This window comes from Pholcus phalangioides, unplaced genomic scaffold (assembly GCF_987345545.1).
Source record: "Pholcus phalangioides strain wild (caught in Gottingen) unplaced genomic scaffold, Ppha-v1.0 ptg000007l_1, whole genome shotgun sequence".
Taxonomy (NCBI): domain Eukaryota; kingdom Metazoa; phylum Arthropoda; class Arachnida; order Araneae; family Pholcidae; genus Pholcus; species Pholcus phalangioides.
Window position 1 is genome coordinate 15399821 of NW_028301600.1, and position 121896 is coordinate 15521716.

Sequence of the window (121896 nt, forward strand, 5' to 3'; positions counted from 1 at the left end):
TAAGGGGCATAATACTATAACAGACCTGTGAGAAACTACTTTTTAAGAATTAATAATGGAAAAATTGAATCCTGTTTGTTTTTACCATTTGAAGTGATATGAAGTGGTCAAAACTGATATCAACCAGAACAGTTAAAACTGGTTTTTATCTATGGTTAAAACCATCCCTGGTCAAAATGGGGGTTATAATCCTGTTTCCTAACAAACATATCCTGATGTTGGTTAATTAAAAAATTTATGATTTTGATTCTAAATTTTAATATGAAAGTAGTTTTCAACCAATGAAAATTTAAGATAAATATATAATTCATATTTGAAGTGAAATTCACACATATGATCTACACAAAATATGTACATACCACTTAACAGAGATCACAATGTACAAGTGTGAAAATTATTGGATGCATTACAAATTTATGTTTAAAAAAACTAGGATATATAGAAATGAAATGTCTTTACTAACTTACAATGTAACTACAGAAGTAAATAAATTTCAATGTGAGATCCCTTGTTTACTCGTAGTATGTTCAAGGGATACTTGATTCCATGTCACATATCTGCAAACTCTGTGAGGAGTTACATAGCCATAAACTTATTGGAAATATTGGCAGCGCTCAAAAGAATGTCAAACCAAATAATTACATAGGGTATTATGGAGATAGTGGCAAATACTGATATTAGGAGGGAGGCTTCAGGCCGAGTTTATGCCTATGAGGAGTTATGGAATCAATTGCAGTTGTTCAGCTCCTGTAAATTAGTACAAGGGGTCTGACAGATACAATCTTTCACATGAAAAAAAATCCATCTGTTAGGGAAATGCTGATTTAGGCAATTATGTACAGATAGATGTTGAATAATATGGAGGCCCACTATCTTGATATCCGAGGCATAGCAAAATTTCTAACATATCCAATTAAATGACACTATTTATGGTCCTTTTGCAAAAAATGGAAGCACCAATCACTTTTCTTTCTGATAGGGCACACCATACATTTAACTTTTGGAGAGTCAATCATGTTCCACTTCAATAGAAGCATCAGACAATTCACTGCCGTATATCCTATAGTTATAGTTATATATATCAATTCCTCCTGTATGGATGACATGACTGCTGATTGCAAATTTCTTATGCAATCCTCACAGACCACCCCCTAGTTCTATCTATCAGATTTTAGGGACTCTAGAAAGTATAGAAACCATATTAGTAATATGACTAAGAAACTGACTAAAGAAACAACTATTACTCATAGTTATGGTGTTTTTTTTTTTTTTGTTTTTTTTTTTACATAATTTTGTATGTGCTCAGTAATTTTTTAACACTTGCATCATGAAATTAAAATTAAATCTGAAAATGGATGGAAAGCAGTAGTTATTTTTCACAAAATGCTTTCTTCTGCACTCTCTTTGTAACCTTATTCTTTTATTTTAATTTTGCCATTTCTCACTTTGTTTGCATATATTAAGAAAATCTCATAAGTCAATGGCTATTCAGCAACACATACCACTTTGTTTTTCATACAAAAGTGAAGAAAACTTGTTGATATTGCTCACTAATTTATCAAAAATAAAGCCTGCTTACTTTCTCTTTTATAACCAAAAACAAATATCATTTTTTCAAAATATATATATGATCAAATAACACCATGAATTTTTTCAACATTCTCTCTTATAGCACACAATATACACATGAGAACTGAAAAATTTGGCACAAAACTAATTAATAAATCATCTTCAAAAACTCAATTATTATGTATGAATAATACTCTTTTGCTCTCTAATAAACCTTACCATTATTTTTCAAAAACAATTAAAACCCTCATAGTTTAAAAAAAAAATTAACCAACTGATTATGGTTGAACATTGTAATTCTTTGAAGTGCTAGAGTACAGTTGCCATGCATGCAATAAAATTAACAGGCAAAATTCATAACTTGATTTCATTACCTCTCTTTCAAAAACAATTTTCAATTAGTGATTGTTATACATAGCTTTCCATAGAAAACCACATCACAGACAGTCAAAATAAAAGTGATTTTTTTTTTATTCGTAAGCTCATATTTGCTGACTTGCTTGAATAATGACACAGCCATCTATGCTACCACAATTGACATAATATATGAAAGCTGAAATTCTATATAAGAACAATTACAACACAAAATCAAACAGAAAACATTAGATGTCAATACAGCTTTTCTCCATGTTATTATAAAACATTAGAACAAATTTTCTTTCAGAAAATTAACTACAGTGCAATAACACCATTCCCTTAATTTATGATTCAACAATGTTTTGAAAATATGATTTGGACGTCTGCTTGATTTGTTGTTAGCAAGTTTTCTCTATATCTCTTAACAGGGATGCCGGAACATATATACTTATGTTGCTAAAGCAACACCAATCATTTGAAGGGTATTGCTCAGCAACACACACACACCAGTCATCATTCAAATATAGCTCACCCCCAGTTCAGGCGATGGGAAATTTACCAAAAACTGAACATTTTTGTTGAATGCGTGACGTATTATCTTCAAACATATCCAAGTGAACATTATGTGCTCATTGCTCGAGCAATACCAAACATTTTTGACTTCCGGCTTCCCTGTCTCTTAAGGTGTAAGAACACACTGTTTCATCAGTATTCCACTAATTTCTGCAAAACAAAAATGCTGCAATAACTGCATTAATTACTCCAAAGCTTGCATTAGATTTTACAAATCAAAATGACATTTGATTCCTTTTTCTTTCATAGCAAAATAATGAACTAGTTCATATTGCAAATGCCATGCAAGAGCATGTTTGAAAAATTATTTAAATGGAGAATTTTACTGACAATGACATATTAATATTACCAGAGCTGGACAAATCCCAGGCACCAGATTAGCATGGTGACTAAAAAATTGATATTGGCTTCTAAAGTTTTATTTGTACAGTTGCTCAAGTGCAGGCTGAGAGCAACACAAAACGTTTGGAATTTATAGCATCATATCTGCCAACATAAAAGAAAGTCACTATGCCCTGAAAAAGTCAAAAGAAGTATTATTGTGAACCTTTTTCTGGTAAAATTTTTTCTGGTGCCTAGATTTTTTTGTGATTTATCCAGCCCTGAATATTACATTACCACAATATAATACTCAGAATTTAATTCAGGGGTGCCAGGAGTAAAAAATGTTTGGTGCTATAATAAGGAATACCTACTCTGCCATCAACATATTGAGAATGTTGCAGAAATATAAATGGTTATAAAGGTGTCTTCTATTACAGATTCCTTCTTGTTCTGTACATTTAAGGTAATGTGAACAAACACAAGTCAAATACTTTTTCAGTACTCCAAGGACATTTGCTAAATCAAATACCTGATGTACATCTTATACAATAGCAAAAAATATCATTTGAATCCATCTCAAAACTTTCTTTCTCTAATCCTTCTTATTACACTCAGTATCCATCCATAGCATTTTTACTTGTGTTGCTACAGTAGCCGCCACTTATAAAAATCATGTTTGATTGACCTATTTTTATTCTTATATCTGGAGAATTTCCTGTTTCTAGTATACTGGGTGCACAGCTAGCTAACAGCACATACCACAAATTACTCACGAACTGTTGATTCTAGAGGTATACTTCCAATTAGAAAAAGTGCCCAAACAATGTGTAGACCTCAGATAAATCACTTGGGTTGAAGATTCCTGATTAAGTTTGTACACATTTTTTTCTGCTTTTGAAAACATTACATGAGAGAGAGAAGTTGGTTGGGTTATTCCTATATATATATATACATAAAACAATGAGGCAGCCTCTCTCAAATACAAGGCGGAAAAGAACAATTTTCAAGCAAATTCTGCTGTGCAAAGTGAGCAGAAAACTAATTCTTACTGCCAGTGATTTTTTTACATTAAAACAGCACTTTTTTTTGTTTTTGCCAATTTGATTCTTATATATAAGTGGTTAATTCTTATAATCAGTAATTCTTGTAAGCACTACTATATAAGTGGCTGCTGTATATACAGAGTGATTTAGAACTCATGGAATAAATTTTAAGGGGAGATACAAGTAAATATAATTTTTTTTTTTGTCACAGAGTGTGTGGTCAAATCATAATAGCAAAGGTAGCAGAAGGACCTTTTGGATAGTGTCTAGCAGCATTCCACCAAAAGCAAGTACCATAGTTTTCTTGACTGATTCACTGCAATATGTGCCATCAACCAGGGCCGTAACTAGGGAGGGGGAAGCAGGTGGGTCTGGTGCCCCGGGCACTGGACTATAGGGGGTGCCAAGTTCTCCCTTTAACTGCTTCTTTTACATTACTGTGCCCAAATGCGTGCTTGCTGGTAGTGACAAAGTGTCTAGTTGCAGCCGTGCATCAACTATTTGAGGATACACATGGTTCTCGCATGATGAAGCAAGTCCATTTTTGTCGTGAAATTCAAAATTAATAAAACATCACTTTCTGCTCTAATGAATTGAACTCAATAAGCCTATTGCATGGCTACCTTCACCTCTTAATCTCTTTTGTGTCTTGACTTTTTTATGAAGACATCTCTGGTCACTGCATACTGCACTCCAGTTGAAGCTCCTGAAGTTGCCTAAATTAATGTGTCTTGGTGTTTGCCTCTCAATGCTTCGTATTCTACCACACATCCCATGATAAAAAAATTCTCATTTTGATATGTTTTATTACCCTTTAAAGTTTGTCCCCTGAGTTCTGAATCACCCTGTGCAGTCTTTGTCCTAGTTTCATCTCATTATATTGTGAAATGAATAGCAAAAATAGTATATTTGAGTTTATCTTAAAGTTTAACTGAGATTCACCAGTTTCTTCATCAATGAGAACTTTTGCAATTTAGGAACCACTCTAGTCATATAAGTTGCCCAAGTGGTGCAGTAGTATGATGCTTGTCTTCCACCAGTTAGGTTACCATCAGGATCCACAGGTTTGATTCCGGGGAGAGAATAGCTGAAACAAGTCCTTTACCTACCGAGACTGGGCAACCACCAATAGAGATTCTGCCTTCATTTCCATAAAACTACATCAGTTTGAAATTTCCATATGATGATATGACTATTTTACCGTGCACCAACTCCGGTCATATATCGCCATACTGCAGTTTCCAACCAGTGGAGTTGGGTGGGAAATGAAGGCGCCATCAATCGGTGGTCACCCCATTGAAGATATGATTGGAGTTGGTGTGCGGTAAAATAGTAGACCTATAAGAAGGCTTCTGAAATGGATCTATAAAAACAAATGCTTTTGAACAAATACAAATTGGAAGCAAAACTTTGACCGATACTTCATGGTTATGTCATTATCTCAAAGCAATGTTTTCCTATGTATCAACGAGATGAAATCACAACAGCTCAAACATGAATGTGACTTTTGATAACATTCTAAAAACTAACATAACGTTGGAAATGTTTTTAAAAAAAATCAATATTTTTAAATGAAAACAGATTTTTTTTAAAAAAATTAATAGAAGAATGCAAATGCATATATATAAAGGTGCTGTTTGGCAGATGTTTGGTAATTACATTGACTTCCTGTTTTTTATTATGGTTCAAGTTCAAATCCTGTTAAAGGGTATGGAGGTAGAATCTGCGCAGTCATTTATGGTGATGTGACATTTCTGATGAGATCCAGATTTTTATTAGGATGCTTTTTGCGAGTGTTAAATTTTTTCCAGAAAATTTGTACTATATAAATAATGCTTGCAACATGGGAAAATTTAAGAAGCAGAAAAAGATCACTAATAATATAAAGTTGCAATAGTTTGAAAATTTTTTTTTAATTTAATTCAAAAGTTTATAGTATATATCAATATATACCAAGTTCTCCTCATGATAAAAAAATTTTTAAATACTTTTGTGAAAAATTAATACGTGGTCAAGAAACAAAATAATTTTCAAAAAGTTAGTCATGGAATAATCATTCCTTACAAGGAGACAAAAACTTCCTTTTTTTTAACGATAACCATTGGAATCAGGAAGGGGGGTTTCTTATAATGGTGCAACTCACAAAAAAAATTCAGGTCAGTAGTTTGAGTTTGTAATTTAATGTATCTACAAAGTGGGTCTATTAATAATTTGATGCAATTAAATTCATATTAATTCTGAGTTTTAAAAACATATCTTAATAGAAATGTATGGAGCAAATATATTTTTTCACCTTTTCTTTTTTTAATCTGAAAGCTAAGCAGCAACAATGGTTTTCTGGAAGCATATAAATAGTTTGGTTCAGTTTTTGTTGACAGAGAGTCTTGAAAATAAACTTAGTGAAGATTTGAAAGAGAGATCTTTCACTCTTTGCTATGCTGCATGAAGATGAGGTAGATAATGGGCCTAACTAAACTGAAGAGCCAAAAAAACTGGTCCAGGCATGCGTATGCAAATAAAGAGATATGGAACCAATCAGAGTATGGTGCTGCGGTCGGCAACGCCTATATAACACAACAAGTGTCTGGCATAGTTGTTAGATCGGTTACTGCTGCTACAATGGCAGGTTATCGAGATTTAAGTGGGTTTGAACGTTGTGTTATAGTCAGCGTACGAGAGATGGGACATAGCATCTCTGAGGTAGCGATGAAATTTGGATTTTCGCGTACGACCATTTCATGAGTGTACCGTGAATATTGGGAATCCGGTAAAAAATTAAATCTACAACATCGCTGCAGCCGGAAAAAGATCATGCAAGAACGGGACTGACGAGAATCATTAAACGTGACAGACCTGCAACCCTTCCGCAAATTGCTGCAGATTTCAATGCTGGGCCATCAACAAGTGTCAGCGTGCGAACCATTCAACGAAACATCATCGATATGGGCTTTCGGAGCCGAAGGCCCACTCGTGTACCCTTGATGACTGCATGACACAAAGCTTTACGCCTCGCCTGGGCCCGACAACACCGACATTGGACTGTTGAGGACTGGAAACACGTTGCCTGGTCTGACAAGTCTCGGTTCCAATTGCTTCGAGATGATGGACGTGTATGGGTATGGAGACAACCTCATGAATCCATGGACCCTACATGTCAACAGGGGACTGTTCAAGCTGGTGGAGGCTCTGTGATGGTATGGGGCATGTGCAGTTGGCGTGATAAGGGACCCCTGATATGTCTAGATACGACTCTGACAGGTACGTAAGCATCCATTCATGTCCATTGTGCATTCCGACGGACTTGGACAGTTTCAGCAGGACAATGCGGCACCCCACACGTCCAGAATTGCTACAAATTGGCTCCAGGAACACTCTTCTGACTTTAGACACTTCCGCTGGCCACCTAAATCCCCAGACATGAACATTATTGAACATATCTGGGATGCCTTGCAACGTGCTGTTCAGAAGAGATCTCCACCCCCTCTTACTCCTACGGATTTATGGACAGCCCTGCAGGATTCATGGTGTCAATTACCTCCAGCACTACTTCAGACATTAGTCGAGTCCATGCCACGTCGTGTTGCGGCACTTCTGCGGGCTCGCGGGGGCCCTACACGATATTAGGCAGGTGCACCAGTTTTTTTGGCTCTTCAGTGTAATAATATTGAATGTAATAAGGTCTATTCTAGCTTTAAGCTGCTGCTCCCCTCCTTGTCCCAGTTTTCACCACATTATAAATAAAAGCTCTAATGTGACTATCAAATATCTTTTTCAATCTCTCTCTCTTTATTCTCTCTCTATATTTTTCCCACTTTTGTAAAATTAGTAAGCACAAATGTGAACTTGTGAAATTGTATTTCAATTTTATAATCAGGAACAAATAAATTATGCTATGTTATTGGGCCATTAGATTAGTATGTTGTTCCTGCTGCCCTGTTTCACATATAAAGAAAGTGCAGAGATTATAGATTGCAGGGTAATATCAAATACCGGGTTTTTTCTGACTTCAGATATGGCTGCCTAGTTGAACAGTGATGAACTACTTCAAAATGTTGTCTCATGATGCTCTACAATTAATGTCACTTGAGTTTCATCATCATTACGTCTACTATAGAAGAAGATTCTTTTTTTTTTTGATTTTCAGAAATTTACTCACAAGGTTAGGATGGTCCTAAGGTGTCATTATGAAAAAATTAAAATACATTCATCTCACCCAGAAGCACATAAAAACAAAAAAATCAGTGGCAGAGTGCAATTATTAAAGCCACAAAAAAATATTTCAAGTAACAACAGTTGGCTACTCATCACCTCTCGTGCTTCTTGGCAATATCAATAAAAAAAAATCTTTTTACTCTCTTTACACACTGTAGCTCTCCTTTTTTGTTTTTCTTCCTTCTTTTTTCTCTTTCTATTTCTGTGCTGTACCTGATTATGTGTAGTTTGAATGGTGTTGCTCTAGGGTTGCAGGATTTTTAAATTCCTTCTTGGCCTCTACTGGCATTCAAAATATTACTATTTAAATTTTTTTTTAGTGACCCATAATAATTCTGCCAGCATAAATTTCTGTGCATATTTAAATGAGTAAAATCAGTGGCAATTTTTCAAAACTTTTTGAAGACATTACCTTGGGACCCTTTCCTTGTCAGACACGCTTTCAAAAGTCTTAATTACTTATTGGAAAAGTGGCATCAATATACATGATAGAGCTGCATTTTATTATGCTGTGCTTATTTTTTAGCCAGCAATTCTTTGTGGTGAGATGGGAAGCTATTTTCTCTGAGTTTGTGAGTCAGGTTATATGGAATACTATAAAGTAAGTGCATTAGGCTCTGTGTCATCTATTGCACCACATAATGTAAAATATCTCTTCAAGATGAGAAGATTTTGGAAGACAGAAGATAATGTGTGCCTCGTTCTCTGTTGGCCCACCTTGACTTTTTTGGGATAAAGAAGAAAGATTACATCTGTGGCTTTTGTGAATGGACTAAGACACCCAATTATCAACTATTAAAACAAACCATGAAATTTTTATTTTTTCATTTTTAGATTTTTTTATTTGAACCCCCTTATTTCATATCATTCTCCCATAACATTTTTTTTTCAGACATGATATTTGTTTGTCAATGTATGCAATGACTCTGCAATGAAAAGAATCCAAATTTTATAAAAAAAACAGGTTTCGGGTTCCTATTAGCTTTTGAATTGGAATAATCAAAAAAAATTGTATTTCATAATCCACACAATTGCTATAGCTAGTGTAACATTGAAAAATAATAGTAGCAATCATTGAAAATTGTAATAACCATGAAATCTTAACGTTGTTTTTCCCTTTAAGAAATTTTTGGTTAGACTTATTGCACCAATTACTTGGCAACCACTTGTTTCCATTTACAAAGTGGAGAACACAATTCCCCCTTCCCCTGTTCTTCTAATGTGCATACACATTTTAAATATAATTTGACCAAGGAAATTCATACTTATTATAATTGCTCACTGGTAGCAAAATCCCCCCCCCCACATAGTAAACATTCCCATCCAAGAGCTGCTATTGGTTTAAAATAAAACACATCTGAAATATAAATATGAAAATTAAATACATTTTTAACATGACAATAAAAATTGAACTGGCATACCAAATAAATGACATATGAAAGATTTACTGATACACGTTTGAGTAAAAAAACATTTTTCTTTTCTAATGACACATTATCCTTTTTGAAATGTTTCACATGAAAATACAGTAGAACCTTGATTATCCAGGAAGCAGATTAACTGCAGTAAAAATTTTCAAAACTCCACAGAAGGTGAAGGAGAGCCGAGCATAAAATTACTCCACAGATAAGAAAAATGTAATATCATCGGGTAATTAGATAGAATTATTTCGTTTATTAAAACATGCTTTTTGCATAATTGACTGTCTTTACAACAGGAAATAAAAACGAGAAGAAAAAATCAAAAAACAGTTACAGTAATACCTCAAAGTTATGCGATAAGTGGAACTGACAGTAAGCCAGTATAAGTTGAATTTTCATACGTGGGGTACGATTTTGCACACAAATACTGGTTAGTTCGGACCAAAATTTAAGATAAAAATTTATTGGTTTTTTCCCTTGCTATGGGTACACCCATCGGTCGATGCGGGGTGATGACCCCCAATCAAAGAGTCTGTATATGCTTATGAGTGTACCACAGGCCCATAGCCAGAAATTTCATTTGGAGGGATCACTTGCATTTTGGGGGGGGGGGCAAAGTGATAGAACAATAGATTTGGCCATATTTTCTCCTTTCTTCAATCATTTTCTGATATTTTGGGGGGGGCAGACCTCCAAGTTTCCCCCCTCCTCACTACGGCCCTGGTGTACCACTATGGTGCTTTTCTAATACTTCATAAAATTTAACTTGCCTTGTGAGACTACTAAACCACTTATGCACCTCGTCCATATTCCTCTGCGAAACTTCTAACAAATTGATACATGTTGGAATGTGCGTGTACGTGTTGTGAACCTGACATGAAGTTTGTTGCTGTGTAATACTTTTTATGTGTAGTGCTGACATCTGCCATCAGATTTTCTAACTGCGAGTGAAGTGTAATGATTGAATAATTGCATCGTTGAAGGCCTGTTACAATCCAATCTTCAAAGAAATCTGTTTTTCCCAAAATTTATGCAAATGAAAGTGCACATTAAATGCTTTTAGTGTTTTGACAACACCTTGGCTCATTGAAAGAAATGAACTGCTTGCAGGCCCATAGCCAGAAATTTCGTTCGGGGGAACCAAAGTGATAGACCAATAGACTTGGCCATTTTTTTCCCTTTTTTCAGTCATTTTCTCATATTTTGGGGGGGAACTAGACCCCCAAGTCCCCCCCCCCCCTCACTACGGTCTTGACTGCTTGTATGTGCAAATAAGAAAACAACTTTCATCAGACAGCTATGAAATCAATTGAGAGTAGCAGACCATCTGCATTGTCATCAAAGAGAATCACATTGAATTTTTCAAGACTGGCAATAACGTTTGGACTTCAAATATAAAATTGTGACCCTCTCTTGAAAATTGGCAGATACCATACAAGCCTTAATTGGAATTTCATTTTTAAATAAATGGCAAATTTTCATCATGTACAATAGCCTTTCAAAAATCAGTGTAACATATCATGTTCTGATAAAATAAAACAATTTTTACTTGATCATTACTTAATATTCTCTACTATCTCAGCAATAATTCTGTGTGATTATGCTTGAAATTCTGAAATCTGCATTTTTCACAGAAAACTGTGTATTTTATAAGCTGCTAAAAGATGTATTTTACATAGATTTAAAAGTAAATGAGTATCACACCCTTTCAATACAAGTAATTTTTCTTGTGTTCTATCTTTATCAAGAAATTTAAAATATTGATGAAGCAATATTTTACTTTATGCAGCTGAAAACTGCAAAGTTATGCTTTAACCATATACTTTTTTTGGTTGTAAACATTCATTACTTTACTGACATCTATAAATGGAAATATCAAGCTCAAAAAATGAAAAATAAATTAATTATGAAGGAACATTCACTGGGCCTCTATGTCCATCTTTCCCTGCTATACATCTACAAAGAGCAATTTTTGTTGCTTTAATTGCAGTCAGGACCTTTTACTTGAAAGGACAGTGAAAAGGGGGCATTTAGGATCCCCCTAACTAGGGTAAAAAGATGATTTATTAGAAAATATATAGTGTTTAAGTTTAGGTGGATAAAAAATAATGAAGGCCCAAATCAAATACCTTATTTGTTAGTGCAAAAATCAAACCCAGCATGTAATGTAACTATGTTAATAGTATAAATAAAGCTTTTGTTTATTTTCGCTTTTCTTAATTTAAATTGTAATTGTTCGGCATGAACAACATAAGGATATTCCCTATAAATATCCATTTTAAACAAAATCCTACAAATATACAGTAGAACCTTTCTAATATGGGCACCCAAAAATCCTACAAATATACAGTAGAACCTTTCTAATATGGGCACCCAAAATCGGGATCCATAATTTGAATACTTCTGCCAAGAATTATTTTTTTTCTAAGCCAGGGACTTTGGCGTTTTCTCTTTACCTAAATTACTTTTGGCTTTTTCTATTATGTTGCCTATTTTTTATCTTTTTTGTGCATTTTCCCAATGTTAGTGTCTACTGCAGTTTTCAGGCTTCTGAGAAACTGAAAACAATGATAGCACCTGCATGTTTCAATGAATGTGCCAAGTCAGTGTCAGCTTTGATTTTAAAAAAAAAAAAACTTTTTTTTCCTTCATTTCTCCATGCTGTACAATTAACTTTGGTATTTTAGAACTTGTCCAGCATTCTATTATTTCATGTGATTATCTAAGTGAATTTCCAAACATGCCGAAAACGTCAAGTGATGTATCAAGTCAAGTATACGCTGCTAATGGCAACATGCCACTTCAGGTATATGTGAGAAAGTTGAACTTTTAAAAAAGTGAGAATGCGGAACATCAGTAGAAATGCTGTGTGATCAATGTGGAATCGGAAAATCTACCATTTCACAATCTTCATAAAAAAATATTTAAAAAATTCAGTTTTCTTTTTGAATCCTTACAATGATTATACAAAATATGTTTAATGGACAAGAAAAGGGGAATTTTTTTAACTAGTAACATTATGTAATTTAGAAATTATGGTTTAAAGTTATGTTATTACAAAAGTATAGGCCTATATATATTGCTCAAATATTTTTTTTAAAGGAAAATATGAATCAAAATGCTAGAAGAGGCATACTACTACTTTAAATATGGAAACTTGAAAAATAAATGAAACAGAATCCATAATCTGGAAAATTCTGTAATTCTGAATCACCCAGGTCCAGAGAAATCTGGATAAAAGAGGTTCTACTGCATATATTTATTTGAACTATTTTGTGATTACTGTTATTTTGTATTGCTAGTGGTTTACTATTATTTGACTGTGATTACTGTTACTTTATATTGCTAGTGGTTTGATATTAGTGACTGGTTACTTTAATGATCTTCATCTCCACAAATAATCAAGGTTCCACTATACTTGTAATAAACAATTCAACACAAAATATGAGTAGAGGAAAGATATCCTCTCCACTTGTTAATACAAGATTTTGGGAAGATCTGGAGATGATGAGTTAGGAAAGAAAATTCATCTTTGCCTCCATGATGGCATCTCCAGATATAACCAGTCTTCCAAAAATTTTGTATAAAATATGAGCTCTAAGCTAAACCCTTTTTTTTTCAAACCGAGCACAACTCAGGTCTATTGCCATAGGCAATTTACTACCTAGCGAGTTGTGTAAGCCAAACCCTGTGTTCAGATGACAAAATTTTATGTCACTCTTTCAAAAATTTTTAGATGTCAAATTATAACATTTTGCCAACTAGCAATTCTGTGGCTTTTGACTTATTACAATTTGGCTCTAACAGTTTTCTCATAAACTGAAAGAGAGTTACGACATCCTGCCACCTTCCAAAAATTAATTAATTCGACTGGAACTTTTTTTTTGTTGTTTTTTTTTTGGAAAAGTGACTTATAGCATTTTGTCATCTGAGCACAGAGTTGATACTTAAGATAGAAAAAATAATATTGATTACACACATTAGCATGTGAGCTAATAATAAGTCTACTAGCCTACATTCAAAAGTAGAACTTATGAATAAAATTCTGTTAGTACAAATTTTTCTTTTAATGCAAGAAGATAAATTTTAAAAAATGTGCTTTGCAAAAAAAAAATATATATATGAATAATTAGGAAATGCAGTCAATTTATTATTTTTTCATTCATTTTATGAAAAAAATCTGAAATAATTCTTATACACCACCACAATGCAAAAAAAATCCTGAAATAAATAAAGAACAAATGCTAAATTATTGGAGGCACTTCTATTTATCTCTGTCAAATGTGGTTTTTTTTTTATAACATAAAAGCATGTTTGTCACTGCCATACTCAGATGTCTAAATGAAGAACGCACCAACTTTTAACCACTTAAACAGGCATATAACAAAGTCTCTGTTATGTGAAAATGATGTATCATTCATTCATAAGGCAACTTTTTCTTGAAAAATTTAGTTCAAAATTTTTCCACTTTTAAGGTGATAAAACTTTAATTCAAGCTTTAAACCAAGTTTTTATGTATAAAGCATTTTGGATATCAAGTAAAAGAAAATAAAATCTGAACATAATAACAATCCTAGCACAGCTTAGCATTTCAAGTAGAAAGTACCAAAAAAACGCACACATAAATAAAATTTTAAATAATCATAGCTGAATTATTCAAAACAGCAATTTCGCCTGTTTCAAATTTTGCTATTTTCAACACATTTGGGAGGTTGTATATCTTTCCACCAAGAATCCGGAAAGAGATACTTTTGTATTTCAATACCCTCATGAGGCACAGGACAACTGACAGTAAGAAATGGCAATTCCTCTAATGGTGGCTCAATGAGATCAGAAGGAAAGCAATGAAGTGTATGACATGCATTTGGTGGCAACAAACGATGGGTCCAACCCACTCTGCGTAATTTTTGAGTGATAGGATCCAGTTCAAAAACAGTCAGAGTAGCATGTGGGACAGTGACACCAGGCATTGTGACAGTATACACACCGTTAGCTATATTGTAATTTATGAATAAACCATGTCTTTTAAATGTTCTAACTAGGAAAACTTCATCAATATTCACCAATTCCGAATTAAACACACACAATTCCAATTTCCTCTGCCAAGGCAATGGAGCATTTGATTTAAGAGCACCCCATAGACTTTCATAACACAAGAAATATGTAACATGTAAAGCATCTAGAGTATTCAATACTTTCTCAACTAAATGTATCATGTTCTTGTGAACATCTTCTGGCAATACACATGCATCATATTCATCATCAGCACCATTCTTAATGTAACTAGAATTCCCATAAGTGTTGTTTCCAAAATGATGTAGAATGAAGACAAGAACCAGGCAAAATACTACAAGAATGAGTCTCTTCCTCTGGAATCTCAATCTTATCATGCTTTGGCTTTTCAAGACAGACAGTCTCCCAAGCTGACTCTGGCACCCCTCAACAAATTTCACACCTCAGATGAAAATTCAGCTGCATCAAACAACCATTGTCAAACGACCTGAAAATAATAAAAATCATTTTTTTTACATAAAATCCATCTGGAATATATATATTTTACTTTTAACCAACTTTTTGTGCAGATTAAGGGTTAATAATATGTGAAGTGAACTAACTTCTTAGTATATCCGAATCTTTCTAATCAAAAGTAGATATAATACACAAAAGGTTTGAAATGTATTTTTCAATCATCATGCCCTCTTCCCCAGATCTTGAAGTCTATCTGGGCCATGGCTATCCCACACAACATGTATTTGTTTCATTCACTAACAGGTGGCAGGTACAATCTTTTGGTGATTCTTCTGTTTGTGGACCTTCCAATTTAACCCTGTTCATTTGTTATGCAGACCTTCGAAGTGATTGGTGTTATCTTGGTGACATAAGATTGGTAAAGATAACGTACACTTGGTAAGATTTTTTTTGGATGTGAGATCCAACCTGTGCAACGATAGAACTTTCATTTCAATGCTAGTCTATGTTATTTCAAAAACGACATTGAGATGAGAATGTTTATATTTTTGTATTGAAGGTTTTTACCTAACATTCTGTTATTGAAATTTTTTCATTTTATTGTTTCTATCATTGAGTTTATGCTTGAGTATGTTGTTATGAATAAAATAGCATTGTTAATTTAAAATTCACCATAAAATACTATTGCAATGTTAATTATCAAGTTGAGATTTCGGCTCTCTTCTTTTTCTTCAAGCACAGTATTCTGCAATGCATGATTATAAATACAGTAAACTCTCACTAATCCAGCACATATCAGACCAGGGTGTGCTGGGAGACTTTTCTAGCTCCCCAGAAAAGTTTAGTAAATCGATCTATCGTGCATTTATAAAAGACCCACTTCTAATATTGATTATTTTAAATGAGGTATGCAAATAAAATTTCGATTAAACAAAAAAATTGAACATATTTTAGCGTATTTGCATAGTGTAATTTAACATCGATTGTGTTAAATTAACTAATAATTTAATTAGTGTGTAGTGAAATGTGGTATTTTAGTTTTCCTTAATCAAAATTTTGGCCATTTTTTGGCATGTTTTCCCCTTTCTTTCACAAAAACTCTATTCATCGAAAACTCTCTCAAAAAAAATTTTCGGTCCACTCAGAATGCTCCTCTAAACATCACTTGTGAATTGTATTTTTCATTTTATTGTTTGTAATAATTAACTTCATTTCACACAAACACAACATATTTCACTGAAAACTCCATTATTTCATGCTATCAAATCCACAATGGAAAATCGAGGGTAGCATGAAATCTTTCAATGAGCCGGTTTTTTAATTGTTGATAATAAATATCGCTCTCTACAACAATTGAAATAACTCAGATTTGAATGTAAAAAAGTCAGTCAAACAATAATAAATTTCTAAATATTATTTTTAAGTTAAAATTTAAAAGACTTCGTGCAGCAAGAAACAAGCGTGTGTTTGCTCACTTCATTACTCCGATCAACACATTCTATTATTAATGTTTGTAAACACTGTACGGGCACTGTACTTCATCAGTTCAGTTAAAAGTCGAACTTTATAGGAATATATTTTTATCGTCATATTATTGTCATATTTCATAAATTTAGCAAAATGCTTGTCATAGATGTCTTATAAAATTACCAGTTGTTCAAACAAACCTTGTTTATTTAATAACATTTTCCCCTTTTGTCTATAATCTCAGAGTTGGTTCAGTAGCGAATGTAAAATGTGACCATACGTACCGCAGTTTCTGTAGTCCTGGTTTTTTTTTGGCTGTCTCATCGAAGAGCTTATATTACGGCCAAAGCCGCTTGTAAGTTCTTGTAAGTAACTCTTAATGCAGCTTTGATTAAAATAAACTCCATGGGCTGTCAAACTGAGCTATAATTCTTTTAGCTCAGTGGGCTGTCCCCAGGAGCGTAGCCAGAAATTTCGTTCGGGGGGGGGGGACCACTTTCATTTCGGGATGACAGAACAATGGATTTGGACATCTTTTTCCCTTTTTTCGGTCATTTTCTCACATTTTGGGGGGGGGGAACCAGACCCCCCAAGTCCCCCCCCCCCTCGCTACGCCCTTGGCTGTCCCAACTTTTTTACAGAAATATTTCGGTTTTTCACGTCTTTTCAACGAAGACAACTTGACTTTTATATTCTTCAAATTAATGATTGAAATTATCTTCCCAGCTCAGAAATTGCATTACGATAATTACGACTACAAATAAGTATACCGTATTTATTTCACATATTTGTCTCTTTTTTTTTTAATTCACTGCAATTTGAAGAGGAGCTTCATCTCCCTCGATTGGCGATTTTTCTGTGATTTATCACGAGTTGTCAACTTTGCTTACTTTTGGCTTCATTTTTTGCAATAATTGGCAATGCCCCGTACGTTCCTGTATTTCGAAGCCCAATTTTGCGTATTTTTCTCCAGCAAATATGGTCAGACTACAAATATAGGAGAGGATGTGTGCTTTGTTTCTAGAAATCTACAAATCCATTCAAAAGCCATATACAGTGGAACCTTCCATAACGGACACCTCCCGTTAACGGACACTTTTTAGATCCCCGGTTCCGTGGACTAGGGCTTTAATGTATTTCACTCCCCGTTGGCGGACACTCTCGATAGCGGACAGTAAAATCAGCCAAACTAATTTTTTTTCGAAACTCCAATTTGTGAAGTTTTGTTCATAAATCGAAAATTTTTCATATTCAACGGTGATTATGTATAATCCCAAGCTCGTATTGGTAAATATGATAATCCGTCAATTAATTACTTGATTAACTGAACATAAATCTGGTCCAGGAAGATGCTGATTCCGAGTAGTAATGTTGGTTTTGTTCGCATATGTTTATAAGTGTGAAGAAAGCCAACATTACAAGATTGAGAGATAATGTTGTTAGGAATGTTTTTATTTTCCTGACACTTTAATTTTATTCAATTTTTATTCCAAAATATGATTAGTGCACTTATCATGTACGGATAAAATAATCAATTGATTTAATGAAGAGAAGAAGGGTTTTAAATTTTTCTATATTTATCAGACTTTCCAACTTAATATTGGGAATTATTCATAACCACCGTTAAAAGTGATAAATATAGTGAAATTTAACGAAACTTTCTTTATCAAGACGCTTGATAATTATGCATACCACCGGTGTATCATTTTTACACCCGGTAATAGGAACCAATGGCGACAGAAGAAAACCGTCGTAGAAATGTGAAAGTCGTATAAACGAGGTTCTACTGTACCTCCCCAATAGCGGACACTCCCCGTTAGCGGACAAAATTTTTAGTTCCATGGGTGTCCGTTATCAAGAGGTTCTACTGTACAACGAAACCACGATTTAACGAAATTCTACTGGCCAAGAAAAAATGTTGTAGAGGGATTAATTTTACCGTTATATCGAAAAGTAGCAGTTTAACATTAGAGTATAGAACTGGCCCGTTGCCAGAAATTTCGTTCGAGTGGGGGGGGGGACCAAAATGATAAAACAATATATTTGGCCATCTTTTACCCTTTTTTCGGTCATTTTCTCACGTTTCGGGGGGGGGGCAGACCACCAAGTCCCCCTTCGCTCGCTATGGCCTTGGTATAGAGATTTGCAAACAAGACTTGAAAAAATATCGTTGTAGAGGGATTTATCTCTCGTTGCAACGAGGTTTCGCTGTATTCACTTGATGTGGAAAGTATATCCATTCCTGAGAGATTGAAAGCAAAAAAAATTTTATATATCGAAGGATGATAATCACTCTCCGTCATCCTTAAGAAAGTTTCAATAGCTGGAAGATGATTTAAGGAAAGAAAGAAAATTCAACTGTCTTTACGGGGAATCGAACCCCAGTCCTCTCGCTTGCCGGGTGAGCGCACTAAACTACAAAGGCAAGTCGAACCTCAATCTTTCCTTAGAGCTCGTGTGCGCTGAACGGGATCGTACATGGATGGTCGGACCTAACTCACGTCAGAGCTCGCAATTGTTGACACTGCCACTACATGGCGAATTATCGAGGAATGATGTCACTCTCCGCTATCTATACAGATAGAGATTCGTTGCCCTCGTAGTCTGGTGGGCTAAGGCGCTTATCCTAAAAATGAGAAGCTGTGGGTTAAATGCCCCGAAAGGGCACATTTGAATTTTCTTTCTCTCCTAGACGTCCTCCTTTTTGATGTCGTTTCAAGCGTTCTCCTTATGTTTCGGAAAATTCACCCTTTTGTCCTCTCTTTCCGGTTGTCAGAATTATTTTCCTTTTTTCTGACGAAATTTTCCAGTACGAAACATATCTTTTCATTCATATGAGTGTTTTTATGGTATTTTTTCCACAAACTCATTGACCAATAGCCGTACAAATTTCCTGAATTTTTCTGTTTCTGCTTTTCTTTTAGCAGTTTTGTTTTAGTTGGAAAAAATTGTCGTGGGGCGGGTTTTTTGGTCAGTATAGTATAGTGATGCCATCTGTTGTGGAAACTGGGAAAAGTGACGTTAATAAGGGTGCGTGTGTAGGCTTTCTCAGTTTTCGAATCTAATAACCCTACCTCAATTCATCTTCGCATCAGACAGCTGTGGAAAATCTTATGGATAGCGGAGAGTGTTATCATCCTTCGATAAGTCGCCATCTGGTGGCAGTGTCAGTAATTGTGAACTTTTGTCTGAGTTAGGTCCGACCGTTCATGTACGGTCCCGTTCGGCGCACACGAGCTCTAAGGAGATATTGAGATTCGTTACGTTTGCAGTCTAATGCACTCACCCGGCAAGTGAGAGGACGTGGATTCGATTCCCCGCAAGGAAAGTTGAATTTCCTTTCTTTTCTTAATTCATCTTTGCAGCCACCAAGCCTAGAAGAATAGACGTGGTGCAGGACCTGGCCTGTCCACGGTAAACAACAAAGGGCTCACTAGAGCTGCAAACCCATAGACATTAATTTTGTATACTGGGGATTTTTTCTAATTGTAAGTGTTTAAATTTGTAGGTCTAGCTAATTTTTTTTAATGTGTTTTATATTTGTGTATTATGCCCAAAGCCTTAGTCACGTGATCATAGAAGCAAAGAAGGTTAGTTACACACTTCCCCTTCCTGAACCCATGCTGATTATCCGACAATACATTATATTCTCGTCTATACACTTCACCAATTCCCTTTTGATGACAATTTCCAAAATTTTCGAGAGCGATCTCGTCTAACTCACTGCACGATAATTGGTCACAGCGTCTCTACTTTACTTTTTAAATATCGGAACAACATTAACAAGCTTTCAATCTCTTGGGACGATACCCTCAGCAACACTACTCCTGTAAATCTGTGCGACTGGCTCCCCTAAGGACCCTAGGATAAATGTCATCTGTTCCTGGTGCTTTGCTTGCACATACGTTTTTTTAGAAGTTTTAGTACTTCTATTATTGATTGATTCTATACTTGATCATCATTGAGTGGATCTTCCCCCCCACCCCATGACACCTCTGTACTTTGAATATCACCTTCTCTGTTAAAAACTGACGCGAAAAAGTCATTGAAAGCACTATACATACCTACATTGGAATAGATATCATCTGGTCCTAGTGCTTTGCTTGCATATATATTTTTTAGAAAATTTAGGACCTCTACGTCTTCCACTTGAATATCGTTGAGGATTTTATTACCCCACGCAACACCCGTACATTGAATATCATTTTCTCTATTAAAAATCGACGCTAAAAAGTCATTAAAAGCACTACACATGCCTACATTGCTCTCTAGCCTACACCCTCCTATCGAGAGGGGGGCAACTGTCCCCTTACATCAATTATTGACGTATCTAAAAATTGATTTTGGGTCAGAACCAATGTTATCTACCAACCTAGATTCAACTTCATTTTCACTATCCCTTATCGCTTTCTTCAACGCCTTTCTTTTATCAGTAAAGAATGACAGGTTCCCTCGACCACTTTTATACTCTCTGATTGCTCTTTTCTTTTCAAGATAAAAGTTACACACGCTATCCGTGAACCATAGGTGGCATGATGTACAAGCACGCTATTTTCGAACAAAGGGAATAACGTCGTGCAAAACAGAAGATACAAATACAACGCCACAATGTGTGTATAAAGGGGTTCTAAAACGGGGGAAATGGAGTCGTCGATGCCATGTCATCAATGAGGGGAAGAAAAAATGGAGAGGGGGGTGTCACACACACACACTTCCGGCGGCGGTGGAGCGCTGCCTTTACTACTAGTATATTTCCTCGCGAAAAATTCAGAATTGCGGGATTTCAAATACGCGGAAATACAGGACATCGCCAAAAATGATGCCAAAATTAAGGAAAGATGTCAACTATTCCTAAAAATGATCAACGGTGGTAGATAACGCGCACTACTACAATTTGCAGTGAATTGAAATTAGTTCTTCTAAATGAAACGTTTAAACATGACAATTATATGGGATGAATGTTCCTATATTTATAGTCGTAATTATTATAATATAATTTATGATTTGGAAGTTAATTTTAATCCTTGATCTCTCATTAAAGAATCAAAATTCAATTTGGCCTCGTTAAACATACTTGAAAAAACAGGACATTTTCCCAAAAAAGAAGGTCGGGATGGACAAAATTACGTTAATAATTAATATACAGGAAGGTCCTGGAAAATACGGAACGTATGGTCACCCTACTTAGAATGAGTATTCCTTTTGGTACCCCCAGCATTTTTGGCCACTGGCCGCTACTGTCTTCGACATCATTTTAGCGATAATTGGCAGAAGCGCCGGAAGTGTTCTGGGTGATGGGCTTGAGCTTTATTTGGAAAATTTTGATTTCTGAATGAATTCTGGGGTGCTCAGGGGCTGGTAGTACAGAATAGTGTGTGTGTGCTCAAATGCCCACTGTATCTCCGGCTCCGACGCCTCTGTAAATTTCCGATTTACCAGTACAGTCAACCTCCACAGAGAGCAACAGACCTACAACGATACAATTATTCAATCATTACACTTCACTCATAGTTAGAAAAAACTATAGTGGTAGATGGCAGCACTACACATAACAAGCATCCCAAGTTGTCGCCTGACGTCAATAAAAACGTTTTTTTGAAAGTCAATCAATGAATGAATGAATTTTTGGAAGTCATAAAATGTCTCAAACATGACGTGATAAAATGGTCATTATGTCCATTTTGGGAAAGTCAAAAAAATTACCATTTGCAAATAGTTCGACTTTCAGAAGATAGATGGCGCTATTCGAAGAAACGGAAGGGGGAAAAAAACGTATGCCGTAGGTCAGATTCGAACCCAGACCGTTCGACGCCAAGCCTCTACCGATCGCGCTGTCGTAGCCGTACCCATCGGGTGTGATTTTATGAAGACTTCACAGGTATTGATCAGTTATATTACACTTTCCGTTAAGTAATCTGCTGAGTAGCTGATGGCGGTTATTTTTTCGTTTTCTTTTATTTTTTTTATCCTTGAAAAATATAATAATATAATAATTATAAATATAATTATCTTTTCGTTATTTATAATTATCGAAAAGAAAAAGATTTTGGAAAATTCATTTTTTTAGTTCAGTGTACACGTGGATATGCATGCAATTATAATTTATATAACGTGTTGATAAATTTATACGAATAATTACTCATTGAAAAGTTTTACATTTCCATTCAAACAAAATCGCAATTAAAAGTACTTCATTTATCTTGTGACAACCAGTAACGAATAGACCTAGGGTAATTTGAAACACCCTCCGAAGGTTCATTAACAAACATTTTGGATAATTTTGATATTTTCATCCGGAACAGGATTTTTCAGTTCGAAAAAAATTCGTGATTTTTATGACGTAAAATCATTTACGTCATTTAATATCACGTCATTTGATGACCTTCATGGCTAATGAAGGTTATGAAATGACCTGATATTTTATTAAGGTTATCAAGTATCACGTTATTTCCTGACCTTTGTTTTTCGAGGTCAATGTCAAATTTTTTTTCGACTGACGTCATTCAGAGAAAATGACCAAATTTTCATGTCATATTTGACGTCAGGCGACTACTTGGGATTACACAGAAACAAACTTCACGTCAGGTTGGTTTCACTACACGTACACGCACATTCCAACATGTACCAATTCGTTAGAGGTTCCGGAGAAGGAATATGGACGAGGTACATGTATGGTATAGTAGTAGTAGTAGTAGTGCTGTCAACCCTTGGTTTACAAACTTAATTCGTTCCGTTCCTGATGTTCATTCGTAAACCGAATTGTTCGCAAACAGAAATATTTTTTCTCATAAGAATAGATGTAAAATGTCCGTCCTTTGAATTCCGAAGATTTCTAATGGGAGTTTTTATAACGGCTCCTGTGCATAATGAATACCATGATAATCCTTAAACTAACACTGAAAAAAATTGTCATAATTCGAAAGAGTTGAAATGTAAACGGAATGAAAACAATGTCGGGACAAAGTTTGGTTTCGGAAATATGAATCATTTATAATATTTGGGAAAAAGACCAACGTGTGTAGAACCAAAATTGCAAAAAGGAACCACGGCTAACACAACTTTTGCAATTTTGGGTCTACACACATTGGTCTTTCCCCAGTATTGTCTCACCTAAAAGTTAATTCATTTCTATGAATCATTTATAGTTTCAATGCCAAAGACCTCAAAATCTTCTTTTGCAACACTATATAGCTACGAAATATACAAGTAAAAATTGATGGTTCTCCGACTACACTCGCTGCCATGCTTTGTAAATAACGTTTCCAAAAGTTACTGACTGTTAGTTCTATGCAGAAGCGCCAACATGAAGAAAACATTGGAGGGAGGGGGGAGGCTTGCTGGTCGTCCTGTATATACAGGACTCAAGCACGTACGCAGGAGAGGGAAAGTGCATCGCATTGTTTTTTAGCATGGGGGGGGGGACACAAAGCACCCTCACAAAATTTATTGGAGGGGGCTAAAAGTATCTCAGATCCCCCAGGCACCGTTGCTTTTGGTTCTATGTAAGATATTATTACAAACAAGGCCGTAGTGGGGGGGGTGAGAGACTTGGGGGGTCTAGTCCCCCCCGAAATGTGAGAAAATGACCGAAAAAAGGGAAAAAGATGACCAAATCTAGTGTTTTATCACTTTGGTCCCCCCACCCTGAAATGAAAGTGGTTCCCCTTTAAACGAAATTTCTGAATACGGGCCTGATTACAAAACATATCTGCAAAAAGGTTTTTTTCTTTGCAGCTTCGTGAATTTTGAGACGACCTGCTGATCCATGGGCAAGATAAGAGGAGCCGTATTTGGTGGCAAGAATTTTACTCTGAATTATAAATCTTCAACCAAATTCTTCTGAAAAAAAAATTGTCATCTCAGACTTCTAAAATGTTGCCTTCGGAATTTAGAACGTTTTGAGTGTTCGTAAACCGAATTATTTTTCTCGAAGAAATATGGTCAGTTTAGTCAAATGGTGATTGGGTTAAATGCTCTTATTCACGAACCGCGAAATGAACTAAAAAACCGTTAACCGGCGCGTGAAGAAAACAACTTTGTACACCGCTTTTTTTGATATTCGACCGCAGTGTTTGGAACGCTTGTGTTTTGGTTGAACTCTGCGTTACACGATTAGGAGGTCCGTTAATATCAAATATTTTATTTTGGAATTAAGATCCACTGAAGAAGTGTTGTATATCAAAGACTTGCCAGCCCGCTAATTAAAGGTATCTGTGTGTTTTTAAATCAACGAACTGGCACGACGTTTCACCCGCCATTTTGTGAATACTAAACATGTCCGGTAACAACAGTGAACAAGACGAGAAGGAAATGACGGTAAATTAAATTTATCAATGATCAAATCTATTGACATGATGTAATAGAAGTTTTCACTGATTCAGATTGTGTTTTGTTAAGTGTGTAATACGTTTTTAATACAGTTTTGGTTATACGTTAGAATATAAATATTGTGTTGAATTTCACTTAATTTCATGGTGCAAAGATGTCATAATCTTTTAAACATCACCGGAACAGCTGTAGTATAACCCCTTTTTGGTGATGTGTTGCCGGTTTTTTCCCTTTGGCGAGAAAAGGCCGGAAAGCGTGATGAGAAGGCACCAAGAGTGAACCTAAGCCATACTTTCGAAAGTCTTTTTTGCCAAAGAAAAAAATCGCCAAAGAGGATAGCACTGTGGTTGCTAAAACGATCAAATGAAGGAAAAAAAAAACAATACAAAACCAATAACAAACAAAACTTCTAAAGGCTGAAACACACTACTGACTTGACGTGATGTGAAATCATAGCTGTAATGTGTGGTGACCTCTAGACTGTGAGATTTTTTCCTTTTGTGAGAGAAACATCAGAAAGCATGATAAGTCACTAAAATGAAATGGAGTTGTGCTTTCAGACGTCTTTCTTGCCAAAGATAAAAATCGCTAAAAAAAGGGTAATATTATTGCTGTTGAAAAATGACAACAATGACCAGCAAAACAATCTTAGACTAAATAAAGGATTGAGATTTAAACTATAACATCCTTTGACCAGATACAGGATTGAAACCAGTTTTACTCTTTTAAATAATATAGGTATATGTTGTATATTCTACGTATAAGAAAGTTCCATGATGTATCCCCAATGTTTTCCGATTCTTGTAATGTGCTTGAAAATGGCAGTGTAGATATAGGCCATGCCTGTGCATAGGAGTGTATAGAAGAAACCCATATACAGTAGACTCTGTAACTCGACACCCCGAAAGTATCGATAAGCATGTCGAGTTAGCGGGTTTCACTCAAAATTTTTGTTTGATCGTTTTTTCGTATAAAAAAGTTCCATGATGTACCCCAATGTTTTCCGATTCTTGCAATGTGCTTGAGAATGGCAGTGTAGATATAGGCCATGCTGTCTGTGCATAGGAGTGTATAGAAGAAACCCATATATAGTAGACTCTCTGTAACTCGACACCCCAAAAGTATCGACAAACATGCCGACTTAAGCAGATGTCGAGTTAGCGGGTTTCACTCTAAATTTTTATCCGATCGTTTTTGCGTACGTAATTATATACGTTCTAACAATTGTATTAAATAAAATTTTAATTCAAAGTTTCAGAATAGAATCAAAATGTACAAAAAAAAATTACCTCATGAAAAATAAAGTACATTTGCTTGTTTTTCTTTCTGAAGAGAAAACAAATTTATTTACACTATTCAGTTTATACCGTGATTGTTTGGCTTTTTCCTGACTGTAGGATGTGACGCATCACATCTAGAGTTTTTAGTGCATCATGGAGAGATGGTGCAGATAATTTTTCATCTGAACTTTCTGTGATTCTATTTCTTCGAAACATGAAGCACTTGCTTTGGGTGATTGATTCTAGAATATTGTTGTCTGCTAAAAGTCTTGAAGTTACAAGATCAGAGTCAATACTCACAAATTTATCGTTGATACAATCACCTATAGTGCTATTTATGCTTTCTTCACACTTTATCTGGGAGGAATCTTCGGAGAAATAATCGTTCTCCAAAGACTCCGAGCAAAAACCAACATGATGGACAGTTCGGAATCATGGCAGTAGTGCTTGAGTTCCATGCAGAATCAATTATTTCAACTGCATCTAAAACAGGAATTTTTGCATCCATTCTAACATCTACAAATTCACAAATTTTTTGTCCTTAAAAAGTTTTCATACTTAAGGATAATTCTCAATTTTCTTGATTGAGACTTTTTGCAAAATCTTTTGCTTTCTCTTGAATTATTGGTCCTGATAATGGGATTGAGTGAGAATAAGAAATTTGAACCACAAAAGAGTTGCTTCCTCTACATCACTGAATTCTGATTTCTTATGCGTTTTCTGCTATGTTCATAAGATTCGAATGCTGAAAAAAAATTTCCCCTCATTTTTAGCATATGTTGAAATGGGTTTCGTGCAACTCAATATTCTTCGGCGAGAGAATTAATTCACTCTGAGTTTTTCCCAATGCTAGTTTTTTGAAAATTTCAACTTTTGATGTTAAAGTATGAAGTTCGCGTGGAGCCATTACATTCACGGCCGTCGATACTCACAATGATAACCAAATGACATATTCAGCGTCTAACCAGGTTTTAGTTCTTTTTCTTTTACTCCTTTTTCAAGAAATCTTAAAACCAAGTTCCATCAAAACATTCTCTGCAACAGACAATATCAAAACTCGCGATAGACAAGATTTTTATCCCTATTGGATGTTGACAATTTCAACATGCCTTTTCATGTACCTTCTGAGCAGCAAATGTTCAATGCATCAGAAATGCCTAAAGGGGCTGTTCAAGTATTACGTAAGGAAATTATTTTTAGCCATTTTTGACCCCCCCCCCCCCTGTCAGCGAAAGTAAGTAAAACGATAACCCGCTACCCCCTTTGTCAGCAAAATTTTGTCATCAGCTCTGCCCCTCTGAAACCTAACGCATGTTGGTGGGATCAGAGATGGACACGGGGAGGGGGGGCATAGAAGGGCTCTCTCGTGCCCCCTTCCCACGATCAAAAATTTATTTTTTTAATGCATAAAAAATAATTTTTTTTAAACTGAAATTTCGGAAGAAAATACCTTTTACATGTTATTATAATAAATTTCTGTTAATTTCAATGTTATTTGAAGGCTATGAACTCAAAAAAATTTATCATTAATAAATTCATTGCGACCCACCCTCTAAGCCAGTGATTCCCAATGTGTGTGTTACCGCCCCCCTTGGGGGTGATGGAAAGTGCCAGGGGGGCGGTAGAAGCTACGGATATAACATAAGATCCTATGGATTAGATTGCGATGGGACAAAAAAGGTTGGGAAACTATGCTCTAAGCCATATAATGATAAATCACATAAAGTTCCTTGGCCCGCGGACCAAATATGGCACTGCGGGTTATTTGATACGGCCTGCCCTCTTCAAACCTAATTTTGTAAAAATGAACCAAGTGGTACATTTACAGATCGCTTAAGTGTCCCGTGGTACAATTCCAGAACATTTAAGTGGTCCGTGGCATATTTTCAGATCATTTAAATGTCCCGAGACACAGTTCCAGAACACTTAAGCGATCCGTGACACATTTAAAGATCCCTTGAGTGATATGTGACGTAGTTTTAGAGTACTTAACTGGCCCCCCAGTGCTGTTCTACATCATTCAAATTCAAATTACCCGCGGCACATTCTCAGATTCTTTAAGTGATCCGCGGCACAGCTCCAGAGCACTTGGATCCGCGAAACATTGAGATCACTAAAGTGGCTCTGTAGGGCACTTATCAATAAGGGGATGTTACTTCAATTGCCCACAAACTATCGAAAGGTTTTTCTCATTTTTGGCGCACCGAGTAAGATGCCATTAAAAATATTTCATATTTTCGTAAAAGGTGGTTGATGACGTAAGCATTATCCAAACCCCCCTACCCCCTTGTCAGCAAATTGGACCCCCCCCCCATCGATGATGACGTAATACTTAAATGACCAGTACTACAGTCACTACATTCTGTAGTGACGTGCATAGTATTGGTTCCGCCAATTTGCTGATCAGAACTGGAACTATTTCAAGGTATCTAAAATTTTTTGTATTAGACACTGCTCAAAATTTTGCATTATTATCTTTGAAGGAATTTCGGAAATTTTTTTTAGAAGTTTCTGTATTTCTCTTATGATTCCTATTTCTACTACAGCTGTAAAGAAGGACTACTTTTAGTTAGAAGCAAAGGATCACATTGAGTCATTGGTTAAACAGTATGATAATATTTTTGTAAAATCAAAATACAGAGTTTCAAAAATAATCATCCAATTTAAAAAAATCATAACTATTCAGCTTTTAATCCACTTTGATCGAAAAATGTATAGGTAGAAAGGGAAATCTTGAGTTTCATGCAGTTGCCGACAGGTAGTGCTAATGCTCTTCCTTTGGCCACCACTTCAGTGTTTGTCAAGATTGCAACTGCATAACAAATCATTGTGTTCTCAGCTACACAAAGTGTGCGTCCGTAACAACTGTTCATTAGGCTTTTCTTCGACAATACCCTTGTGTTGAACTTCTTACTGCTCAAGAGCATTAGGCGATGGTATAAACAATTCTGAGACACAGGTTGTCTGTGTAAAGGGAAATCCCCTGGCCATCCCCACATGTCACGAAAATGTGAAGCGTATCTGACAGTTTCACACGTAGTCCACAGAAATCCACTCTCAGTGGATGCAAACATGCTCGTAAAAGTTTGGGACAAATTTCGCTACTGTATAAATATATGCCGTGCATTCCAAGGTGGACATATTGAGCACCTTTAATTTGGTTTGTAAAAAACTTTGATTACCCGTGTAATATAAAATTAATCTTAACTGTCTATGTTCGATATTTTTCGTAATATATGCATTTCAAATTGGGTGATTCTTTTTGAAACACTGTATGATGTTCCACCTCTAAATATTAATCCCCCTAGTTTAATTCTGAAATATAAAACGCTGATTCGCCTTATAGACTGTCCTTTTCTGATTCATCAGAAATTAAGAAACAAATTTCAGACTTGGTAAAATATCAAATCATTGCGCCTTGCACATCACCGTGGGCTTCCCAGTTTTTCTTGTAAAGAAAAAAAGACAATGAAACTACGTCTAAAACAAGATTAGTATGCGATTTTAGAAAACTTAATATCGTTATGAGAGCATCATCCAATCCCTAGAATAGATGATGTATTAGATAAATTGGTATGCATGAAAATATTTTCATATCTATTGATATCGCTTCAGCTTTTTGGCATATCCATCTCCATCCGAAAGATCCAGAAATAGTATAGATTGTCACCCAAGATGGGCAGTACAAATGGAAGAGGTTACCTTTTGGTCTAGCAAATTCCCCCTCAATATTTGAAAGAGTATTAAATATACAATCTTGCAAAAATATGACTTCTTTTCTTGGTCCACTACTTTGATGACATAATTATTTTTTCAAACAATGTTGATGAACATGTAACACCTATCCAAAAGTTCTTTAAAATTTGTCAAAAGGAGGGACTGAAAATTGAATACTCAAAATGTCAATTTCTCAAAGAAAATTAATTATTTGGGATTTGATATAAACCCTGGGCATTATTCCCCATCTATCTCAAACATTGAAGTGATTAAATCATTGTCAGTATCAAAAAAATGTTAAGCATTTACAATCATTTCTAGGAAGTGTAACTGTATATCAAAGGTTTATAGAACTGTATATATAACAAATTTCTTAAATATTAGACATCTGTTAAATCAACTTTTGAAGAAAGGGGTTCCCTTTGTATGGAATGATTGTCAACAGGCCTTTGAGCAGTTAAAAAATGCAATAATGTCAAAACTCATTTTGAGGATTTATAACTCTCAATTATCTTGTTTTTCGTATTGTGGGGTTTTGAGTTCTTCAGGAATTGCTGCTGTTCTCAAACAGCAATATCCAAATGGTGAAATGCATCCAGTTGGATATTTCAGTCGTGCACGTAGAAAATATGAGCTGAAATGGCTGAAGTGAAAAAGAATGCATTACAATTTTAGATGCAATCCAAAAATTTCACATGTACAGTCAAACCTCATTAGTGCGTCACCCGGTTAACACGTCACTCTGCTTACCAGGTCATTTTTCGGAAGTCCCAATTATCCTCAGGCAGGAATTGGCACAGCTATGTCTTACTCCGCTTAACGAGTCACTCAGCTTGCTAAGTCATATTTTTGCGCTCCCAAGAGTGACTCATTAACGAGGTTTGACTGTATCTTCATGGACCTCATTTTACTGTCTATACCAGCAGTTCTCAACCTTTTTGACTCGCTTTTCAGTACATATTTTCTATGGTGGAGCCCTGTTTGACTCGAGGAGCCTTTTTTTGTACATAATTTTTATGGCAGAACCTTGTAGGCTTCTCTTATTTATTTATCAAATTTACTGATTCATTTTATTTTCCTCGAGTCGTCGCAGAGCCCCTGGGAGGTGCACACTGAGCCCTTGGAGCACTCAGCTCTGCAATATCTTCAAAACAAAAAATCCTTAGGTCAAAAGGTTTTCGTACCTTTAAAATCCTTAAGAGAACTCATTCTCAGAGCGCATACAAAACATGGCCATACTAGTATTACTCAAACTATTAAATTGTTTTCTCACACAATATTATTGGCCGTACATAATTAGAGACATAAAAAATTTCATTAAATCTTATACAACTTGTCAGACTAAAAAAAATGTAGGACCAACATTAAGGGTTTCAGGAAATTTACCGGAAGCCAGCCATTTGATTTACTTGCTATGGATACAATTGGAGGTTTGACCAAGCACGGAATCTTATCTTCATGTAGTTGTAGATAGAGATGTAAAATTCTCTAGAATAATCTTTTGGAGAATATTCTCTGGTGTAAATAACTTGAGAATATTTGTATAAGTTCTTGATGAGAATATTTTCCTGTTATTGTTTACCAAAAATTGTTTTGTTGTAAATGTTTCAGGCAATGAAAACTGATTTATATTTCACAATATAAACAAAATTAGTAAAAAAAATTTAAATTATTTAAAAGAAAAATGAATATTCTCGATTATTCTCCAATTTTTACAATCCAGGAGAATATTCTCGCCTCGCATCTCTAGTTGTAGATCACCATTCTAGATTTGCATGGGAATTTCCTTCCAAATCTACTTTCATCAATGCGTAGGCCTATATCCAATGCCTTAATAATATTTTTGAAACTGGGAAGCCAAATTTATGACTAACTGACAGAGCACCTTCATTTACGAGTCCCAGATTCCAGAAGTATAAGTAAACAAGGCATAAAATATATTTTAACATCAAGTGCCAATCCATCTACAACTGGTTTAAATAGAAAGTGAAATAGAACTTTAACCAAAAGGTTGAGAATTGTATTTTGAGAAAAACAGACCAAACAAACCTACACGAAGGAATAGTAAAGTAATAGTACACGTTGAATAAATTAAAACCGTATTATTGTGATGTTCAAAATGAAAATGATATTGTAGAAAAATCATGTTATTTTAGTTAATTACCATTTTTTGATAATGAACAAACTCTTTAAATTAGAATAAATTCAATCTGATTTATCTCCCTTTCGCTCCAGAATTAATACCATAAGCAGTTTAACAATTGAGCACAAATCTGTTGAAAATCGATGTGTTCATGCTGGCGGTAATTCAGAATGTTCATTTTCAGATATTGGTAATGTTTGTGTAAAATTATCGATATTTTGTATTTGAAAAATTCCATTTCGTCCTCTTATTATTGCTATTGTTGCTTCTTCTTATTTCACATGTTTGTGTAATGCTGTATGTAAAATTTATGGTTTTGTATCAATAGACAGAGTTGCCAACTGCTACGGATTGTCCGTAGTTTATACTCTGACAGCCGCAATAAACTACAGAGTTACGAAAGACATTCTTAATACTACGGAAATTAGTTTAAAAAAATCAGGTCTTTGAGTTTCTTGTGGTGTTTCACTTATTTTTATTACAGTGGACTCTCTGTAACTTGACACCCCAAAAGTATTGACAAACATGTCAACTTAAGCGGATATCGAGTTAGCGGGGTTTCACTCTAAATTTTTGTCCGATCGTTTTTGTATACAATTCCATCAAATAAAATGTTAATTCTCTCATTAATTTTAATGCGGGGTTGTTTCATAATAGAATCAAAACATAAAAAGATGTACCTCATGAAAAATAATAAAGTATATTTGTTTTTCTTTCCGCAGAGAAAACAAAAATTCTACACTGTTCAGTTTATCCCGCGATTGCTCAGCTTTTCCTGAGTGCGTAGGAATCGACGTATCACATTTACAGCTTTTAATGCGAGATGGTGCAGATCCTTCATCTGAACTTTCTGTGATTCCATTTCTTCGGAACATGAAGCACTTCCTCTTTGATTGATTGATTCTAGAATATTGTTGTCTTCTAAAAGTTCTTTTTTGGAAACGGCACTAAAATGATAAGCCGTCCAACAGGTTTCAAATATTTATTCCTCACGTGCACGCACCTGCCCCAAAGCAAAAAATAGACCCATCATAGAGACCAAACAAACAAAGGATTGTCTAAATACCCATGAACAATGTCAAAAAAATCTTAGAACTGGTAACACAAGGACAATTGTAAAAACCAGTCGTGGTAAAGGGACAAAAGTCGTAGTCGACTTTAAGCGGATTTAAGCCAAACATGTGTCGAGCTAGAGAGATTTCCCTACATTGAAATTAGTATTGTGCCAACCAAGGGAATAATATATGTCGAGTTATTGAGATTCCACTGTATTATTTAAATTGCCTCGATCATTATCATAACTATGAATTCGTATATGCATGTGAGAGAAGACAAACTTGGAACTGACCTGTTTTGTCTTTGCGCGGGAAGCAATCTGTAAAGTAGCATCTAAACCCACAGCTCTACTCGATGCGTAAACGTTCAAAAACAGGTTTTTGAGTGGTTCAGCGCTGCGGTTCAGGATTCAGCCTCATTTGCATATTGCATGGTCGAGCTCTTGGAGCTTATGTCCGAAAGAGTTTTGTCGTGGGTGCTGAAGGAGCTCTAGATGCAAAGAAAATGGGGATGGGGGTCTAGGGTTGCCAGATGTCCCTATATACGGCTCACAAGGGCGTATGCAGGTTGGGATTGCATTCATGAATTATTAGGGGGCTCTGCAACGTCAGAACGCTGCTTTGGAAGTTGGGGGGCTCATTTGGCCTGAGCCTGCTAGGTTCCAGTGCCAATAGGTGCTGTATTTAATGAACTTTCGATTGAAATTTAAGAAAAATTTAATTTTTGAGTGATTATTTTTTTATTGTACTATGATTGTGATGTTCTAGGGGAGTAACCCCCCATGCAGGGTTCGCACATCCTTACAAACTCCTTAAAAACTCCTTACTTTTCATTTCCCTCTGGAAGGGCCCTTATAACTCCTTACTTTTTGCAGCCACGCCTGAAAAAGTCTTTTTTTTTTTCTCTCTGAAGGGATGATCTTTTTTAGAATAGGCGTTCCCCACGGTGATGAATAGCATTGCCTAAAAAAATAAGAGGAAGCTTCCCCCCAATATAAAGAGGAAGAAAAGATTTAAAAAAAAAACGCGCTCTCCCTTTATAATAGGAAATGTGAAAGCAGGGGATGGGATTGGAACATCCAATGGTTGTGCATACCTGCCAACCGTTACGGTTGCAACAACAACGCCTGATAAAACTTTTTTGTCGTATTTAATAAATTAATACGATTATACGCTTTTGCTTCTAAAAATGCGATTTTTTACCGAATCGCTAGTTTTGACGTGTTTTCCTGCCTATGTCGCAAACTGGTCAGCGTTGGAAATCGATGGTCCGTAGAACGACATCACTCCGCTGAACCAGTAGCCGAAAATTCCCCCATGCCCAGTGGTGAGAAAGTTTTTACTTATGTGGCGAAACGATGTCTCGAACCTCCTATATTACGCAGTATACTGAGTGCAGACCTCGCAGCTTTCCTATTTATCCTACTATTTTCCTACTTTTGCCGCAATCGTCTTTTTTTTTACCGCAATTCTCTCGTATTATTCCTATTTTATCCCTCCTTCCTATTTGCTTACAGCCAATATCTCATTACGAAAATTCCGAGAAACCGCAAAATGTCACTGCTTTCCGTAGTTTTTTTGACGTGTTTTATTCACATTACAACTCGCTACTGCAAAAGAAAGGAAAAAAAATTTCGAGTAAGGGATGACGACAAGCGTATCTTTTCGCCGCCGCGTCTTAAAATGCTAAAAACTGAAGTCCAGTGGGGAAAGCGAATCTGTTTCGCAGATTGGTTGCAGTAAATAAAAAGGCAAAAAAAAAAAAGGAGGTACAGGCTCTATCCACACACAAGATTCCATGAGAGAGAATGGGTTTATATCTCCTGGGATCTCGTAACGAGCGTTCATCCCTGAAGCCAGGTTTTCCTAGGAGTAGGCTTTTTGCGCCGCGTGAACCTAACTGGATCATTTCGTGTCGGCAGAAATGAGTTACATAATGGCGTTACGCATTTGCGTTTTCCAAGCGTGGCGCATCGGCTCAGGATGGCTATATGACCCTGGCGTCATCTACTCTATCCGGTTTAAAGGGAAGAGAGACAACACGAAAATGAAGGGAAGATCGCTGAAACGCGCGGCACACGACGCTTAACTCACTAGAAGCAGTCTGCCAATCACGCCCGATGTAAAGCGCTGTCGTGAGCCGTATTGCGCTCTATAGGAAAACAGTCGTACTGCTTTTCATATTGATGAATAGACGGCGTGTAGCGCTGGGTGATTCACGTTGCGCGTGGCATAGAAAACCTGCTAGTAAAACCCGGCTTTTAAAAGCGACAGCCCGAGCCACGTCTGGTTTTACAGGAGGGGAGGGGGGAGGACGAGCCGATCAGCCGCTATAGCTGAACCCACTTTTTTTAACCTTAACCTTCTGAAAATAACTTTCGGGTATCTTTATGTTAGGGGTCATTCAAGTATTACGTCAGCATGGATGGGGGATTTTCGATTTGCTGACTTGATGACGTGGAGGGGGGGGGGGTTGGATGATTCTTACGTCATCAACCACCCTTTATAAAAAATATGAAATATTCTTAATGGCGCCTTACTCGGTGCGCGAAAAACGAGTAAAACTTTTCACTAGTTTGTGGGCACCTGAACTAACATTCTCCCTATTGAGTCCCCTACAGAGCCACTCTAGTGATCTTCAAATACTTAGCGGATCCAAATGCTCTGGAGCTGTCCCGCGCATCATATAAGTGATCCGTGATTATGCCGCAGATCATTGCATTTTTAATTGGGTTGCTGTATTTTTGAAATATGACATCCATATTTTTATGGGCATCTTTTTCTTAGCCACCTCGTTGGACATTTTGCCTGTTGTGGCGTTGTATTTGTATCTCTCTCTGGCAGAAGTGGCCACAGCTCAAGCAAGATAAAAACAAAATTTATTGCGAACTCAATACATCACTTCCGATTTCTTTAAATCATTTTAATACTATATACTACCGCAACTCTCTCTGTTCTTTCTTACTACACTTCTCAATACCTAATCTTGATCATCATGCTCTGTTACTGTTCAAATTTGTGTTCTCTTGTCGCTTGTTACTCGTGCGTACAGTCACGGCATATCTCTTTCTTTTCAGCTGAAATTGCTACCCATCATACCCTTTATTCTGAAAGTTGAAGTCTTGGAAACATTGAAAAAAAATTAAATGAAAATCAATTCACATGTGGGCTTCTTTTATTGTCTAGTGGTGCAATTTTTTTTTCGGAGGGGGCGTGGCCCCATGACACCTTAAAAACTCCTTACTTTTCATTTTGAAAATTTTATATGAGCCCTGAAGAGTTGCTGCAAATATAAATAATTTTGTAAGAAAAATCTTTGTTGGCTGTGGTTTTTATTTTGAATAATTGGAGGGGGAATGAATATCACTTTTAGAATTTTTATAATTTATGTGATGCTATTATGAGTTATATTTTTGACTAACACTTGAAGGTTTTAGAACACTTTGGTGATGACAGAAAGCATGTACGTGGATTGATTATTTTATGAATTCTTATGATGTCGGGTAACAAATCAAAACTTGTAATTTTTGAACCACTTCTAGATCTATATTTTTGAGAAGAGGGGTAGTTTGTTTGCAAATTCAAAATAAATTTGCATATGTGCCCCGCCCCCTTTTTTTGCTGTAAAACTTGTAAGTTATGAAGTTTGCCATGACTCCTTAAAAACTGCTTGAAACTCCTTAAAAAGTCCTTAAAAACTCCTTACTTTTCATTTTGAAAATTTTGTATGAACCCTGCCATGGCAAAGTTGAACATTCATCACTACTGACAAGCTTTAAGCCAATGTATTTATAGAGAAAATGTTGCAATCATCGAGAAAATGTCTTCAATTATTAATATTGATACAAGATCATGTTTCATCAATTTTGCCGAATATGCTGGCATTTTCTCAAGACAGTCATGTCAGAGGACTTGTACATAACCAAAAGCACATTGAGTCGTGTATTTTTTAATTTTATTCTAGAAATTATGATTTTGCATTTTATATTTTTATTATAAAAGTTATATTTTTCTTAATTTTGCACTGTCATTCTCATGTGTCTTATATATTTCTATATTATTATATATTCCCAGCTACCCTCCCTTTAAATGCAGAGTTTCACTCTTGTTATTGGGGAGTATGTGTTGTATATATTCTATGAAGAAACGTTCCCAGATGTAGGGATGTTCCCGTGATGTCATTTAGTTTATACATGTTTTCTGATTTTTGGAATGTGCTTGTGAGAATGGCTGTGTAAACATAGGTCACGTGCTGTCTGTGCGTGGGAGTTTATAGAAAAAACCCATATACTTGCACCAGTTGAGGTTTGTCTTTTGCAAAGGGTGGCAACAGCTCTTATCAATTTAAATAAATTCTCAATTTTCTCCATGTTATAGAATTGCTGAGTCTGTCATTATTGTAATTAAAATACTACTCGTTAAATACCACAAATATACACTAGCAAAAAATAAAATCCCAACACCAAGAAGGAGCTGTGCTAGATAAATGAGGCGTGTTTGCGCATCTGAAAGATGACGCCTCGGTCTGGGGAGCGATTTCCTAAGACAGCAGGAGCACTCATCGTTATTCCTAGCACCTTGACAGAAAATTTGTATGTCAGACTGGTGATTGAACCAGTTGTGCTGCCATTCATAAGCAGTATTCAAGGGGGTGTTTTCCAAGAGGATAATTCTCATCCTCATACCGCTGCTGTCACCCAACGTTCTCTACAGTGTCTACATGTTGCCTTGGCCTGCGAGATCACCAGATCTTTCTCCCATCGAGCACGTATGGGACATTATTGTAAGACAAATCCAGCGTCATCCACAACCAGCATTAACCGTTCCTGATTTGACTGAGCAAGTGCAACAGGAACTCTATCCCACAAAATGACATACGGCACCTGCATGCACGTTTGCATGCTTCCATTCACAATCGTGATGACTACCATGGTTATTAATGTACTACCATTTCACATTTTAAATGAATCCTCTCGCGTTTACTTTAACCTGTGACCTTGAAACTTTAATCAAATATGTACCTAGACAATTGCTTTGCCTAAATTTCATTCCTCTAAACTAATTTCTTGGTGTTGGGATTCTATTTTCCGCCTGTGTATTAACACAGTCTCTCCTGATGCATAAATATTCTTTGGAATATGAATAGAAATCCGGACTCTTTTAACCAGTCAACTGTCCAATTAATTTCTCAGAGCGTTACCCGCAGTGCCCACTTTTTTTTGAAGATGCTCGCACTTTTTCTTTTTTTTTTCCTTTTCTTGGAAGTTTGAAATATTAAAATATTTTTTTTATAGCTCGAATGTGTGGAGACATAATATGACACCCCAAAAGTGGGGAGGGGCGGTGATAATGTCCTGTGACTAAAAGAAATGCTGTTGATGGATTTATGTGGAGCCATAGTAGTTGAGCCTTTGCTAAAAGATATATGAGTAATAAAACAGATGCATCTTCGCAAGGGAGTTGGAAATTGAAACAAAAACGATGGGGATGCAGCTTTGCAAATCATGACAAAGATAATAGTAATAATAATCTCAGACCTTGAAATATAATTGTCAACTCCATCTAGTGATGAGATAATAAAGTAGAAGGATGGCTGTACAGAGATGGCAGCACATGTATGACAAATTATTTCGTCATATCTATGTGAAAAAGAAAAGTCTGTGTGTGGGCAAATGCCCTCGTAGGCAACACCATTACGTATATCAGCGACGGCAAATGCCGTCTTAACCACTTGACTGGTGAAAAAGACCGAAAAAAGTCGGGGTGTTGGCAAATGCCGTCGTAGGCACCAGGTATTTATTTGATGTCTTAATAATTATTAGCTAATTCAATTAGTAGGTTGTCAGAGAGATGCCATAGTTCGTCAATTTAAATCAGGGTTGGCAGGATTATATTTACTAGCGTTTATAATGCAATGGTTTTGCAATTGAAGCTGTATTTGATTTTAAATGTGCAAAACAAATGCTTTGGGTATCAAGTCCTGTCGGCTCTGCTTTGGTTGAAAATACTCTTTAAAACTCTTGAATTTATACACCCTGAACTCTAAGAAATTTTTAGATGAAAATAAATGAGTTTAGTTAGTGCATTAACAGATTCTGTGAGAATTTTTACATGGAATAAAATTTTGGGCAGATCAGAAAATTTAAAATATCAAAAAAAATTCTCAGTAAGTTTTCTCAGTGTTTTTTATTTAGCATATCTATCTCTCAGGTTAAAAAAACTATTTGACAACATTGACAATAAGTTTTTTACTGTTTTAATACTGATTTATAGTTTCTGAAGTCTAAAGCCTAACTCTGTGATGTCCCTATCATGCATATTTTGAATAAGCAGCTCTATTCCGCTTAGTAAATTGAACACGGGTAATCAGTAGCTTAGATAAAATTACCACAAAACTATATTTTTTTGTATGTTCTAGACTCTAGTAATCAAAATTGCAAATTATAATTGATATTTTGTTTTAATTATTGTAATACAAATACAACACCACAACAGGCAAAACGCCCAGTGAGGTGGCTGAGAAAAAGATGCCCATAATAAATATGGATGTCATATATTTCAAAAATAAAGCAACCCAATTAAAAATGTAATTAGAAACATTATAAAAACATAAAACATAATAAATTACTGTTTAAAAATAAAACATTGTAATATACAAAAAAATAAGTTTTTCATGATGTTAACCTGTTGCGACCTGAACGATTACCTGTTGTGTTCAAAACATTATCAAAAAGCATTCATTTAGGTTTTTGACAGTTTAAACCTGTTTTTGACTCTTGTCATGTCAAAAACCCAACCCTGATTTAAATACCCGGAATTTCGGAAAAAGACTCATAAAAATTAGGTTCACGTGCAACACACCTTTTGTATTTCCAGGTTCAATTGTTATTTTTAAATCCAGTATTAATCATTGATCAGATGACAACAATGAAATAAACCAATTTGTGTTTTGTTAAAACAAATAAACATTTATTCTATTAAATATTAAAATTTGCGTTCTCTGTATAACATTTCTACAACATTCAGTTATCACAGTAAGTTAGTATTTTTTTTCTCAACATAATATTTAGCTAAAACGATAATTGGAATGCTCTCACCATTTGCAGAGACGACCAGAAATACACCTTTCTTGATCACAACACCCGTATTACTAGATCTATGTCAGCGGAGCCACAGTCTATTTGAAGACAATCCAAGGTCGGACTTTCAGTCAGTCTGTTAATCCTTTGTGTGCCGAACGGTTAGAGATGCCCGAACCAGGATAGTGTTGATTCACACCATGAGGTATCCAGTTGAAATACCGGTCAACCATAGCTTTGAGGCAGCTCTGGAGGTAGCCGAACAAGCTACCAGTCAATCTATGGAGAAGACAACGTTGAACCATGTGAGGTGTTACCTAGGCAGGCCACCGATCAAACCATAGAGCGGCTAAGAAGTCCCAAGCGATGCCAAGCACGCCGTTCAACTTTCGGTATATCACTTATTCAGATATCACCTGGCATATGCCTCAACAGGGTGAAACACCTTTATGATGGACTCGAGTGTTTAGAAGAAATAAATCTCTGCTGTATCTCGTTGTGTATCTGGTATTTATCTGAGAGCACTCCCATCATGCATCATGACAAAAACCAATCACAGACGAACCCACAGCACTGAACCCTTAAAAAAAATTTGTCCACTCAAACAAAGAGTGAAATACACAGACAAATGAAAATTATGTGTAAAATTATATTTTCATATATTATATATGTTCTAGACTCTTTTTATGTTGAAAAATTCAAAATTGTAAATTATAATTAATATTTTCTTTAAATTATTGTAATAAATTGATATTTGAAAATAACACATTGTAATATGCAAAAAAAGTAAGTTTTTCATCATGTTATATGTATACCTATTGTGTTCAAAACATCAAAAGGCATTCATTTGAGTTTTTGACGGTTTAAATCAGGTTTTGATGCTTGTCATGTCATAAACCCAACCCTGGTTTATTCAGTATATAGCTAACATGTAAACATAGCTAGGTGACTGCATTAAGTGTGCCATATATATTGAAACCAAATTTTCACAGGTTTGTGTAGGGTCTTCAACTTGAAAATGGTCAACGACATAATGTATTTTTTTAAATGCGCAGAACCGCTATGAGGAAAATAAATCAAAGATCGTCGAAAAAAGAGAAGGGAAAAAAATTTGGAGGTCTATGCGAAAGGATTCGAACCATCGATCCTTGTTGTACTGATTGTGCTACCGCTTGGGCTAATTTTGGTTGCTGTTATCAGTTCTAATAATGCAGTATAGATCAACTTCAGCAGTAGCATGCATGCACATTACATCACTTTCACTTAGTCTTTTGCTGTACACTAATAATGTTGGTGATAAGCTGAAAATGGTTTTCAATTTTGAGGCGTGAAGGCGAGCTTATTTCCCAGTTAAAAAGACTCACCACAGAGAGTAACAGGTTATAACGGTACAGTTATTCAATCATTCCATTTCACTCATAGAAGAAATTTTTGTCAGATGACAGCACAGAAACAAACTTCATATTAGGTTCACAATGCATACACACACAGCTCCAACATAAGCCCAGGTCTTCTTTGATCACTTCCTTCATTAAGACAGCGGCAGGTCATGATTTGGTAAGGAAGTGGTGGTGGGTTTTTGTAGGTAAGCATGCCTAGAAAAATCCACCCAGATTTATGAGTCCATTTTTCCAATCGTCAAGGCAACGAAAGAAATTTGATTGGTGCCTAAAATTTTCTTTCTACTTATTAAATTAGGGTCATCACAAAATGAATGAATGCACTTTATATCAGCTAACATGAAAGATTCACCATGTCCTCAAAAAGTCAAAAGAAACAATATATTGGACCTGTTTTTCTGGGGTTAAAAAATTTTTGGGTCCTAAAAAATTTTTCTGTCGCCTAGATTTTTTGATTTGTCAAGTCCTGGTATAGCCGTTTGGGAGGCAGTGCCTGGTTGGCTTTTGGAATAGAAATCCAGTTTGAACTGGATAAGCAAGACAAGTGGTTTTGCATGCACAGGATATATTTTCAGTGCCCGTCATGTAGCTTAATTCGGAGAGAACATTTCGCGTTGCCCAGCAAATGCGTAGGGAGATTGCATTGGATGTTCATGAATTACAGGGGGGCTCACAAGGTTATTTGAGGAAAGGAACTAACTCATGCTGCCTGAGCCTCTAAGTTCCAGTGCTTATATGCGGTGCTGTATTTAAATAAACTTTCAATTTAAAATTTTGAAAAAAATATTAGTTTTTTGACTGATTTTTCAAATTATTGAGCCATAATTATGTTGTCTGGAAGGGGCATTATAAAGCTCTCATCATTACTGAGAGACTTCGTGGCAGTGTTACCATGTTTGTAATTTACAAAACGATTATGTTTTGAATCCATTGCTTTTTTCCTAACCCTCTAACTGCCACGGGCGTATATATACACATACTTTACAGAGTCTGTCTATACATTAACTGCCTGCCACATACATCTTGACAGCACATGAGTGAAAAAGGGTGGCACTGGTGAACATATTTTCATTTCGTCAGCAGTTAAGTGGTTAATTGTCAACCTACTTGCTTCATTAGGAGTGAATGAATGCAGACTTTTGTTTACACTGATTTAAGGATTCTGTCTGTATTGAAAAGAAATTAACACATATTTTTATATATTTTAGGGGGATGATGAGAAAAAACCTAAAGGAAATGATGAAAATGAAACTGGAAATGATGTTTCTGAGACTACTGATAAAAAGGAGGACAAGGATGAATCAGATGAAGAAAGCGATGAAAGTGAAGGTGAGCTCAAATTATGGTAATATGTACCGTAATCATATAGATGCTGGGGAGAATCAGTCCCTCTCCTTTATATATAAAAATATATATATCATCAGTGATGGGGTGACTGATCTAATGTGAACTGGCATTATAGATTATAGTGCCCCCTAGCTCTTCAAGTTCATTTCTGCTTATAGCCATAATTTCTTGCATATGAACCACAGATTATACATACATTAAAAAATTGAATTGTGTAGCGTGGATCTGCTGCTATGAGATAAATTTTTTTCAAAGAATTAATGTATGAAATAAATTTTCAATGATGTACAAATGGCATATAGATTAAGGCTTGCCAAATCGAAAAAAAAGTGGTAAAAATTTTATTTTTACGAAGCTGGACAACTTTTCTCAAGGAAAATTTTCCTAAATGTTTTCTCTACTTTTCTGGGACTTGACTCCTTCTTACATTGGATGGCACTATCCCAGAGTTGCCAACTGCTAAAGATTGTCTGTAGTTTCTGCAGATGGTTGCAATAAACTACAGAGCTATAAGAGATACTCTCAATACTACAGAAATTGGTTTTAAAAAATCGAGTCATTTCTTGCAGTGTTTTACTTATCTTTTTTATTATTTTTAAATTGTGTCAATCTTTACCATAGCAATGAATTTTTATTTGCGTTTGAGAGATGACAAACTCAGAGCCGATCTGAGAAATTGAATTTTCTGGATGTTATGCCGAAACTGATATTTGGAAAGAAAAGTGATTTGTCTCCTCCGGGAATCAAACCTGGGTCCCCTTGCATATTGGGCAAAAGTGTGCTAACCAATACACCAGAGAGACACTTTTGAATTCCTTATAACACGCATTAGTAGCGTGAAGCATGTCTCCACTCAGTGCAAGCGAAGCCGCTGGTAACAGCTAGTTTTAATATTAGAAGAATTAAATTAATGAATATAGGCCTATACTGATAAACTTTTGAAATAGAATCTTAATATATTCACAATAAATTTTATTTCCAAAACTTCATATATTTTATTAGATTTAAATTGTTTCAAAATTTTGTTTAATGTTGAAATACTCCTAAGTGTTTTCCATTTCTAAAGAGCAATTTTAGGTTTAATTTATTATTTATATATCCGCAGTTGGCCTTTTTGACCGGCCAGTGGAAGTGTCTGGAGTTCGGGAAAGGAAACAAGTACAGCGTCTGGAAATGAGTTTCAACAAACCAGCTAAAGAAACTGAAATATCAGAAGGTTCTGGAGAAAAACTTGGTCAATGCCCAAGGAGTAAGTGCTAGATGAGTTATTTGTTTATTATGAAAATACATACACTAAGACAGAGTTCATATTTTGATTGGTGATATTTTATATAATTGAAAATTTAAATTCAAAATGCTGGAAAAATTTGCTCATAAAACATATGGATGTCAAACATAACTATAATACCCAATATAAAAGCATATATCACTAAAAAAAATTAATACATAATACATTGCCCATAAAGAATATTATGGTTATCTTATTTCTAAGTATGGGTAACTTCTCATTTATCTCAATATGTGTATCATACTTTTTAAACAATTCATGGCAAGCTGGACTCATTTCAGTTCAAGGGCTTAATTGGTTCACGCAGAAAAATAGTTGTGTAAGATGAAATGACGCAAATTTGGTTGAATTATACATTGGAAAGATATGAATATAGGGTTGTGTGTGAATTTCTTCAGGAGGATTGAAAAACATTTAACCCAACAGCAAAGGAACTTCCTTTTGATGAATTAATTATTCAAACTTATGCGAATAAATTCTGTGAATTTAGGCAATATAAATTAATTAAATTAATGCTTTTTCTGTCTTCACTACTTCTGATTGATTCCAGTGAGTGTGAATGTTTTCTTTCCTGAAGAGCCTTTGATAGGCTGATAACTCTTTTTAATGAAAGTCAAGATTCAGCTGACAAGCAGCATTTTTTGTCTCCTTATGAAAGCTTTAGTAGCAAAAGCCAGAGAATTCTGCAGAAAATTTTAATTTCACTGGAACTGCTTTTTTCGATTAAATATCTCATGACATTATCAATGTGTTACCAAATGTTGTTCATCAGAAAGATCTAGCAAGTTTTATCTGAGAATTTCTCTCGTATTTGTCTCAGCTACATCACCAAATCCAATGTTTTTTTTTTCATCAAAGGATTTAACTGTGTTATATATTTTTAATTTGCAATCCCAGTCTAGGATTAAACTCCAAGCCAAATTTTTCAGGTTGGAATTCCTAAGAATCAAGTTTTAACCTTCTAAATGGCAAAGACTCGTATATGAGTCCGAAGACAATTACCGTCATTTCAGCCCGAACTCATAGCCGCTGTGGTGGTCGAGTGGTCATAGTGACGGACTCGCATCGCGAGGATCCAGGTTCGAACCCCACCGGCGCCACAGTGGTGGTCGGCTGAAGTTGGTTTTCTGTGGTTTCCAACTTCAAGGCGCGAATGCGAGCCGATCTCCCCGTTAAAAAGTCTCGCCACAACGTAAATATTCAATCATTACACCTCACTCACAATTTGAAGTATAGATGGCAGCACTGAAATATCAAGCACAACACTAGCTACACACTCAGACTGTTAGGTGCACTCACTTTGTTCCAGACTCTGCCACGAAGCTGGGCTGGAAGAGATCTCGACAATGGGATAAGTCCGGCGGCAGAGCCACTGGCGTTCCTTCATTCATTCAGCCCGAACTCATAAATGCGTTCTTTCCCCCTTCTCATTGTACGGTTTGTGACAGGTCGTCAAACTGCCCCTTCCTGCAACAATGCAGTCCTCTCCTCCTCAAACTTATCAATGCTTGAAAAGAAGAATAGCTTATTGAAAAAAGGACTACTTAGTTTGAAAAGGGCACAAATACCCATGTGGTAGTTGAAAAAAAGAAAAAAGTTTAGCAGTAAATAAGAGATAGGAATAATAAATATTTTTGCCCCCCTCCCCAAACAAATTACCAATCTGTGAATATATATTCAAACCTATGTAATTTAATCACTGTTCTGAGGTTTATTGAAAATCCAGTAATTCATTCATCATCCACACAGAAAAACAGCTTGTGCTAAGAGAACTAATTAGTAGTTCTTTGCCCAGTTATTACTAATTATTTGAACTAATTTACTTGATAGTAGCTTGGTTAGGGCAGAGGTTCTCAATCGGTGCTCCGTGTACATTTTCCAGGGGCTCTGCAGCCGGTGAGGAAAATGAAATAAATAAAAAAAAGCACGATAAGTCAATTAAAGTAAGAAGCCTACGTGGTTCTGCGAGTTCCAAAGAAAGTTGAGAACTGCTGGGTTAGGGGTATTTTCCACGAATGTTTTGTTTATGTACTATAACTATTGTTTATGTACTATAACTATTGTTTATGTACTATAACTATTGTTTATGTACTATAACTATTGTTTATGTACTATAACTATTGTTTATGTACTATAACTATTGTTTATGTACTATAACTATTGTTTATGTACTATACAGGGCTCGGCACAGGTCACTTTTTTCACTAAAAGTCACTTTTATTACGTATTTTCAGGCCCAGGTCACTTTTTTCACTTTTTTTAGCAAAAAAAAAACCTCGGTCTCGCACGCTTTTCTGCTGTCAGTGCTTTTTTTTTCTTCAAGGAAGAACTTTAAAGGTTCAAGGTCGCTAATTTTCTCCCTCCCTTCATTGAACTACGATCGTTAGCTCCCTTCCCGTAGAACCCTTATACATGAAGGTGTCTTATCTTCCCGGGAGCATACCGTGTGACGTCAGCATAACTTGATTTCAAGGCGCTTGGAAAGAAAGCTCTTTGGTTAAAGAGTCATAGTCATTTTATGGAAAAGCCGGTCGGAAAAAAATATCGTAAAAGGCGTACTTACAACAAAGAATCCCCCCCCCTACTACCATTCTTTCTTATTTCCCCACGCGTGCTCACTCGTTCTTTCATTTTCATCTTATTTTAAAATTGATCCTTTATTTTATTTGTTTTAAAAAGTTTAGTCCTAAGGGCTGAATTCCTTTCTTGGTCTTGGAGCATCGAGCAAGTTTCATTTGTTGTTTGTTCTATCGTTACTTTTGTTAATTTTTTTTAATATTTTTTTTTTTTTTTTTTTTTCAATTTCAATTTTTATTAATATGTTAGATGAATGATAACAATACATTAGGTTAGTGAAAACCACCAAGGAGACACCAAGGTCCCATACTGGTTGTTACAATGAAGTTAATTCAATAACATTTCAATTATCATACAGTGTAAAATAGTCACTATTTACTGATTTTTGAGATTGAAAACAAAAAATCATGAAAAAAACATCAAAATAGGAAGGGGGGTTGGGGGGGGGGAGAATGTGATTACACATAAACACATATAATACATAAAATACAAATATATATAAATAATGCAATAATGCAACGGTCACAGGGGGGTGCTTTAGTGATCATAAAAAAAAAACTATAAATCAACATATGATTATGTATGAATTAGACTGGCAGAGCAGAGTTGACAGCATGGGTATTTTAATGAATAATTCGACAGCTGGAGGTGAAAAGACAGTAATACACACACAAGAGGGGGTGATTGAGATTCCGTGGATGAAATCAGAAATAATTTTCAATATTGAAAATTTGTAGCATGTGTTTTTTGAGGTTTTTTCTGAAAATTGAAAATGAGGGGGACTGTATGAGATCATTTGGATGGCTATTAAAAAATTTAGGAATGAGAAAGCTAAAATGTTTTTTGAGGATAGTTTTATGAACTAAAGGCATTGAGTAAATAAAATTGTGTCTATTAGATGTTCTTGACGAGTTCAGAGGTAAAGAGAATTGGTTTTTTTTTAATTATAAGTATGGATCAGTAAAAGTATAGATATTTGAATATTTGTTGTTATTATATTATATTAATATATAGAATATTTGAAATGACGATTTAAGAGAGCCCGTGCAGAAACTAACTTACGCGCAGCGGGAGAATACCAAAGCGCGCATATTAAAGATGCATACTATTAATCCGTATTAAGCGTATTATTAATGCGCTTTGGAGAATACTCTTGTAGGTGGCCAAGGTTAAAGAAGCTCGCAAGTATTTTGAATTTACTTACAATAAAAAAAACATCCGACTGAAAATCGCGATCTATCTAGAAATAAAATTCGTACTATTTTTCTAACTGGATTTAAATCTCAGCAAGAAACCGTAGCCCCAGGTATGATCGAAAGGAGAACTGTTTATGAAAAGATCACAGAATCCTGCAATTCAACGTTTAATTGAACACAAGGGTTTCCAAATCAGATGAAAATTGGTCATCAGGCTGATAAAAACTCAGTTAACGTGCATGCGAGCCATAAATAGAGACGGATTTAACGATGGGCACACCGAGCACGCCTCTGACCCCTACTTTACACTTTTTTCCCTAATTTATGGGGTCTAATATTAATTTTTTTTATGCCCGGGGCCGTCAACAACCGACCTTTATCCGCTTCTGGCCGGAACTTAATTTAGAGCATCTTCACGATACCGATTGTTGACTTAATATCGGTGTTGTGTAAAACAATCCCCTTTTTAGACCTCGAAAGTTATTAAAACGTTGTTGTCTCAAGTCGCTGTTATGACCGCAATAGGAGAGGGCGGGGCCTGGTTCCACGGGTGTTGAACGAGGAAGGGTGCCGAGTTTACTCTTTTTCCTTTAAAAAAATGGATACCGGCCCCGGGCGATAGTAAATTTTCGTTCGTACTTGCGGCCCGGGTTGCTACGTACCGTGATCAGATCCAAAACTGGGGGGGGGGGCAATGCCTCAAACGGCATTTTTGATAGAATGGTATATTTAAGAAAAGGCAATTAAATTTATTTGCAAAATTATCGAATTTCACAGTCAAGGGGCAGTAAAATTACGTTTCCCCTCCAGAAAAAAATATCGTATTACAGCCATGGTAAATCGGGAGCCTCGGGTGGGGGGGGGCAAATTCACTGTTTTTGTTCGTTGAAAATTACAGGAGGAGTCGGAGCTAACGTGGCGATAATCCATAAACTCTGTATCAACCGCATTTATAAACCCTGTATATCGTTGACAGGGCCGTCTTAAGAGTATCGTGGGCCCCCAGGCCAATTGATTTTTCGGAGGCCCTATCAAACATTCTCGAAAATTTCAACCAGATCTCATATTTGTGGGCCCATGCCTTAAGACGGCACTGGTCGTTGATTCGATTTTTGTGTTCATTTTATCCTAATTTTCCGTATTTCCCGATATATTTCTATCGATTTTCGCATATTAGGTTGATTCATATTATAAATTATATATTTTTTTGTAATTTTATGTGGCCTTTGTCAGCCATCTTGAATTGACCGCCGCAAAACGGCGATTGACTGGCGTGGAAAAAAGCCGCCTCGTTGGTACTTACAAGGTTCATGGGAAATTTACCGGGGAAGGCCGCGGAGTCTTTTCTGTTAAAAATTACGGGTGGAGGGGCCAAAATTATACTGTTTCTGGGTAAAGGAGTAAATGTTTTTTTTGCAGGGGTGTATGTTGTGTGCAAAAAAAAAGAAAATATATATTTACAAATTTTTCTCTCAAACCAAACAATTTCAAAACTGGTTTATTTTCTCCCTCACAAAGGGCCTTATTATTTTGGTGCCCCACCCTTCCCAGTCCAGCCATAGACTTGAAGGTCTTAGGGGTGCAGAAGATGACAATTGATATACATCATGTATGCATCAGTAGGCTCTGCCATTGATGCTGGGGGGGGGGGGGGGATTGCCCTCCTCAACGTATAACAATTAAAATAATTTAGTTAATTCAATAATTAAAATCTAGTTAATTTAATAATTAAAATCTAGTTAATTTAATAATTAAAATCTAGTTAATTTAATAATTAAAATCTAGTTAATTTAATAATTAAAATAATTTAGTTAATTTAATAATTAAAATAATTTAGTTAATTTAATAATTTAAATACTTTATTCAATTTAATAATTTATTTAATTCAGTAATTTAAGTAATATTTTAATTTAATAATTTAAAATAATATTATAAAAATGTAATTGTATAGGTTTTTTTTAAAAATCATTATAGTAAATTTCTTAAAATTTGTACTAGTTAAAAAAAAGTTTGAGTACATTTTCTATACTGTCATTCATAGCATAACATGAATGAAAAATCCACTAGAATGTAGATTGGACAAATTCTCTCATCAAATTTTGTGTTATTTCATTTTTTTTCCTCCTTTGAATGTGAAAATTTTTTCCCGTTTTTGAAGTTTTTCCTGCTTAAATTGATTTTAAGATGGGTTGTGGAAAGCAACATGAGGGAAAGGCATTGCTACTGTTACTTAAAAAGGATGTAATGTTACTCTCTCACACATAGTTGTTGATAAATTTGATAAGTTATTCAAAACTTTTCTGGTTAGCAGAATGTGTTTGAGTTTGATTTATTTCACACTACTATGTAAAAAAAACTAATTTCAATGAGTTCCATTGAAATGCAAAGTTTAGTAAAAACTAAATTCAATTTCAATTCATTCAATTTGGTAATAATCAAAATTCAATGTCCATTTGGTCTCTGTCTAAAATTATTTTGGTCACTATTTGGTCACTTTTAAACATTTTGGTCACTATTTGGTCTCTTTTTTTGAACATTTTGGTCACTATTTTCACTAGTTTTGAGGCCATGATCCGTGCTGAGCCCTGACTATAACATTTGTTTTATGTACTATAACTCTTGTGTAATTTAATGTTCTATAGAAACTGTCTATAAATTATTGAAGCATCCTGCTCATGAAAAAAAAATTAGGGCGTGGCTTTGTTAACCTCTTCGAGACAGAGTGGGAGCCATGTTTTGGTTTGTTGGCTAATTGTATGTGACACGCAATTAAAGTACACATTTCACTTATGCATGTCACATGCAATCGGCTGGGTGTTTAAAAAATTTGGACCACTTATTCAGAAACATTCGTAAGTTTGTATTTAAAAAAAATCATTTTTACAATTTCATTCAGCAGAACCAACAGATTGGACTAATTTGGAGACTAATATTTATTTGAACCAAATGTTCCAAGATTTTTATAAAAAGCTTGCTTGTGTGATGGGGCAAAACACGCCCCTTGTCTTTGGGTTTGCTTCGTATTGTTAAACGTGAAAGTATCCAATTGTTCAGGGAAACTAATTTTTCACATTTTGTTCTGTAATTTTTTTTTTTTCCGTGTTTTGCATTTATCTGTGTAATAGTGCGCATTCACACAGGAAGAAATTTTTGTTGCGGAAGCTTGGGGATTTTGCCTGGAAGATGATGGTGAGCATGTGATAGTTGAGCGGCTTCTTATATTTTTATGGGCCCCAAGGCAGCATGATGGATAAGGGTTCTATGAAAGCTACGATTTCTTGTTCAAAGCTAATTTAATATTTTCGCACGCTGGTTCCTGACGTAATCATTATCCAAACTGTTTTCCCACCTCTTGTCATCTAAGGTGTCAATATGTCAAGAAAGGCGTTGAGACCTATGGGTGCTCTACACTTGATCATAAAAAAGATTTAGATTTCTGGATTAATTTGGGGTTGCTGAGACTGGTGGTACAAAATAATCTGGGTGCTCGAGAACCCACCGCACCCCTGGCTCTGATGCCGCTCCTTCTCAGAAAAAAAATCTTGAACAGAGCACAAACTTTTTATGTTTGTTTTTTTCTTTTGCGGCTTGTTCTATCCATACTGAACCATAGTTTCGTGCCTTTCTGTACCCGGTTGATCTATTTTTCAGGTTGTCAAGATCCTACTGTATATTGCACGAAGTAGAAAAAAGAACATTGAAGAAAAAAATGAATGACAGATCTGAGTACTAGTTATTGGAAACAGATTTGGACGTTATTTGAAAACCTTTTCTAATTGGAAGTATACTTCTAGGATCAATGGTTCGCCAGTAAAATGCCATACCCCCCATTTGCCTGAGGGGAAACTATAAAAACAGGAAATTACTAGCGGAACCCAGTGTAGCGTGGAATACAATACGAGAAACATTAGACAAGATTTCTGGTACTGGCATCGTCGTCATCATTGTGTCATCTGCCCCCCAGCCCTTCAGGTCTATCTTCGCTTATGATCTATAGCTAGCAACATTGTCAAAAGAATACTGAAATTATAAGGAAAAAGCACACACACACACACACACACACACACACATATATATATATACAGTAAAACCTTGATAAGTCGTCACCTCAAGTTATCAAAAAATTATGATGACTTAAGCGGAGTGCCGTCAGTTTCCATGTGCAATGTTGTGAAAATCGTATAAATTTAAAGTAATATGAAATTTATTAAAGTATAAATCAAGATAACAATATTAATAAAATTTATAGATCGCAAAAGAATAAATAATAGCAATTTTTTACCTTTTTTATCTCTTATTACTTAAATTATTGTGGTAAAATGTACTGTACACTTTGATTTATACTAGTAATTTTTAATTTAGACTAACAGAGCAACTGTTAGAACAGGTAGCTTTTCTTCATAATAGTCTAAGTCCAGTCATAATAACTCTCTATTGCACATTAATTTTACATATGCATCAAATTTAATTTTAGTTTTTTAATTCTTCATCAGTAGTTCATGATACAACTACAAAGTAATCTCGAACACTTTTGACTTGGTGGAGGGGCCCTGGGCAGGGAAAAGTAAACAAAAGACCTCAACTTGGGAAAGAATGTCTAATTTTTTTCAACAAAGATATTTTGTTTACATTTCAAGCCCTAAATTAGTAGAGCCCATGCTTTCTATGATTATTTATTATCTGTGCCCGTTGCACTTTGACTTGATCAATTTGATTCTTCGATTCACATAATTTTTTATTTCATTGCACTATGTGTAATCTTTGACGTATCAATAAATTTTGGTTTTGCCGGAGATGCCCTGGGGGGCCCCGAAGTGCTTACGTTGCTTCTTGCGACAGAGCCTGGGTGTCTCACGGTTTCTCCAGTAGAGCCCATGCAGAAATGAGATCTAGCTTGAATATTTCTCAACGTTCCAAAAACCTTAGTGGGCAAGTGAACTTCCCCAGCGTAACTTTCGTTACTTAAACTGTTGCCTTTGGGTATGTAGGATTTTATGGTAACTTTTAAGCATATGGCAATGCTGTTAAAAAGCTCTTTTTTTTAATGAGAGCCATAAAAATAGTCTGTTCCACTTTCTTAAATTTTTTCATAGTGACGAGTTAACCGAAATTAGCGACGAGTAAATGAGGGTTTAATAACATTGTTGTCTATGACAGATGGAAGGACCTGAAGAAAAATGAGGACTTATTAGGGTGACGACTTAACAAGGTTTTACTGTACTTATCAAGTGTACGACTCGACTGCTGCCTGGCAGTCGAATGGTTAGGGAACTAGCTTCTCACTGTGCAGGTCTGGGTTCGAATCCCGGTTCGGGCATGGATGTTTACTAACACTAACAAATTCCCTGGACGGATCATGCTGATCCCTTGGGAATACATAAGGATCACGTTATTATAAAATAAAAAAAAAAAAAGTGTATTATTATTTATTTACAGTAAAACCTCTTTAGTGCATCGTTTTGTCTTACTCAAATTCTTTCTTAGGCAGTTATTTTTTCCTCTTTGTTTCAAAAAATTAGAACACCCCGAAAGCTGTTTGAGAAAATTAGAACATTTGGCTTTTTATCGAATAAGTGTTTCATGTCTTTCCTCGTTATGTATGCAAACCTAGACATTTCTGAAAAACTCAAAATTATTCGTGTATTTGCTAGGACAGTGTGGGGGGAAACATGTGCTGATATCATACGAACACATTGTACTGTGGCTATTTTTGGCCTTGGCCATGGATTTTATGCATCAATTTGTGAGTCTCCAGCACAAATCTGAATCAGGTCTCAGCCATAAATCCCATCTTCACTATTGGGGAGCTGATAGCGGTTTGCAGTTGATCAGTTTTTATTGATTTATTTATTTTAGCTCGAGTCCACAAACTCTTGATAAGATTAGTATCAGGTACAATCATCAGATATCACGAAACCATCAAAGTATCGATGAGGTTTGATACACATTGGTGAATTCTTGATATGATCTACGTTTTCCATTTTCAAATGAAGTCTTCAGTTGCTGGAACCAAAGAAATAGAGGCCAATGGATTAGAAGGCTGCTCTGGATGGAAGTGTGAACGTTAGGCTCTCTACCTTCTGATTTCAGAAGTTGAAGATTTGTATGGAGAAAACTGCATTTGCCATCAAGATTTTGACTCTCTAAGAAGCTATATCGATGCTGCAGCAATTCACTGGTGGAAAGATGAAAATATAAATTACAATCATACCTTTAATTTGGGCTTTTCAACTTGAACACTTCATGAACTGCTCTCGTAAATTTCTAGTATGTTCTAATTTTTTGAAAAAGATCGGGTATTTTTTATTTCATAGTATATTTCAACATTTTTAAAAATGCAGATTCATCTTTATTTTTAGTGCATGTTATAGTGTCTTTTGAGCACATTTTGCCACTTTTTTACCACATAATTCAAGCTCTAGTTATAACTTTTGCGTTTTGAATTCCAGCGACTTTATTTACTTTTTGTGTATTTAAAATCTTGCTCTGTATCTTACTTGTATTTGATGGGGTTTTTTTTTTTTGTAAGATGATTTAATGCACAAAATTTACATATTTCAAAGAATTCTTTTATTATGTTCTGATGCAAATGACTATGTCTAATATGTGTATATCAATCTCACTAAACCTACATTCATTTTTGAAAATAACTCCACGATCATAAGATATCATGAAAAAAAGAAATGAATATTCAAAAAGGAGGTGAGGTGAAAGCAATGAGAAGCGGTTTTATACCCCAAAAGAAGTTTTGATAAATTAATTATTTAATGATATTCCTTGGTTGGGAAGTAGCTGTAGTTTTGCTCGAATAGATTTATCAGTTGTAATGCCTTGCCTCGAATAGTAGTAAATTCAAACAACACTGATTTAATCAACGCATATTATTTACGAAAAAGCTTTGCAATTTTCAAAAGAAAAATTCACATTTTAGGTAGGGCGCGGTAGCCCAGGTCGATGAGATACTCGCCTAAAGTACCAAAGGATGTTTAGAGGTGTCGCGAGTTCAATACCCGGTTCGTCCTTGTCAAAAAACTTTCCTGACACAGGGGTACAACAAAAAAACGGCGACTTGACCGCAGCAAAAAAATTGCTACCGCAGGGAGTCCCCCATCGAGGGGTTGGCGCACCAACCTCTCGACGAGTATAAAAAACAAGCCTGCCATTCGGAATCGGCAATAACTTGTAGGTCCCGGTCTAATTAGCCCTCGTGTGCAGAAAATTACAGTGGTGCGACAAAAATGATCAAAGATCATTTTAGGTAAGCTTCAAAATCACGAGAACATACTTCACCAGTTGCAAATTCAAAAAATATAATTAAAATATTAAGGGGCATAGAATGCTTCTCGAGATTCAGAATATTTAGAATGCTCAACTTGAAAATATTGGGGCATTTTAAATACCTGGTGGATGGATTAGTAATTTCTTCTTAGTACGTTCTGAGATTCTGTTACTAAGTTCATCATATCAATATTTCACAAGGGAAAGCAAGTAAATTTTATTGCCTGCTAAAGCTAATCTATATTAATAGAGTTATTTGCCATAGAATGCTGAGCATCTATAAACACGCTACAATAATTTCATTCAAAATTTTGAGTATATTCCGCCTTTACATGTGTTTTATTTAGGTCGGAAAATAGAAAAACTTTGAAGAATGAAAGGAGAAAGTACATTTCTGGGAAGAAAGGGTCAATCACCGGGCGTTACCAACCTGTCACTTGGGTTCAGCCCCCTCTCAACGGGTTATCATACATGCCGATTACCCATTGTCATATACGAGGGAAAGCATTCTAGAATCGTGTGACCTCTGGTCTTTTTGAAGAGATTTTGTGAAAATAAGCAGCTTTTTTTGAAGTGGTTTTGTGTTCGACCCTGGGCCTTTGATAGGGTTAAAAATCACATTATAGTGAGGGATACCTGTGCATTGAAATGTTGGAAGTATGCATTATCTCAAAAACGAGAGCCAATTGGACAAAACCAACACCAGTTTTAAAATCCGCAGCCCCAATATACCCTTAAACCATTGAAATCTCCTTGGGAACTTGATTTTTTTTTTTTAGCAGTGTCATTAGAGAATTTAGATGAGTGAAGGCAAGTTTCGTGTTCGGTAATGAGTTTCATGTTTTTACTGTGTTTATCTGCCTTATGCAGTGCCACCAAATCACAGAAAGCTATCACTCCATTGAAAGGAAATGACGGGAAAGAGCGATGCAGACTGGCACCTGTGCAATGGTTTCAGCACTTGCAAGCACATTCCCTTTAATTTTGTTCTTTTATTTTACCTGCGACGATCACTTTTGTCTACCCAGTAGGACAATCTGTCATGCACCCAAGTACCCACTAGTTTATTTATGTGTGTGTAGGATGTATTTTTACCATGAACGGATGCACTTCCACAGCTTGAAGAGAATGTTTCATCATAGTGGTCACAGGAGTTCCAATACAGAAAAAAACATTGGGGGTATAGGATCGGCAGATGTCCATATATACAAATCACTAGTGCATATGCGAAGAGGTGGGGTATTGAACATTCATGAATTACTTCGAACTATGCAGGGTATCTCGATTTAAGTCAAGCTGATTTAAATCACATGATTTTAAAAAAATCACTAGTTTAAATCTGATACATTTGATAATTCAAGAATTTTTAATATGATTTTTTTAACTTGTGTGATGTAATACGAGTGAATAGGAGATAGTATTTTTCATAGCTCATAATGATCGCTTTAAATCATTCAAGGTGATTCTTTTCAGAGAAAAGTTTATCCCGCCAATATTTTATGAAGATATTACTTCAGAATATTTTCTAAGTTCCTTGGGAAAAAGGGCTCAAGGGGCATGAGTTTCTAGGTTCCAGTGTCTCTACATACTGTGTTTAAATAGACTTCAAAATTGAAATTTAAAAAAATTGATTTGTTTGAAATTGGGCTATGGTTATGTTGTTTGGGGAGGGGAGCGATTCCCCCAGTAAAGGTCAGAATCTATCACTTTTGAGAGGCCAATGTTGACATGTCTGTAATTATGTTTTTTTTTCTCAAGTATGAATGTTGTACTTGTGCTGTTGTTTGCTAAATTTTTCTTGAATTTTAATCATTACAGTTGAGTCCCAAATTTCTAAGAATGCATCCAGTGAACTGAAGAGTTTACACAGGATTTTATACAACAGACCTGGTGCCGTAAGTACCTCTTTGACTATGAATTTATATAAAAAAGTTGACACCCATTCTCTATAAAATGAACAAAATAGGTCACAAAAGGGCAAATTTAACATTTAGATTTTTTATTAAATGGTTTTCAAACTGCAGGCCCGGACATATGTGTCCCATTCATAGTCAGCGGTGGGATACATATAACCCAGTCATATATATAGTAAAAGTATCCAGAAGTTATTGATGCTCAAAGTCAAGAAAGAAATAATCTTCTCACTAAAAGAGTTGATATAATTGAGTGTTTAGTAGAAAAAAAATAGTTTGTAAAAGTAATTAAAATCAGGGCTGGACATGCACAAACAAACTAGGCTTCAGTAAAGTTCCTTATAAGACAAGAATTAAATTTCATTTGCTTATCTTACAGTAGTGGTTCCCAAACTTTCCTGAAGTGCAGCTTTGTTTTCGATAAGCATTTATTGGAATTTCACCTGTCCAATGTAATGAAAATTTTGTTGGTAATCCCCCTTTTTCGACAAAAGTTTTATTGCCTGCTCCCTTGCTGTAAAAACTTAATTTAAAATAAAACAATAACTGTGTTGTCCGCTTTAAAATAGTTTTTTAAAATATAAGTTATCTATAAGTATACATGGTGTCTGTAGCATCACAGAAAAGTCACAAAGTCCCAGAAAAGTCGCGGAATGAGAAAAAGGTAGGAGTCCCAAAAAAAGTCACAATTTTAGTGGAGGTCACGGTTTTTCATGATTCTCTAGGGATCTTTTTTTTATTTTCCCCCTAAAATCTAGGCTTTGGAGAAGCTGTGGCATTGAATATTTTTTCTTCTCTCAGGTTTCTTTTCTCCTTTTTTACCCTGGAGGGATGGGTGGGTGAGTAGCAACAGAAAAGAACAATGTCAATGTGCAGGTTGGGACAAAAAAGCTATTTAGTCTAGATGAAAAAAACTTTTCTTTCTTTGCTTCGGACCTTTCAACATCTTCAATATTCCCCTACAGCAGTGTTCCCAGGATCGCATGATGATTCCTTTAGGGGGGTTGGCTGACACAACAGTTGGGAGTCCTCTTGGGAACAATATTGGTTTTCCGTAGAAAGGACATGACCTTCCCCTCACATTGTGGAGCAGGGCTGTTGGATCTTTGGTGGATCTGCAAGTCAGAATTTTCATGAAGTGGGGGGGGGGGCTCTGTAGTGAATTCATAGCATGAAAAAGCAAATAATGATGGTGAGATAGGGGCCAGGTGAAAAGCCGCCAATTCCCTTCTTCCCCCCCCCCCCCCCCCGCAAAGGAAGTTTTTTTTTTATATTTATTGTCTATTTTTTTTTTTTTAATCTTGTCTATCTTTACCGTTTAGCTATAGCGAAGCGAAATCTAATACAGTATTCATATGTGACAGAACGAGAGAGTTCAAGAAAAAACAAACATTGGACTCATTCACCATTAATTGAGTTGTGATGCAACATTTAGGCTGAATTTAAAGGAATACCACAGTTTTTCCAAAAGTGTGCTGCTTTGCGGCTCCTAGTAGCATCGTGGTGAGCTGAAAATATTGATTTGTGCAATTTACAGTTTAAAGTGGTTCTTCTATATGGGAAAATAACTGCCAAACTTTTGGAGAGTCGTTGATGAACCATGAATTATGCAAGGGAGGTAGCTGACAAAAGAGAATCATTGGAATACGGTGACAAGCTTGCGATCTTAGACCGACAACAAAGCAAATAACAAGCATCTAATATCAGACTTCAAAAAATGTGAATAAGAAAAGGAATACGTGAAGGGCCCAGCCGGGTTGGTCTAGTCGGGGTCGTTGTGATTTTTCCACTCTTACTTCAGTTTGAAGGGAAAAATTTATTTCCCATTAATTGTGTGTATGGCCGGCACCCAATCAAATAAAACAAAACCACCATGCCGCTGGATTCCAAAAGTTGTGAATCGCATCCTGCAATAAGCCTCTAAGCTGAGATCTTCGACGGGCCCAGGCCAGATTTTTCATGGATGTTTATAATGAATTGATAGTGTGAAAAAAAAATTGATAATTACCTCGGGTTCCCGGTCTGGAACCTTATCAGCCCCTACTGTGCTTCCCTGCGCAAGGTAAATGGGGCATTGACTGTCAGAATTGGAGAATCTGCTGTCAATTCTGACTATGTTTGTACCCTCATGTGATGGTTTCGGCTCTCGTATATAAGAAATGGTTCTTTTAATTTTTTTTATTTAAAGCCAGTTTTCCTAGAAGCGGGTTTTCTGGGCCGTGCGCAACGGGAATCGCCCAGTGTAACACACCGTCCACTCACCAATAATTTGCTGTATTCACCGACATGTTTTAAACTGTAGTCACAATTTTTGGATCAGAGATCAACATAGATTGGTTAAAAACCTGAATTTATGACCAATCCGTGCCGATCTCTTATCAAAAAATTGTGACTAGTTTAAACCATGTCAGTGAATACCGCCCATAAGAAGAGCAGTATAACTTTCTACAGAGTGCAATATGGCTCACAACAGCATTTCATGTCAGGCGTGATTGGCTGACTGTTTCTGGAGGAGTCAAATGCATCGTACGCAGTGCATTTCACGGATTTTCCCCCTTTATTTTTGTTATGTTTTCTTTCCCTTCCCTTCAAACGACTAAGTAGCATGTAGACGAGGATGTAGACGACTAAGTAGCTGATGCCAGGGCCATATGTTGTATAGCCTTCTTGAGCTGATATGCCACACTAGGAAAACACAAACACGTAGCTTGACTATGTAACTTTTCTGCCAACACAAAATGGTGCAATTCGGTTCTCACGTGACGCAAAAACCTAATCCTAGGAAAACCCAGCTTTACGTCGATATGTTTTGTCTGCGCCTGGTAATGCAATCAGTAAAAATCAGCCTCATTCGTGTATAAGGTGTTTTCTTCTGATGCACATTTTTTTCTGGCGATGCGCGTCAATTCTGACAGCAAACTGCCGATTTCCATAGTCGGCACCGATCGAAAAACCTGCTCTATTACTTACATCTCTCTCTGTTCAACATTGTTTGGCTCTTAAGCCCTGTTTTGATCCCACTACTGCTATGCTTTGCAACGCAATGTGGCTGTTGTGCACACAGCTTAATATTGATCAATGGTGTGTTCAGTGATTTTGCATTCGCTTCGATATCTGATCAGACGTGTGTTTTCAACTTGCGCGGCCGTGTAGCTTTTTTGGAAAGTTTCATCGTAGGTGCTGAAGGAACTCTGATACAACAAAAACATTAGGGGGAGTTTAGGGCTGCCAGATGTCCGTATATATTGCCCAAGGGTACATGCTGATAAGGGATGAATTGCATTGGATATTCATGATCTACTGAGCGCTTAGGCAACCTGGCAAAGTTGATTGCCCTGTTGGATAAATAAAAAGCTGCAACACAATGGTGACAACAGACTGGGATCTTTGGTGGCCCTCAGACCAACCTTTCAATGGCCCTTCTATGTATAGTAAACTTGTAGCATGAAAAAATAAAAAATGACAAGAATTGTCCCAGTCTCCCTGGAGTCCTGTCATCCCAACTCTCGAGGAGGGTGCCATGATAAGACAGAATACCTTATCGATTTTTTTTTTTTTTTTGAGAGAGATATATATATATACCTCTTTCTATTTTAATTAGTGTTATTAACTGTTTTTATTTTAACAAAATTTGGAAAACAGTGAAAAAAAATCATCTCAGGAAAATTCTTTTATAATGAATTTACAATCTCTCACGTTTGAGGAAAAAACGCATGTGTTCGGAACATGTAATGAAGGGGCGGGCAAAATTATAACCAATAGAGATAAAGGATGCATGGTGATATCAAAAATTGGTACAGCGGTTTATTTACATCTGGACTCACGTTATCTGGAACAGACTTTAGATGTTTTGTAAAGTAGATTTCTCAATTGAAAAATGTTTCTCTCTATATGCCCCTTAGTTTGCACCTGCTGAAAATTGGGGGGAAGCCTACTTCATTGAAAAGGATATGACATTTTGGTGGGGGGTTTAGTGATTTGTAATTGCCGCTTAAAGGGTTAAAAATGAGACGTTCTTGCTTACATTTTTTCTTGCACAAAAAAAGGCCCCATTCAGAAGTGTGTAGAGGAATTGGGTTATTTTTCCGTGCTGTATAGAGTTTTGGGAAGCTCAAACACTCCATGCTCCTAGCTGAAGTTTTTTTCCTGTTCGTGGATTTAATTAAACTGCTGTTTGCTCAGAAAAAAATATGGATAAAACCCTCCCTACAAAACCTCTGATGATCCAACTGAAACATTGCACATAGAAGTGATAATATTCTCTACTCAAAAGTTGTCATTATAAGGTGATTACGCCAAAAAATATTTTGTTTTAAATGTTTCAGACAGTAGAAGATGAATTATAGTATATTGTAATGAAAAAAGAATTATTTTTCATTATTTAAAGGGAAAAGAATATTTTAAATTTTTGCATTCAGGAGAATATCCTCAATATTCTTGCCTCCCATCTCTAATTAAAATAACTTTTACTTTAAACTATAGTTAGATGAGTTATTTTATGAGACTTTATTTTAGATATTTTTGAATAGTTCTTGAGATAGATTTATTTTAGTTCTATTTATTTCATTAAAACATTTCAGTCCGTCAAATGCATGCTGTCAAGTATGGCTAATTCATAATAATACAAAAAATTAAAAAGCTAATTTAAAAAAAAAAAAAACTATATAGACATACACACATGAAAATATATTTTGTATTACAACAATAAAATTGAAAGCGTGATCCTTGTCTATTTAGACATCACTTAAGTCAGAGTTGCCAACTGCTACGGAGCTACGGGAGACTCAATACTACGTAAATCGGGTCTGAGTTTCTTGTGTTTTACTTATTTTTATAAAATTGCATCAATCTTTGCCATAACAATGAATTTGTATATGCATGTGAGAGAGTTCGGGAGAAGACAAACTTGGGTTTGATCTGTTTTGTCTGTGCGCGGCACAGAAGGCAATCTGTAAAGCTGCATCTAAACTCATCGCTCTACCAACACCACCTATAGCAGAAAGCCTAGCGCAAAGCTCGTGGCATCGCTGAAGTCGTCCATATCACCTATAGTGATTGCAGACCTGCCAACTTTCCTGATTTAGGCGGGAGACTCCGGATTTTTCATCCTTCCTCCCACTCTCCGGATTTTGGCAGGCAATTAGATTTTACGCGAACTTTCACGTTGTTGTGGCGTCAATGATTACCGTCGTTGTTAGGGAAAACACCCATAGAGGACAGTCGTAGTCATTTCCATCGAACAGCCTTAAAAAAGAATCTGTGACCGCATTTAAGCAACTGGCAAAGACGCGACTTCGTTTTCGTAGCGTTTATCGGCAATCATTTATCAAAGGCATGACCTTGGTTGCCGAAATTCCTGTATAATCGTTATTGTATTCCATTAACAGTCGTGCTGTAAACACGTTTTTTTCGTTGGTAGCTTCGTAATTTGAATTTTTTTTTAATTGTTTCTTCCGATTAAACATCTTCAGAAAGAAAATATAAAACTTTAAGCTATATAAAGCTAAATATAAAGCTTTTAAGAATTCATATACCCAAGATTATCAATCACTGATAGCATCCATGAAAGGAAACACTTATGTTATACATTGAAGAGCCAAAAAAACTGGTCCACCTGCCTAATATCGTGTAGGGCCCTCGCGAGCTCGCAGAAGTGCCACAACATGACGTGGCATGGACTCGACTAATGTCTGAAGTAGTGCTGGAGGTAATTGACACCATGAATCCTGCAGGGCTGTCCATAAATTTGTAGGTAGAGATCTCTTCTGAACATCACGTTGCAAGGCATCCCAGATATGTTCAATAATGCTCATGTCTGGGGATTTAGGTGGCCAGCAGAAGTGTCTAAAATCAGAAGAGAGTTCCTGGAGCCACTTTGTAGCAATTCTGGACGTGTGGGGTGTCGCATTGTCGTGCTGAAATTGTCCAAGTTCGTCGGAATGCAGTCGGGTGCAGGTGATCAGACAGGATGCTTACGTACCTGCCAGAGTCGTATCTAGACGTATCAGGGGTCCCATATCACACCAACTGCACACGCCCCATACCATCACAGAGCCTCCACCAGCTTGAACAGTGTCCTGTTGACATGTAGGGTCCATGGATTCATGAGGTTGTCTCCATACCCATACACATCCATCAGCTCGAAGCAATTGGAACCGAGACTCGTCAGACCAGGCAACGTGTTTCCAGTCCAATGTCGGTGTTGTCGAGCCCAGGCAAGGCGTAAAGGTTTGTGTCGTGCAGACACAAGTGGGCCTTCGGCTCCGAAAGCCCATATCGATGATGTTTTGTTGAATGGTTCGCACGCTGACACTTGTTGATGGCCCAGCATTGAAATCTGCAGCAATTTGCAGAAGGGTTGCACGTCTGTCACGTTTAATAATTCTCGTCAGTTGTCGTTGGTCCCGTTCTTGCATGATCTTTTTCCGGCCGCAGCGACGTCGTAGATTTAATTTTTTTACCGGATTCCCGATATTCACGGTACACTCGTGAAATGGTCGTACGTGAAAATCCAAATTTCATCGCTACCTCGGAGATGCTATGTCCCATCTCTCGTGCGCCGACTATAACACCACGTTCAAACTCACTTAAATCTCGATAACCTGCCATTGTAGCAGCAGTAACCGATCTAACAACTATGCCAGACACTTGTTGTGTTATATAGGCGTTGCCGACCACAGCGCCGTACTCTGATTGGTTCCATATCTCTTTATTTGCATACGCATGCCTGTACCAGTTTTTTTTTTTTTGGCTCTTCAGTTTATGAACAGTATGCAGATGTGATTTCTCTATTCTGTCTTGAAAGACTGACATGGAATTATATTCTGCTCAGGGGCAATCCAGAACCTGCCTGGGGGGGGGGGAATGTAACTTTTTCTTAATTGATTGAAAAAAAAAAAAATTCGAATTTTTTTTTTATCGAGTCTATGAGTGTCAACCCCCCCCCCCCCCCCCCCCGGGATAATCTCCGGATTTCTGGATTTCAAAAGTTGGTACGAGACTAGACCAGCATCAAATGGTTAACCTCGTGCCCAGCCCTTTGGGGCTGATTGTGGGATTAAAGACGGGCCCAGGTAGGCCTATGAAGAGTTTTGAAAAGACAGACTGTGGTTGGTGAGTGTCAGAAAGTGTGTGCGTGTTGTGTAGTGTATGCGAAAAAAAAAGTTATGTCATCGCCTGGTCAAAAAATGGTCATGGCGTTCAAAAAAAATTATGCCTAGGTAAATTTTTGCAATGCCGCCACACCTATAAAATTGGGAGAGCAAGGTTAAAAGCGGTCCACATGAATTTGAAGCAAAATATCAGCATTGATGATCAATATAGTGTGTCAACAAATTACCTTTTTTTTTTCCAGCATCATTCAGCAAAGCAAGTTCTTCCCGTTCAGGTGGATTTCCCTTTCCCTTTTTTTTTTAATATATATAATATATCCTTATTCTTAAATTGGCACCTATTTAACCTCTTGACTTATCGCATTTTGATTACTTTTGCACAAAAGTAATCAAAATACAATAAGTCAAGAGGTTAAATGGGTGCCAATTTAAGAATAAGGATGGGAATGATCCCAACATACTATGTGAGTGAGCGCAAAATTATGTACATTTCAACAAAATCACGATAAATGTGATGTTTAAGCACAATTATGTGCATAAATAATATTGTGTTGTTTTGTTCTCTACTTTATATATTTCCCCAAGGAAGATGAAAGGTTTGTTTGAGACGCCTGTAAATCTTTCTCCTTGAGATCCTAGGTGGTGGGATTTCACTGTAGTCAACAATTTCGCAGATGTGTGGATAGGCTGAGTTAGCCATATTGTCAAATTGATTTTTATTAAGTTTTTTAATATACTTCCAAATATGATTAATATTAAGATAGTGTCTTATATTCTTACCTCTTATGTACCAAGGTGCCCCAGTGAACTTCGTAATGTCTTGTTCTGGCTGGTTTGAATGGACTTTATGTTAGCTTTGTTGGCATGTGCCCATGCTGGGGAGGCATACAAAAGGGTGGGTCTGATGATAGATTTATAGAGTAAAATCTTATTTTTAATAGAGAGCTTAGCTCTAGGGAAGGTAATTTTATTTAAGGCTCCGAGTATGCTGTTAGCTTTATTGCGCACATATCTAATGTGTTGTTTGAAGGTTAGTGCACTATTGAGAATAACTCCCAGATATTTTATCTATATTATTTTAGTTATAGATCAATAGAAGAGCCTACGTAATCTAGGTGTTTTCAGACAGTGTGTAAACCAAATAAATTGGTCGTTGTAATATGTACAAAAATACATTTGTTGCTGTTTAAGACTATATCTGATTCATTACACCACTCTGTAATGTCGTCAATTGTGTCTTGTATAATGTCAGCAGCATCTCCTGGATTTTTATGTCGACAGATGACCACAGCATCATCAGCAAAGAGTGACAGGATGCCGGCCTGGGGTGCTGGAAAGTCTTATGTATTATCACTGGCTTTATGTATATCAAAAATAACTGAGGGCCCAAAACGCTACCTTGTGGTACAGATGCAGTTATAGGTTGTGTGGTGGACAGTGTGTCGTTGATATTTACCTGAAATGTTCTGCCCGTTTTATAATGATAAAAAAAATTATGAAGAAGTAAGGAAATTGTAAGTCTATCCTTTTGTTGAGAAGCGTTACAAAGTCACACTTGTCAAAAGCTTTATTGATATCCAGAAAAGCTGCAGCAGCATATTCTTTGTGATTGAAAGTATCAGTAATATATTCGGTGACTCTGAGTAATTGAGTCACACACGAATGCTCTCGTCTGAGGCCATGCTGCTCTGGTCTTAAGATATTGTTAACATCAATATATGTCTCCAACCTGCTGGCTATGATTTTTTCAAAGACCTTACTTATATTAGTCAGAAGACTTATTGGACGATAAGAGGTTGGGAGCAGTATATCGTTTCCATTTTTGTGTATGGTCTTTATAATGGAGTGTGCCCATGGCTTTGGAAAGTGCTGTGATTTGATGAAAGTGATTTCGAGTGCTGTATTAAAGATATCTGTAAGTGCTAGAATTATATTGAACGGAAGATTTTTCAGTGTTGTATTGGATATATTGTCATATCCAGATGCTTTTTTTGTTTTTAGATCAGATATAATGTCAATCACTTCGTCAACACTAGTTGGTTGGATTTGTTCATCATATTTGTTAATGTGTTGATGTACATAACTTACCACTCTGTTTTTTAGCTCAATTTGAGTGAGTAGTGGTTGTACATGATTAAGTGAAAGTTGCTTTTTGTATGCCTCCGCAAAAGTCTCCACAATTTCATTGTCTGTAAAGACCATGCCACCTGGGCTTAAAATTTTGTTTATTCGTCTACTGTTATAGGCTTACATATTCTCCAAGCTTTCCATATATTGCTATTTTCACATGTGGCAGTTTCTATAAAGTTAGTAAATCTGTTGTTTATAAAGTTTTGAATCTCGAGTTTAATTTCTTTAGTGTAATTTTATCAGAACGTCTTTTGAATCTCTGCCACATGCTGCGAATCCGATTCTTGTGCCTTATTTTTTGCTATATTTCTTTAGTCAAACCAAATTTATTTTCTTTCTGTACTGAAATAGTTGTGCACTGATCAATTGCTAATTGGACTTTGCTTGTGATTTGATCTACTGCACTGTCTAAGGCCAAAGCAGATACTGGAATGCTATTGTGCGAGCCTTCATTCGAAAGGATTTCTTTAAGCTTATTCCAATCAGTTTTTCGATAAACTTTCTGTTTATGAGGAACAGGATAGTCAATTTGAAAGAATATTAGGTTATGTGGGGAATTAAGCACTGTTTTGGTATACATGTGAATGTTGTAAATAAAATTTTTCGATATACAGAAGTCGATAACATCAGGACGAAATCTGGCACACGAAGGGATGTGGGTAGGAATATCAGATGAGTGAGTTTCAATAAAGTTGTCCAAAAAGTTGTTTCAACAATAAAATTGTTTCTCAGGATACGCCCGCACCTGTTGCTACCTCTACTATGGAAAATACTATTTTTACTATTCCAGTCGCCGGCAATCAATGTTGGAATAGAAGTGTTAAAGATATGTTCAAGTAGGGGCACATCTATAGTGTTCTTTGGAGGGTTGTATATTGCACAAAAATTTAGTGGTGTTCTATTAATATAGGTTGTTATTGAACAAATTTCCATCTGAGTAGATGGAGGGAGGGTATTAATCTGATAGGGGATATCAGCCTTAATATAAATTGCTGTTCCTCCACCTCGATTGTACAAATGATCTTTACTCCAAGCCATGATGCACAATGGCCTACTGTACGTATTGTTTGATGTACTAATTTTTGGGCTGTATGGTGAAAATCAAAAATTGTAAAATCTGTTCAATTTTGTCCTTAGAAATACCTGCATTATTCAGTGTTTTACAGAATGTGTCACTGATCCCCAAAGCAGAATGTGCCAAAATGTGTGACGTACGTCGCAGAACAATCTGGAAGAATTTTAAGAATAGTGTAGAAAAACGTTATTATGTATATGTAAATTTTTACCGCAGAACATTTTTAGTCAGCTGAGGGCTCGTTGCAGAACATCGCAAAACATTTTGCTTTGGGGTCACTGATATGGTTAAGTTCAACTGAGCTGTTGGGAGAAGGTTTGTCTGATGGATCTAGAGTGTTACTGTCCACACAACTAGACTCTGTCACTGAATTGTGTGCTACCCCTGTGTCAGTAGATTGTCCCATAGGGTGATCTGTAATTGTGCTGAGGATGTAGATTTTATTGATGAGTGGGTGTGTGTTGGGGGAATTGGCGATTGACGTGGTAGCCTTATCCTTTGACATTGAGTGATCTGTAATTATGTTATTTGTACAACAGTCCATTTCAGTGTTTTAGTCTCTGAGAGACTCATTTGCTTCGGATATTGATGTAATATTAAGTCTCTCAGCGAATGCAATAAACTGATGAAGCACACCATCATAACAAATTCTGGCATGTTTCTCAGTTAGATCGAGTTTGAGCTCCTGGAGAGATTTTGAGGTTGATCCATTTTTGGCAAGTGGGTGTATTCCTGATCTGACGGCATTGTCAATGTATTTTTGTTTTTGGAGGTTGGTTTGTGTCAGTTGATCATTATCAACTGGCAGAAAAATATTAGTCTAGCTCTTGTTGTTTGGGTTGCGTGTGATGGTTATTGGATCTTGTCCAATTGCAAATTCTTCCTCTTGTTCATCGTTCTGCATATTGCTCTGTAATGAGAGAAATTCCAGTATTTTAGATCCCTGGGTCATTCCATTTCAAATCACCCGGCAAAATGCCATAATGACACCCATAGTCTCAGATTTCAATGATTTTTTTTTTATTTGTTGCATTTACCATGCTTATTAACCGTGTGAAATATTATTTGCATATCTCTAAAACTTTTTGAGAAAAAAAATGTTGAAATTTATCAGAAACTGATGCAGGTGACTTTTCCGAGGCTCAATTTTTAAGCGGCATTGTTTGAGAAAATAAATCATAACTTTTCCAATTTTCAATATATTCAAGTGAAATTTTCACTAAAGTGTTCACAAAAACATACAGAATATGAATAAAAATAATTCATACACTTACATTTGAAATTTACATGCAAAAAAATTATGTAAACTTTGTTTTTGTGGAATTTTTCGTTAGAAAAAATACAATTTTTCAAACGTATTTTTAGACCAGAGGCACAGCAGTTACCAAAACAACTTTTATTTTAAATTTCTCCTAAATATATGAAGTAAAATACTGGAGAAAAAAAATAATGGTTTTTTGACCGTTAATATGTTTATTCTGGTTCGCAACACAAAATTCATCGAAATAAGACTGGACCGTTCCGATTTCAAATCATTCAACTAGATACTGAAATGCAACCCATCATCCCGGATTCCAATTATTATTTTTTGTTTATTGCTTCTACCATGCTTGTTGACCATGCAAAACTTCATGTACATATCTCAAAAACTTTTTGAGAAAAAAAATGTTTTCTAACCTCACGAATGACGTCTCTTAGGCTAACCCCATTCAAGCAATATTATTTGTGAAAATATATCATAACTTTGCAGATTTTCAATATATATTCAAGTGAAATTTCTACTAAAGTGCTCACAAAAAAATGCAGATTATGAATAGAAAAAATGTAAACCTTAAAGGAAAAAAGTCATTTAAATTTAATTTTTTTATTATTTTTTTTTAACACAATTTTTTAAACACTTTTTTTTGGATGCACAGCATGAATTTTCAATTTTTTTTAAATTTAATCCTATTAATATATTAAGAAGACTGTAGAAAAGTAAGCATTATTTTGACAGTTAATACATTTGAGTAACAAAACACAATTGTACTTATATGACTACATTAATTATATTTGTACATTTTGACTTAATACAATGATTCATGCTTAGTAAAAATAAATTTATATTTTATTTTTCATGTACACTTATACATTTATTACAGTATTCACTAAATTAAGTTTAATGAGTAGTTAATGCAATAATTCAAAACAATTAATAAATTTTAAAATTCTAAGATTAAATGAATTCATGAAATAATTAGAAATGTTAATGTAATGTGTCAAATGGGAGTTGGTGAAAAAAAAAGGTTTTGGGTGAATAAAATAATTTTTCAAATTAAACCTTCATGTTCAGATTCTTAGAAGTGTTCAAATTCCGAATAATTAATTTCACTTTTAATTGATCTATAAATATTTCTTATGATGCAACAAAGACGAACTTTTGCAATCTGATATATTTTTGCATAAAGAATTATTTTGTATTTGATAAATCCAGATAATATTAATCATATATATAGATTAATTTTTGAAGTTTTTTAACATGCTTAATTATAAAGTTATTTTACCACAACAGTATTACATTTTTTTTTAATTACTTTGATTTTTACAGCATATATTTTAATAAACATATATTTAATGTATATGATAAATATGAAATTGTTATACTTGTGTGAAAAAAAATCTACATTATAATATTTAACACAAGCATCTATATATTTTTCCCAAGAAATAATTTAAAATTGCTGATAAAAAGCCAGAATATGAGGCATTAAATCACAAAGAATGAAATAATTATCAGCTACAACCTAATTGTTGTAGCTGAGGCAGATGGAAGGGAGTAGAATTGAAAACCTAATGTATATAATGCCTGGTGGTGATATATTAGATGTGATGTTTCTTGTTGTGATGATGATTGTAAAAAATAATAATAGCTTCTGTGAAGATATAAACTATGGCACACTGGTCTTTGTCCTTCAGAGGGCAGCTGGTGTCTTATTTAATTATAAGACTTTATCATCCCAGCAGGTGATGATAAAGTCACTGCTGCTGCTTCATTGGGAAAACTAAAACAAAAGTGTTAGAACCAAACTGCACCCCCCCCCCCCATAAAATGATGCAAGTCTCAATTATGATCTTGCTGAAGACAGAGAATGTGCTCCATAAAGTAGTCTACTTCAGGGTTAGCAAATTTTTCTTATCATAACACAATTTCCATTTGAGCTAAATATTTTATATCATCATTTTGGAATTCAAAGTAAAATGTCAGAAAAGACACTTGAAATTTATAGCGTTGGAAAAAAAACTGGATCTGACTGTCATAAAAAGTGTTATGCAAAAGTGTAAAATCTGTTATCCATTACATCATTGGACCCATCGGACATCAATATTGAGGAGTGGAGCAAGTTCTGAACTACTCTGTGTTTAAGCATCGTAGAGCTTTTTTCTCAAAGTATGAAATATATCCGAAAGCATGCTTTAATCCTTTAAAATGTCATAAGAAAAAAATAACAAACGGTTTAAGGATAGTAAACTTATATTTTTCATGTATAAATGAAATAAATGGTTTGTACATTCTAGGGAAAAAAATATGCCATGCCTGTAGGGACACTGAATATAAACAATAATAAATTAGGTGAAGAAACTGAATACTGTGAAGAGATGAACAGTGATAGTAATGTAGAGAAGTAACTTGGAAAAGTGTCAATTATTAAACCAGAAGCACTTGAAGAAATAAATTCATCTCTACAGAACATAGAAGAGTCACCAATTAAACTTCATAGGGTAGCTCCACAGTGCAAGTCAAGTAATGCCAAAAGAAAAGTTAAATCTGCTTGCAACACTTTAAAATCAAATGTTTGTGAAGTTTTTGAAGAATTACCCGAAAATGAATCTCAAAGCACACTTAATGAAGATATTAAACAGAAAGCAAATATGATTATTTTGATAAAGTTAATTAGAAATAAGACTCAATTTAACCATCACAACAAGGAGAAAACTGCAATTTTTAACTCTGGCCCCTGCTTTAAGAAAGGGGAACAAGGAAAAAAATCTGAAGAGTTCAATGTCACTGAATATGCTGTGCGAAAAGCAGGAGAGCTTTTGTAAATGAAAAAGCAAAGGTGAGCCATTGTGTTTTCATTATAAAAAGAATCAAAAATTTCAACGATTTTTTTGCAATCTAATTTTTTAACGCAAAGGTTTACATTTTCTTTCCTAGTCATAATCTACATTTTTTTTGTGAGCATTTTAGTGGAAATTTCATTTGAATATATATTGAAAATCTGCAAAGTTATGATATATTTTCACAAATAATATTGCTTGAATGGGGTTAGCCTAAGAGACGTCATTCGTGAGGTTAGAAAACATTTTTTTTCTCAAAAAGTTTTTGAGATATGTACATGAAGTTTTGCATGGTCAACAAGCATGGTAGAAGCAATAAACAAAAAATAATAATTGGAATCCGGGATGATGGGTTGCATTTCAGTATCTAGTTGAATGATTTGAAATCGGAACGGTCCAGTCTTATTTCGATGAATTTTGTGTTGCGAACCAGAATAAACATATTAACGGTCAAAAAACCATTATTTTTTTTCTCCAGTATTTTACTTCATATATTTAGGAGAAATTTAAAATAAAAGTTGTTTTGGTAACTGCTGTGCCTCTGGTCTAAAAATACGTTTGAAAAATTGTATTTTTTCTAACGAAAAATTCCACAAAAACAAAGTTTACATAATTTTTTTGCATGTAAATTTCAAATGTAAGTGTATGAATTATTTTTATTCATATTCTGTATGTTTTTGTGAACACTTTAGTGAAAATTTCACTTGAATATATTGAAAATTGGAAAAGTTATGATTTATTTTCTCAAACAATGCCGCTTAAAAATTGAGCCTCGGAAAAGTCACCTGCATCAGTTTCTGATAAATTTCAACATTTTTTTTCTCAAAAAGTTTTAGAGATATGCAAATAATATTTCACACGGTTAATAAGCATGGTAAATGCAACAAATAAAAAAAAAATCATTGAAATCTGAGACTATGGGTGTCATGGCTGGGTGATTTGACATGGAATGACCCCCCTGGTAGTTCGTGGGAACTTTGGGAATAAATAGTCATGCTTTGTTCTGCGTTAGTGAGGGCCTTGCCTTACATCCAGAGAAGGTTGCCGTGTGCGGACCTCCGCAGTGAAAACATTTAATTTTGTCAATGTTACCTTTATCTTGGCACCGTCGAGTCTCATGTTGTTTCGCACAGTTAGGCGTAAGTTTACATCGAAATGAGCTGTGTCCGTAGTTTTGACATGAACGACATTGAACGGGGCTCTGCAGCCCTTTATACCGTTCAATTTCAATTGGTAAATCTGAGATACTTGTGATATTTGCAAAGTCCTTTTCAGTGATTGGGATTTCCACTAGATACAGTGGAAGTGCTCTTCCAGAGTGATAGTTCTTCATGTTACTAATTTTAACGGGGTTGAACTTCTGCTTTTCTAAGTTTGCTTTAATATCCTGCGTGTTGATATTTGCAGGCAAGCCACGCACAACAAATTTGAGAGTCCTTTCACTTTGAGTGAAATATGTATAGTATTTGAATTTTTTATCAAAGAATTTTGTAATGGCCCTATGGTCTTTCTCAGAGAAGACCTGAACAACCACAGTATTGTTTGTAGGTTTAGGTGTCGGTGGGAAATCACACAGCTTCTTGGCTGCCACGAAATCGTTAATCCAATTTTTTCCCCAGTCTGATATAATGATTGCTGGAATTTTTGTGTGTGTATTAGCGTTTGTGTTGTTGTTATTTGATGTGCTTGTTTGTTGAGACGTAGTCCCAATCAGTGTCTTTTTTCTTTTTCCTAGTGACCACTGTGAAATTGTCATTACTGTCATTCTCTGAACTGTCAGTGACAGCTAAAAGATTTCTTGGATTTGATATTTGTCCATTGTTGACACCTGTAGGTGTAAGAGGTGATTCAGGAGACCCATTTTTAGTGAATTGTCTATTAGGGGTATTCAAATCATCAGTGACAGAGGTGGGGTGGTAGATGCACTAGCCACGGCGTTGCACTAATTAGCGTTGTCAATATTAGGTGAGTCATTTCATCCCTGATTTTGTGTGTGATTAGGACAAATAAGAGTGTCATTTTCTGTGCTTACCGGTATTATCACACCATCACCACTGTGTATGGATTCATTTTTCATACTTATATCTCCACTTACGGAGCTATTTATGCATTCATCAGTATTATTTGCTAATTCTGACTCAGATGTTGAGCAATTACTTGTTGAATCAGCTTTTGAGCTCCCTTCACTCGTTAAGGAACTTGAGGAATTATCACTTACACTCTTGTCCTCGATTGGGGGAGTTGGGTCAATGTCATTTGGAATCAAATGAAAACTATTAGAAAGTTCAGGGTAAGTGTTACTGTTATTTTTTTACCCTTTTTCCGAATCAGAATTGGGAGTGTCATCAGAATTTTTAATTGTTGTGTCAATTTGTGTGTTATCAGAACTTTCCTCACTTTCTGAGTTAGAAATAATTCTTGCCTTTTTAGCTTTATTTTTTTTTTCTTCCTCTTATGCCTCCCTTTTTCAGAACCAGAGGGAGACTCAATAGGAGTCAAGGTGATGTTTTCGTTGCCTTTTTGCAAAAAATGGGTCGACAATTTGTGCATACAAGATTCAAAATTCAGTTCTGACCAACATGATTCAATTCGTCGCTTTCTCTCTTTTTTACCTTTCACATATACAATCAACAAATCAACGAACTTCTTTCTCAACTCCGGGGACTCATTTGCCTGCGAGGCCCAGCCACACAATTTTTTCACTACCGAATTATCTAGATTAGCAAGGGGGCACACCTTTCCCATTGTTGACACACATATATCAACCACTTACCTTGTAGTGTATCCGAAGAATGCTGAAAATCGAATCACAGGGGACAATTAGGGTCAGGCGTATCACTGGGGAGGGGGGAACACAGATGGCATCGATGACTTCAGAAAGCGAAAAACCACACCATATTTAGATGCACACATCGGAAGGAGAGCAATGGACGAAGCACAAAAAACAGGCACCACCGCAGACAGGGATACGAAGAAATCCGTAGAACAGGAACTCTGTAGGCTGCCGTGGTTGACATCACCATCTTTGCTCACGTTATAAAACTAACGCGTCGTCCATCTTGAAGCTGGAAAGCGAAGAGCGAAGAATTTTGCGACTGCACTGGCTGAAAGCTGTCACCCTTTTGTTTCTTTTCTTCCCCAAATTCTTTCTTTTCAAAAGTTGGCACGTCTGTGATTGTATATACTACAAAAAAGGTGAAGATTTTGCATACGTTTGCCTGCTTTATCCAATGGCTGCAGGTGAAATGGACGACTTCAGTGACGTCAAAGCTTTGCACGAAGGCTTTCTGCTATAGGTATTGGCTCTTACTCTATGTGCAAAATACTGTTTTCCGTCAAAACCGTCCCACGATGTGGGCTAAAAACAGGTTTTTGAACGGTTCAGCATGACGGGTCCGGACCTGGGTTTATTTGCATAGTGCATGGTCGAGCTCTCTTAACTTGTGTCAGAAAGAAGGTTTCGTCGTAAGTGCCATGATACGAAGAAAACAGATGTGGGAGGTCTAGGGTTGCTAGACGTCCGTATATACGACCCACAAGGGTGTATGCAGGTTGGGATTGCATTGAATATTCATAAATTAGGGACTTGGCATCCTTGGAATGTTGCTTTGGGAGGTGAGGGGGAGGTCATGTGGCCTGAGCCCTCTAGGTTCTGTGGTACTAAGGTGCTGTATTTAATGAACTTCAAATTAAGATTAAAAAACAAATTTTCGAGTGATTATTTTTTATTGTACTATCATTATGTTGTCCTAGAGGGCTACCCCCTCCCCACTACTGATGAGCTTCAAGCCAATGCTGGCATGTCTGCCTAAGTAATATTAAACAGTTGTGAATAAAACTTCTGATAATCGTATAATACAAAGATATTTTGTGATTTATCTTTGAAAAGTATAGCATATATCGTCGTCATCGTGCTAGAAGCATGAATTTGTAAATTTTCACTTTTATATTATCAGTCGGTTCGTATCCTATTTTGCTATTGAAACATTATTTATTTAAACGAATATTTATTCTTTTTTTTTTTCTTCTCATATGGTCTCTTTAGAGTCATGAAGTTAAGAAGAATATCCGAAAGTTCAGGGGTTTCCCATTTTCTGAAGGATCTGCTGAGTATGAGAAGAAAAAGAGTACCATAGCAAAGTGAGTTCTGTAATTTTATTTCGTATTTAATATAAGTTGTTAGGCCAAGTATATACAGGGTGCATAGCAAACAGGGTATGGCATTTTACTGGCGAATCATTGATCCTTGAGGTATACTTCGAATTAGAAAGAGCTTTCTAATAACGTGTAGTGCTCAAATATGTCATTCATGTTTAAAAGGGTTGTATAGGTAATAATAAAAAGAAAATTCTTTTTTATACAGTCCCTGTGTGCCCCAAAACCCAGTTAAAAAGTTGTTGCCCTGTCTCTGCTGATGCCAACAAAATAAATTCCACTTTTCTAAGTGCATTGAGATATTTGAATTTGAAAAAATGGAGGAAAGTTGGGAAATAAACAGCGTTAAATGTGGGTAAAACAATTTTTCCACATTTAGATATGTTTTTTTTCCAAATTTTTTTTTAATTTTAATATCTCAGTGAATATTGCACTTAAAGACATGTATTTATTTATTTTTTTGCATCAGGAGACAGAGAACTTCTTTCTCATTTGTATTTTCAGCATACGGGGACAGTATAAAAAAGTTGATAGCTATACAACACCTTGTAACATGAATGACATATCTGAGTTCTTACTACACATTATTTGGATACTTTTTCTAATTGGAAGTATGCCTCTAGGATCAACAGTTCAAGAGTAAAAAAGGGTATGCCTTGTTACTTATGCACCCTGTATACATGTTACAGTAAATGTGATCGTCTCTAAGTTTTTGATAAATTTTCTTACATTTATCATTATTTTTTAATAAACTTTCAATTACAAAATTTTTAAAAAATTGCACGGGAAAAATATTTCAATTGGATGAAAATATCACACAAAAAAAATTTTAACTCTCAAGCATCTTGGTGGTAGTTGTTTTCTTCCTTTGAAAAATATATAGATCAAACATAGAGCTTTTATCAGCAAATAAATGTCATCTACATTTGTGCAGGGCTCCTACTTTTTCTATTTTTTTTTATGAAGTCCTATCAATAAAATTTGTAATTTATTTTAATTGAGGAGGGAGTCGTTGATATATTGCCAGATAATATAAATGTAGTGCATTGCAATTAAGGATTCTGCCAGAGCAGAAATTTTATCATTTTATGGTTATGTAGGGAAGGGTGTATGTGGACCATGTGGTTTATTAAGTTTTCATTTGTTTAATTTGAGCGTTCAACAAGTAGAGTAGTCATTAAAAACTTCTGTCTGGATGGAAAGAATAATTTTGTATTTACATTTCAAGGTCTTGGACAGTAACTAGCAGTCATCATGCAAAATTATGGTGCACATTTTGTGTATGAGTGAAACAACAATTTGCATTACAAAGCAGTTGGATACATAGGCCTATTCTAGGTTTGGTGATTCTGATGCTACCCAATAGCATTCCATTATCTTCTGTATTTTTTAGGGCATACAGAGGCATAAACAATGTATACAATACTCAGCAAAGAGCTAGAAATGAAAGTGCTTCATTTTTCAAAAATGATTACACACTGGATACAGTAAAATGTAAACAAATTCCTTTAAAAAAGGGATGGACAACACAGTAAAATCATCCGGTCCACCTTGACTTATTTACATTGGATCTTGTAATTTACACATTTTTCACTGCTTTTGAAAGTGGTCTTAAAAGAGTGTCATTCTAAAAAAACGTACGTCTTCATAATTGGCTGTGCATTGTCAAAGAGTTGACAGACTGGACTGTAAAAGACTCCGGGAAGGGATGTAATTTATATTGTCAGGAGAGACAGAAAAGAATAATCTGTGGTTGCTCACAGTTGATTTTTGTATTTGTTTTTGACAGGTTGATTTTTTGTATCAGCATGTATCAGAAGCCACTAGGGGTACTGCTATTTTGGATTTAGTTCTTACTAGTTCTGAGGATCTAGTTGAACATGTTTCGGTGGGGGAAGAGTTTTCTTCCAGTGATCATCGTATCGTCAGATTTCACTGTAACTTTTCCTCGGGTAAGGTTGATAACAAAAGACTGGTTCCTTGTTTTCGGAGAACTAACTTTGATGTTTTGCGAAGAAGGTTAGCGGAAGTTTTCAAAGACCGGTTGGAATCAGTAGGGGTGGTAAGTCAATGGGAAGAATTTAGTACGAAGCTGTCCTCTGTTTTGCACGACGTCATACCCTTTGTTCGAAAAAAGCGTGTTTGTACATCACACCCTCTATGGTTCACGGATAGCGTGCGGAACCTTTATCTTGAAAAGAAAAGAGCATTCAGAGAGTATAAAAGTGGACGAGGTGACCTATCATTGTTTACTGATAAAAGAAGACTGTTGAAGAAAGCGATAAGGGATAGTAAAAAGCAAGTTGAATCTAGGTTGGCAGATAACATTGGCTCTGACCCAAAATCATTTTTTCGATACGTCAATAATGGATGTAAGGGGACAGTTGGCCCCCTCTCGATAGGAGGCTCAAAAGTAGAGAGCAATGTAGGCATGTGTAGTGCTTTCAATGACTTTTTCGCGTCGGTTTTTAATGGAGATAATGATATTCGATATACGGGTGTTGCATGGGGTAATAAAACGCTCAACGATATTCAAGTGGAAGACGTGGAGGTCCTAAATCTTCTAAGAAATGTATGTGCAAGCAAAGCACCAGGACCAGATGATATCTATCCCAGGGTTCTCAGGGAAGGTGCTAATGAATTGTTGGGGCCAGTCGCACAGATATACAGGAGTAGTGTTGCTGAGGGTATCGTCCCGAGAGATTGGAAACTGGCTAACGTTGTTCCGATATTTAAGAAGGGTAGTAGAGAAGTGGTGTCTAATTATCGTCCAGTGAGTTTGACGAGCTCCCTCTCGAAAATTTTGGAAATTATCATCAAAAGGCAGTTTGTGAAGTGGATAGACGAGAATAATGTATTGTCGGATAATCAGCATGGGTTCAGGAAGGGGAAGTCATGTGTAACTAACCTCCTTTGCTTCTATGATTACGTGACTAAGGCTTTGGGTAAGAGCAAAAATGTCGACGTTGTTTACCTTGATTTCCAGAAGGCATTCGATCGGGTCCAACATGGCAAACTCTTGAAGCGTTTACACGAGATTGGAATAGGGGGCAACTTGCTGAATTGGATAGAATCGTGGTTAAGAGATAGGTCGCAACGAGTTATGGTGAACGGGGAATTCTCTGGTTGGACAGACGTCACAAGTGGAGTTCCTCAGGGAAGTGTCCTTGGCCCCATACTTTTTTCACTTTTTATCGATAAACTCGATCAGGGTATCGATGGAATTACTAGCAAATTCGCAGATGATGTGAAGCTAATGGGGGTAATCGGGAATGAAAGCGATAGGGAGTTGCTCCAGACCAACTTAAACAAGATTGCAGCATGGGCAAATGAATGGAGCATGACGTTTAGCGTAGATAAGTGCATGGTCGCTCATTTTGGTTCGAACAACCAACGGTTCTCTTACGAGTTGAATGGTGTCACTATCCCGGATGCAACTAGAGTCACCGATTTGGGAATTCTCATTGACGAGCGACTTAAGTTTTCTGAACATTGTTCAGCGGTTGTCAAAAAATCGAATAGAATGCTTGGTCTCATTTTCAAAAAGGTCTCTTCGCGTTCTCCTAAAGTCATTCTTCCTCTTTTTCGAGGCTTAGTTCGTCCTGGACTGGAGTATGCTGTAAGGTTTTGGAGACCATACCTACAGAGGGACATAGACTTGGTTGAAGGGGTGCAGAGAAGAGCTACGCGTGTCCTTATTGGCACACAGGGCTTGAGTTATGAAGAAAGACTTCATTTTTTGAATATGTTTACATTGGATGAACGCAGGTGTCGAGGAGATATGATCGAAGTGTTCAAAATTTTCAATGGGATGGATAGGATGGACCATGAACTTTTAGTACACCGCCAATCGACTGCTTTTACAAGGGGACACCAGTATCGATTGGTGAGGGACAATGCAAGGTTATGGTGTCGCAGGGAATTTTTCTCCAATAGGGTTGTTAATAAATGGAATAGCTTACCCCCGGAGGTAGTAAATTGTAACACAATTGACACGTTTAAAAAGAAATACGATAAACATGTTGGGGTAAATCGAGAAGCTATCCATTCTTAGAATAAGACAACCATAAGTAATCTTTATGGGCATCGTATAATATTTTATCATGTGTATATATTGTTTGTAATTTGTGTTAATTGCATTTTTAATTGGGTTGCTGTATTTTTGAAACATATGACAACCATATTTTTATGGGCATCTTTTTATCAGCCACCTCGTTGGGCATTTTGCCTGTTGTGGCGTTGTATTTGTATTTGCTAGTACCCTGTTTTGGCAAAAAATATTTTTTCTAACCAAATCATATGTCATTTTTCTTTAGCTCGAGTTAGTCTTATAAGATAGTTATGAATAGTGCTATGAATTTTTGTATTTTAAATTTAAAAAATTAATTTTTGAGGTTTTTTTTTATTATGCTATGATTATGTTGTCTAGGGGGGCCCTTTCCTACTTTTTTATAATTTTTGGAGTTGGTAAGTGGGAGCCTCACATTTGTGGCAGTCTAGTGGGGCGTTGTTAAATATATACAATCACATTGATCGTATCTTGAGTTCTAATTGACATACACTCACAATTTTGGAGTCTAAACTTTTTGCTGAACTTCCTACCACTCAGAGCATTAGGCTATGGTAGAAACCATAGTTTCCCAACCTTTTTTGTCGCATCGCCCAATGCAATCTAACTCTTAGGATCCTGTTATACCCGTAGCTTCTACCGCCCCGCTGGAACATTCCATTGTCCCCCAGGGGCATTAACGCCCACAATGGGAATCACTGGCATAAGCAATTCCGAGACACTGGTTGTCTGTGTAAAGGGAAATTCCCTGGCCGTCCTCACATGTCAGACGAGACTGTGGAGCGCATCAGACAAGAGTTTTGAAAGTACGAGGAAATCCACTAGCAGTGAATGCAAACATGCTTACAGAAGTTTGGAGCGAATTTGGCTTTTGAACAATTGCATTCCTAAGCGATGGATCGGCCGTACGGAACCTGACAATTCAGTTAAACATCACTGGCCTCCAAGATCGCAGGACTGAGGTGCAGTATGCGACTTCTTCTTGTGGGGGTTTATAAAAGACTGCATTTATGTGCTTCCCCCTTCCAGCTACATTAGCCGAACTGAAGATACGCATAACAGCAGCCATGGAAGCAATGAATGCAAACATGCCTGCAAAGGTTTGAGACAAATTTGAGTACCCTATAGACATATGCTGTGCATTCCAAGCTCGACATTGAACATGTCGTGAGTTATCTTGGTTAAGCAACAGCCCTGTTAATGTACAGGGTATGTCGAGCTCCTTTAATTTGGTTTGTAAAAAACTAATTAGCCACATAATATAAATGTCTTAAATGTCTATGTTCAAATTCTTCGTAATATATGTATTTCGAATCGGGTGATTCTTTTTGAAACACCCTGTACATTAACAGGGCTGTTGCTTAACCAAGATAACTCATGTAATCATTTCATATTGGCCTCTGGAAGGATGTTTAGTCTCTTGGGGTCATAAAATGTCTTTATCATCATTATGATTTTTTTTCTGTCTTTGATGTAGTAGACATAAGATTAACTAGACTGTGCTCCTACTATTGTCTGGTCCCCCTTCTTTTTTTGAAGCATGCAACCCCCATGTGACGAGTTGAATAACAAGACCATGGTATCCATGACTTGGTGCTATCTTCGTACTTGGTGACACATTCCTTGTAATGAGTAAAGAAAATTTAGATTCGTGTTTTGAAATAAAGCACATTTTAATATACAAGAGCAATAAGTATGTGGTACTTAACCTTCACAGATGAAATTCCTAATCAAAATTAGTGTGATGATTCTATTTTTGTAATAAATTAATGTTTTCCCTCTTATTCTTTTTTTTTCCGTGATTCATAATACTCGGGCGTACTCAGGATCAACCTTTGGGAAGGACACAAAAGTTTTCTTCCCAAAAAATTTTGAGAGAGTGTTATCACATCTTTCAAAATGCATTTAAAATAACAGAAAATTTGTTAAAATTACACATCGGTTTTTTTTTTATTTCAAATTTCTAAATCAAAATAATTCCTTTTCTCTAATTTTTGGTTGGCTTGGGAAGGGGGAATGAGCTCTGGGGACTCTTCTTTCTCCCCCCCCCCCCCTTGTACACCTCTGGATCCTGGTTCAGATTTTTCACAAGACCCTGTTTCGTGAGAAAACCAATAAATAAATTGTTCCGAGCTCCCGAACTGGAGCCCCATGGCCATAACATCAAGAAAAAAAATTATGGCAAATTCATAGAGCTGAAAATTTAATTTCCATGGACATTCCATGCTCAGAATATTCACATCTAACAAACTGTCAAAATCTCGCCAACTTTGTGCTCCAAATAAATTTCTCATTGGAAGACACAAAATTAGCAATTTTAAATAATGTTAATTGTAATATATTTACTTTAAATCAATGTACAATGACAGTAAACATTCTTATTTATCTAAATAATATACTTTAACTCATAACAAAGCAAAAAAAAGCATCTGAAAGGAAATTGTATGCCAATCCTCTATCGGTAATACACTTCGCAGAACAAAATATCCAATTAATAAATGTTAATACCAAAAAGAAGAGGAAATTTAACTCGCCTGTGAAAGGTAATCTTGCCACCTTTAATAAATGATACATTGTAACCAAGAGCACAGCAGGATTTCAACATATCTAGCAATTTCTTAAACACTCATAGTGTCTACCCAAGGAGTGGCCATTGGAATAACAAGGAATTTCTTCTTACTACTCGTGAAAGTACCCACTTGTCACATGGTTAGGTGTAGGAAACAAAAAGTAACTCTGCATACGCGATCTATGGTTATATCTATATGATGTGTATATCTCACTTGTTTTGAATGTATGTTTTATGTGCTGTGTTCTGTCAATAAAGTAAAAAAGTGTTTGACTATATAAACTTAAAATTTGTGTAATATCAAATAATTGGAGGTGCTGTTATAGAAAATTTGTGTTTTTAATTTTCTGAATTAATAATTAAAAGGAGAAAAAAAATTAAATTGCTGATGACAAATTATCTTACATGTTCCTTTTCATATTGATATGGGATTTCTTTTCCAAATAGAATCAATCTGTCAGAATTAAAACATATTTCTGCAATACTTGATTTGGAGAGAAGTGGCACAAAAGAGGATATTGTCAACCGAGTTCTGCTTTTTCTTCTGAAACCAAAACCATCAGGAAAGAAAGTTCCAGAAGAGAAAAAAAGTAATCTTTATGCATTTTTCCTTCCATAACTTTGCTTAAAAGCTCAAATGAATTACATTACTTAATGTCTCTTCTACGTATATATTTTATCAATGGATCAGCCAAAAAATAATACACCTAAAAAGGGTAATTCGTGTTGCTTTTTAACTCAAATAAAAATAAATCAAATAAATAGCCCTTTAAAACTTTCTGCCTCCATTTGATACTGTCAACTTGGGTGACTTTGCCCAGTTTTAAAATATAAATTGAACATTTTCATTCAACCCATTGGTTCCCCCAAAGCAGAATGTTGTGCATTGTTCTGCAACGAACTCTCGGCTGGCAGGAAATGTTCTGCAGTAAATATTCCCAAAATAGTGTTTCCTACATTTTTCTTAAAATTATTCCAGATTATTCTGCGAGATGTATGCCGCAAATTTCGGCATATTCTGCTTTGGGGCCATTGGTTAAGAGTTGAAAATAAAATAGAATTTTTATGTTTGGTTCATAGATATGATTTATGTAGTTTTTATTTTAATGGGTCACCCTTCTTTTTTTATGAAAAAATAAAAACTGTGCGTAAAGTCACCCACGTATTGTGGTGACTTTGCTCACCACCTGATTTGCGTATATAACTAGGATGTGAGTGGATTTGTGACAAATGTGACCACACGGGGTGTCAAAAGAATCGCAATGACAACAAAAATAACACAAACCAACGCAATGAAATATTATTTTTAACACATGACTTAATTATGACTCCATTGAAGCTGGTCTGTTAATAAATATGATATAAATTATAAAAGTGCACATGAAAGTTGAAATAAAGTAAATTATATGCATTAAAAATTCATTTGTTTTTATAAGGATGTAAGCTTTCTAGGAAAGAATTTCGAAGAGAACGAAGGAGAAATTTTTAAAAATCAACCGAACCAATGGCTTCATTGCAATATGAGTTAATATACAGAGAAAACAACTTAACATATATAGTCCAAAGCTTCAAGTGCGTGTTATCTTTAGAAAATACGTTAAATCTAATATTAAAAGAGTTGGGGGAAATCCAAAAAAAACCTTTCTCATTTATTGCCTAATTATCTTAAAACCAATCCCTCAAAGGTTTGGAACCATATTTGACCTAAATCTGATGATCCTCAATCTTGCAAAATTCCCAGTAAAGGGATCCCTTTTTTCCAGATACTGTCAGAGTTCAAGTTGGCTTTCTGTTCGATATTTTCTACAAATTTTTGCCACTGCCAACACTTTCGTTGATTGTTTTTTGCTAGTGTGGATATTTCAGAACTACTAAAAAATTTGAAACTGTTTTGTTGGCACTGATGAAATCCCAGATCATATTCATAAGTCACCCACTTGTCCTACTATTCCTATTTTTTTTATCAAATCATTAAAAAAATTGTGTAACTTTTTGTAAATAAAGAGGGAATCTAAATATCGCCTAGTAATACAAATACAGTATAATGCAATATAATGATTCTGTCAAAGCAGAAATCATATTTTTTAGGTTATTTGGGCTAAATGTTGGCCATTTGGGTTATTAATTCTTTTGCTCAATTTGAGCATTTGAAAACTCATTATATATGTATCAATTTAAATAGTCAAACACTTCTGTCTGGATGGAGCTAATGCTATATTTATTACTTTCTGCTTTTTGACTACTCGTGTGTGCCTGTAATAAATATACAGTATTGTCCTAACACACAAATAACCCAATAAATATTAAACATTTCACTAATAAAAGAACCAGTATTTAACAAACTCATTTAATTAGATTATCATCCACAGTTAAAACAATAAGTATTTTTATCAAGCGTACTTCTATTAAGACTATAAGAATGAAAAGTGTGAACACGAAGCATTTTCAAAAGTTTTGCAATGTTTTCATGAAAACTGAAAATACAGGTTATGATGAAAGTGTGTGGGATAATTATGAGAGATTTGGGTAGCACCATTTTTAATCATGGAGGCTCACTCTGCCGGCTGTACTTAGAATCGCCTCTCTATTTTATTTATAGTGGCTATGGCATCATCTAAAATAAAAAATTAGAGCAGGGATTCCCAACCTTTTTTCTTTCCTGTGCCCTCAGAGCAAAATGCAACCTACCTTCCTGCACCTCCTTGGATAATACGTTTTTTATCTGTTAGAAAATTCAAGGTTTTTCTGTAATTGATTACATTAATTATCCAATAATTAATTTCTATGGATTCCTTTACTTATTGTTTACTGTCTTTTTATCTATGGCTACTACTTAATTTTGGCTAAGAAGTTACTATTTTTGAAAAAGAAGCTACTATTTTTTAACATTTGGAAAAAATATTCATTGAATAGTTCTTATTCATTCCAGCTGCAACAAGTATAAATTAATGTTTGTTTGACATTTGACTGAATTTTTTGACGTTTTTGCTGAGTTGTGTGTTCATGACTGTATCAAACCCAAGCACAACATGCTAATAACATGAGGTACCGATGTAAACAAACCACAAAATAATAAGTAAATAATGGTATTCTTTCGAACCAAAATGGAAAACAAATATGAGCACTAAACAAAAAAGAAACTTCTACAATATAAAATTTATATGACATTTCTGTGAGCAGAAGATGGAGTATCAAAATATTAGTATGATCATATTTTTTTAGGAATTGAAAAATTCAATTTTTATCATTTTAATTTTCCAGAATAATCAGTCAACATGTTGTAATTTTTTTCCATCTCACACCCCAAAAATTCTCTCCCGCACTTCCAGTTGGGAACCACTGAATTAGAGTATGTACCCAAGTCATCCCAGTTTAGAGTATAATTACATTTCTAATCCTAGCAATTTCTTGACAAAAATATTAATTAACAATTAAGATTTTTTTTAGTATAAATGAGATTTCTCAACTTTTAATAATTATACTTTCAACATTTCAATGAAACATCAGTTTTTCAAAGATTGTTTTCATGAATGAACAATAACTGATATTAAATTTGGTTTCACCAATCCTCGAGTAGGAAGTCTACGCAATGTTTCATCATCTTTCCAGATATCTACTATAAGGAGTCAATATCAGCAGATGAGTCACCTTCCATTGTGAGTGATGTAACCACCTGCTTTTCTCCATTTGTCAACTATTTTTTACAAATGGATTACTAATATCATTCAAAATTTTTAAAATTAAAATAAATCAACCAACCATTTGAAAGTAATTCAATTTGAAAAATAAGCATAAACCGAAGTAGGAAATAAATTTTATTATTAAAATTTTATTTTTATTGAAAGTTCAAGTACTTTCTACTAATGAATAATTTTAAATTTGTGCCTAAATTAGCAACATAAAATGTGTGGTGCTTTTCTCCATTTTGCTCCCCCACTGACTAAAACCTAGCTATGCCACTGCTTTCCAAATTGTAAGAGCTCCCTGTACTGAGCAATTAGAGCATCAACACACCAACTTCTTAGTCATTTTTCCAGAACAGAATCTACTGTAAAGTTTACAGTAAAGCCAACAAAACTGGAACTTGCAGTTTACAGTGTAAACTGCAAGTTCCAGTTTTGTTGGCTCTCATAAGCTGTATGCAGGGTTGTGAACTTCTACAGATAGCCGAATTCAGCTACGAAAGAAACTCAATACTACAGAAATCATTTTTCCTTTACATATGTAAATATCTTTTTTTTTTTAAATATATATATCCTGGTCTCTGAGTTTCTTGAGGTATTTTACTAATTTTTATATTATTTTTTAAATCTCATCCATCTTTTCCATCCCAATAAATTCTTATACACATGTGAGAGAGTTCGAGCAAAGACAAGCTCAGACTATAAAAAAGTTGGTGATCGAATTGGCATATCGTTTGACATTAATAAGAGTGTCCCTGTTAGAATATCCCTGCCAAATGGAAAAGAATGTAGTGATTAGCTCACTATCAAGGTGACCCTAGAGCAGTGTTTCTCAACCTTCGGGCCATGAGTGATTCACAGTTGCATTTTTCTCCATTTGTTGGTCATTAGTTGTGTGCATGACTGGGCCTTCCACTCACAAAAAAAAAAAAATCAATGGGCCGCAGTAGTCCAAAGATTGAAAACCACTGCACTAAAGCATCACAATGAGCAAATAACAATCCTGCAATATTTGAACTTCTAAATCATGAAATCTGAAAAGTATATATAAGGAATATGTGAATTTTGTCTTCTGAAGGGATGCCGTGATTATTTTAGCACTAATCCTCACATTTAGTAAAGGCAATTCTGGATCCACAAAATTCACAATGACCATTTCTGAGCTGATCAAGAGAGAATTTAGATGAGTGAGGACAAATTGTAAGAGTTCCATGCTTTTCTTATGTTGTGCCACCAAAGCCCAGAAAGCTATTACTCCATTGAAGGGAAATGACACATAAACAACACAGAATGGCAACATTACGATGGTTTCTGCACTTATACAAGTAGTGTTTTCTCTAATTTTTTTTTACTGTAGAAACTCAACAACAGACACTCGTGGGACGGAAAATTTTGTTTGCTAAGTGAGAGTGTTCGTTAATAGGTTGTATAATGCATTGCATCCGTTGACAGAATTCGAAAAAGTGTCTGTTAATGAAAGGTGTCTATTAATGAAAAATTTCACTGTATTTAACTGCACGATCTGTTTTGTCTGTGCTCAAACGATAATTATGTGAAGCCAGGTCCACCCTCTCCACTCAATGCCCAATCGCACAAAAGTATGGTTTCCATCTAAATCGGCCTGCACTGTGGGCTAAATTGAGGTTTTTGGGTGGTTCATCATGCCTAGTCCGGACCGTGCTTCATTTGCACTGATAGTGTGCGGTCCAGCCCATGGAGCTTGTTGGGGAAAGCATGTTTCTTCGCAGGTATTGCAAAAGTTCTGATACGAGGAAAACGAGTCTAGGGTTGTTAGACGTCTATATATATGACCCACAAGGGCATATGCAAGGTGGGGCTGCATTGAATAATTATGAATTACTAAGGAACTCTGTAACCTCTGAAAGTTGTTTGAAGAAGTAGAGCAGCTCATATAGTCTGAGCCTCTAGGTTCCAGTGCCTGTGGGATGCATTTAAATAAAATTTCAATTAAAAGTTTAAAAATCAAATTTTTGTTTTTTTTAAATTTTTTATTGGATTACGATTGTTGTCTTTGGAGGGGAAACCACCACCACCCCCCCCCCCCATAGCAAAGGTCGGCATTCGTCACTACGAGAGACTTTGTGTCAGTATTGGCATGTTAAGTATGTGATAGATGCTCTGGTATTGATTAACATGAGTGAAATTCAACCTGAAAGTCAATTTTTTAAATCTTCATTGTTAATTTTTGTAAAACACATAAATTACATTTGTGTAAAATGTTTGTCTTTTCTTTTTTGTTTTGTAGAAAAATCGAGTAAAGCCGGGAAGAAAACGCGGGGTAAAAAGAAACAAGTCACTGCAAAAAAGTCAACTGGCGATTCTAGTGACATAGTGGATTCTACTAGTGGTTCTGAAGCTGTATTGAGTGATGAAGATAGTGAGGGAAATGAAAAGGTATAAAAAAAAGTCTTAAGCTGTTGCATATTTTTCAACAACATTTGTTTTAATTGGTAATGCTATTATTACTCCATTCAATAGTTCCCCTTTTTTCATAAATTTATTGAAATTTTGGTCTTTGTTTGAATATTGGTATTTTCACCTGTTTCTCTTTGCGATTAATTTTTTTTTTGTCACATCAGATTTATATTTTGATAACTGAAACAGTTTTTCAATGAAAAATAAATTGATAGTTTTTAGATTAAAAGAGTCTTAAAGCAATAGCTTGATGTTTATCATTTTTTAACAGTCTAAGAAAAAAGACACTCCTGGAAAAGAAAAAGGAAAGCAAAAAATGAGACCACAGAAGAAAATGAAAAAAAGTAAGTTTGAAAGTGTGACTAACAATTCAATATATCCTAGATAACATTTTAATATCAGTTGTGATTCTTTGAAGAGTTTCATTACTGACATAAAATACTTCACAAATAACTTTTAGTGTTTTGTACACTTTCGTTTTCTCATGAGGATTCAAAAAACAAAATAGATGAAAAAATGGGTTGAGGCCGCACCTTCTAGAGATAGAAGGCTTCTGCACTGTTTGCTATAAACGTCATTCAGACTACCTAGCAAGTTTGCCACATTTTGAAACACAGCATCCTATTTCGTTTCTTCTTATTTTGGCATAGAATCTTCCTGATTGGCTCACAAATACCACATGGTGATTGGATGTGTGGGCATAAAAATCGCCGATTCTGAGCCCTGTCATTTCTTTTCCGCACGACGATGATACTGGCACAAGCAGGGAATTTTTTTCCTCGAATATTCTGAGGGAAAATGGACTACTTACTGATGTCACAAGCAGAGTGTGGAGGCCTTCTATCTCTAAGAGGTGTTGGTTGAGGTCACCCTTAACTAAAGGTGAAAATTGATGGGTGTCACCAGACATTTTGAGAGTGGGGACTGTAATTTTTTGCTCTAGTCACCATCAATTTTCCACAGTGTTATCCTAGGAGAGAAAAAAATGATTTCAATCCTTGAATGTAATTTGCACAAGGTGCTAAATTGGAATGTTCATCAAGTACTCATGAGCATTGAGCACTCTAGGCAGCACCGTGGTGCTCGCGAGCAACAGGTTGAAGATGCCTGCTGTAGATTCTGGATTTAAATTGACTATGGTTATATTGATTTCCCCCCCCCCTCCTTCCCATAAAGGTCAACATTCATCACTGCTGAGAGGCTTCATGTCAATGTTGGCATGTCTCCACATATTTTCAAATTAGTGGGTTGTGATCCTGGGTTCTATTGGAAAAAATGTTTTTCTTGATGGTATTATCACCCCTCCCATTTTAGCGGTAATGTTCCAGGACACCCTGTATATATGAAATTCAATGGCAATCACAGAAAATTATCTATGTAGCATGCTTATCTTATAAGGAATCCACTTACAAATGTCTGATTATACAGAAAGTACTCCTTTTTTTTTCTTCTGACGACAGTGCACGCAAACTATGAATGTATATGAATTTCACCAAATTCAATTGATTCATTGCTTTGATTGAAATGAATGGTTTTTATTAAAAATTGAAAACATTACTTGCCTTTATATCGCAAATAATAAAATGTTTTCTAACACAATTCTCAAAAGTGCTGGAAAAAATATTTTTTTTTTCATCAATGTATTTATTGCTTAGTCCTTTATTAATTGTGCATATTTCGAATTCAGCAGTGGAATCATCAGATGGTTGTTCTGATGATGATGATGATGATGAGCAAGAGGAGGAGGAAGAAGAGAAGAAAGACTCAGAATCTTCTGACTCCCCAACAGTAAGTTTTTTTACCATTTATATGTTTACTTTATTTAATGCATAACTGCCAACCTTCGAAAGATTCACTTATAATTTCCATTGCTTCCATCAATATAAATATCCAAGCAAATGTTTTTTTTTTTCTTTCAAAATTCTTCTGGTGGAGGTCATTGTCCAGACATGTATAAAAAATGCAATTATAATATCGCATCACAAGCCTCAATGCTAAAGTTTTCATTTACGTAATTGAGATCCGATCTTTGTACAACTCTCTTTAAGAGCATATAATTTCTTTGTTCTCTCTTCTTTTGATAAGTAATATCTCTGCATTACTGCCTGACCATTAGTGACTCACAGATTATGATGTGACCATTGGAGCACACTCTGGTGCTTGTATCTCATGCGATCCTGTACCTGCAAAAGTTAAGTGCTTCTAATTTTTCCTAAGTTTTGCAATCGCGTTGATTTTATGCATGATAGCTGTCATGTGCTGAATAGTGTTTTTTTAATTCAGTTTTATTCGACTATACCTTGTTGAATTTTTTTTTTAATATGTGTTGTGAGAGAGTATGAAATTCAAAGTTAGTTGTTTGAATTTCAATGTTCTTGAGAGGTTTCATGGTTAACTGCAGATTGATGATGAGAAACTGATAATTATCGCATGAAGTTTTCAAGTCTCTTAACTGAACAGTGAATGTGCTCATGCACTTTATAGGCTCTTTTCTTTTTTTTACCAAATTCGTCATTCATTCTAACATTATTTCTATGACCCACTGATCTCCCAAATCATTTTTCATTATATTTGTGAATTTCAGTTATATATTTTTTTTTCTTTCTGCATAAAATCCTATTTTAAAGACATTTTTTATGCTTGCTTTATTTTTCTGCTTGGTTGCTCTTTCAAATTTATTTTCTAAGATTTGTATTTTTGGTTGGATTTATTCATTTAAAGTGTTTTTTTTTAATAACAGTGAATTTATATACATAACAGAGTTTAGCTTGTAGTTTGGCTTATTGTGTTTTAAATAAGTACAAGGATTGTCGTTTTAGAAATATGTGACAAGTTCAAACTTGGAATTTTTAAAAAAAAGGTGAAAAATCAAATTCTGGGGGTTATAATTTTTTTAAATTTAAACCTTTCAAATTTATGTGTTTTCGTTAATTATTTTTTTTCAATCTTACATAACTTTGATTAAAATATTTTAAGAGCCAAGCATATTTCTCTTGCTTGAGCTGGTAATCACACACAGAAAATTTTTGGAGCCAATACAAATTTTCTTGTTGCCCTGGCATCCTGGGATTTGTTAAGCCCCTGAGAGAGAGAGGCAATACTTTATATCAGGAGTGGCCAACCTGTGGCATGTGTATTGCACATGCCACACGAACGCTTTGAAAAAATCAAAAAAAGACTTTTAAACAATATTTTTTTTATGAACAATGGTCTTGTAGGCTGTCAAACCTATATTTAATATGGTAGGCACTCTTAAACCGATAACAATGTGATGACTTTCTATTCAAGGTGTTTCAATTTGGTTTTTCATCTTTGGGCATTGTTGCTGGATGTTCCATGTGTATGAGATTCAAGATCATCCACATGGGGGACATGCATTGTATAATACGATTACATTGCATATCCATGAATTCTGGGGGCGGGGGGGGGGCAGGCATCCTAAGTCCTCGGGTTCGAGTGTCTATGCCCAACATGATGTAGGTAAGATAAACTTTTCTACCAATAACTGTGCATATACAATTTACATTGCGATAATCAAATTTTGTGACTCTAAATAAAAATAATTTAGAACTCAAAAGAGTGACAAATTGGAGATTTTTACGAAAATGAGAGGACACAGTCAAACAATATTTTGCAGGAACGTAGAAAAAATGCTGCTGCCCCTGCTTTATGAAATATAGTGTGGTGCTCTCTCTCAGCTGCACGTGTGTAAATTTACTAGTCAAATCTCAGTATAACATCACCTCTTTTGACAATAAAGTGACTTTATAAATGGGATGATTTAATTACAAACAAGTATGACTTAACGAATAAACATGTGCTCTAGGAAAATATGTGCATGTACACTGTGTTCTGTTAATGGACCGACAAACTCAGAGGGTTGTTAGTAGGCATCAAGAGGAACAAAAATTGCAATGGAACATGGTATCGCAAACCACGTTGAGAGGGTGAAAATCGTAAAAAATACATGCAGGTTTCGACATCATGCTGGAACTGCAAAAAATACAATAATAACTACAAAAAGATTTATTTGATTAATTATTACAAGAGTTGTTGGAAGTGACTGCTGCTGACATCATTGCACAGTCTACAACAATGTAAAAACGATTCCCAGATGCGCTCGAAGATACCAGGTATGCTTTTGATGTTGTGTACGTCTCAATGGGGAATCAGCAAACCGTTGCAGCACAGTTTGTTCCATTTGAGGAGTTCATACATTATGCGGTCTCCCTGCATCTCTCTCCAACTGTGCTGGGTGGAAGGTCCTGTCTCCTGTAGTAGTCGATCGATCGTGGCAAAGGTAGTATGGTGTGGATGACACCTTATGAGATATTGCTGTTGGTACATCTGCTGTGCTAAGTGCCCATTGCCATCTGCTCGACCGTAAATCAAATGCATATTAGCATATTCCTCTTTCGTGTAGTCAGCCATCACAATACTCATTGAAACAGACAACTAACTGCTGCATGTGCTTACTGCAACAATAGTGTTAATTTACGTCGTCCGTAACGCTTGATCCTACCCAGCACATGTGCTTTGTGATGCTGCTTACGTCAGATATGGTGAGCGAACCCACGAGCGCATTCAGCAATCAACTTACATCTACTTTTCGTCTCCTCTGGACTCAGAGCCTGCATGCGTTTTTTGTGATTTTTACCCTCTCAACGTGATTTGTGACACCATGTTCCGTTGTAATTTTTGTTCCTCTTGATGCCTACTAACAACCCTCTGAGTTTGTCGGTCCATTAACAGAATACCCTGTATAAAAACCACAACAAAATTAAAAATACATAGTCAACTTTCAAACATCTTAGTAGTTGTTTTCTTCCTTCTAAAAAAATATAGATCAAACATAGAGCTTTTATCGGGAAATAAATGCTCATTTGCATTTGTGGCAGACTGAAGGGGGAGGGCGTGATCACAGGGATAGTCCATTTAAATGACATCCCTTGAAATATGTACAATCACATTATTGATCATATCTCACGTTCTAATTAATATACACTCACAATTTCGGTGTCAAAACATTCAGAAAAATATGCTTTATTTAAATTATTTTTTTTTAAAAAAGAGTTGTTCAAAGGTTCAACAGTCCTGTGCCCCTTTTTTAATACAATTTTTTTTTTAATGTATATAGTTAATATACAAATAATCATTATAGAGAGAGTTGAACATTAGATCAAAACTACATTAACAGGGGTGTTGCTTAACCAAGATAATTCACGTAATCATTTCATATTTACCCACTGGAAGGATGTTTAGTCCCTCGAGAGTCATAGGATGTCTATGATTGCTATGGTTTTTTGTCTGTTCTGTGATGTATATCTCACGTGTCATGAATGTTGTTTTAGTTTTATGTGTTGTTTTCTGCCAATAAAGAAAAGAAGGTGTTTGACTGTATATAAATTTAAAATTTGTATAATAAATAATTCGAAAGGTGTTATATAAAACTTGTGTTCTTTTCAACAAATTGTTATTTTTGTAAAGATTATTGCTGTGTTTGTTATTTTTTTAATCATGTTCGTACATTTTTTGTTGTATTGATTTAAATGAAGGGGGCAGATTATTCAGATTATTTTGTTTTTAATGTAAATTAATAGAACTCCACCGTAACCGCATCAAACAATCTGATAGGCAAATTATCACTTAATCACACACAGCACATGTATATATATGAACCGTTTGGAGGCTACAGCATGTCATTTTCACTTGTAATTAACATTAATCTCTCAGGGACTTCGATCAGAGATCATTGTTTTCGTCAAATAAATGTGTTAATTTTCTGTGATTATTTTCATATTATTTTCACTCATAACCACTCTTTGCTGATAGGAATAAGCTGCTCAACCACTCACACCCCTCTCCATTCAAAGTTTTTATACACTTTTCTGCTCTGTTCTGAGTGGTTATCAGTTTGTGTGCTGCAGTGGTGCAGGGTGGGACCTGGCTTCAAAAACCGGTTTTCTGCTATGCAGTGAATGTGGACTCGCCTCAATGGCATTGCTAGGAGATGCCGTATTGGTGAATGCCAGTTCAGGGCTTTGAAGTGATTTTTTTTCTCTAGACCATTCTGGGAAGCCGTAGATAAATGATAAGGCCAAGGGGGAGCCATGAGTGAAAATAATTTGAAAACCACTGTCGTAAAACTTTTTTTCTTCCCACTGTCTACCATAATTGGGTTATCTTGTGACCTGTGGAGTAGTTGTAGTACTACTACATAATACAAAAGAAATGATGTGTCATATTGAAAATAACCTGTGGACATAACCACTTCACGTACAAGCTTTTTGCAACAAATTTGGATTATCTCTATTTGAGGAATCGACAATAAATTCTAACCTAACTCCGTGTTAGAAAAGGGTGAAGGTGGAAGAAAAATATTAAAGGAAAAACAGTATAATAGATAAGCAGATAAGATAGGTTTTTTTTTTTTCAGACTCTTTCTCATCCTCACCCTACATGTTCTCTTTCACTCTTACATGTATATAGTAGAAAGGTATATATATGTGAGGGAAAAATGAAAGAGTATAGAAAAAACTGGATGGGTAAAACAACTTTGGTTCATAAGGTTTCAATGAAGCTTCACGATGGTGGGGAGAGGGGAAAGAAAATGCAAAGAACTGGATTGAATTTATTCCACTGGTGTTTGGATTAAATATTTTGTCTATGATCATAAAGGGAATAAAAAGGTTTTTTTGTGCTCAGCCATCAATGCAGATTTTTTTTTTTCTTTTCCTCCACAAAAAAGGCGTGAAATTGCAATACATTGTCGAACTCTGATAATTTAACACATTTCCTTCCTCTAAAAGAATTGCAGGAACAGATGGTAAAAATCTGTTAATTGGGGCAGCTTAAAATATCTGCAGTTTTATCTTCTAGCCACTGTGTGGCATTGTAATATCATTGGCGGTCATAATGGTTTCACTTTGTGAAAGTGTGGTTTGACCACCACTATAGTTAAATATCAGAGATAAAGATGGTAACAGTTTTGCAGCTGCTTTTGAATTTTTTTTTTTGGTTTCCACCAACACAAATCTGGCATAGCTTCCATATTCAGGTGTGAAATAAGTAGCTGTTGATAGACCAGAGTTGTGGACTATTAGGAAAGGAAGAGAAAATCATTTTAGCTGTGATGCTGAAGAAGTTTTCTTGAATGATAAAAGTTGAAATGTTTTTGCTAGAAATTGGTCTTCACTGATTTACATGAATCTTTCAGTTTTAAAAATTTAAAATCGATCGGGAAAAGAATGTTTAAAATGATTTGTCAATAAGTGTGTATTGTGCTTGAACTATATATATTTCTGATTTATGATATGTTATATTTCTTTACGCGCTTTTCTTGTAGAATATCTAGCAATGAGACAGTAACTAAACTTAGTTAAGCTGGTAAACTAAATTTTTTTAGCAAATCTTTAAATTTCACGCTTTTAGAAATCAAATATGAGTTTACAGAGGTCTGTTTAGCCAAAATTTGGGTACGGTTTCTGGATCCGTTACAAAATTCTGGATCCGAAAAATGGACTCTTCACGAAATAAAAATTAATAAAACCATAAATTTGGCATTTCATTTCTTTTGTGATAGATTAACTATATTTCACTCTCACAAAATTATTTATTTTCATGAAATTAATGAGCGCTTTCATAAAAATAAGGAAAATTTCCACAAAAACAGGTCTTTACAAAAGTCTAGACAGACCCCTGGTTTGATTCACATAAGAGTAACAGTGAATGTTCAGGGGGAAAACTTTACATTTCTTCGAGAGGAACCCACTTTTACTTAAAAAGGTCACAAGTAATTGAAACAAAGTGGCATCTCTAAGATCTTTAAAAAATTTTAAAATTGTGCAATATTTTTTATCTTGAAAAGAATAGCATGACAGACTGCTTGAGATTTGAGTAACAGTAATGCTATGTCAGTTATAGTATATAGTTTAAGGGATTTCAACTGAGTAGCATTGGCTGACAAGCCCAGATATTTTGTAAAGTTAATTTCTCAATGGAACATTTTTCCCTATATGCCTTAAGTTTGCACCTGCTGAAAAGTGGAGGAAAGCCTTCTTCATTAAAAAAAAAGATATGTCATTTTGAAGGGGGTTCAGTGATTTCTGCTGTGCTGCTTGAAGAGTTGAGTAATTTATCAAGTGATTTCATAATTTTTGCTGATATTTTGTTCTTAAGTATGATTCTTATATTTATATAACATAATTTTAAATGCTATTAAAGCTGTTGAATTAATGTAATACTTTGAAGTTTAAAGACAATTAGCACGAAGCTTCTCAGTAGTGATGAATTTTGAGCTTTATCGTAATGGGGACAACATAATCATGGCCCAATAAACAAAATTGAAAGTTCATTTAAATACAGCACCCCATATACACTGAAGTCTAGGCACTCGTTCCACACGAGCCCCTTCCCCAAGCAACTTTGCAAGGGGGTCCTGAGTAATTCATGAATATTCATTGCAGTACCACCCTGCATATGTTCTTGCATGGGTCATATATACAGACATTTGGCAACCCACCCCATCCTTTTTTCATATCAGAGCTCGTACAGCACCTCCTGTGCACGCTTTCTCCAGAACAAGCTTTGCAAGTGCAGCTGCATACATTGATTATTAATGTGACCTGCTCGTGCAAACGTAGGCCAGAGCTCGCAGTACTTACACTGTCATCAGATGGCAACTTATCTGAAGATGTCACTCTCCACTATCACTATAAAGATTTCAACAGCTGGTTGATGCAAAAGTAAGTTCAGGAAACAAAAAAAGAAGATAAATCCAAGGTCATATAAAACTTATCACACCCATTTTTCTTTCACATTCATATCTTTTATTGAGAGTGAATTCAAGTGCCCATTTAGATGTTTTCCATTGATCATTGCTCATATTTTTAGTTTTTATGACTTCTTGGTCAAAGTTGTCATTCATTTTATGACACTTCAGTACATCTAGCATGTTAAAATTCATTTGTTTTCATAAAAGTTACTGTATTCCCACACATTTTCCGGCATGCCAGAAAAGTTGTTCCACTGCTTCAGAATTTGACTTAAGTCTGATTTAGTATTCACTTATTTTCTTTCATTTTTTTTCAAAATCTTTTTAATCCTTGTTAATATGTAATTTAAAATTTTGCTCTTTGTTGAGCTAATCTTAATACAACATAAACTTGACATGGTTTTTAGAATGATATTTGAAAAAATAATTTAATGATGAGTTCATCATCACTGTATATTGAAACCTTCAGAAATTTAAAAACATATTTTAACTCTTTATAGTCTAAGGCTCCCAGATAGAGATTATAGGTATGTTTTTGATTTGTGAAAGGTGAGAAAGGAAATGAAAATTTCATCAGAGGCGGAAACCTGAAAAACATGTCTAAGTCGCATCAGTTTAGTGAGGAGAAAAATAGAATAGTCAAAACACTTGGATGAATCAATTTTGAGGGAAAAAACACAGCTATATAAAAGAGTTAAGGTGATCAGAAATAAGTGTGTATCTCACACACATTCAATTTCCAGCTATTACTGAAAATAATTAGTGTGGATTGGGATATACAATTCTCAGATTCAATATTTATTCAAAATTTCATGAGCTTAATGGAAATATTAGTGGCACACACAAGTATAATGAGTATACCACAGAGACAATTGTTCAATATTTGTTGAAGCAATGCTTATATAATAGAAAATGACCAGAAAGACTCCATACAGTATTTGGTTGGTGATCAAAAGGAACTAGAAAAACAATTCAATGAACTTATCTATTTTATATTTTACAAATTAAAAAAAGGTTTTTCCTTTATTGACTGTATTAAATATCAAAGTTTGTGCAGTGTTGCTGATTCAAGACACGGAAGCCTAATGACGATTTTAATTCTTGAAATGGATGGTTAGAAAATTTTCTGAAAAAAAATATCACATAAATTGAAGTATAGCAAGTGCTTAATAAAAATTAGAAAATACAAAGGTGTTTTGCTAAAAACTGCCACTTTTATATAAAAATATTAATTAAAAAATTGGAAACAAAATACATGCATACTTTCTGAGAAGTGGTTGTATATAATAAGATTATTTTAATTTAATAAGTACATTGTTAATTTACAGGATTTCCAGTGACCTAGAAAGTCGGGGGAAAAAACTCAGACATTTGGATGGTCAAGATTTTGGATTACATTTCTTTCTTCAGGAGTTTTGTTCAGCAAAGTCGGGGAAATGATCTAGCAGATTTTGCTGGAAACCCTGATTTAATAAATATAAATAATTAGGATTTTTATGACCTAAAGAATGATAGAAAATGCTGTATAAAATATGTATTTATGCCCTTAAAAATTGAAAACTTGCCTCATGAAGTCAAAAAACCAAAAATTTTCCTTTTCTATTTCCAGTAACATAATTTTAGCAAAATAACATGAGAATAAAGAACATATTAATGCAATTAATACTATTTTAAATAATTTGTTGCTTGGACTGAAATTCTACAGTTTACCAACATCCATATCACAGAATCAGTAATACAAGCAAAGTCAACAAAGGGATATAAGTAATGACTTATATAATAATATATAAGTCAACCTAAGGGTCTTCAAATGGACCCTCGGGTTCCCTCCCCACTGGCTCTTGTATTGCCTTGTCCAAAAACTGAACAATTTTAAAATATTGAGGCCTTGTTATATAAATCAAATGAATGATGATTCAATTTATGGCCACTATTGTTGAGGGGAAGGAACCTTTAGAACAAAATTAGCTTGCAACAAGTCTACTCCTGAACATTTTATCTTCAGCTTTAAGAAAGATAAGGAGGAATCAATGTCAATAGGAGGAATGTGCAGATGACCTGGATAACCAAGATCCACTCTTTTTATCGCACCCTGTCATTCAATAAGAAATTGAGATGGCTGGGGGAGCATTTTCATTGAAATATGCAAGAAACATGCTAGAAAAAATGAAATATGCCTTGAAATGACAAATTTTAAATAATCTTCTATCGCATAGAAACCGCAAAATATGTTAACTTTTTTTAAAAAAAATATGCAACGTTATAGAAATCCTACCCCTATATACTGTGTGTATATATATAATACATGCTGGAAATTGCTAACTATTCAGAATAAAAAAAACTCTGGTGCCACTCAATTTTTCCAGTGTGCCTGATTTTTTACACTGGAATATGTCAACAGGCTAGTCGTGGGTGGAGATACGGGGGCATTACGCCCGCCCCCAGCGTCAAAGGTGAAGTTGACTGATCCAATGTATATATGAATTGACATCATAGTGCCCCCAGAAATAATGACCATGCCCGCCCCCCCGCCCCCCCCCAGACTTCCGAGTCTATCTCCGCCTATGGGGCTAGTTTAAGGTGGCCACAACTCAAAAATTACATTTTTTGAGTTATGCACGCCATTAGAACAGTGGAAAATGGCTCTAAATATCCTTTCGACACCCCAACTCCAAACTTGGCTTATATGCTCCCCCACTGCAATTTCATGTGAACTCACTCCCATTAAGTACCATGCAAAGTGAATCTTTAAAACGCTAACATCTCAAAATTGTCAATTTTGAGTTGTTACCGTTTTGAACCAGCCCATTAATGCATATGTAGATTTTACATTTCCTATCATTGTTTTTATATTATGCACTTCGTATTGAATTGTTTGGCAGAGTTTGACCTTACAGGTCCTTGCTCTAATTTTAATCCAATCTTATTTTACTTTTCTTTAACAGGAGGATGCTATAAAAGATGTCATTGCCAAGATCCTCAAGAATTCAAACCTGCACGAGATAACTATGAACAAAGTGTTTCAGCAGGTAGTTAGTTGTCTAATAATAATCTAAATTTATAGTTAGTGATGTTCATGAAACTTCTCAACAATCTAGTACACATTCGTATGTGCAAGATATCTACTAATATAAAAGGATTGCAAAAATCGAGCAAAGAGAGTGCCAGCCATAGTGATCACACAAGCACATGGTTACTACAGGAGAGTCCTCGTACTGAGTGGTCAGAGTACCAACCTTTTATCAGAGATACCAAAAAAAAATCTGTCAAGAATCAACTATAAATTTCTGGTCTTAGTTTAGTAGTCCTCTGTATGTATGAAATGGCTAAAGTGCTTCATAAATGAATGGCTATTGACAATTGATAGGTATACATTTCTTCAAGTAAAGAGACGTTCTGGATATTTTTGCAGACGTGAGCTCACAAAGAAAAGTTAACTGGTCTCTTCCAGGAAAATCCCTAGTCCTCTTGCAAGTCAGGTAAATGCAATAGCAATACTATAGGTGCTAATGCCTCTGATTTGCCCAGAAGCCAGATTACTCTGATTTTGTTTTTTATCTTTATAGAAAAATCCCTAAAAATTCTCATTATGCTTTGCAAAAAATTGGAAATTCTCAAAGAAAATCCCCGGTTTTTGCAATCTCAAAATGACCATGATTTCTCAAGAAAATTTTTTCCAATGTTAAAATTATTAAAACACTTTCAATTTTTTGCTAAAATCTTTAAAAAAATCAATTTCATGAAATGAAGTGTTACTGCAAATCATGTGAGATAACAATCAGCTGGATTTGACGTCAATGCATTTTTTGTGCCTTGAATCGCGTGGTAGGTACTGAAAATTAAATTGTCTTTATCATCAGCTTTGTCTTTGGAATAACAAACGATGCCAGCATCATCTGTTTTCATTGTAAACTGCGAGATATAGCAGAAAACAATTTGTTATGAATCAGGGCAGTGGGCCTTTTGACCAGATGAGAGGAGATATTGAAATTGGAGTAATATTATTGAATGCACCTTTGCAATGTGCATTTGATGATACCATTGCTTTTGGCTTGCATAAGGTACTTTCTGAAATATGAACGTTTTAAAGTCTTCTTCACAATTTTGTCACAACTTTCTGCGAATGCTCCCATTACCATCAGGTGATTTAAAAGACGTATTTGCATCAAAAAGTCAGGAGGCCAAAAATATGAAAATGTCCAAAGAAAAATGAGTCATGGTAACCCTGAAAAAAAATCCCAATTTTCCCTTTTGTTTGTATGACATGCTTTCTTCTGCAGTGAAACATTTCCACACATGATGAATAACTATAGATTTTTGAGTCTTGGAATTGGCACCTTTGCAGTACACAACTTTGCATTCTTATAACACTCAGACTAGTGTGACACCCTGAAGTAGAGACTTTGCAGCCTCCCTTAGCTTCAGAAAATTGCCTCTAAATAGTGGCAGCGGGGAGAGAGATGGGTTTTCTCAGCCTAAATAACCCCACAGCGGAACATGCTGAAAACTGGCTGCAGAACAATCTCTGGAAGAAATTTTAGCAAAGAGCTCTACAGCATAGAAAATGAAAGGAATTTTTACTGCAGAACATTTTCAATCAGCTAAGGGCTTCTTGCTGAACAATGCAAAATTTTCTGCTTTGGAGCCCAATAATATCCTTAAAGTAATTTTCCTTTATATATAATTTGGGTTGAGAAAACCATCTCTCTAGAAATTTTCTTTTTTTTTCTTATAAAGGAACTAGAGGTGGGACAAATAATTTGACAATGTTTGGGAGTTGAATATTAGTTTTGCTTCAAATTGTTTTGAATTGTAAATAGAATTGTTCTTAGTTTCAAATTGAAAATATAATGAAGGATAATTTGTTATTTCCCTATAATTAAGAGGGTGTAATAAATTTTTATAAACACTTTTTTTTTTTGCATGTTTTTCCTTTTATTGCAGTTAAAAATGTGTTTGTCAATGGTAATGTCTAGTGTTTAATCAGTAACAAAAAAATTCTCAAAGAAACCTTAAATCACACACACAAAACTTCATTTTTCTCTCTCTCTCTCTCTCTCTCTCCCCCCCCCCCCCCGCCCCAAAGTGATATTTACTTTTCATGAATTTTGTTAATATTTGGCTAATATCATGAGGATGACTAATATCAAATGATATATCTCGTGACATTTATTTTCAAAATATATTATACAGACCTGCCAACTCTCCCGATTTTTCATTCTTCCTCCCGCTCTCCGGATTTTGGCGGAAAATTAGATGTTACGCGAGCTTTCACGTTGTCGTGGCGTCAATGATTACCGTCGTCGTTAAGGAAAACACCCATAGAGGACAGCCGTAAAAAATTCTCTCTGACTGCATTTAAGCAACTGGCAAAGACTTCGTTTTCTTAGCGTTTATCGGCAATTATTTATCAGGGGCATGACCTTGGTTGCCGAAATTCCTGTATAATCGTTATTGTATTCCATTAACAGCCGTACGGTAAACACGTTTTTTCATCCGCAGCTTTGTAATTTGAATTTTTTTTTAAATCGTTTCTTCCGATTAAACATCTTCAGAAAGAAAATATAAAACTTTAAGCTATATAAAGCTAAATATAAAGCTTTTAAAAATTCATATACCCAAGATTATCAATCACTGATGATAGCATCCACGAAAGGAAACACTTATACTTTATGAACAGTATGTAGATGTGATTTCTCTATTCTGCATGGAAGGACTGACATGAAATTATATTCTTCTCAGGGGCAATGCAGAACCTGCCTTGGGGGAGGGGGAAAAGAATGTAACTTTTTCTTAATTTATTAAAAAAAAAAAATTCCGAATTTTTTTTTTATGAACTTTTTTTTGATCGAATCTATGAGTGTCAGGGGGGGGTTCCCCCCCCCCTCGGGAGAATCTCCGGATTTCTGGATTTCAAAAGTTGGCACGTCTGATTATACATACTTTTAGTCTGAAAAATTAAATTTTTTTATGAAAATTAGTTTGCTTATAAATATATTTAAGAGGATTTGTTTGAACAAAATATTTCTGCACTATCTTTAAGTTCTATTTTGGAGTTATCCGTTATTAAAGTGGATCCTGATTACATTTTTCAAAAAACAGTCGTAAAAAAAGTAAGCAAGAGAATGTTTTAAACATAAAAATCTTACATGATATACAGAAGACTGGATGTTGTGAAGATATTTAGTCCAGTCTTCTGTATATCTTGTATTAACAAGTGGAGAGCGACATTCATGTCATAAAAATCTTAATGAGAATTAGTTTTCAGATCACAAAAATAAGACATACTAAGTGGAGAAGACATTCTAGCAAGATTGGCTATATATGCTTAAAACATTTAGAATCAGTATTAGATTGACATATAAAAAAAATAAAAAGACCTGTTTAAAAAATAGTGGTCAAATATAACGGATTTTCTTCTTTTTTTTTTAAATTTTTTCTTCTGGAGAAGGGACTATATTAGCCTCAAAAAAGTTGTGTACTATCGATTCAGTGTGATTTCATAATCCACCTTGCTGCATTTTACTGGGGAATCATTTATTCTAGAGGCATGCTTTCAATTAAAAAACTATCCAAATAACACATGTAGAACTCAAATACGGCATTTATGTTGCAAGGGGTTATATAGTTATTCAAATATATAAATTAAATTTTTTACAGACACCCTGTTCTCAAAACCCAATTAGAAAGTTTTGCCCTGTCACTCCTGAGTTCCCTCTCTCCCCCCCCCCTCCCCAAAAATCATGTTTCCACACAAAATAGAATAAATGGTTACAAATAAAAAATGATTATAATAAAACGGGAAAACCCCCTATTTATCCTGTTTCTTCCAAAATTTTCTGTGATTTTTGAATCCAAGTATATTGGCAAATATTGTACTTAGTTCCTTGTTAACATGGAATTTTTTTGTTGGCCTCAAGAGAGACAGGGCAACAACTTTATAATGGGGCTTTTGAGGATGGTGTCCATATAAAAGCTGATTTTTTTTATTTTAATTATACAATCCTTTGCACCATGAATGGCTTATCAGAGTTTTAGGCATTATTTCGATCTTTTTCTAATTGGAAGTACGCCTCTAAGATCAACAGTTGCAAGTAAAATCTGGCAAAAGGAAATATGAATAACCCTATATACAGGGTGTTTCAAAAAGAATCATCCGATTTAAAAAAATCATAACTATTCAGCTTTTACTCCATTTTGATCAAATAATACATAGGTAAAATCTCAAGTTGCAGGCAGTTGCCGACAGGTAGTGCTAACGCCTTTGACTGCCACTTCAGTGTTTGCCAAGATTGGCTTTTCCCACAGTTAGAAACCGATTTGGATCACTTCATTTTCCAGCAAGACGAGGCACCACCACACTGGAGCTTGGACATTCGAGAACTTTTGAACAATTGCATTTCTAAACGATGGATCGGCCTTACAGAACTTGACTTTTCAACATCACTGGCCTCCAAGCTTGCGGGAGCTCACAGTATGTGATTTCTTCTTGTGGGGGGTTTATAAAAGACTATGTTTATGTGCTTTCCCTTCCAGATACATGAGCCGAACTGAAGATATGCATAACAGCAGCCGTGGAAGCAATGAATGCAAACGTGCCTGCAAAAGTTTGAGACAAATTTGACTACCGTATAAATATGTGCACCTTTGACTACCGTATAGATATGTGGACACATTGAGCACCTTTAATTTGGTTTGTAAAAATACTATGATTAGCCATGTTTTAATAATATACGCATTTCAAATCAGCCGATTCTTTTAAAACATCCTGTATATTATTGAGCATATGAACAAATGTTTGACATTACAATAAAACTTCTCTTTAACAAAACCTGTCTTCGACTAACACCCCCACCCCGTCAAATCTTGATTTCACTGTGAAAATAAATATTAATAAAACTAAACTCTGGATTAAATGGAACCTGTTCAATGTGGAAATGGAAAGGAAAACTGTACCCTCTTAACGTAAAATTTCAAACAATGAGTGTTTTGCGACCAACAGACCAAGGAATCATGCAAAATGTTACTGCTCTATGGAAATTTTTTTATGCAATCTCTGCTTGCCAATGTGGGTTCTACATCATCCAACCCCTACATGGGCAAAAACAGATTCTGTACTTGATGCCGTGATATTAATAAGTCATATGTAGTAAAGTAGTTGCTTCCTGCAATTGTAACAAGATTTTTTTGGAAAAGTAGGCTTTCTACAGGAAAAATCAGTGCAAGGGTTGGATTTCCAAATGATATGCAAGACTTTCAAAATTTCATGCAATCTTCTTTCCATGGCAGCAGTGCTGAGGATTACATAAACAACAATGTACATACCAAATCTCACACAACAAATATTGACCTTTTCATTAAAAATTTTAGAGAAAGTCAAAAAGAAGGGGATGAACATTAGATGAAAGTCGTCATTTTGAAAGAAGAACAGTGTAGAGTGAAGTCTTATGTATAGATGCTGTAAAAACTTTGAAAGAATACATCATAATGACTCATGTTTACTATAATTTTTGAAGCAAAACCGTTTGCTGAAAGTCAGGCGGCAAAGGGTGTGAACTGCATATGGAAAACTTTTATGGACTACTGAAAAAAATAAAAATTTAGTTGTATTTACAGCACTGTTCTTTACTGTTTTCATTCACTATTCAGCAATGCAAATAACATTTGTAATGTACTGCAATTAAATTAATTTGATCTCATTTTTTAATTAGTTAATTACCAATTATGGCTGAAATACAGTAATCTCTCACGTATGCATCAGTGCAAGGGGACAAGGAAAAAAGACATAAGTGAGAAAATCATCTCGTGACTGAGAGATGACTATATATATACAGTTGAACTTCGGTGCAATGGTTTTTTCGCATTACGAGCAAAAATTTTGCTCTTTTTTATTTATTTTCATGTTGTCATAACTGAGTTGATGGTTTTTTGCTTTCCCCTACACATGTTATAGAATTTTGGGTAATATTCTCCCCTGCTGTCTACGGTAAGCATGCCTCAGTTGGAAAATTAACACAGGTGCGAGTGTGAATATTTACGATACAAAACTAGCTCTAGCATAGCAGCAATGCGTATATGCTCAGTTTTTTTAAATTCTGCTTAGAAAAAAAACTGGGCTGATTGCATTATTGAACGTGACTTTGAGAAGACTAACTCATTAACAAGAGCCACTACTTGTAGAAGAGATTTTGTGCTTGGGTAAGACCATAGACTGGAGGTTCTTGAGGATGGTATTCAAGAACTAGTGGTGAAAATGTCTAGAAGTGTTGATGGTAGATGAAGTTATGGATTTCTTTTGCATGCACCATCAAGAGTTTATGGATGGTATCTCGCCTGAGGAAGAGAAGTAAGGAGGAGTCCCTCACATAAAATGAGATTAGAGAGATGTGTAGAATGTTGGTGCAAAACTCTGTAGAAAAGAACCACACAAATAAAGCTGTAGCAATGTGCAATCTCTCTAACGACCACTGCAATTTATCATTTTCCTGAAATCCTAAAAAAGGCAAAAGCAAGTGTCATTGGATACAGTTCTTTTTGAAAGTCTTAAGAATAAGTTTGCAAACAACAAGGAGTCTGTAAATCATCCTAAATGATAGTCCTCCCTCTCTCTTTCTCTCGTTGTTTAGAGTAAGTTAATTTGTAAACATTGTATTGTATGTTTATTTATGGCATTATTTATATTATATTTATTTTATTGCATTACGTATAATTATTGTATTTAATTATCGATTGAATGCCGTTTTTATTAGTAATTTTTATGCAAATTTCTATTATTTCCTATGGGGATGTTTGATTCAAATAACAAGCACATTGGCGGAGCAAATTAAGCTCATTAACCAAAGTTCTACTGTATATATACACTAAATAGTTTGCCTTGATTTTACTGTTATTTATAAACATTTATAATCTTTATAATTTTTGCTTAGCAAAGTTTAATAGTTGATACCTTCAATTTTATTTTATTTCCTGGATTTGGTGTGATTTTATAAATCTAAACAGATTATAAAATTACAGCAGCTCTCAAAAATGACACAAGAAATCAACTCTTTCCAGAAAAATATATATATATATATATATATTTATCTGGCCATATTTTTTTACTGAAATGCCAAAATATGTAGTTTCTTAAGTACAAAAGAAATTGGTACAATGGATTTTTTGACCATGTGTATTCAAATATATACCGAACCATTTATAGTAGGCACCTTCAACCCGATGCTCATGAGCACCACGGTGCTCCCTGAAGCACCTAGAGTGCTCAATGCTCATGTTTGATTTCATGCTCGCAAACACTTCAAAAACGTTCCAATTAAACACCTTGTACAAATTGCATTCAGGGACCGAAATCATCCTGATTTCATGTATTTATATGTCAAACTTGCCAGAAGGGTGCTCTTCTGAAGATGATGGGTACAGGCAGTGTTCGCAACTAGAAAAAGGTTGAAGACTTCTGATATAGGGTAAACATCAAATGAAAGTTTCTATGTTAAGTTAGATTGTCTCATTTTTAGCATAAATATGTTTATGGACCCTGCTTATTTTATAAGTTTTTAATATTTTAATTTGTATACTTAATTATGCAGGTATGTGATGCCTTTCCTGGTCATGACCTGAAACACAAAAAAGAATTCATCAAAACAGTTGTGAAATCAGTGAGTTGTTTTGAATATTTTAATTTTTATTCATGGGTATTAAGTCCTGGTGCGCTTAGTCCTCATGTTCATAAAATGAACATACAGTAAAACCTCGATAAGTCGTCACCTCAAGTTATCGTAAAATTGTGACGGCATAAGCGGAGTGCCGTCAGTTTAAATGTGCATTACTGTAAAATTTTATAAAATTTAAATGTACAGTTAAACCTCTGTTTTAGGGAATAAAATAAGGCACAAAAGTCCTCTATTCCATGATCTGTCACCTTCAAATATGAATTAATTTACCTTTGAATAAGGGGACATTTCTATGGGTGTCCCTTATTGAGAGGTTACACTGCATAGCATTGTATTAAAGAATAACTTGCAGTTTACAACAGTAATAAATTTTTTTTTCAGATCACAAGAAAAAACAGAAAAAACCTTTACTTTTTCGAATTTTACTTTTCTTGTATTTCTTGCATGTATACAGGTGCATTTATGTTTTTTCCAGTAATTTTCTAATTTAGACTGAACAGAGCAGCTATTATACAAATACAACGCCACAACAGGCAAATTGCCCAACGAGGCGGCTGACCTAAGAACAAATGACTTTTTTCTTAACACATTTAGTGCTTTGAATGCTTCATCGGTTTATCCTTGTGTGTGAACAGATGTAAGGTAATCTCGAACAGTCTCTAAAGCTTCGAGAACTTTTGTTTCTTTAGGTGGCAAACAAATTTCCTGTATGTCACTTTCGTCACTTGAACTGTTACGTTGTTTTTTCTCTGACAGTTCCGCACATAACGCTTTCACGGTTTCTTCTGAACATATTGCAAGGTTGTTATCAATGTCCATATGATCAATGATATTGAGAATATGTATTTGAGTTTTGAAGATTTATGTCATCCAATAAATTGGGAAAAGTATCAGAATCGGGGTCTTCACTTTTCTGTGATATTAAATTCCAAATTTTGTGGGTATACTTAATTGCATCTAAAACGGACACTTCAAACTTTTTATTTTCTTCAACAGCTTTAAGTAAATCTTTAATAAGCAATTTTTTATAACCTCGTTTGAATTCTCGAATTACTCCTTGATCGAGGGGCTGGAGAAGTACGGTAACATTTGGCGGTGAAAATATCATTTCAATGGTTTTCAAATTTTCAAGACGAGTGTGAGCCGGGCATTTATCTACTATGATAGCGACTTTCCTTCTTTGGTTTGAAAATTGCTTATCCAATTTACGAATTTGCTATTTCCAAATTATTGATGACATCCAAGCATTTGAATTGCTATCATAATCCACTGGGAGGGATTTAATGTTGTTGAAGCACCAAGATTTCCTGCTTTTTCCAATCACCAGTGGCTTTAGCTTTTCAGTTCCATCCATATTCGCACCAAGCAAAATTATCAAACGTTGTTTACTTAGTGTACCCGCAGTACACTTTTCTCCCTTAAATGCTAAAGTTTTATCGGGCAAAAGACGATAAAATAGTCCAGTTTCATTGATGTTGAACACATCCGATTCAGAATAACGTGCTAAAATATCCTTGAGGATGTGATTTTTCCAGTGTTCTACCACGCTGACATTAACACATGCTGCTTCCCTGTTAACTTTCTTAAAGGAAAGACTATGTCTCTCCTTGAAGCGTTCAATCCAGCCATTACTGGCATTGAAACCTTCAATATCAAGTTCCTTTGCAATTTCTAGGGCTGTTTCTCTCAGAATAACAGCAGAAATAGGGACATTTTCTGATCTAATGAATTTCAACCATCTGAGAAGGACTTCTTCGATAACTTCAAATTTTGATTTTCGCAATCGTTTCCTTTGATCCATGCAATCACTTGCCTGTATACTTCCTTTGGACGATAAAATATCGTTCAACGTGGTCCGCGAAATACCGTGTTCCTTGGCAAAAGCATACTTCGAAACATTTGATTTTTCGAAAAGAGCAACCAAATCTTTTTTCTCCTTTAAAGATGAGAGCTTTCGCTTTTGAGACATCATTAATTTGAAAACGTTTGTAGGGTGGTTTAAAAGTAGCAATTTACTTACAGCATGTATATAGCATTCACTGACAAGAACCAGAATTTTCGGAGCTCATGTCATCATATGGCATGTCTTGACAACTGAAAGAAGACACTTTCTTTTTTCTCGTCAAAACTGTCGTCCACGCGCAGTCATTCAACAATGCAAGAATGTCTTCTGTTTTTTCTCTTCAACTTCGGAGAATCTATGGCGGGCTCAGGCTCATGGGGAGGGGGGAGGCAATGGATGAGTTGCATCAGAACCCCATTCCCATTTAGTGGCTATTCAGTGAACCACCATATACGTAAGAAGTGAAACCAGTTGACCCCACCCCTAGCAGCTTGATGACTGATTTTCTAGTGAAAGTTTTGTTTCAGGATCCCTCAATTAGGGGGGGGGGGGTTATGCTCTGGTCAATGTAAGAAAAACGAGGTTGGAAACCATAAATCTCTTCCCATTTGGAAGCTTTTTTTTTTTTTTTTTTTTATTGGAACTATAGAAACCATCTTTTTCTCTTTTCAAGCTTTCCCACAGTGACGAGTTAACCGAAATTAGCGACGAGTAAACGAGGGTTTTATAACATTGTTATCTATGAAAACTAAACTTGGACGAAGAAAAATGACGACTTATTAGGGCGACGAGTTAACGAGGTTTTACTGTAGTTTGCGTAAAACAATGTATGATATATATCGTTGACTGAAACAGACATGTGCAAGGGAAACAATTTTTTGTAATACCGATTTTTTTTGCAAGTTATACAAAAAGTGGGACTGACATTTTGCCCTTAAGTCTGGCACAAATTTGTAAACAACTACATTAAATAGCAGTCAATTAGAACTGATATTTAAAAAAAGTCTTTTCAAAAAAATTGCACTAAAAAATGCTGGTTTCTCTGCACAAGTTCAAAAAAAAAAAAAAATTCGTGAAAAATTTTTAACTATAAAATACAGTATGTACCCACAAATGTGTCATATATAGTTTGATATATGATAACACTTCTGTCCATAGAAAGAAGTAGGTTTCTTGTGTATAAAGCAATGTAGGTTTGTTATAAGTAGGGTTAGGTTTTTGACATGACAATCATCTAAAACCTAAATTAATGCTTTTGAATAATATTAATATTTATATTTTGATAATATTTATAAGTCAAGTAAACAAACTTTCAAGAGTGTCAAAATTAGAGTGGTGCATTGCCAATAAATATTAATTAGCGTCATTTTGAACGAACCATAGATTGACGTCAATTTTTCAAGACTTGGCAACTTTCAAGACTGTAATGTTTGACTCAACGTATTAAATGGTGACCAAACAATCCTTTCAAAATGGGCTCTGTTACCACAATTTTTTATTCCAAATGGTTCAAAGCCAAAATCGACTTCCAAGATTTTTCAGGATTGATATCTTCATTTGATTTCCAATATATTCCCATTTAATGATAGCATTGTAATTAAAATACTGTTTTCATCTGGGTTGACTCTCATGAGGAAAAAATAGCCTATGTTATTCCATTGTTGTATAGATATTTCACATCTCACTGTTGACTGTATTGATCTGATTCCAATAGAACACTTGGATCAAAATTATTTTAATGTTGGTTTTTGTAGTAATAAAATCTTAAATAAATCGAAATTAAAACAAAATTAAAATACCAGCTAGGAGTAATTAACATGTTAGGGAGCCTGATGCTGTGGGTTTGTGAGAACATCAAGTATACGAAATATACAGGGTGAATTTCGCCTAATCTTCCAAATGAAAGAGGGTGATTGAAATGAGCTCAATTGGAACCACCATAGCAACTCTATACAAATACAACGCCACAACAGGCAAAATGCCTAACGAGGTGGCTGAGAAAAAGATGCCTATAACAAAAATGGATGTCATATATTTCAAAAATACGGCAACTCAATTAAAAACACAATCACAAAAATTAAAAACAATTTATAAAAACTCTGTCCTATCTCTCACCATTTTCAAGTTATGGTGGATAGAAGGAAAATGTGTCAAATCTGAAAAAAAAAAATCTAAATTTTTGAAGTTCCTGGAAGACCGGCATGCAAACTAAGCACATATTTGGAAAAAGCAGAAAAAAATCTTGTAATATGACACCATTTTCATCAGAATCTTTGAATTTAATGGCGAGCTACAATCACTGAAAAGATTGGCAAATTACAAAATTGAATTGTTGCCGAAATCTAACTGCCAATTTTGCAAACATCCTTTTAACTACAAGTAATGAAATTTTCCATGACTTTGTTTGTGTTGTACCAGCTTCTGAAAGAGCCTACAATAAACCATTTATCGGTATTCTAGTTCAGAGGAAATTTAGCCTTTTAGAGAGATGGATGGCTTTTTCTCAGCCCAAGATATCAAGGAAACATCTATTTTCTGGACATTATGCTGAGGTGAACTCGGAAAGAAGAGTCATCTTGTCTCCACCGGGACAAGGCAAGGGTCGTGTCTCCAGTGGGTGTAGATGGTAGCATGCTTAACCGGTATGCAAGAGGGCCTGGGTCCGTGTCCTGGCAGAGACAAAATGATTTTTCTTTCCGAGTTCACTTCAGCATGATATCCAGAAAATAAATGTTTCCTTGATTTAGTCTTTTGTTTGCAATATATCACTGAAATCAGCATTTTTCAGAGTAGACATTCAAAACTGGCTGTTACAGATTTTGGCAACGATTGGATTTTACACTTCGTCAATCTCTCAGCGCTTGTAGCTGGCCATTAAATCCAGATATTCTGATGAAATTGGTGTCACCTTATTGGATTTTTTCTGCAAAATCAAATTGTTCAGCATAGTGGGGGGTGCAGCTGCACTGAAAACCATATTGTACATAGAACAGGTTGAAGTCATGTCTAGCGATGTGCTTATGAAATAAGAAAAAATGAAGTCTCTTCAATTTATATTCCTACTCATAAGTAATTCAAGGGGAAAAATAGTGTTCTCTGCAAGTTGTTTTTCTGTTGTTTTTGCTCATCTTTTTTTAATGAACTTAAAATTTAAGTATTTTTATTGTTTTTCATATAATTTGAATAAGAACCCACACACATACCTACCTTAGATTATCAGGACTCTGCAGCATATGTATATGTATGTATATTCTTTTTATAGATTAATTATGGATAGAGATGTTTTCAAAAATCTTATATCTGATTGAAAGTATTTCATGAAAGTTGGATTTGACAGAGAGAATTGTAAATGTATTGAATGGCATATTGAACTAGTCAACATGACTGCATTACATGATTAGCACTTCCAAGCCTTACGCAATAGAGAGGCTGATATTATTGCAAGAGATTGAATATTTAAGTTCCTATCATGTAATGTAGAGGAAAATAAGCTTGCTTTGAAAGGAAATAAAATTTAAATAGGTTAATAGTAGAATTGAATATTATGTGTCTCTTCTTCATCAAAGTACTTTCTGACGAGTTTTTTGGTTGTCTCATGCTCTCCTCACCCCACAGAAGAGAGATTAAAACTTTAGCTTGGGCCTTATTTTACTTTTAATTTTATACACTATAAATTTGCAAGAAAATTAGCATAGTGGGCAAAAAGTCTGATCTGGAGGAGGGATATTGCTTTATTCTTAATATTTTACGAAAACTAAATAAGAAATATGATTTTGGGATTTCTCTGAAAATGTAATTTTTTGATTCCTGGGGATTCTAGAATGTTGGGAATTTAGAAACCCTAGGTGGAATTGTGTTAGTGTATTGTAATTTTTATAGTTTTTTACTGGGCTGTGTTTGTGTTCAACAATTGAAGGAAAATTAAGCACCAAGTGGCAATTTGCAAGCTGTTTAATGAGATACATAAAATTTACCCATTTATTTTTTTTGTTAGTGTTTTTTTTTTCCTTCAGCTAGTTGATGGAAATAGGATCTTTTCTCATTGGGGCCAAAAAAATTTGCAAGATTTTAAAATATAAATTTCTTTGTAGTGTTGCCATATTTATCAATTTGGAAATCATTTAATCAGTTGTTCAGAAACTAGAAACTTACCATTAATTTACAAATGTAAACACAAACTCATCATGCCATCAAAGGTTTTTCTGTTTTTATAAAGCAAATTTGAATTGTCCCTATGCTTTTTATTATGAAAGTTATTGAAAGTATATTGGGTCATCTTATACACATATGCAGTGGTTTTTTTTTCCTCCAAGTTATTGAGTAAACGGGAAGAGTTTGACATTATTTCTGTTCTTCGATCATTTTTTTTTCACACACAATGTCTGGCTAGTTTTTTAAGCACTTTTAAAATTTGGTCCTTATAGAATTTGGCTGATTTGCTGGCACTAAAGTCATTGTAAAGGGCTTTTGAAAGCGTGTGCATCAGTAATAAATTTTCCATGCAAAGAATTTTAAATGGAGTGATAAAAATATGAAAACAAGATGGTGCCAATGTTTGGTGAGTATGGTGGATGTGATAAAACATCTCAGCCTTTTATGTAATTTGATCTGGCTCAATTGCTTTCCATATACCTAAAGCAATTAAGACAAGGTTGGTTTTTCGTCTTTTTTTCCCTTGATTTCAGTATCTTGTCTTGCACTGAATAGCAATCCATATAGTTTTTCCAAATAGGTTTCAAGTAGGTGGTTTTGAATAAGTTGTTAATTTCAGTTTCTGCCTTCATAACATTATCCACTGCAACAGATCTTGAGTTTGATTTAGAAAAACATATTCATAAATGTTTCAAAAATTTTGAGCTGCTTTACCTGCATTTTTGAAAACCATAACATCAAACCTCTAAAATTCAACTTTTGATCAACCATACTTAACCCATTTGCATCAAGAAGCAGAATAATCTGTTCACATAATACATTAAATATTTTCCTTTATCAATACCTGGTGATACGGAATAGATATATTAGTCAGAGGGATGTATATAGATCAATACTATGTAAAACATATGCATGATTACAGTGAAAATCAAACTAGGCAGACTTTCATTTTGATCATGTTGCCATAAAATGTTTATTTTAATATAGTAAAAAGACACCCCAGCAACTAAAATATGCGAACTAAATACATACAGAAGCTTTCCAGTCGATCCAATAATTGCACTTCACATTGTCACGAAGCAAATGAGACGAATATATTTATTAAATCTAAGCACTGCTAGTGTTACAGGTAACTGAAAAATGTCCATCCACTTGGATAAGGCTGGATTGGAACCTACAACCTTTCGACTACCAACAAATTGTCTTAGCCAACTGCACCGACTGATGTAACTTTTCTAGCTGGCAATACATGCCCATTCCAGGTTTTTTAAATTTTAGTTAAAAGCAATGAGTAATAATAACCTTACGAGATGGGGTTTGTTTTTGAAACACCCCTTTTAAACATGGTTTGTATGGGTAAGGGGAAAAATTTTTACATAAAAAAATCAGAGAACATCATTCATTTTTGTTCTAAAAACCTGGAAATTTCTGACAATCAAACTAGAAAATCGTGATTGTCGTCTGATCGAAAGAAAAATTCCCTCAAAAAGGGAAATTTGAGAACCTAAATTGCAAAACGATAAACATAGTAAATGTTGATAATATGTAAATCTCCCAGTGAAACCAAAGAAACTGTAGATACTGGCGAGAAGAAACAATCATTTTGTATGTCTATGTGTAAGAGCGTTGCTGTATTGCTGTGACCTTATCATAACTGAGCGTCGTAGAAAGCTATGCGTAAAAATATCAAAAAGCTTGGTAGTTATAATTTCATAAGTTGACTTCAGCGAGCAGCATTGGATGTAGCATGTATATATTTTGATTTTCTAAGTGGGTATTTTTTTATTTTAAAATGATAAAAAAACTTTCAATCTAGAATGGGTGAATAAAAATCTTAATCCTGAGTGAGTTGATTGGATTGAAGCAGTCGAAAATGATTTGTATAAAGTGTAGTGTTTGGCTTTGTGGCAAAACGTGCAATTTGAGCAAAATGTACTGACAAGCTATTCAGAACTGTGCCAAGCATATAAAATCAGAACAGTTTTGTAAACAACCCCTGAAAACTGATCTTTTCTATTGTAACGCTAATGCGAATACAGTGTGTAAGCCGGCTGCAAAGAATTGTGATGCAGCGAAACCAACTACATCTTTGACTAATTATGTCACAAAGAAAACAACAGTGGAGGCTAAATTCTTATGGGCATTGAAATTAGTAATTAGTGTTGGAGAAATTTTCAAGGTCGTGAAAATTTCTTCATTACCTGTAATGTATCCAGATATTGCAAAAAAGAAAAATCTTGCATTTCTTGATTGTGTTTCATTTTTCCCATCAGGTGTATTTAAAAAGCACAAATGCATGTATGAAAAAATGCAGCAGTTAATAATGTATGCAACTATGATGATTTATTATGATAATTAATTTCTTTTATTATTAATCAAAATATACATTGAATTTTTTATTTAAGAAATTACTTGGAATTTTTCGAAAATTTGACTGGAAAAGTCAGGGAAATTTTTTTATGAAAATGAATATAAACCCTGTGTAAATTATGTTCACAGTGAGAAGTCAACTGCACTATAGTGGGTAGCTTCTAAAGAAGAAAAAAAATTTTAAATATCATATTTTAAAAAAAATCATTAAAGTCAGTGACATCAATAGTTTGATTAATCTTGTATATCTTCCTGCAGAATGAATGCATTAGACAAGAAAGTATAAATGCATTAGTAAGATATATAAAATTAAGTCATTTGATTTTGCTTCGTATTTTCATGATGACTTTTTTAAAAAATAACTACGTTTTGTTAAAAGTTATATACAGTAGATTACACTTATTACAATCACAGGTAATGTTATTGTTCAAGCATTATCACTTTTGCTAAGTATGGATTTGAACCAATATCGTAACATGAGGAAATATTTGTTTAGAGTTTATCAGGACACAGTTTATGTTGTCTTTTTTCCTCCATATTTTAAAGCTAGGGTTGAACCACAGATTCATTTTTTCCTATAAGTTATTGTTATCGATCTGCAAAACTGTAGAAGATCAGACAGCTCCTTTTTGACAAAAATTTCTGTACTTGGGTTCACAACATCCTAATCAGGCCATAATAGCTGCTATGATCGGTATATGTATACCTTTTTTTGCAATTTCTTTTCTATAGTGAAGGCATATGTAAGATAAAAAAAAAATTCCTTCAGTTCATAGTCAGTTTCTTTCGACTGCATTCACAGTTCCTCGGCTGGAAGAATTTCACAAGGGAATCTATGGAAATTATTGTACCATGTAAAAAGTATCGTAATTCGGACGGCACATTAGACAGTTCTCCATTCCAACTCCTCAAAATTTCTGAATAAAAAAAAATATTTTAGCTTATAAAGGGTGAAAAAAGTCCTGTTCTAACAAAATTAAAAAAAAAAACAATTTGACATTTTCAAACCTATTGGAAAGAAAATAGTTATCCCGTATGACTGAATGGGACATATGGTCATCGTACTTAGAACTGGGATTTTTTACAGATGCAGTTATCAATTGGTTAAAGTTATCACAGAAACCCGCAAGTCGTAATGTGATCACATTGAGCGGCGTGCATTGTATTTATGAGTTATTAAATTTTGTATACAAGTATTAAATTAAATATACAGTAGACTTGTTAATCCAGCACATGTCAGACCCGGGTGTGACTGAAAGTTAGTTGAAAAAGCTCATTTGAATAACAAACTTTTATGCACAAACATGCAGTGCCATGTTTTCTTCTATGCTCAAAGAAAACTTGTCTAAAAATGCTGGATTAGTGCACGACCAGATTATCCAGAGTTCATCGTACTTGTATTTCATGTGAATTTCTTAATATACAGGGTGGTTTAAAATAAACAGCATTCATTGGGGAAAGCGTGGTTGGAAATTTCACCCAGAGGTAATTGGTGGTATTATTCACTAGTGGCCTGCCCGTTAAAATGCCATTGATTAGGGAGGGAATTGTACATGCAATATTCATGATGGGATCAAGTCACCAGTGGTTCAAAATTTCAGCTGTGAATAGTTTTGCACCTCACACAACTCAAAAATATATGTAACATAATTACTAATTATGATTTGGTCACCAGAAGTGTAAAAGAATGTAAATGACAAAGCTAAAATTATAGTTAACCTCCTCAAGTGATTGTAATTTCTTTTGTGTGTTTGTTACTAGTGAATATAGTATATCAATATGCTTTTTGGTAGAGCATTAATATCATTGGTCTGGTTTAATTTTTAGTCTTTCCTTCCCCCATCCCTTGAAGGTTGGCAGATATGTTAATTCTTTAGATTGTATTCATATATTTCTGATATTTGCTATACCTGCTATATTTTATACTTTGATACTTTGCTATATCTGATATTTGCTATTAAATATGTATAAAGTATATGTTCAGTATTTTGATTTTATTTTTCAGGGAATTTGATTGGAATCTGAAATACCCAGTTTAAGCTCCTGGTTTCTTATCTCATTTTTATGTGAAGTTTTGGTTCCCACATCTTTTAAAAACTGTCCATTCTTGATATTTTTAATTTTGTGTAGCAATTATTTTTTAACAAAGTTTCATGTTCATCCATCATGTAGTTGATTAATTTCCATGTTTGAACGTGAATGGTATTGTAACATTTGTAACAAGAAACATTGCTATTTTAAATTTATTTGCCTTTTGGTTTAATGGAAATGTGAGGGTTTTACCGTTTTTAGATATGAAGTATGATACCTTGCCCTTAAAAGCAACTTCAGTTTTCCAAAGTAAAATTAAGTACCAAATCCCATGATGTTTCTCTCAGTTTTATTTGGTGCAAAATATGATTAACATCATAACAGCAAATAGTGAAGAAATATTCCTTTGAGTTCAAATACTGAAGTTACTCATTTTAATAAGTACTTCTATTTCTTGCAGCTGTGTGCAAATTACAATAAATTACATAATGTTTTTATAATATTCTATCCTTCTTACTCCTGATTGTAATTACTGTATTTCTTTGAAAAGGCCCCACATTAGTATATGCTTTTCCATGATGAAATTTAACATTCACATGTCTTCCCCAAAGCAGAATGTTTTGCATTGTTCTGCAATATGAACCTTCAAGGTGGCTGAAAATTTTCTTCTGTAAAAATGCCTATAATAGTGTTTTCTACGCAAAGGTGTTTTTTCCTTATTTACTTAAAATATTCCTGAAATTTTTCCACTGTGTTCATCACAGTTTTTGGTGCATTCTGCTTTGGGGCATGTCTGTTCCCTTATATTTCACCGTCATATATTTATTGGAAAGTATTTTTTAATTATATCTGGTTTTATTTTAAAACCTGACTCATAAGTCAAGAATTGATATTTAAAATAAGGTTTAACAGTGAATCAAAAATTAGGCACTAGTCAAATTTCTTCAGAGGGTTTTTTTTTTTTTTTTTTTTTTTTGAGGCAAACTGCATAAATATCTTTTTTTCCCTTTGGTAAGCTTTTTTCATGTTAGATGCACAGACATAAATTCTGAAAATCTTGAAATCTTGTGTTGTCCTAGGACCACAATTTGTTAAGCACACATAGAAAGGTTTAGGTACTAATACCAATTTTTGAATCAATTTTGGATTTATCAAGCTCTTATTTAAAAGTAACAATGATGTTCACTTATATTCTGGTTTATTTTTTGTTGATTCCTTTGAAATGGCCTCTTTTAAACTCAGAGTGCAACAATGATTATTCTGAGAAATTCTGTATTTTTAATAACCAAATTTACTAGTTCCCCATAAACACATAAAATCTGGCAAATGAAGAAATAAAAAGTAATTGTAGGACAATACAGAGTTGGGTCCCTCTTATAACAAACTTGTTTTTAGCAAGCAAATAAATGTATTTTGTTTGGTATAATGCTAATTGTACCTCTTTTATTAAGCTGGTTTTTCATGATAGCTCAGATTTAGGGGGGTTTAGAAAAGAAAAACTTGAAAAATATGCTAAAATGAAAAATAAAAGCAAGGAAAACCACAAAACCAAGTTTCTTTTACCTCTCCCATAATATGGAGGTAATGCACTTGACCAGGGAATGCCAATCAAATAAATCAACAAAAGGCCTATCACATTAATGTCTGCTGTCAATGTGCATCAAGAATTTCTCTAAAAGGGAGGAATGAATGGAAAAGAAACTGACAAATCTTAGAATATTTACGAAAAAAGTAGCTGATTCTACCCTTGCTTAACTTCTGATGCAATTTGTTTGAGTGTGAGAATCATTGCTGGAATTTTTCTTCTATTTTTCTGCATTCTTTTATTTTTTAGGGGGGGAAATTTCTAAAAGAAAAAATTTCAATTTTTTTCAAAGATAAAATATAATAATAATAATAATAAATATAAATATAATATAATATAAAATATAAAAATAAGTTGTTAGAGAAAAAGGGTAAAAAAAATATTGTATTTAATATATATATATATATATATCAAATATTGATATAATGTTACATATACTTGCTATAAGCACTTAATTTCTGTAATTTCATTGTTTTGAACACAGATTTAAACGGAGCAACTGGGTTTTTACTAGCATTTTCGTTGGTAACAAGCTCCTCGTTATATACCTGTTTCTTTTTTCAATAGGTCAACCTGTATGTTTTCACTAAATCCAGAGTCTATCATGCCTGAAACCAATGAAATATTGAATACATTTTTTTAAAAATTTCTATGAATATTAGAATTTTAAGATTGTTCGCATGTGCAGTAAGTTTTTCGTTGTATTTTTTTAATAAATGCATAAAAATAATTTAACTCTTGAAGGGGCTTTTTTATGGGGAGAAAAGGTGTCATATTATATACAGTCAAACCTCTTTATCTCGAAACTGGTGGGACGGAAGAAAATTTCGAGAGAGAGTTTTTTGAGAAATAGTTTTTTTAGTAAGAAAGAAAAAAACCTCCAAAATAGCAAAAAAAAATTCAGTGATAAAAACTAAAAAATACTGCATTATATTTTACTACATACTATTGAAATTATTGGTCACACAATCAATACTCAATTACAGTGTATGCAAATATGCTAAAATACATTCAAATTTTTTTCTGTTCAATTCGCTATTAGCTACATATCTTATTTAAAATAATCTTTAAACTCAGATTGATACATATTTTTTGCTCTTTGAGAACCTTCACAATTTCATCCATACTAGCAAAGGCTGCAAATATTTTGGGTCCTATATTCTCAGTTTGCTTCAGAAAATGGTGCAGCGTTTTTACAGCATACATTCAGTTCAGCACCTTTCCCTGTGACTTTTTTCTAATCCCTCTGGAGCATCTTCTGTATTTTCGTCACCTGAGTCGACCATACATTCAGCAATAATTTCAGTATCAGTCAAGGTGCTGTAAATTTGTAGTGAACTGTCCATTTCCACAAAATGAAAGAATGAAATTTCTAACTTCAAATGTTTTTTATAGTAATGCCCTAATGTTCCGAAATTTCATCTTTATCATTGCTCTGAGAATTGTTGAAATTCAAGTGAATCACCAGATCTGAGCCTTCGTCACTGAGATTAGTGATTTCAAACCCGCAGCTGTATTGATGCAATTTTAAAGTGGCTGTTGATTGATTTTTTTTTTGCCGTGCTGAGAAAGCCATCCACATGGCATTCACCCCCGTCAGTCATAGTATCCGCTTATGATTGAAAAGATCCATCAGCACAATGGGCTGCAATACGAATAATCCTTTCTTAAAAGTTTCTTTCACCTCCAGCGAAAAGCCAGATTCGCGTGAAAGAAAAGGAATTTCAGTGTTTTCTTTTTACTATCATTGGGCTTGGCCTTTTTGAGACAGTTTTTCTAGCATTATACTTCGAGACAGAGGTGAAAATGCACTGGTTTAGTACAGTAAATGCAAGGATTTTTTTCATTTTTCGAGATAAAGAGTTATTTGAGAAATAGTTTTCGAGAATGAGAGGTTTGACTGTACTGGCTATAGAGATGCCATCACAGCACTTCTACACTTTTAATATTTAAAAATAAATATCATCATTGTGTTTAGCCAAGAAAAAGGCATACCATTTGATAAGAAATTTGTCTCTAGTTCGAAAAAGAAAGTTTCTGTTAATGAAAAAACAAACTCAAAAATCAGTTTTAGATTAAATGCAAACCTGTGCTCTCTGGTAATATTAGTTT

General features: G+C 35.0%; 2 protein-coding genes across 3 annotated transcripts; one reads left to right on the forward strand and one right to left on the reverse strand.

Moving 5' to 3' along the window:
- Positions 1-14070: 14070 nt before the first annotated feature.
- LOC149084961 (uncharacterized) lies at positions 14071-16541 on the reverse strand. The gene is made up of 2 exons (XM_089232703.1): positions 16444-16541; positions 14071-14999 (listed from the first exon to the last, which is right to left on the reverse strand). Exon 2 carries the CDS (start codon positions 14887-14889, stop codon positions 14179-14181), a length of 711 nt encoding a protein of 236 aa, XP_089088829.1. The 5' UTR covers positions 14890-14999; positions 16444-16541; the 3' UTR covers positions 14071-14178.
- A 7932-nt stretch (positions 16542-24473) lies between these two features.
- Positions 24474-119702, forward strand: LOC149084962 (uncharacterized). Of its 2 annotated transcripts, XM_089232704.1 has the most exons (12): positions 24474-24751; positions 42646-42766; positions 43890-44033; positions 56942-57018; positions 75497-75591; positions 82692-82834; positions 88194-88342; positions 88635-88707; positions 90051-90151; positions 100082-100165; positions 107720-107788; positions 118174-119702. In XM_089232704.1, exons 1-12 carry the CDS (start codon positions 24710-24712, stop codon positions 118180-118182), a joined length of 1107 nt encoding a protein of 368 aa, XP_089088830.1. In that variant the 5' UTR covers positions 24474-24709; the 3' UTR covers positions 118183-119702. The 2 variants fall into 2 exon arrangements, with proteins under 2 accessions (XP_089088830.1, XP_089088831.1); XM_089232705.1 differs by lacking the exons at positions 100082-100165; positions 107720-107788 and having other exon boundaries at positions 118174-118299.
- Positions 119703-121896: the final 2194 nt, after the last annotated feature.

Excerpts from the sequence above, each read along its gene's own strand:
- LOC149084962 (XM_089232704.1), top strand. The coding sequence starts at position 24,710 with ATGTCCGGTAACAACAGTGAACAAGACGAGAAGGAAATGACG. Across the intron at positions 88,708-90,050 it reads ACAGAAGAAAATGAAAAAAA|CAGTGGAATCATCAGATGGT; the intron begins GTAAGTTTGAAA and ends TTTCGAATTCAG. Across the intron at positions 90,152-100,081 it reads AATCTTCTGACTCCCCAACA|GAGGATGCTATAAAAGATGT; the intron begins GTAAGTTTTTTT and ends TTTCTTTAACAG.
- LOC149084961 (XM_089232703.1), bottom strand. The coding sequence starts at position 14,889 with ATGATAAGATTGAGATTCCAGAGGAAGAGACTCATTCTTGTAGTATTT.